Source organism: Carya illinoinensis, chromosome 14, assembly GCF_018687715.1.
Source record: "Carya illinoinensis cultivar Pawnee chromosome 14, C.illinoinensisPawnee_v1, whole genome shotgun sequence".
Classification (NCBI taxonomy): domain Eukaryota; kingdom Viridiplantae; phylum Streptophyta; class Magnoliopsida; order Fagales; family Juglandaceae; genus Carya; species Carya illinoinensis.
The window spans coordinates 433,769-574,532 of record NC_056765.1 but is presented as its reverse complement, the minus strand read 5'-3'; the positions used below and the strand labels follow the sequence as shown (position 1 = coordinate 574,532).

Sequence of the window (140,764 nt, the reverse complement as noted above, 5' to 3'; positions counted from 1 at the left end):
ATCTTTAGAAGGATTACGTGCCCCTAACCTCGCACACTTTATCCTCAACAATTGTAAGAGCTTGAGGTCAATGCCTGCGAAGATGCATCTATTCCTTCCATCTCTTTGTTATATGGAGTTAAGCAATTGTCCAGAAGTTAAGTCGTTTCCAGAAGGGGGACTACCCGTTGGGCAACTACCTTTGCTCTCCATAGATTTCCCAGTCCTTACCCATATAGAAATAATCGGGTGTGATAATTTGCAATCTTTAGAAGGATTGCGTGCCCCTAACCTGGCACGCTTTATCCTTAACAATTGTAAGAGCTTGAGGTCAATGCCCGAGAAGATGCAGCTATTCCTTCCATCTCTTCATTATTTGGAGTTAAGAAATTGTCCAGAAGTTAAGTTGTTTCCAGAAGGGGGACTAGCTGGTGGGCAGCTACCTTCGCTCTCCATAGATTTTTCAGTCCTTACCCATATGGAAATAATCGGGTGTGATAGTTTGCAATCTCTAGAAGGATTGCGTGCCCCTAACCTCGCACGCTTTATCCTCAATAATTGCAAGAGCTTGAAGTCAATGCCCGATAATATGCATCTATTCCTTCCATCTCTTTGTTATTTGGAGTTAAGAAATTGTCCAGAAGTTAAGTCGTTTCCAGAAAGGGGACTACTCGTTGGGCAGCTACCTTCTCTCTCCATAGATTTCCCAGTCCTTACCCATATGGAAATAATCATGTGTGATAATTTGCAATCTCTAGAAGGATTGCGTGCCCCTAACCTCTCATGCTTTATCCTTAACAACTGTAAGAGCTTGAGGTCAATGCCCGATAAAATGCATCTATTTCTTCCATCACTTCGTTATTTGGAGTTAAAAAATTGTCCAGAAGTTAAGTCGTTTCCAGATAGGGGACTACCCGTTGGGCAGCTACCTTTGTTTTCCATTAATTTTCTAGTCCTTACCCATATGGAAATAATTGGGTGTGATAATTTGCAATCTCTAGAAGGATTGCGTGCCCCTAACCTTGCACTTTTTATCCTCAACAATTGTAAGAGCTTGAGGTTAATGCCGGATAAGATGCACCTATTCTTTCCATCTCTTTGTTATTTGAAATTAGTAAAGTGTCTAGAAGTTGAGTCATTTCCAGAAAAGGGGTTGCCTTCCAATCTGTGATCCACAAGTGTAAGAAACTCATTGCAAATTGGAAGGGATGGGGTTTGCAAATACTCGCCTCTCTTGTATGGTTGGATGTGGCGAATTAAAAGATCATGTGAAGTCCTTTCCTAGGGAATTATTGCTGCCCACCACTCTGACTAACCTTAAAATCCATTCATTAGAAATGAAATCATTGGACAAGGAGGGGTTTCAACACCTCACCTCCCTTGTACAGTTGGAGATCTGGAATTGTCCAAAGCTCAAGTACATGCCAGAAGAGGGGTTCCCTACCTCCCTTTGTATTTTAGAGATATGGAACTGTAATCCTGCGCTAGAGAAAGAGTTGAAAGGTAAAAAAGGAAAAGAATGGCTCAAGGTGGCTCGCATCCCCAACATAGCTATTGATAATGATCACATTCAAGGAGATGAATGGGTAGGTGAGAGCCCAATGCAACCTCAACGCTTTTAATTGAAGTTATAAAATCAAATTTTCTTAAACAATAATAAAATCACATATATGCCATGTAATGTTCATGTAATATTTAGATCATGTAAGCCATGTAATGTTTAGATCATGTTATGCCATGCCTATGTTATGTTATTACGTGTAAGACTCATTTGATGTTCTAATGCATTATGAAAGTTAGTAACAAAACACATGTAAGATATGATATTTTGAGGTGACACAGATTCAAGCATGTTTCACCACAGGTTATGATAAGCGGTGCCACAAACTCAAGCTTGGTTTACCATATGCCATGTGATAACACAGATTCAAGCATGTTTCATTATATGTTATGACACATTAGACGGTGCCACGAACTCAAGCGTGATTCACCATATCTTAAGTGATAACATGGAACCAAGCATATATCACTACATGATATGATATGTTACATGGTGCCACAGACCAAAGCGTGGTTCACCTCATGTCACAATAAGTATATGTGGTCATCGACAATTGGATTGATTCACACTTGTAATGATGGCTACTAATAAGTGAAAAATAAGATGAATAAGTCATGTATAATTGTTAGGAAATGCATGGAGTCAATCACTCGTGCATCATGTTACATGAAATTCCACGATGTTGTTAATTTTGCATGTGTTATGATCCATTAAAATTTTATAAATCAAGCCTAATATTAAGCTAAGTTAAGTTTATATTATGATATGCTATTACTGAGTCTGCGACTCATTTGTTTCTATTCTTATGTTTTAACATTTCAGATGTTGATTGCGAGGATGCATAGTTGGAGATCCACGATAAGATTAGTTCAAATACCTAGATTGGAATAAGTGTTATTTCCATAAGGATTTAGTTTATGATTATAATATTTGAATAAGTGATCACCACATAGTACTAGTTTATGCCTTTACATTATGTTTATCTTTATGTTATCAAAGACTATTATGTTCTGTTGGTCGTTAACTGGTTGGCTAGTCGTAAGTTCATGGCTTGGTACTTATGGGATTTTTGAGAGGATCTTTTACTACTTCTAAGGGATGTGAACTTCACTATTGAGCATCAATTTCGAGAAGGGAACAATGCAGTAGATTTCCTCACTTGTCTGGGAGAGGAAGGCCTCAACAAAATTTTTGTTGAATTTGTTTCTTTGCCACGTATTTTGAAGGGAATCCTTTGATTGGATAAGATTGGACTACCTCATGTTAGAGTTTAATGGTGGTGTTGGCTCTGTATGTTTCCTAGGCATGTTTAGATTGTTTTTTATTTATTTATCTTGTTTTGGCATGTTTAGTTTAGTTTTCTTTGTGTGTTTTGTCTTGTTTTTGTGTTTGGTTCTGATGCCTAAGATGATTTTACGCTTATTTGTTCCACGGTTTTCCTTCACCATAAGTGATGAGTTATTAATAAAATTAGCAAGGGGTCACTCTTGGACATGTGACACTAACTCTTCTTAAAAAAAAAGAAAAAAATATTTTCATGACCTACAGGAAGGGGTGTTACAATGATGGACTCCCTCACTTTGAACATTAGTTTTATACTTTTCAATTAAGAAAGATAGTTGGAAATAATTATTGTATGGATTAGTTTCTTATAATATATGATTTTTGCAAGGTCCATGGCTTTGTGATTTATATAACCCCCAAAGCTCTTCCCTCATTCGTAAAAGGTATTCCTCCGTCATAAAAAAGTCAGGCTTACTTATCTCAATTTTGACATTAGATTTTGTTATTTAGTTAAGATAATACTTGTTTTTCCATGTAGCTACTTCTTCATAATGGTGTTATGCATTTTTTTTAAATAGTTATAATTTTAAAAATGATTTAATTTTTACTCTGCCTTCTATGTTTTTACCGCTTCGTACAACCTTTCCTAAATAGGGTCTATTTCATGTTCACTTAATTACTTTTATTTTTCAAAAACAAAAGCATAGGAAAAATCATGACACATTACTTTCGTTTGATGTAATTTTAAGAGTGCAAATTCATGAGGAAATTTAATAGCGCGTTATAATCTTGCTAAGGTGTTATACATTTATTTTTAACACCTACAAAATAGTCGCAAAAAATCCAATTCTAACTGTTTGGGGGAAAACTTCCGTTGACAAATAAATCGCTGCAAAAAAGATGTTTTCGGGCAATTGTTTTTATGCTTGAAATATTCTCGCTGAAAAAAACAATGTACTAAGGATGGTCGAGTGCAAAACTCTCGACCACAAAAATAAAAAAGTCACGGTAAAAACTCATTTCCTACATTTTTCATTATTTTATGGTGATGTTATTCTACCGCAAAAAAATGATTGGTAAATAATGCAAACACATATTTAGCTAATAATTCCACTTTATATCTTTATAAACTTCGAGATATACATATATCTCTATGCAAAATTCAAGCTAGTTTATTTAGTTTAATGTGGTAGATTTATTTAGTTTTTTTTTTTTATTTTTACAAATTTATGGGGCAAAAGGCAAAAGGCATTCTCTCTTTTCATTTTCTAAGGAGGGAAAAGCTAAAAGGAAAAAGAAAGAACAAAACAAAAGTAGAAAAGCAGGAAAATGAAATTTCTCATCCATGTTTTTGATTTGTCATGACGTGAATTTTTGAGTAACAAACTTCATCATTCATCAATGCTTCATAACAAACATTGCCTAATCTTTAGTTTTTCTCTGCTTCTTACATTATTAACCTTCATTCCTTTTTTTTCTTTTGATTTTTTTCTTTCTAAAGAAGAAAACATTCCCAAGGTGGGAGTGGAAGTAAAATTATAAAAAACAGAAAAATAAAAGATTATTTTCTCCACTCTATAAATACTGAAAAAGAATATTTAAAAATGTGTCAATTTTATCTATTTATTTATTTATTCGAAAGTCATCTTCACTATGAAGTTGATTGGATGTGCATTATTTCATGAGCGTGAACTGTAGCCCACCTCTTAGGACCACATGGCTAATTAAACTTTCTTGACTATTGTTCGACAATATCTACCACACATGATATTTAATAAGGGGCCCATGCATGCATTAAATTGTGAATGGTGGTCAAATGTATTTTTCTGTATTGCCATCTCTCTCATTTTCAAAGGTGATGTCCACAAAAATTCCCTTGCTTTCTTTTGGTGGTAAATCGACCACCAATCAATAAGGTTTTATTTGGATTAAAAAATTATCTCAATTCATCTTTTCTCGTCTCATATATTTATTATAATTTTTTTAAATTTTTAAATTTTAAATTTCAAATAATATTAAAAATAATACTTATTCAACTTTCAACTCTTTCATCTTAATTCAATTACAAGAAAAGAATAACAAAACAAAAGTAAAAGAGCAAGAAAAGAAGATAATTCCAGGCGCAAAAAAAAAAAAAAAAGAGATATTGGCTTCGGGTTGTTACAGAGATTGGCAATAATGTTGATGAGTAATTGGTCTTGAATTATGAGTGCCCTTAGAGATTGCTTGTTCAACTTTTATCAACTCTTATAAACTTCATAGTTTATTTTCACCTTTCTTATTAACTAATCTTATTTTATTTCATTTTATCATTATATTTTTTTTCAAATCTTCACATAAAATAAAATAAACAATTCAATTTTTTTAAATCTGGAAATAAAAATAATATTAATAAAATATATTATAACAATATTTTATTTAACTTTTAACTTTAATCTCAACTCATATGCGAAAACAAACGAGACTGTGTAGCTATACTCCATGTCTGGATAAAGTATAGGCTGTGTAGCTATTAATTTGTATTCATATATATAGCCATTTTTTTTTTTTTTTGTAATTAGTTCCAAATTAAAGAAGAAAGACATCTTATTTACCATCTTAACAGAAAGAGGAAATTGAGATAAAATGAGACACAGAAATAATGGTAAATGTTTTCTCTGAGGGCTGCCAGATGTGAAAAGGTTAATGTAATGAAGTAGTGAAAAGATGATTTTCTTAGAGAGAAATGCTTTTTGAATTGATGAATTGGATTGATGATTTGTATCCACTTTACCTTTTTTTATTTTATTTAAATAGTAGTTAAGTAAGTGAATATTATTAGATTTCTATATTTTTAAAAAAATATTAAAAAAATATTAGAAAAATATTTAAAAAGAAAAATTGTAATTGTAGGGATAGGATGAAAGCATCTGTTAGAACACTCGTTCCAGTAGCATTGACGTCCTTTCTCACCGGGGATCTCTGTTATTGTGGGTTATGAGATGTCTTTGACAATATGACTATGACAGACTACCTAATGAAATTATGAAACCGCGTCAGCCATTTTCCTATCATTTTTTATTATAGTAAGACTTTCTAATTTCCCACTATCATTTTCTTATTCACCATTTTCTCACACGAACTTTCTCAGAAATTCAATCAATGACCAATCAGTCAATGACCCATGACCAGAGCATGTGCCACTGACATTTCTCCTATTTACCTGAGCTTGCTTTGCTGTTTGCAAAAAAAGTTCCTTCATCTCCCTTGATTTCTTTCATTCTGAAGAAGAAAAACATGGCTGATGTGGGTTTGGCATTTCTCTCTGCCTTCCTTGGAGTGGTATTTAATAAAATGGCTTCTCCAGGTATCGTTGATTTCATTCGTAGACAAAAATCAACCGAAGAACTCTTAAAGAAGATGGAGAGATCATTGCGGTCAATGAATATGGTGCTCGAAGACGCGGAAGAAAAGGAAGTTATGAACCCTGATGTGAAAATGTGGATTGATGACCTAAAAGATGTTGCCTATACTGCAGAAGACATATTGGATGAGATTGCTACCGTAACCCTCCGACGCCAGTTGCGTGCTGATTTTAAACCCGTTGCAGGAAAGGTACAAAACCTCATCTCTAGTACTTACCTTGATCCTTTTGTCTATCGGGTAGAGCCAAAGATTCAAGAGGTACTTGTTACACTACAAGATCTAACAACACAAAAAGATTTAATGGGTCTACAATTAGGAGTTGGGGGAAAACAATATCCTGAAAGGTTGACCACTTCTTATGTAGTAGAGTCCGACACTTTTGGTAGGGATGAGGATAAGAAAAAAGTAATTGACTTATTGCTTTCATCTGATGCGGGGGGAAATGAAATGTGCGTGATTGCCATCGTTGGCATGGGGGGAATCGGCAAGACTACCCTTGCGAAACTGGTATACAATGAAAGTAGGGTTCAACAACATTTCGACCTTAAAATATGGTTTTGTGTTTCAGAAGAATTTGTTATGCCCAATGTAGAGAAATCTATTATAGAAGCAGCAACTTCGTTACCTTGTCCTAAATTTGAGAATCCTGAGCAGCTTCAAGTTACACTAAAGAAGAATTTGAATGGGAAGAAATTTCTCCTTGTTTTGGATGATGTTTGGAGTGAGAAACCCATTCATCAGGAGTTCCTAAGCCAACTCTTGCACTATGGGACTCGAGGAAGTAAGATCCTAGTCACCACAAGGAATGAAAGCGTTGCATTGGCCATGAAGGCAATTGCAACTCATCATCTAAAACTATTACCTAAGGATGATTGTTGGTCACTTTTTGAAAAACATGCATTTCGTGATGGTAGCTCCAACGCAAATCCAGAGATAAAAGAAATAGGTACAAAAATTGTGAAAAAGTGCAAAGGTCTACCTTTAGCAATCAAAGCCATTGGCGATCTCTTGTGGTCTGAATCAAGTGTCGAGAGATGGACTAATATATTGATGAGCAATTTATGGGATCTTTCCATGGAGGGGACAAACATTCTTCCGGCTTTGAGGTTAAGTTACAAGTATCTCCCCTCATATTTAAAAAGATGCTTTGCTTATTGTTCGATATTCCCAAAAGATTATATTTTTAAAAAAGATCAATTAGTTTTATTATGGATGGCAGAGGGTTTCTTAATGCAACAATCCAAAATAGAAATTACAATGGAAGAAGTTGGCAATCATTACTTCGATAATCTTGTATCAAGATCATTATTTCAACAATCACTGGAAACTAACTCAGGTTTTGTAATGCATGACCTTGTTAATGACTTGGCAAATTTCGTGACTGGGCAATTTGGCTTTACGCGGTTGGGGGGTGATAATTCAAAAGAAATTGGGAAGATGACTCGCTATTTATCGTATTTTGGTGGAAGTTTGGATAACTTTAAGAACATTAAAGAGGATCTTTACAATGCCAAGCAATTGCGCACTTTCCTAGCATTAGATTGCCAAGCAGGGAGTAAAACCAAAATGCCAAGGGCATGGTGCTTAAAAGTTCTTTCTCTATCCGGGGGAAGGGTAACTAAGTTGCTTGATTCAATTAGCCAAATGAAACATCTACGTTATTTGGATTTTTCTTTTACGGATATTAACAGGTTGCCCAATTCCATATGTATATTGTGCAATTTGCAAACATTGAAGTTATCATATTGTAGAAATTTGGATAGATTGCCAAGAGATATGTGGAAACTCATTAATTTACGTCATCTTGAATTTGATCAAATTAACCAATTAAAGGAGATGCCGAAAAAAATGGGAAGGTTAAAATGTCTCCAGACGTTGACAAAATTCGTCATTAGCAAAGATGACAGTGGGTCTAGTATTGGAGAATTGGGAAAACTAATACATCTTCGGGGGAAGCTTTTAATTCAAAAGCTCCAAAATGTTAGATCAGTCAAGGATGCTTTGGATGCAAACTTGAAGGATAAAAGTTACCTCGAGGAGTTGGTGTTAGAATGGAATCCTCAAAAAGCACTTGGTATTTTAGAAAGTCAAAGAGATGTACTTCAAAATTTGCGGCCTCATGAAAACTTGAAAAGTCTCACCATCAAATACTATGGTGGGAAAGAATTTCCAGATTGGATACTAGAGCTTCCTTCATTGTCTAAATTGAAATTAATTGATTGCAAATATTGTTATGCCTTGCTTTTGATAGATTTCCCAATCCTTACCCATATGAAAATAATCGGATGTGATAATTTGCAATCTCTAGAAGGATTGCGTGCCCCTAAGCTCGCATTCTTTATCCTCAACAATTGTGAGAGCTTGAGGTCAATTCCCGGTAAGATGCATCTATTCCTTCCATCTCTTCGTTATTTGGAGTTAATAAATTGTCCAGAGGTTGAGTCGTTTCCAGAAGGGGGACTACCTTCCAATTTGAAGCAAATTGTGATCTACAGGTGTAAGAAACTCATTGCAAACTGGAAGGGATGGGGTTTGCAAATACTACCCTCTCTTGAATGGTTGGATATTGGAGGTGAATCAGAAAATGTGGAATCCTTTCCCGGAGAGTTGTTGCTGCCTACCACTCTGACCAATCTTAAGATCCTTTCATTTGCAAAATTGAAATCATTGGACAATGAGGGGTTTCGACACCTCACCTCCCTGGTACAATTGGTAATTTGGGATTGTCCAAAACTCGAGTACTTGCCAGAAGACGGCTTCCCTTCATCCCTTCATTATTTACGGATGGGAGACTGTCCGGTGCTGTTGAAAGATTTGAAAAGTAAAAAAGGAAAAGAATGGCTCAAGGTGGCTCGCGTCCGTGAAATATTTATTAATGGTGATCACATTCAAGGAAATGAATGGCCAGGTGAGAGCCCATGCAACCTCAAACCTTTTAATTGAAGTTATAAAATCAAATTTTCTTAAACACTAATAAAAGTAAAAGTAAATGAAATATGATTCGGCTTAATGTATAATGTGTACGTTGATGTGAGCATTGGGAATTGTTTCGCTGATCATGACTAACTATACGTTAACTCTTTATTTTGTATCCATTATATATAATCAAATGTTTTTTTTTTTTTTTTTTGGGATAGAATTTATGTTTTTAATATATAATAGATCCAATATCACTCTCATTTCTTTTCCATACAAATATATATATATATATATATACACTTTCCTACTATTTTCTCCGAGTAGTCAAATTAATTCTCTTTCTAAATTTTGTAACTCTCATTGTTTTCATTGACAGCTTATTACAAAAGTCCGCATGAACCACCGTATGACTAGATCTCCTGCCGATCATTGACAGCTTTCAGAATGTATAGGATGATCACTATTAACAAGTTCTGGGTACAACTTTTCTTCCATGTTTACTTATAATTCACACTAATGAATTACTTTTACTTCTAAAAAACAAAATTCAGGAAATTAAGGAGCACCTCGAAGATCCTGACCACGTTTTTTCCCTTTCTTTCTACTAATTGTTGCATTTATATTTCAGTTTTATCCTTCTGAGTTTGATTTTCTCTTTGGTTTGGATTCGCTCCCGTGAGTCAGTCTGATGATTCTTTGGTTGAATTGCTTCAAAGTCAAGCAGACATGGATATAACCTTTCAGGCACTGAAGGTAAATTATTAGTCCGGACTCCGGAGATTGGTGAAGCTATTAGTCAGGTTTTGAACGACCAAAATTTAAGATAAATATGTACAAATGTTCTTATTTTTTCCGTTTCTAATCTATCGTTTTGTTTTTAATTGCACATGATAGTGCACTATTGCACCGCTGGGCAATGGGTGGATCAACTATGGCAAGCGGCTAAACAACAAGAAACCGAGAGGAAGAGTCAGCAAGCGAAGGAACCAGGGCTTGGTGGCGGTCTTGGGTGGTCGGCGACTGGAGAAACACGATCGGCACGGGGTGACGGCGGTTCTGAACGTCGACCAGGCTATGGTGGCTTGTTCTCCGGCGACTTCAGTGGCTGCAAGAGGTGGCGTCGAGGCCCTAATGGTGGCAAGGAAAAGCTTAGAGTTTGGAGGAAAAGGGCTCCGTTTCTGGTGTCTAAAACAGGGGACTGTTTTGGACGTGGGCATGGCCGTGGAGGCAGAGGACGAGTTAATGGTTGAATTGATGGTTCTGCATGGCTTCTTAACATCCTTGATGATGACCATACCTGCAGGAATACTAATTGGGTTCGGATCATCCACTTCTGGTACAACTTTAACGTGGGAAGTCGAAGACTTTCCTCGGAGAAGAGGAACTTCTTGTATAGGTTCAGACTTCTTCCTTAACCTCCGTCCCTCCTTCATTTCCTAGATTGTGTAATACCTCTTTACGAAAACTCTTGGTGGAGTTTTTCCTTCAAGTTTGCTCCAATAAACCACATCCAAGCCGTTTTCATCAACGACGAACCCCTTAAAACCCCCATCAAACCGCGTAGGCTCATTGTGTGGCACAGCAGGCGGAACTTTATTTAAAGCAGTACTCCTATTCTCTCTTCTGCGTTTTGTAGCAGCACACCTATTGATCAGAAAGAAGAGTAACCCGGAAAGAACCAGAGTGCTGGCTGCGGTGGCGGCTACTGCCTTTACAATCTTACTCCTGCTTGACGAAGATGGTGGTGGGGGTACCGATTGAGGTGAAATTGGAAGAGGAGATGGCTATAGTCGTGGCTCTGGTGAAGAAGTGAATGGAGGATCGGAGGAATAACTTGGTGCAGGTGCAGGAGAAGGAGCTTCAGAAGAAGGATAGAAAGTCTCGAGATTTTGGGGAGGACCGAATTGGCAATGGGAGAGAGGAATGGAAGAATAGAGAAAAGCAAAGAAAAGGAACACAGAGAGGCATGGCTGAAGCATCACAGCCATGATGTTTAGGATCTGTCTGCAGGCGATACATAAAAACAGAAGAATTTCTATTTTTCTGTAATTCTGGGGGGGAATTGAAAGCTTATTCTTTGTTTTGTCGTGTGCATTTGGGATTTGGTGGCTGACAAATTCAAAAGAAATTGTCGTTAGTTTTATCCCATTTATGTTTCCTGGCCTTTACTTTGGCAAAATGTGATGCCAAAAATTACAATATGATATCATATTGGGGATGTTTGAATTTACTTTGAGTAAGTTTTTGAAATATGTTTCATGCGGGAGAGGCTGAGTTGCGGGTTGTGGGAGTGGAGGCGCAAGCAGCCAAAAAAAAACTCAGGTTAGATGTTTTTCTTTAGTTCCAAAGAAGAAAAAGGAATGCAAATATATTGATAGCGTTATTTTGACGAGTGAAAAACTATGCCTGTAACTCATTTAAGTAAAGTCTAGTACTAACTTACATATCAATACTGATTTATTTATATTAAAATTTAAATTAATATTATTTTTAATAAAATCTATTTTTTGACCAATCATATTAGATTAGTCTATATATTACTACGCAATTATGCTTGCAATTAAATTTTTCCTTTTTATAAATAAAAATGAAAAATGAGAACGATGAGAAACATACCTCATTTTTATAAGAGAAATTCTATTTGCAATCCCCAAGCAGGGACTATATGTGCAGACCCTTTATTAAAGAAGAAAAAATATCATTTAAATAGGGATATTTTAATAATTTTAAAAAATTTTAAAGATAAAATTATCTATATCTGTATTGTAGTCTCTAAATAGGAAAAGTATTGCTATTTTTAAAAATAAAACATGCTCAGGGAGTAAGTTATAAATCTTTAGTTCCACAGTACCTCGACTTACTGAATCAAAGCCCCGGTGACGGTGGCTTGCGAGACCTAGGAGGGGTTGATAATTAAGACCAATGTTTTGAATACTGTATCGGATGGCGTACCGGTCAAGGCACTGGAATGAAATATTTCAGTACAGGTACCATTTCAAGATAGTCGATATATGAATAAATTATATATATAAATATATATAAATTATATTTCAAATTAATAGTTTATATATGAAGAAATTATACATGAATACATATATGTTTAAATTATAAATAGTCTGGTATGAATTGTGGGTCAAAAAATGAGCTTACAGTAAGAAGAAATGAAAAAAAAAAAAAGAAGAGTAGAGGTGTAAATACTGGCCGGTTCGGGCCGAAATATAGGCCGGTACGGCTGATACGAAACAGACCCAATATTTGTACCGGCCCAGTGGCCGGTACGGTATGTACCAGCCGTACCAACCAGTATGGTACAGTATTCAAAAGCATGATTAAGACCGCTAATAAATATATATTTGAAGTAAAGAAAAATTATAACAGTTTTTTTATATGAACAAATATATTTAATTCAATTCATCAATAATTGTTTCAAAGTTTAATGATTATATATATATATATATATATAAACCAACATCTTAATAAATCTTAATTATTTTATTTGCAACAGATCAAGGCATCATCATGCATCATCTAAACTAAATGAGTAGTGGCGGAGTCAAGAATTTACTCTAGGGGGACCAAACAAAATTAGAACAATATATATAATATATTTTTTATTCTATTTTTATACAATTTTTTTTTTTACGATATAGGCAGTGGCAGAGTCAGGATCCTCCCCAATATGATTAAAAAATGCACAATATTTTCTATTATTAATCTTATTCCAATTTCTAAATTTCATTACAGTAAATACATCACATCCAGAATGTTGAGATGCTTTCACTGTAAAAATATAACAAGGTAAACAATATGCAGCATCCTTTGATGGAGAATACTCTAACCAAGATCCAAATTGTACAAACCATGAAGCTTGAAAGAGACGAGGATACTTTTCAGAACCAAAAAATGGATATTTTGATAGACGTATTTGATATAGGCTCATTTTTAAATAAGTTCTTCTTATTTCATCATACTGATTGACTGGATAATCCCATATAGGAGGACGTAATGCCGAATCTCGTTTTAGAGAAGATATATCAATCTCTTTAGACTTAATTGTTGACGATGTAAAATAAATTCTTTCAGATTCCAAAATTGGAGAGTTAAGATCAGGATTTTCTTCAGGTTCAATCCTTGAAAGTTTAGAAGAATTTTCTGGAAGATCAACTTCTTTTCTTTTGAAGAATGAGTCGATAGTTTTTAATTTAGACGTCTTTCATGAACTAAAATTTAAAATCAAATTGAAACATATAAAATAAAGTTAGAAACTTTGATAAACTTTATAGATATTCTAATAATAAGGTCTCAAATTAAAATCAAACAATCGAAAATTGAAAATCAAACAATTTATTAATACACATAATATTATAAAAAAAAACAACTTAAATAAGTACATACAACCATACATAATTAATATATGTAATATATATTTATATATAATATGATTAATACTAATATAAAACTTTTATAAAGAAAAAAGAGATATATGTGTACAAATAAATGAGTAAGGTGTAAGGAAATAGTGCTCCGTGGGACTGTACGACGACGTCGACGATAACTAGCAATTTGGCAGGGGCTATCAAATACGTCTACTAATCTATTAAAAAATAAAATATTAGTTTACTATATAGAAAAAAATTATTAATCTACTAAATAAATAAAAGTATTAATCTATAAAAATATTAATCTATTAAATAAATAAATATATAATATTATGAAATTTTTTAAAGACGTGAGTAATCAAGGATTAAAAAAGAAAAAAATTAAATTAGAAAAATCAAAAAAACATGTCGAGACAAACAAAAAGGGCCGACTTCCATTTTTTATAATTTTTTTTTGTAAAAAATCATATTATTTTATTAAAAACTTATCTCTCCCAACTAAGCAAATGTGTTTGCACGTTGCTCCAACTTAATATATATATATATATATATATCTATATGTATGTATGTATGATGAAAATTGTCCGGGCTCGTATTTGAATCTGAATTGATAATTGAATTGTTTTTATTTAGGGTCAAGTTGAATATATTCATGCAAAGTGAAGATATTTGCTTAAATCTAGCGTGCGCAGGAAGAAACCTCCTACCTAATTGCCACATTATTGCTTTCCATTTCTATATGCATTTTGAGATCAATCAAGTTTTCCGTGAAGAGAATGGTTTTGTAGATGGTTTGGTAAATTTGCGAGCTGCTAGATCATTGTGAGACCTCCCTTGCTTCCGTTGTACAACTTCCGGCTAAATGCTTGCTAATTTGATTACATTGATGGGACTTCAGGCATGGCTAGCTAGTTGTGGATGTGTAATTAGAAATCATGATGGTAAGTTTGTTTGTGGTTTTTCTTAATTGCCATATGATTCTGTTTTGAAATATGGTTTATTATTATGTTATCATTTGCACACTTAATTTAAAATTAATAGAGAAGCATATTCATACTTACAAAGAATAGAATAGTTTGGCTGATGCTTTAGCAAACTTAAGAGTTACTGGTATATATAGATGCTTCTTTTTACTCAATTTTTCAATTGCCAAAACACTTGTGTTTCATTTATGTTTTGGATCATGCAGGACTCCCTCACTTTAAACACTAGTTTTATACTTTTCTATTGTGATAAATAGTTCAAAATAAGTATTGTATGATTAGTTTCTAAGAATATATGATTTTTGCAAGACTTTTAGTTTTGGGATTTATGTAACCCTCAAAGTTATTCCATCGTTTACAAAAGGTATTCTTCCACAATAAGTGAAGGTTATTAATAAAATTGGGGGTACCGTCCCTCTTATGAAAAAAAAAAAAAAAAAAAAAACAATCAAGTTGACCTCAATTTTAAAATTAGATTTTGTTATTTAATTAAGATAATACTTAAATTTCCATGTAGCTACTGCGCGCTTTGTAATAGTGTTAAGCATTTTAGAATGGTTATAATCTTAGAAGGCTTTAATATTTAGGACTAAGTAATAACTTCTTCTTCTTATTCTTTTTTTTTTTTTTTTTTTTTTTTTATATTTTTTATCATTTATGGCGTTCCTTTGTAAAGAATATCAATAAAATTTCATTTATAATATCTATTGTAGTTCTACACTAAAAGAGGTTATAGCCTCATGAATAGTGGATTTTGTTTGTGTTTACACTATGCATAATTACATTTTAATCCTATAATTCATCATTAATTTTATTATTATAATATTAATTAGAATAAAATAATAATACTAATAATGAACTTACAAATAATCTAAATTGAAAGATTTTTGTTTATTGAACTTTTGGAACAACTTAAGATTTTATTATATTTTCTCATAGATTTAAAAATAATTGTATTTTTCGTATATAATATTATTTAAAAAGAATAACAATTATCTTCATATTATTTTTCATAGTAATTCATAAAAATAAATCATAGTCATTGGATTAATAATATTTTCATTTTACAAATTAATGCAATTATTATTTTTAGGTTCTAATTTATGCAGCAATTTATAATTGGCCTTTAATTCATCATATTCACTATTTCATCTTATGTGGTAACACATTTCATATTAATCTATCTGTAATGCATTTTTTTAAAAATTATTACTAAAATAATTAATAACACTTTTTATCCTTTAAAAATTTAGTTTGGTAAGAACATGCTTTTATTTCTAAGATCGATATTGCAATTCCAAGTTTGAAAAAAATAATAATATTATATTTAAGTTCAAAGATAAAAATTTTGTCTTTAAATTTAAAGAATAAAATTTCATTATTATAGGATATTGTTTAAAAATAAAAATTTTCTTCCTATTATGTCTCATAATAATGAATCATACTGAATAATACTTTTTAAACTAATATTGTGATGACCCGCTTTTGAGTGTATTTTCGCTGAAATAATTGTTTTTATTTTAATTAATATATCAGTTATTTATTTTAATTTATCTGCGTTTTAAAATTGGGTTTTAATTTAATTTAATTTATTTGAGGTTGTGTTTTATTTCTTTAAGTTGTTTTGTGGTTTTAATCTTTTGGCGGTTTGTTTCGTTTTCCCGGAGTGAGGACTGGACCTCATCTCTTTTCACATCTTTTTCCTTTTTCTCTTTTTTCTTTTTCTTTTTCCCTTCTTTTCCTTTTTTCCTTCTTTTTCTTTTTTTTCTTTTCCCTCTTCTCTCTCCCCGATCCGGACCCCCCCGTGCTCTCTCTCTCCTCCCTCTCCCTCACGCCGGCGTCATCTTCTCTCTACCCTACCGCCGCCATCCGGCCACCGTTCGGCCTCCCACCGGTCCCATTCTCTTCCTCTCCCTCCGGCGCACCACCCCTCCAAAGCCCACCCCCAACCGGCCGGCCGTTTGGCCGGAAAAGCACCAAGAAGGGCGCACGGATTTCACTCCGATCCGCCGCCGTCGCTCCACCTCCGGCCACCATTTCTTCACCACTACATCACCGGACCCTTGCCGTCCTAACCCACCCATTTCCGGCCTCCATCGACCACCGGAGCAGCTCCCACGAGCTTGTTTTCCGATTTGCCATTTTCGGCCATTTCCGGCCATTCCGCCGCCACCCACGGCCGTCCGTCGCTTCCATTAGCTTCACAACCACCTCTAGACCATTCCCTATCAATCTCGTGTCCTAGTTTGTCCCCGTTCAAAAGTGGATTTTTCGGACCCACGGCCACAGTGAATTTTCACTGTGACGTTGCTGTTTTTCCGCCGTTAGCAACGCCCCGAGCTTTCTAAAAATACCGTATAGCGCTGTAAGTATTTTCCAAACCCTATTTTCAGATTTTAATATATATTGCTCATTCAATTGATTTATTTATTTAATTATATATTTTATTGATTGTTGTTGGTTGTTGATTCCGGACCGAGTCCGAGGAGTTTCGGGGGTCGGATGGATTGAGGACGGAGTGTTTGTTTGGTTGGTTGTGTTTGGTTGTTTGATTTTGCCGTGTGGCGTGCGTTGCATTTTATTTGTGTGCGTTGCATATCGCGTGCACGTGCATCATGTTTATCGGCGTTTTGGCGTTTGGGTGCGTGTGTCTCACGAGCCCAAGCTGTGATGGGTTATTATCACGGTGGAGCTCCTCTGGTCACTCGGGAGCGGTCAATACTGAGTGACATCCCCTGAGTAGTCGTCTGGGCGCTGACGAGTTCGGTACTAGAGGATGGGTCTGGCCCGGTACGTGCTGAGCACGAGTCCAGGCATCGCTCTATTCACCGATTCTGAGGCCCTGCGCGATGACGGAGTAGTATTAGAGGATGGGTCTGGCCCGGTACGTGCTGAGCACGAGTCCAGGCATCGCTCTACTCACTGACTCCGGGAGCGGAAATTAGAGGATGGGTCTGGCCCGGTACGTGCTGAGCACGAGTCCAGGCATCGCTCTATTCACCGATCCCGTGGCCCTTCGCTGGCGAGGGCTAGAGGATGGCCCGGCCCGGTACGTGCATGGCACGAGTCTGGGCATCGCTCGTTTAGGTGTCGCACGCGTAGCCGTTCTCTACGGTGTGGCACTGAGCCAGGGTGTGCGGATGATCCCTAGGGGAGATCATGGTGCATACGGAGCGGGTTGTGGTATGGTTTTTCAGTTATGATCCATTATCGGGGAAAATGGTGGTTTGGGCCATTATCTGGGATAATGGCGAGGTTTGGCTTTATGGAGGTTGGTGGGCCTTTTGGGTTTTGGCGTGCGTGTTAAAATATATGTGTAGCGGGGCGTGTGTTTGTTTGATCTTGTTTTCTTGTTGTTTGGGTTGTATGTATTTTCATCTGGTAGTGTTTGGGTCATACTTACCTGCGGAACCTTTCTTGGTTCCGTAGCTTTTGGTGCAGAGTTCGAGGAAGAGGAGGAGGAGGCTGAGCCCGAGGATGCGGCTCCGCCGGGTTGCTGATGCTGTGCTTTTTATCTGTTTTCAACTTGTATTTGTGTTTCTTGTAATATTTTATTTAAGTATGTTTTAAACAGTTTGTATTACATTAAGAAAAATTCTGGTACTTATTTATTGACTTGCTTCTCGCTGCGTTTGTCTTGTGCACTTTGTCGCTCTTGCACACACTTGGCACACGTCGTTAGGATGGTGATCCGGGTTGTCACCATCCGGACGTCTCGATTTCCCCGTGTTCGGGCGTGGGGATTTGGGGGCGTCACAAATATTGTTTTTATTTGAAAAAAAATATTATACTTTTTCAAAATTCAAATGAATAGCCTATGTTTACATTTTATCATTCCAATAAAAATTGTATCTAGTAGTTTTCTATAAAAATTAAAAAGTATTATTTTATCTTTTATCATTTATAAGAACAATATTGTTATTATCATCATCATCATCATCATCATCATCATCTAATTGGTCTTATAACGAGTGAAGCAATGCATGTCCTATTATGATTTTAATACAATGAGTTTTAAACATTTGATTTGTTATGTGTCTAATAATTTTATATTTTCTATTTCTTTCATTTTCTTAAGTATATATAATTATAAGAGATGTTCAATAACTTTACATTTTTTGTTTCCTTCATTTTCTTAAGTATAATTATAAGAGAACTATTAGAAACACAACTACATAAGTGTATATTACTTATTAATTTTCGAAGACTACTTTTTATAGTATGTTGGTGCAAAGAAGTTTGTTGGTCATTCCTGATTTCTTATGCTTCAAAGAAAATGCATATTTCCGATAAGATTTCAATTTATTAAGGAGACCATATTAAGCAGTTTAATGTCGTCCAATAAGCGGACTGAAATGTTGTTGTCCAACAGTTAAGAAAGACATTAATCTCATCCTATATGAATGTATCTTTTACTATTAAGTGTGTAAAATCAGTAATGAGAGTTGAAGTATCAGCAACATGTTTCATTCTAGTGCAGGGTATAACCATCCCAATGACACAAGCTTGGAAATCAACATATCTTTTTGCTTCAAGAATTAAATTTATATTTTTTTATCAATTTAAAATCTTGAAATATATTCTAAATATGGGACATATTTTTAATGAATATAGAGGAAATAGAAGCAGTCCTTAATTATTAGAGGGAAAATTCTACTCAACAGCTCTACACAACACTCGGCAGTTCTATACAACAAACCTGTTGAGGGAAAAAGATAAATAAATAAATATTTAGGTTAGTAAGTATGTGGTATATAGTTGCTGAGTAGAAGAACTCTTATTAGAGTTACCCATCTAATTTTTTTTTTTTTTGAAAAGGTGGAAAGACACCAAATGCAATCCCTCATTTTCTGCTTGCTTTTGAAATGCAAAGTCTATCAAATATGATTATGTGTTTCGTCTTTCTTTTTCTTCAGACAATACCTATAGAACACGCTTTTGATCCCATCAGAAAGTTGGCCATGGAAATTAAGGTTAGCAAGGGATGACTTTGGTAGATTATATGCCAAGTCAAATCATAACACTACAACAAATAGCTGCAATTTCCGCAAAAACTTTTGGCGGCAATAATTGAAACTTTTGCAACAAATGACCATAAAGCCACATAAAAGTATTGCCACAGGTTTGCGAATAATAAATTGCCAATTTAGTTACTACTTTTGGCAATTTGAACGTTTGACGAAAGTATCTACTTATCTTGGCAATTACATGCCGTTGACATAGGTAATTTATATTGTCAGAAATACAGCATACATACCCTCTCAATCTCGAACAGGAAACTCAATTCCTGGAATGTAACCTTGCCGCTAATATGCAAAATCATCAAATTATAACTTGGCTACTGATTACTTACTACACATATATATTGTAGGAAACATATAATATTGGAAACTCATGTCGACACGAAAATACAGCTTTGGCAACTGTTAAGGGTCAGAATAACTTAATTACGATGCCCTTCGAGAACTTCAGATTGGCATTTTTTGGCTTTTGGTAGAACTAAAAATCATTGTAATAGGGATGTATTGGCGACTACGTATTATGGAAAAATACCTTTTAGCAGCAACTTTGGCTCACACTTATATTCTCCAGATCTTGCTTTTTCGGCAATTTAGCATTGCCAAAAATAATATATTAATGGCCATTATTTTCTTTGCTATAGCACAATCTATGCAAATTGCATATACAGCTATATATATATTCCAAATATATACATCCCTACATTTTTTGGCTGAAATTGAAGTGTCCTGATGATGCATTATTGCCGGAAATCCTCATTTATGGCAAAACCCAACAATCTTTGATAAATGCATATCTACATGCATGCAACCCCGCGCAAGTCCAAGTTTAATTAGCATCTCTTTCTCGTACGTTATTTCCGATCAGTTACCGTTTTTCCACTACAATATACAACAATTCCATATATCTGCAACTTATATAATTACATACACAACGATGAACTAAACCAGAATTTGATGCATAAATAAATCCACTAGTATATAAAATTGATTGATAAGTAAATCCCATGCATGTTGCAACTGATGATAGATCAAAGTTTGACTTTAGGTTACTGCCAGGAGATTGTGCGCCCAGCAGTATAAAACCACAACTGTCAACATGCATTTTGGTTTTATAGATAAACACAGTGCTTTCCTCCTTAATTTAAAGCTGTACCTGTCCAGACATATACAATTCAAATCAAGTGGACAGAAATATAGCATTCCCATGGCAAAACTCCCAACCAATAGAAGTGACAGATGATCATCATCTACATTGAATTGAAACTTAGTTCTCCCTTTCACATAGGTTTTCCATGCAAAAAAAAACCAAGTTCAGTTAGTTAATATCGAGCCAACTTAAACCACAAACTGCTAATGATCAGATCAACAATAGAACTTAACCATTACTCCTACACTTTCTAATTACATGATGATGCCAAAATGTACATCCTGTTCAATCTGACATGCCCAGCCAATATTTCAAGTTCTATGAGTCCCATTTCTATGTCCCAAAACATAACCTTTACATATCAAATAGATACTAGTTAATGGTTTCTAAGCTCCTCCTTTGTCACATAATTCTGTGTCCATCTTCACTCAAAAAGCATACAGACCTCCATAAGTCCACAAAGATGGCAAGGTTGGCCTCATTGTGTCCAGTTAGAATCAATGCCTTCAAAGCCCCTCTTGCTGCGAGTCTTGTATGTCTCCCTGCACATAGATTTTGGCATAGAGTCAGCTTATACCATTTCTGGCAGTTGATAAAACTTCCTATATAGCAGAGCTGATTAATTAACCCAGAACTGAATTTTTTGGACACTTACAATGTACCCTATGTTTTCATGCAATTCACTCCACTACTATTACCACCATTTGCAGAATCATTAGTCTCTATCGCAATCAAACTATTACTATGTTAATCTAAACAAATAGTTAGCAATACAGCCCAGTTATACAAAACCCAAACTACACAATAATTTTTTTTATAGCATCATGGAAATCCAACATTTTCACCTATCAGGCCCGAAGATAAATAGTAGGGCAGATTAAATGTCCCAGCAACTTACCATGTTACTCCTACTAACTACTCTAAACAACCATTAAAGTGACTGTACGCTCAGCCACCAATTCCTTGACCAAGAAGTCCAATCATTCAGTATATTAGAATTTGATCTAGTCTAACTAATGGACAGTTTATTTCACTATCCAAATTCACCATAAATGACCATCTTGGAAGAGGTTAAATGGATAGATAACAAAATCAAGAGAAGTGTATGTGACTCAATCATCAATACTAACTATAATAATGGTGTGGAAATTGCATACCTTACTCAAGGTTTTGGCAAGAGACTTCATGGCAGCAAGTATTCCCATTGTCAACCCATACTATGCTAACAGTTTAATACTTATGGATTCAAACTAGAGACTGACCCCACATCCAGATGTATGCACAGCAAAAAGTACCAAAATATATATACTCCTTCATCTTAACCTTACTCCTAACTTCAACTAGGACTTCCCAAAAATCAAAAGCTGGGCAACCAAAAAAACAGCAGAATACCCAGGATGCCTAGGCATCCATGCCTGTCTCCTGAGGAGACTCTCTTCGATTGCATTCCAGGTCAGCTACACGATTGTTCATCGATTTCTCGTAGTCTTTAAATTGATTCTTGAAACTATGCAGCTCATCTCTTAGTACTTCTAACTGGCTCTTGTACAAGTTTGCTTCATTCTTGTTCCTTTCATTCTCTTCAACAATCCTAACATAGTCCCTATTTTTTCGCATTGCTATCGAAGCTTCAGGTATAACCGAGTGTCCAAATCCCATTGCATAGCCTGGTTTATATCCTAACACCTCCTTGAAAGCTGCATTGCATTTCTCATTGTTGTTTTCTGTATCCACCTCAGTCTCATCCAATCTCTCAAGCATTAGTTTCTACATCCAAGGATAGGAAATCAGAACATAATTAAAGCATTTATACCTGAATTTAATGCCCCTACATGAAGGGGAAAAGGAACTTGAATTTGCTTACGTAGTTCTGTTCTGCTTGGCCACTTACAAAGCAGCCCTTCTTTCTTGACCAATGCACTTCTTTGTAAAACATAATCAAGTTCGGGTCTTCTTCATTCTGGACCATCAACACATTAATTAAGTTAATGTGTTAGGATTCAAGTCAAAGCATATGTGGCAAAAATAGAATCAGAACAAAGGCTAGACTAACCATTTCCTCCAATATTCGTACGAATGGCTTTCTCCCTCCTGTATGGTTCACATTTTGTTTCTGCCTATTTCTCTGGTTTCTCTTTGACATTTTCTGGACGGTGTATTGAGAAGCAAAGTTTAATGAGCTATACTTTTAAACTATTATTCAGTTTATAGATAAGCTAGGAAAATGCCTCTACGTACTGTTCCAATTTTATAAATAAAGCGCGAGTAGCAGCCTTTGTTATTTTTTACACTATAACCTGCAAGTGTAATTAAGGATGGGTGTAATTGGCATAACACCCTATGGACTCTAATATAGTCCATGCACACAGGAATGAACAACAATATTTTCAAAAGTGCCATTGACTCCTAATTGTATTTGATGTTCTACATGCCAATTCTGCAATTAATTCCACACAATTAAAAGTGTTTTTAACACAAAACATCGGAAAAAAACATTATTGCATAATGTCTCCCACTTCTCATTTTACACAAGTGGTAGCCATACACATACCCATACATCCCGTCTGACACAGGTTTTAATTTGTACCACTTGTCATAAGTCTATCAAAACAACCTGAATTCTATCTTTTTTAACCCAACCAGATTTGAAACTTTGACATATGTGACTTACAGCAAATCACCTTGTATGAAATACATAACTGCAGTAGGACCCAAGTGTAGTGGAAATTCTATTTTCTGTGTCTAACACCCATACATCCCCTATGACACATCACTTTTGCACCATGCGAAAAGTTTATCAACTAAACAACCATTCTTTCAATTTTAACCTAACCAAAATGCTACTTTGACAAATGGATAACTTCCAGCTTATCACTTTTTAACATTTACATAACTGCAGTAGCACCCAAGACACAGAAATTCAGATTACATCTGGTATGACACATGTTTTGTACCATGCCAAAAGTTTATCAACTAAACAACCATTCTATCTGTTTTAACCCAACCAGAATGCTACTTTGACAAATGTGACTTACATCAAATCACTTTTTAACATTTACATAACTGCAGTAGCACCCAAGACACAGAAAATTCTGTGTTCGGCTGAGAATATATAAGGCAGTTTTCCATTTTGCTAATAGAATTCAAGCATTTGTATTGTGGAACAGATGAATAGATATACCTCGAACTCCTCACTTGCCCACATTGCACATAAATGGTTCCATACCGGCTTCTCCACCCATGATGTCCCGCCAGACAGTGCCGCTTCTTTCGACCCATACCTTATGTATTGCTTTCGCAGTAAATAGTGAAATCCATTATATTTCCTGGCAACTGCGTTTGTCACACACTCACGATGCGAACTTTTTGTCCAATCCAATTTAAAATCAGCCTACGATGATTTTAAATTGTCAAATCAGGGAACTATACCGCTTGAACTCTTTGTGTTGACAGACCACAAACAATTATCCATAGCAGTTGAGCTTCGCTTAAAAAAAAAAACAGTTTAGGCGGGTGCAAACACAGCTTGTTTTATCACAATTACTTACCTTAACACGGTCGAAGAGCTCTTCTTTCTCCTCTTTTGGCACAGCTTTCCAGCTTGCATGGATCATGTTGGCATGAAGTCTCACGATCGTGGTCAACCGTCCCGAAAATATGTTGTAATTTTCGCACGATGGACCTCTTTGTCCATCCTTAATAATCAGGGGTATCGGACCAAATTTCCGGACTCTCTCAAACAAAGTGTCTCTTGCTGGGCCTCGAGCACGTTTTCGGGAAGGTGCATCAGCTCCTTCTATCCACCAATATCATTAAATCATCACCAGCTGATTATAGTGTTTAATGTTAAGTAAAACAATCAGTACAAAAGCTTGATTATAATTAGTTACGGAACTTACGTGCATTGTTTTCTGCAATTACAACAGGAGTTGCTTCATTCCTGGCCTCCTCTACACCCACATCTGGAGGTTGAGTGGATTCGTTTAATACTTCATGTTGTTCTGTATCACGCAGCAGTGGTGGCCCATGACGTAGCCGTGGACCATGGCCCCCGCGTCCATATCGTCCAGGGAGCCTTCCTCTTACCCATCTCACCATTGAAGAATTTTTTTCAATGTCAATCCTACTAATACATGCACACACAAGAAATCAAGTTATTTCCAAACTGAAATAAATTCCAGCTTGGGGAAGAAAGTGACATTTACCATCTAATGCATCACATTGTCAACAGGTTGACAATATTGAATCTTTTAAATGAACCCTAGGCTCAGACCAAGTGTTACTCACATTCAAATGTTGTATAAAAAAACTCGGTCAGCGAACAGTAGGGGCTATTGCTACCGCCCCTCACTCCTATTCATTAAAAAAAAACAAAGAGCTATATTCTACTCTAGATATGGCAACAGGGGAATTAATAATTGATAAAGGTGTATTGTTCTTTGCTTCTTGCTTGTAACTTTCCATGCATTACTTATGAAAAGTTACTTGCAATGAAAAATCAGAACAGAGAAATCCACCATAACAACAGTACCCCCTCCAGGTATTGCTACAACAGGACTATGCATTCCAGACTTCCAGTCTACATATGGCAGCAGGAAAAATCAGCACCATGTATGTTATCCCTTCATGCATGACCATTTCTGGACAATTAGCATATGTTGAGATTTGTAAAAAACGTCTGAAACATGTATAAGCTTTAAGTACAAATCCCTTGTTCCTTACATTCAAACACTAAGTATAAGTCCAGTTAGAAATGAGTTAGAGCAGTATGTACGTGTCATTATACAAACTGCAAAAGGAAACAAAACATCATCTCCCTAGTGTAGATAAGGGAGCAGGAAAAATATTAATGACATATCTATTTTGCAATATGTGTTCACAATATGCCCCTATAGGTTTACTGCAAGGGGTTAGCATTCCAACTGGACTGAATGTGAATTTTCCCATCTATTACTAACAACTCAGTGAGAGAAATTAGCGTATTGCATAATGTTGCCCCTCACTACAAACTGCCACACTTTAAGTCAGTCATTGCAGTCTAGATGAGGGTAGACTGAACAAGCAGCAGCAAACAACGACTCTCTAATGGAATTAAATCATTTCCTAGTAGCAGCTGTGTTTACAATATTGGATTTTTGTATATACACCCTAGTAAAAGAAGCATGATCATTACTCACCTTCAGTAATATAAAGGATAACTCAGACAAGAAATGAGAGTGAGAGCAGTATTCCGTGAGATACTTTCAACTGTAAACAAAAAAATAATCTTATTCCATTAGAGTGACTAGATATTGCAACAGGAAACCAAAAAATGTAAGCTTTCTTAGCTCTCTATAAATGTCTTCACCCAGTGTTGCTTAAATACGCGTTTAATACTTTGCATGCATTACTTACTCTAGGTAGCCTTTGTTATGAAAAACACAGAGAGAGCATGAGATTTCTAGAGAGCATTACCCCCTCACTACAAACTGCACTACAAAAGGTCCGTTACATACTTTCCTAGTCTAAGGCTGGCAACATGGGCAAAAAATAGTGTTTTCTCTGTAATAGACCTTAGAATGTGGTTGTTCATGTGAACTGTTGGACAATATTATACCTTCAACATACCCTTGTGTCGACTTACAGCATTTCTTACATGCAAAGCTTTTAATTTTTGGCAGTTGCAGAGAGAAAAATGACAGTCAGATGTTTAACCCTAGAACATGTGAAAAAACAGTTGAGAAGAGGTGAGAAAAATGTAGAGGAAAAGGAGAGGATGCTGACCTATTCGTTAGCCCAAACTGCCAAAAAAAAAAGGAATTAGAAGATTCTTACTATCTCGCTGCTTGGATGATCACAAGTGTAGTGGAAAAGGCTCGGACATGTGATTTTGTAAAAAAGCTCAACTTCAAAATGACTGGTTGGTTGGTCTCCTCTCTCACAAAACACCTGTCTTCATGCCTTCTCTGGGTTCTGTGAGCAATGAGACAATACTAGTTGCAATATAGTGTTTGAAGCAATTGGGTACGGGCTCCTAGAAAGTTGGCAGAAGTAAACAGGTGATTAGTACTGCAACCGAGTTGACAACCTTGCTTGTCAACCCCGCCTCTTTTCAGTCCCTTCCCGCCCATTGAAAAATTTTTTTGGATTACTATATTTTTATTGAACCCAGACCCCTATCATTATTTGCCATATCTAACATAATCTACATCGCTTTTCCCTCGCTGATTGTTTTAGAAGATTTGGTGAATACCACAAGTGGTCAGCATTTAATGATCTAAACAAGGCCATGAGATTTCTTAAGCTATCTTTCTGCATAACTTTTCCTATACAAGCAGATTATTTTTGTCCTTATATATTCCCCCCTGAGGTTTCCTATATACAAGTGGCATATTCTCTTTTATCATGCAACACAGGTGTCAGATGAATTAGAAGTGGCAGGTTATTAAAGTTGCAGGTATACATGGCAGTGCCAGGTGAAATACAAGTGTCAGAATATTGCATAGATGGCATGGTGTCATATGCTTATCCATTGCTAGATGTGTCAACTTTTACCACAGGTGTTGGATTTATAATCTGCAGATATATAAATCCAACACGGCAAGACCCTCATTAGTGCAATATGGTCATAGTTGCAACCCTGTACTGGCAGATTAATAGGTTCGGCATTATAGCACAACTGCACCATACATCCACCTATGACACAAACTGCCACACAAATGTTTTTTGCATCTTTTTTGTAGTTGTTCTTGAATGTCTGAGTTTCTTTCAACCCGTTGATATCTGGTCTCAATGTCGTTGAGATACATTGAGCAAAACGTCAAACACTCAACATGAACATATGCTTCAGCAATTGAACCCTCAGGGCGGGCTTTGTTCCGGACATACCGCTTGAACTTCCCCAGGTACCTCTCAAAAGGATACATCCACCTGTATTGCACTGGTCCAGCAAGTAATGCCTCGTCCGGCAAATGAATTGCGAGGTGCACCATTATATCAAAAAATGCAGGTGGAAATATCATCTCAAGTTTACATAGGATTATAGAAATATCTGCCTGTAGCCGATGTAATGATTCATAAGTCAATGTTCGAGCACACAATTCCCTGAAAAATGTACTTAACTCGGTCAAAGCTAGCCGAATGTCGGGCCGCAGATAACCACCAATAGCGACGGGAAGCAAACGTTGGAGAAAAATGTGGCAGTCATGACTTTTCATTCCTGAAATTTTGCCTTCACCAATATTCACACACCGAGCAATATTAGAGGCAAAGCCATCTGGAAAAGTAACTTGTGACACCCACTCACAAAATGATATTCTCTCAATATGGTTTAGTGTGTAACATGCAAGACTCATTCGGCAACGATCACCATCCGGACGTAAGTGTAATTCCTTCCTCAGTCCGAGATGTTCCAAATCCCTTCGCGCATTTGCAGTGTCCTTACTCTTTCCATCAATACTCAGCAAGGTGCCCAACACGCTATCACAGATGTTTTTCTCAATATGCATTACGTCTAGGTTATGCCTCAATTCCACGTCTTGCCAGTATGGGAGATCGAAGAAGATGCTTTTCTTTGTCCAGTTGTATTCTCGTGGTGCCCGTTTCCTCTTCCGTGAAGTTTTTCCAAACTGCACGTCGGAGACCATGCGTAATTGCTCAAGTATAGATTGGGGCGTAGGGATTGATGGTTGAAGCCGATCATCGTTCGCACCATTGAAAGCACGTTTATTCTTTCTCCAAGGGTGGTCCAGCGCCAACCATCGACGGTGGCCCATATAACAATGTTTACGCCCATAGGCTAACCACATAGATTCAGTATCTACATTGCACACGGGACATGCCAACTTCCCCTTGGTGCTCCACCCAGAAAGATTCGCATATGCAGGAAAATCATTTATAGTCCAGAGTAAAGATGCATGTAATCGGAAAACATCGGAACTGAATGCATCATATGTCTCAATACCAACCTCCCATAATTCTTTCAATTCATCAATTAAAGGACGCAGAAAGACATCGATATCATTTCCTGGTGATTTAGGACCAGGTATCAAACATGTCAATAGAAAGTATGGGTCTTTCATGCAAGACCAAGGTGGCAAGTTGTACGGCAGGAGTATGACTGGCCATATACTATAGGGCTTGCTCATGTTATTGAACGGGTTGAATCCGTCACTCGCAAGTCCAAGACGTACATTACGAGCATCTTTGGCAAACCAATCATGTTTCCTGTCAAAATCTTTCCACACTTTGGAATCAGCTGGATGCCTCATACAGCTGGAATCATCAATACGCCCCTCTTTATGCCATCGCATCGCTTCTGCTGTCTTCTTCGACATATAAAGTCGTTGCAGCCTAGGCTTCAATGGAAAATAACGCATCACTTTCTGAGGTACCCGGTGTTTACTTGTCATTGACACCCACCTAGATGCTTTGCATTGAGGGCACTCATCTTTCTCTTCATCTTCTTTCCAAAACAAGATACAGTCATTGGGGCATACATGGATTTTGGTGTAACTAAATCCCAACCCACGCTCTAGCTGCCGTGCATCATTATAGTCTTGAGGCAAGAGAGCAGTTGGGAAGGCAGATTTCAATAGCTTTAGCACCATGTTAAATGACTTCACGTTCCAACCACCGATAGTCTTGATGTGCAGCAACTTCACCATAAATGATAGCTTCGAGTAGTTAGTACACTCAGGATAGAGAGGACGTCGTGCATCCTCTACGTACTGTTCAAAAGTATTGTGACTTGATGACCGGACGTTGCTAGGTTCAGCATGATCATCGTCACTACCACTAGCATTTAAACCGGTTGTATAATCCACGAAGGATCCCACCCGGATGTCATCTAACATCTCATCAACGTCATCAATGTACTCGAACACCTCATCTCCATCATCCTCATCATATGACCGGTTGGCATGAAAAGGATCATCTTCTCCATGAAATATCCAGTGCGTATAACTTCTATCAATCCCTCGCAAGAACAGATGATCCCTCACAACAGTAAATGGTTGGAAAAAATTATTACGACATATCCGACAGGGGCACCTAATGGAGTCACTGGCTGGCGCATTGGATTGCGCCATGGCAAGGAAATGGTTCACTCCTTCGGCATATTCATGGGACCGCAATCTATCTTCAATATGCATCCAAGATTTATCCATTTAATTCTTGTTAAAACAAAAAAGAGGACACTGGACAAATTATCAAAAGATGGCTTAATATGAAGTTGACTTTTCAAGACCGGATAATGGTAGGAACCTGACAAATTTAAATGGATAAAACAATATTCAGCCATGACGTAGGAAAAAAACAGAACCATTGCAGAGGGAAGTTGCATGGGGGAGGCTCTCAAGCAATAAGTTTACTGCAAGGCACATAGTAACTGCAGTCCATGATGCATGAGTAAGAAGCATGCAAGAACTTAACCCAGCCATGAATTAGGTTGTACAAGAACAATCATGAAAAATGTAATTATCAAACCGACAAGAATTTTTGTCCATTTACCAAGTAATGGACAAATATACAGGGGTAGTTAATTTTTGGGAGTACATTTATATAAATACGGTACAAGGCTGTCCAAGAGGGCATTCTATGGGAAGTGCTGCTGTTCAGCCAAATCAGTCAAAGGGGGGAAAAAAAAAAACCAAGTTAAACTACTTTGAGTGGGCAAACTGCCAAAATCAAGTTGGCTGATAAAGAATTATGAGAATTGTGAGAAGTCAGGATTTATTGCCTAATAATGTAAGTGCACTGTCAAAAGCATATACATTACAAATCTTATATACATCCTTCATTCGCTACAGCAACCATTACCAATTATGTGGCTGTTTGAGTGGGTACCATAAAACGTTTTGTAAGATTACAAGTCGGAGAAATTTAGTATATTAACTGAAAAAACAGCCAATTGTAAGTGTAGTGAAAATAGTCCCCAAACAGATATTAAATAGCATGCACTTAATGTTTTGGCAAATAGGGCTCCCCTTTAGTGTGTATGCAGATGTGCATACACACTTTAATAACAGTTTAGGCTCAACAAAAGCAATAGACAGGATCTAAAAAACTGTATCATCTTGGAAGTCATTATTTATTAAATTAATAAAAACAATGAAGAGATAATGTCAACAAAGGGAAGTTCCATTAACATCAATCAATAAACACTAAGAAATGGTTAAGAAGTGGACAGCAGAATCATGCATGAGAGAACAAAACATGTAAATGGAAATACTACACAAGTGTGTTCAGATGGTGGGGTATAGCTACATGTGAAGGAGAGTCAAATCCCTCAGCTTATACAATGAGGGTTATACCTGCAGCCATTATTTCTGGGTTTATATGGGAGGAGACACACGGCCTGTTCTAATTAAATGGTATGAGCTTGATGTTGACAAGCTCACACCATCACACTAGTCCAGACATATAATCAGAACAAAGGCAGACTAAATGGTGACAGAATCAGAAATAAAAATACAAATCTGGTGTGAAATTGAAGGAGTAGCTTAAATCATGTTATAGGTTCACGAGAAGGAGAAAATGACAATGGAAATATAACTTTTCACCTTCAATCAAATTACAAAGCAATTACAGAGTTTATACATAAACCCAGGCTACTACTTTATCTTCACACAAGTAAAAAGCAATAAAAGAGTCCTAAGACCATTATGTAAATGCTAATTAAAAAGTCACCGCAATTATTAAACGTCAAATTTCACAACTGAAGTAAATTGAGACCATGCAGCAACTGATAAAAGGGAAGAACTATATCCGATAAGGCTAGGATGTTATGAAAGAATGCCATCATACTGTCGGTGATGGAGGCAAGAGCCCAAGCAAGCACAAAGGGTATAGTCAGAATTGGAACTATCTATATCGACGCCAAACCCTTGCACTCTACTCTTGACCAATCAAACAGGAAACTTCATGAGTATAGATAACATAAAAACAGTACCAAACATCACACTTATAACTGACATGTTAGTTAAATATATATCCAAAATCCCATCTTACAGAACTGTTAATGGACAATAAAGGTACATTGCCATATTCATCCAGTTTTAATCTCCCAAACTTCAAACTGCCATTTTTTCTGCCAAAATGGAAAAACCCCCAGAACAGACAATTACAGAATAAAGTACAATCAGATGTTTCCCATGGCATCAATTACTACATGTAATATACGGAGGGTTCATGGTTGATTCAAGATATCCACCGAGGTAAATTGCAGCATACAAATTTCTGATGAATGGCCAAAAAATTGAAGACATGAAAAGAGATGGCATGCGGGTTAATAAATTCCCAAAAACAGAGTTGGCAGTAGTACATCGGTGAAAATAACAACCATTACACCAATATTCACTCAGCGTTTGAAGCACAAATCAAAGATAGAATGACAACAACTCACAAATTAACCGACACAACCAAAAAGGGTAAATCAACCTTAGGACATCTGCTGTGTCCTAGACCATTGAAGAGGATCAATTTCTCAGGTATTTCAGGTTAAATGCCAATCCTCTCGGGTGATATAAATCTACCAAGAAATAAGGCTTTATCCAACCATCTTAAAACTCGGCAATTTAAAGCCTCACACAGAAAAAAATATATCATAACTGGGGCAGCAAAGCGCAGCAAAGCACAGCAAAACGAAGTCTTGTTTATACATACCGTAGCTCCATTGCAGTCATAGTTGATAGCTCACAGTAAAGGGAGCTGAAACATAGGGGGGATTTTTGTAAGTATCAGTGAAGGGAAGGGGCTGACCTACTTGAGACAGCTAGGAAGCATTTTGGATGTATGCCGATACTGCTGCCAATCGAAATATGCAAAATCAATCGGTATTAATCAGAAATATTGTCACCGTCGACGACGATTTGGAGGTTGCTGGTTCATCACAGATGGATAACTTCGGCAACTGCATTTACAATGTTTGATAATCTTTAGTTCGGTGATTTTCGGAGCTAGGGCTGTGGGTTTCACCCAAATTATGGTATGGAAATGATAGAGGGTCGACTGCCGAGAAGAGAGGGAAAATAAAGTCCCGCGGGCGCTAAGCAGGGCGCTTTTATATAAGTCATCTATTGTGACGACTTTAGGTTGTCACAAAAGGAATCAGTCATCAAGACCAATGGATACGATTTTCAGTGACGATTCTATGTCGTTATAACAAACAATTTCTGGGCAGAATTTGACTTATTGTGACAAAAATATTTTCGGTGTGCATTACTTGCCGAGAATACCCATTTTTATTGTCAACTTCATGACACATTTTTGGAGACAGGATTTTTGTGAAAATATGTATGTCTTTCCTGGCAATTTTTCTTCTGCCGGAAAAAAAATGGTGGCAACAAGCAGATTTTGTTGTAGTGTAAATTGGTTGATCCAAAAAAATCCAAAATCTTTCATTGAACAAGAAATATGATTAGTTGTTAAATTCCCTCTAAAGAAAGATTCAGATGTCTGTATTGAAAATTAACAATCACCCGAATAATGCATGCTCGCTTCTAATTTAATTTTTTTTATTAGAAGACTAACTTGTAGCAATTTAAAGTTATCAACTTTTCAAATAATGATTAATTGCATGAATCAACGTTATAATTCAAATTTCTTATCATCCATGAATGATATAGTTGTTATGGTTGAAATTTGTGTTCAGTATTCATGAATCTTCAAGTTTCCATAGGGAACACTAAGCTAGCAAGAAAGTATAGAAGTCCCATTAGAAGTGAGAAGAAAAATTCAAAATTTTTGAATTAAGCGTAGGCATTGGAGGGTGGCATCTCCTAAGTTTGAATATTATAAATCTCTGTAGCAAGATGCTTTTCATTTGGGATAGAGGAGAGAACCGTCTGCAGCATAAAATGGACCTTAAAATTGGAGCAAGGTATGTAATGACATGCTCAAACCACTCAGTTCGGGTGTTTAGATGAAATGACAACCAAGAGGTCCATGCCTTACTTTGGTGTTAGTTGGAATATTGTTAACTATGGTCTTTTGGTGGGCAGGGCTGTTGAATAGAATGGGTTGAGTTGGATAAGTTCATGATAGAATGTAGCTTTTTGTTTTATAATGTTTATAAGTTGCACCTGGATGAAATGATCTTCACTGATTAAGAAAGTCTTATAAATTCTGAAAGATATAAGATTGTTCTTTCTAAGTTTGTTGTTAAGCATTATTTCTACTTAGTTACCCTCAAAATTAGGGCTGAGCACCGACTGAACCGGAGTCAGTTTTGGAGCCATCCGACTCCGACTCCGACTTTGTCGGAGGCCGAATCCGGCCTCCGACTCCGCCTCCGACGGCGTTAGACTCCGCTCCGACTCCGCCTCCGACTTGTCGGAGCGGAGTCGGAGTTGCGCAACGGCGTTGATTTAGTTGACTGCAACAGCACCGTGTGATGACCCACCCCGATCTGCGACAGCGTTGGATTTGGTTGACTGCGACGGCACCGACCCAGATCTGTGACGGCGTCGGATTTGGCTGACTGCGATGGCACCGTGCGAATCTTGCGATGACTGATGACCGGAGTCTGGAGTAATCAACAACCAAGCAACAAATCAACAATCAACAACCAAACCCATAGCATTTAAAAGAGAAATAAAAAATAAATCAACCAACGCTATCGGAGTCTCGGAGATACCGGATTTCAAACCCATATCCATGAATAAAACACTAGAGAGAGAGAGAGAGAGAGAGAGGAGATACCGAAGAAGCCGTCGGAGGCTGGAGCTGCGCCGTTTCGTGGTGGCTGAGGGAGTCGAAGGCTGGGGCTGAGGGAGTCTGCTGGGGCTGTCGAAGGCTGGGGGCTTGGGGCGCCGTTTCTGATTGTAAACCCTAAGTCACTTCACGTCTTCAGTATCGGGGGGGGGGGGGGAAATGGAATAAAAGTTAAAAACTTAAAACCGGTCTTAATACTGCAGCCCCTTTTGGTTTTTTTTTTTTTTTAAACTCTAAATCAAGCAATAATTTTGTTTTAATACTATATATATTAGCTAATATAACTATACTATTATATATAATATAACTATATATTATATATTAACTTATAGTAAACTAGTAATTCTCATTGTAAAATATAAAATAAGCTATAGTAACTTATATAGTAACTTATAGTAACTTATATAGTACCTTATAGTAAATTAGTAATGTAAATTAACTAAATAAGGTATAGTAACTTATATAGTAACTATATTATTATATAGTTAACTTATAGTAAATTAGTAATGTCAATTAACTATATAAGGTATAGTTATATAAAACATATAAATATATATGATTAATATATATTTAAGTTAGCAAAAATATATACTATTATATATATTATATATTAGTAATACACTAATACTAATACTAATACTATTAGTCTATTAATATATAGTAAATTAGTAATATTTATTAATTTATATACTATAGTCTAATAACTAGATAGTCATCATAGTCTAGATGTAATAACTAGTAACTAATAATATCTAATAACACTAGTTAGACTAGTACTAATAGATAATAACTTAAAGATACTAATTTAATATACATATAACTAATATATACCATTAAATATATTATGTTAAACCTAAGGTTTCAAGTTTTGTGTAATTATATATCTACACATGAATTTTGATGATAACAAATGAATTCAAAAAATAAAGAAGTCTCAAGCTCAAGTTGTCTACACAATAGAGTCAAGCACATCAAGGAAACAAGCATGAGCAAGAAGGGAACAAGTTCACATTAAAGTTATAGAGTAATGTTGTAAATCTCTTCAAAATTTGAAATTAGGATTAATGCTCAAAATTAATATTTTATCATAAAGCATTAAAATACATTTTCCACATGTGCATGAATATTTTGAAAATTAAATTTGAAAATTTTGAAAGATGATTGATTGTCATCTTTCACATGTGCATACCTTGATTAAAGGGTTGAACTTTGAAAATATTAAAGATGATTGATTGTCATATTTCACATGTGCATGTTTTATTTGAATATTTTCAAAAGTGATTGATGCTTTTTTAGACTTATACAAAAGGTAGATGATTTTGTTTGAAAAATTTGAAAAGTAAAGTGTGCTCCTTTTGTCATATGCAAAAAGTAAAAGATTTGGTTTGATTTTTTGAAAAAGGAAAGTGTTCTCCTTTTGTCATATGCCAAAAGTAAAAAATTAGGTTTGAAGTTTTTGAAAAATGAATGATGTTGTCTTTGACAATTGAAAAAGAAGAACCTTTTATTTGAATTTTTTGAAAAAGTGAATGATGTTGTCTTTGACATGTGAATCCTTTTAAATTTGAATATGAAGTCTCATATGCCTATAAATAGATCATTTGAGAGCTTCACATTTACAACATCCAGAGCATACAACATTCATTCAAAGCTTTCATTCTCTCTTCTCTAAACATTGAGCCTTAATTCTTGTTCATTTTGAGAGATATAGTTTGCGCTGTATTGTTCTTATTTCACTCATTGAGGAGTGTTTTCTGATAACCTACCCACTATCAGCTCTTGTATCAGAAAAAGGGTGTGTATAACCCTTGTGCGTGTAGAAAGTATTCTACATGGGGAATAGTTGAATCATCACGTGTAAGGTGATTGCAAGTGTAGAGGGTGTTCTACACGGATCCTTTGTAGCGGTGTTGTTCAAAGGTGTAATAGGTTTCTATCTCCACCTGAAGGAGATTGAATAGTGATTCGGGAATCCTCAAGGGGTAGCTTGAGGCGAGGACGTAGGCAGTGGGGCCGAACCTCGTTAACATACTGAGTTTGCTTCTCTCTTACTCTTACTTTTTATATTTATTGCTATTTCATATTTTGTTTATATTTTATATATTTGATTTATAATTGTTATTTTTTTAATACAACTCAATTTACCCCCTCTTGTGTTAGTCATCTGGGCAACATATTATATATTAGTAATACACTAATACTAATACTATTGGTCTATTAATATATAGTAAATTAGTAATATTTATTAATTTATTTACTATAGTCTAATAACTAGATAGTCTAGATGTAATAACTAGTAACTAATAATATGTCTATAACACTAGTTAGTAGTTACACTAGTACTAATAGATAATAACTTAAAGATATATATTTAATATATATGTAACTAATAATATACTATTGAACTATATTAGTAATTTACTATATACTAATAGTCTAATACTATTAGTCTATTAGTAAGTTAGTATATAGTATAATAGTAAATTAGTAATATTTATTAACTTATTTACTATAGTCTATAACAAATATTAAATAACTAGATGTAATAACTAGTAACTAATTATATGTAACAACACTAGTTACACTAATACTAATAGATAATAACTTAGAAGATATTAATTTAATATATATTAACTAATAGTATACTATTATATATATATATATTATATATTAGTAGTACACTAATACTAATACTATTAGTCTATTAATATATAGTAATATTTATTAACTTATTTACTATAGTCTAATAACTTATAACTAGATAGTCTAGATGTAATAACTAGTAACTAATAATATGTGATAACACTACACTAGTACTAAATTACTAATAGATAATAACTTAAAGATATTAATTTAATATATACAACTAATAGTATACTATTATATATATTAGTAATTTAATTTTACTATATACTAATAGTGTAATACTATTAGTCTATTAGTATATAGTAAATTAGTAATATTTATTAACTTATTTACTATAAGTTTATAACTAATAACTAGTGCTAATTGCTAGTATATTATTGGATTTAACTAATGATGTTACTATATTTATATTTATATGATTACTATATAGAAAAACACATATTTTTTATAAAATATGTACACTAGCGGAACGGAGTCGGAGTCGGAGTCGGAGGATCGGAGTCGGATCGGAGCGGAGTCGGAGTCGGATCCGCCTGGACTCCGACTCCGACTTTTCATGGGAAAAAAACTCCAACTCCGACTCCGACTTGTCGGAGCGGAGTCGGAGCGGAGCCGGAGCGGAGTCGGGGTCGGAGTCGGATTCTCGGATTTCTGCTCAGCCCTACTCAAAATCATGATCCCAAATTATTTCTACAGTCATGCTTCTTAATCTGAGCATTAAAAGTCGGTAATGATTGACAAACGTTCCAAGTTTATATAGAAATGTACAATCCGGATTGTTAGAATTCATGTAAATATACACAGCGGAAGAAATATCTCAAATATAATCTGTGTAGTTGTTACACAAATGAATCCAGTGCTCATATTGATTTTTCCTTCACTCGAAATGTGAATGTGCTACATAGATAAATTTAAAGACACACTCAAAATATCCGCAACTTAAAAGTTTTCACTCACAAAATAGAAATATAATTCCAAAAGGTTGATATGCCAAGAGAGAGAGGACTGATTTAAGCCAAGGTTATGGCCTTGACTCCAGGCATAACACGTGGAGTAATGGCGTTCCAAAAAGGAAAGAGGCAGTGCTTTATTACATGGATCAATCTTCAGATAGCAGTTGAACAATCTCATGTACAAAATCCTTGTTTTTGGGATTTGTGTCCTAAATCCAAGCACAAAAATGCCATTACTCGTGTCTCAAGAAGTAGTGTGTTTTCAAATCAAGGTGATTATTTCTTATCAATTGCTTCTTCTTCTTTTTATTTTTCTTTTCTAAAACCAAATGCATTTTTCGTTTTATTCTCACTTAACTTTGGAGAAAAAAATTGCTTTAGAACATGATTTTATATCTCTATGCAAAATTCAAGCTAGTTTATTGTTAGTAAATGGACTATTTAATGTGGTAGATTTATTTCTTATTTTTTTATTTTTACGAATTAATTATGGGGCAAAAGACAAAAGACATTCTCTCTTTTCGTTTTCTAAGGAGGGAAAAGCAAAAATGGAAAAAGAACAAAACAAAAGTATAAAAAGAATGGAAACGAAATTTCTCATCCATGTTTTTTATTTGTCATGACGTGTGTTTTTTGAGTAACAAACTTCATAATTTATCAATGCTTCATAACCAAACATTGCCTAATCTTTGGTTTTTCTCTTCTTCTTACATTATTAACCAACACACCTTCTTTTTTCTCTCGATTTCTTTCGTTTTGAAGAAGAAAACATTGCAGAGGAGGGAGTGGAAGTAAAATTATAAAAATCCAAGAAACAAAGGATTATTTTCTCCGCTCCATAAATATTGAAAAAGAGTATTTAAAATGTGTCAGTTTTGTCTATTTATTTATTCAGTTCGGCTACTGCGTCGCCAGCGGTTGCTACCCAGGTCAAATATATATAATTTTTTTCATTTCATATTTTTTAATCATATTTAAATATTTTTAAAAAATAAAAAAATATATCAATATACTAAAAATTAATTACTTAATTATTAAGTAAAAAAAATTACCAACAATGAATTGGAGCGGTACAACATGGGCAGCATAGTAGTGTTTATCTTATTGGGAGGGGCTATTATGCCGCCTCCACCGTACCGCTGGGCCTACTGCTTCGTGGTTTTTTTTTCATATTTTTTAAATTACTTGCTTAATCATTAAGTAAAAAAAAAAATACCAATATACTTAAAATTACTAAATTTAAAAAAAAAAAAAAAAGGCAACAGTAGAGATAGGGTGGCACAGCAGCATTTCTCATGTCAAAGCATTTCTCATTCCAATTTCCTTAATTCTTTGTCTCCTCAATATTGTAGCTGCTCAGTTCTTTCGTCCAAGAAAGCATGATATGGCTGAGGACCTGAGATTGGAGTTGCATTGCTTTTTGCCTCCCTTAATTAATTGGAGCGTTATTTGACAAAATGGCATCTCACGAGAGAGGTCATTCACTTCTTGCAAGAAAGAAAATTTGTTAGCCCCAGCCTACTTGAAAATTTAAATATATATATATATATATATATATTTATCTATTATAATAAGTGTCTATCCCACATGAATAATAATAAATAGTAATTTTTTTATTCTTATTGTGTAGTTACGTTTTTGCCCCGGAGTTACTTTTACTTTTAAACCAATAAAAAGCTTTACTTTTACTTTTACATATTTACTCCTTGATCTTCTAATACCACAAGTATTAATTGCTAATTAAAAGACATGCAACAAAGCGTAGGAATTAATTTATGAGCACAAAGATCGTATGATCAAGATGTGCTAGCTAACATTTTTATTTTTCTATATACGGGGATCGATCGGAACATATATATATATTGCAATCACATTAATTACTAATTACTTTGTGATATAAAACATGAAGTAACAAAAGTAGTTTCAAAATGCTTACTAAAATCGTTCCCATATCCCAAAAGAAAAGTAAAAATAGAAAAGAAGGGGAAAAAAAAGAAGCTATTTACACGTTAGTAAATAATTTTCCTACTTAGTAACATTTCATCTCTATATAGTATCCATTACATTTCATCTCTATATAGTATCCATTTACATTTGTAAAAAGAAAAAGAAAAAAACAAATATACAGGTCAGAGAAAGAAGACAAGAGGAAAAAAAATAATTTGAGCATGTATAGTACCTACAGGTATATATATAATGTTGTATATTTGATTTTAAACTAAAATATAATTTAACTACAAGCGTAGATTAACCATTGATCTAGCCAGAATATACCTATTGAAAGATATTATACTTTACTAACTTATCATTATTTAAAGATATTTCCTAAAATTTAATTTTTTTATGCATTAATTATTATTATTATTATTATTTTTTGGTAAAAAATCATATATTTTTTAATTAAAAACCTTATCTCACCTAACTAGACAAACGTGTTTTATACATTGCTCCGACCTAGTATATATATATATTGCAAATACTATATATTATTAGAGAAGCTAATAATGTTGTGGATTATTTGGCACAAAGTGGAGCTAAGGGGGAGAATAAGGTGGTCCGAATGGATGGGCAGCTTCCAAAAGACTTAAGAGATTTGTATAGATTGGATAAATTGGGAATGGCTTATTTGCGGGAGAAGTAAGTGTTTTAATTTGGTTAGCAGTTTTGGTGGTTTTGGTTCAGGTCCTATTTTTGTATAGGTGTTGTTTTATTTTGTTGGTGTTGAGGCTCGGGATGGTTTGGTGTCTATTTGTAAATCCCTTGTGTCTTGGTTGTTACGACGGTTTTTAATAAAATCGGGAGTGGGTCACTCATGGACATGTGACTTCCTTTCTTCTTAAAAAAAATAAAATTGTTATGGTGAATTTTAGCAATGATAAAGTAAGTTATTTCATTAAAGTAAATTATTGTAACTAAGACTAGGTGACAGGTGGTAATTTAACAAATTAAGAAGGTAAATTCCCAAAATTTGATATGGCATAATTAAATCTATCTTTAAAAAAATTACAATTTGATGTACCACATTGGCACATTGCGCATCATTTCAATTTGTAATCAATTTTTTTAAATTCATTTTCTGGATAATTAATCTTCTTAATGGAAATCGTAGTTATTAATCTTGTTACCTAATAGTGACAGGGAACAACCCCGCCCCCCTCTGGGGGGGTGTTGCACCCCCTTGTTCGCCCCTTCCCCCCCTATCCACGCGGGGTATGGGTTCCGTGCCGCATGTGCGGGGGGTAGGGGGCCCCACCCGCACAAGAGGCCTCAAGCGAAGGCTGGGGATAGAGGGGGCTAGGCCCCGCTCCGTATTTCCCCCTTCCCACATACATTATATGATATATAGAGTATATATATATATATATAATCCCTAATAAGCAACGCGTCGTTTCATTACAATATAAGTCCCCACTCCCACCCCCCCTCTTCAGACTTCTCAAACTCTCTCTGTCTCTTAGACTCAGACTCAGTCCTCTCTCTCTCTCTCTCATGACGCACGAGTTCTATCCAGTTCCTCTCTCGCCGTGGTGTGGTACTAAAGGTAAGACTCCTGCTTGATTAAGTCATTGACAATTTCTCCTTCTTCTTCTTTTCTTTGAGTTGGATCGAAGATTGGAGGAAGGATGGGTGAATTGGAGATGGAGGACAGGAAATTGATTGTGAATTTATGTGCTATGGATTCGTATTTGTGATTGTGCATGTGTTTGAACTTTGTTTCTTGATTGTTTGAATTTTTTTTTTTTTTTATAGTTTGTAGGGTTTCAGATTTGGGATGGTGGATTAGTTTAGGGTTCCAATCCAAAACCCTAAATTAATTTAGGGGTTTCAATGATTAAAACTCCAGAATGTTTTGGATTGAACCCCTAAATTGATGTAGGGGTTTCAATTGAAACCCCTAAATTAATCTATTTAGGGGTTTTAATTTAATGGGTTCAATATGAAACCCCTAAATAAATAAATTTCACTTTACCTTGTTTTTTCATATGTGGTGTATCATATTTTTTTATGTCTTGTGTTGCTTTTTTTTTTTTCTAATTTTTTATTATGTTGGGGAATCGGGAATGTCTTCTTAAAAGGATTTCAATGATAACTCTCCTACACCTACCAGTACTCCTGACCCAGACCCTAACCCTACTCTAATCCACTCAGGGAGTACATATTGCCCTGCCTCCCAAGTCTACACAGGGCAAGAAACTTGTTTCCATAGTTTGGTCACACTTTACCAAACTAGAGGGTGGTGACCCCCAATAACTCCCAAGCAAAATGTAATTATGGTGGAAAAATTTATGGATGTAACTATAGGAAACATGGTACATCTCAGTTAAATGTCTATTTAGAAGAATAATGCAAGAAGAGTCCAATATTAAGATATTTACAGAAGAAGAGTCAATCTAGACTAGATATTGAAGTACAAAAAATGGTGAATGGGAGTAGTGGGGGTCCAACGTTGAAGGCTTAAATAAAGTATAATCTCGATGGGTATAGAAGGAAGTTAGGTCGTATGATTATCATAGACGAGCTACCTTTTCAGTTTGTGGAGGGAAGAAGGTTCCAATAACTTGTCCAAGAATTCGAACAGACAAGTTATTGGAACCTAGATTTATGCTACTTTCTCGCCACACTATGGCAAATGATATTAAAAAGACGTACAGAAAAGATAAAAATGTTTTGAGGGGCCAATTGGTGGGTTTGGTAGTTTGCCTGACTACCGATACTTGAATTTCCATCCAAAATATGAATTATTTGTCACTATGCATTTTGTTGATTCTGATTAGATTCTTCATAAAAAGATTATTAAGTTTTGTCAAATAAGCGACCACAAGGGTGAGTCGATTGGGAAGGCCTTGGAGGCCATAATAAAGGAGTGAGGATTGGGTTTTGATAGTTCTGGTTGATAATGTCTCATCTAATGATGTCGCCTTGAGATATCTGAAGACTTATCTTAGAGAGGCAAATAAGATAGTTTTGGGTTGTGAGTATTTGCATGTTAGATGAACTACACATATCTTGAATTTAATTGTGACTGATGGGTTGAAAGATGTTGATGACTCGATTGCACTAGTTAGAATGACTATGAAATTTGTGAGATCTCCTCCTACTAGATTGAAGAAATTCAAAATTACTGCGAAGAATATGGGCATAATATCGAAGAATGATCTTTGTACTGATGTTCCTATCAGATGGAACTCAACCCTCTTAATGTTGGAGGCGACCTAAGAATATAAGGCAGCCTTTTAATTATTAGGTGATGAAGACATTAAATATATTAAATACTTTGATGAGCAAGGGGATTAGGAAAGCCTAATGATGATGATTGGGAGGTATTTTCTACTTTTGTTAATTTTCTCAAGCTTTTTTATGATGTCACATTTTGTGTCCTATATCCCATAAGTTTTGTCATGAAACATGTAGGGTGTAAAAAGAATTAGAAGATATCCATAGGGGTTCCAATCCATGGATAAGGAAGATGGCATTGACCATGAGGATCAAATATGACAAGTATTGGAGAGATATGAGTAAATTAAATATTTTGTTATGTGTGGCTGTTATTCTTGATCCCCGTCTGAAAATTGATGGTGTGGTATATGGTTTGAGACTTGCACATAATCAGGTATGGGTTGATCTTATTGTTGATATGGCTCGAGATACTCTGGCTAAATTGTATGATGAGTTTATTGCAATTAAGGGTGGTAGTGGTACTTCATCTACTACACCTACACATACCCCAATGCCTCCTTTATACACCGAGTCCAGGTCAACAAAGAAGCATAGATTGATGTGGATTAAGACCCTCGCATAGAATCCCACATTACTCCATCAATGTCAATCTACGAAAGCGAAGTCAGAGTTAGACAACTATTTGTCAAGGGATCTTATTCAACAAAATGATGATTTCGATATATTGGGATGGTGGAAGGCGGCAACAAAGAAATATTTCATCATTTCTGAGATAGCCCCTTGTATTTTGGTCATCTCTATTAGCACCATTGTCTCAGAGTCAACCTTTAGTACCGGAGGGAGCATATTGGATCCTTTTCATAATTCATTGTCTCCTATAATTGTTGAGGCATTGATATGCACACAGAATTAGATGATGGGAAATGATATTCATGTTCCAAATGTTTTAGATTTTAAGGGGACCGACGAGGAGGAGGGTGGTGATCAGCCTAGATCTGGACCACCTGGTAATTGTTGTTTTCATTTTATTATTTTAATTTATTTATATTCATTTCGATTTCATCGGTATTAATTTTAGTATTAATTGTTGTAGTAATACATAAGATGACTTAGAAGACATCTACCTCCGTTGCAGTATGACTTCGCGTTAAAACTTAAAAGACCATTGCCAATTTGCAATTTGAATGTGCATGAGTCTACCTCCATAGCAACATAGCTCAAGTCTCAAATCTGCATGAGTTAATAAAAAGACTACATGCCCGTGCCGCCTACATGTCACAATCAAGGACTCAAACAACTCTCTTAATATTTTTAGAATATTGAAATTTGATATTTTGAATCATTTTGTACGAATTATATATTCAATGATTTGTAATATTGATACAATGTCCCTTGAACACTTTGTAGTTTGTAATTTTGTAAATGTTTTAGTTTTGCCTAAAATTTTGTAATAGCTTAGTTATTATTATTAGTTTATTAGCTACTAGACTAGTTGTATGTAGTAGTATTTCATTAGTTCATTTGCTCTAAATTAGTAAATTCGTATCATGTATATAGTATTTTTATTCATTTAATTTCTTTTAAATCTGGTTTTTTAACATCCTTTTCTTTTAACTTCTAATTTTATGGGCCTAAAATGGTCCAGAAATAGCTTCTGGGCCATTTTAGCTGTTTCTGGACCATTTTAGGCCCATTTCAAAGGTTTTAATGGCTCATAAACCACTTTTGAGCCGAAGGCCTAGTACAGTGGGGGTGGACGAATTAAACCCTCCACCGCATCATGTTATCCAGGACAGGGTACCCCACCCTTGCACTCCAAGGGCGATGGATGAGAAAAAATTTCTAACCCCTACCCATGCGGGGCGGGGGCAGGGTGGGTGCTACCTAGTTGTCGTCATCGATAATGTTTGATGTTATTAAAGAATGGGTTAAAAAAAAAATATTTTGTGGAGGAGGGTCAAAAGCAATTTTCCTTTCTTTTGGTGGTAGGCCATCTCTAATGACAAATATTTTTCAACTTCTAACTGGCTACTCTCCATCGAGATTGTAGAATCCAAAAAGTCTTACCTGAATAGTTGTCATCTCTAATGAATGATTTTTTTTTTTTATAAACATTATTGATGTGTTTTTTCTTCTTTGCAATATATGATATGCAAAGATTCAAAATTCAAAGTTTAGGACAAATCAATAAGTCATTGTTTGGATTAAAAAATTATCTTAATTTATCTAATCTCGTCTAATATATTTATTAAAATTTTCTTAAATTTTTAAATAAAATATAATAAATAATTTATTTTTTTAAATTTTAAATAAAAATAATATTTTATTCAACTGATAACTCTCTCATTTCATCTCAAACTCTCATTAAATACTAAAAGAGAGTGTAATTTCTTTTTTAGAAATCTACTTTTTTTAGAAACCATGCTAAAAAGAAACAATCAGTTGTAATTTCTTTTTTATCTGTCCCATAAAATGAGGTTTGATCCTATTGAGTTAGAACCACAATCCAGTATATATCTATGATCAAATATGAAAGACCAGAGAAAGTGCCAAGTAACAGGCAAATGCATAAAGGAAAAGAAGAACAACTCAAAAAAGTAGAAAAGCAGGATAAGAATATAGCGTTGTCGGGTTAAAGAGATTGGCAATAATGTTGATGAGTTGGTTTTGAATTATTGAGATTGCTCCTTCCAACTTTTAAAGATTCCATTTCCTGCATGATCCCATTCATATCAAAATTCGAATTCCTGATTACATCATTCATAATTTTTTTAATTTCTCCTCCAAGGCAATGAATCTGATATCGACCCCTCTCTCTCTCATACGCGGAGTGATAACGTTCCACATGCGTCCACTAATAAGTGTCTCAACCAAAACCACAATTGTACAACACATGAACCGACATAAAAACTGTGATGAGGGGTAAAGTTAACCCTTTTGAGTCACAATACTAGTACTATTGCTTTACATGGTGAACCTAACCTAATTAGTAACCACTACGCCCTCCAATTTTCAATGTGAACTCGTGACTGGGTTCAACATCAGCTTTTAATTCAAATTAATTCTTTAATTAATGGAAGTAGTGTTTGCTTTGGACTTAAATGTCCAAATCAGTATTGTCCCATATTTCACTTTGTAGGGATTAGTTATTCTATTTATATAGAGTGTTATCTCTTTTTGAGGAGGTTTAGAAGTTAAGATGTTATTTTGTATGCAAAAATACTTTAGAGTAGATGCGTAAATTAATTTATAATCTAAATTTTTATGTATTAATAAGTTATATTTGTAATATGATGAAATAATTCACGTTTTTTTAAAAAAAAAAAAAATGACTATTAACAGCCTTTCTTTGAAAAACGGAGACTTCATTAGTGGGAATGCATAAAACATGTAAAGTCGAGGAAGATAAAAGTTGCTGTGACAGCTTTTATATAATATTTTTAAAATCTCATAAATCAACTTTCTATCAACAAAGTCTATAAACAAGGTGGTCCCTTTCTCTTTTGCAATACATTAAAAACCACACTAACAGCCACGATAATGTGAAGATAATAGCCATTATTGGAAGATGGAGCTAGGGCCTAGAAAAGCTTCAAAGAATCTTTGGGCCAGAGATGTCAGATTGTGAAGTATCAAAGTGATACGACAAGAGCAATCCTCCAAGAGTTTTAGGTGCAGTGGGAGTGAGTTGTCTGAAAATAAAATCGTTTATTAATTTACGTATTAATATTAATTCTTTCATATTTAAATATTAAATTAATATTATTTTTAATAAAATTTATTTTTTAATCAATCATAATAAATTGATGTACATATTAATGTATAAATATACTTACAATTAGACTTTTTCTATAAGAATTAGTTCTACTGTTCAAACAATTATTTAGTATTTAGAATTTGTATATCTAAAATTTTTTTAAATATATTGATATATTTAAAAATAAATTAAAAATATACTTTTTAAGATAAAAATCTTTAATAGAAATCAAATATTATAATAAAATGATAATGATAATAGTCTAATAAATTTCTCAATAATTATAATGAAAAAGAAAATATTTTCAATATTGCATAAGTGACGAGAAGAGGATTCTCACAGTACTGAAAAGAAGATGATACAAGAAGAATTAAAAATATTAATGAGTAAAGTTGTCATTATGTTAAAATGACAAGCATCATTTTATCTATTACATAGCATGGTAAAATAAAAATTACTTTTTCTAAAGTGCTTATGATGTTGTTGTTAAGGATCCGGCTACTATGCCGCCCCATTCATACCGCGGGACGTATTGTCAAGTGATTTCTATTTTTTTTCATTATTTTTATATTTTTTAATTATTAAAAAAAATATCAATACACTTTAAATCATTTTTTTAATCGTTAAGTAAAAAAAAAAATTGACCAGTGGTCAAATAAGCAGTAAAGAGGCTTTTCCCTTTTGTTTAAAGGTAGATTATTTATTTTTCTTAATTTAAAAGTTCTTTTATGTAAAACAATTAAACGGACAATTTTATTACTTAATTGTTTTATATCGTTCTATTGCACTTTTGTTATAACGTACATTTCTACTTTTTCTTGAATTAGAAATACTTTTTCTGATCTGCAACCCACCTCTTATCACACATGGATCAGTTGTCTCAAAGGAATCCAAATTAAGTTTTCTTGACTATTTTTTTGATAATGTCTACCGCACAGATCGAGTTAGTAGTTATCTCTATTAAATAACAATTTTTTTAATTATTTATGTGTCCATCAACTATAGCTCATCATGTATTTCAATTTCTTTAATTTTTGTTAGAAAATTTTAATTATAAGCACAATTACATATTAATATCTATATTAATATAATATGATTAGTTAAAAAATAAATTTTATTAAAAATAATATTAATTTAAATTTTAAATATAAAAAAATTAATATTGATACGTAAATTAATACATAAATTAATACATGATTTTTAACACATATATTATTAGTTTATTAAATTTTTACATAAAATATAATAAATAATATTATAATTATATTTTATTCAACTTCTAATTTTCATCTCAACTCAATTCCCTATCCAAACCTTCTCTCGTAATTTTATTTTTTAAATTTCATCAGAACAAATCTATTTTACCATTCACCGTATTATTAAATATATTACTGCCTAGCTTATATTTATTTATTATTTCATTGGTTTCCTCCGAGCGGACGCTGCATGCGAGGGCTGTAAGGCGTTGCACGTAGCCCCTCACTAGTATATGTATATATATACTGCAAATGCTATGGTGAATATTGGCTATGATAAAAAAAGTTGTTTCATTAAGTGAAAAAAATAATTGTAGAAGAGATTCAAAGGTAATGTCCCCGAAGTTTTCCTTTCTTTTGGTGGTAGGCTATCTGATGACAAACATCTTGCAACTTATGGCTGGCTACTCTGCATCTAGAGTCAAGACCGTATAATTCAAAAAGTCTTACATGAACAACTGTCATCTCTAAGGAATTATTCTTTTTATGAAATTATCAACATTGCATATTCATTATTGATGGGTTTTTTCTCCAGTGAAATGTATGATATGCAGAAATTCAAAATTCAAAGTTCACGACCAATAAGTTCTTCTTTGGATTAAAAAATTATTTCAATTCATCTCTTCTCGTCTATATATTATAATTTTGTTTAACTTTTAAACAAAATATAATAAATAATTTATTTTTTCAATGATATATGGATTTGGTGGACATTTTGAAAATTCGAAAATAAAAACTAAATAATAATTTCATATGTATAAAAAATAATACATTTTCACCCTAAAAACATAGTCCCAACTCCATGTGGCCTCTCGGATAAGCTAATTCAATTCTTATTTTTAAATATCGCAAATGTTTTTATAACTTTTAATATTGTGACATAATATATATTTAGATAAAAAGTGTTGTGGAGGATCATGTTCATCTGCGTAAAGACACTTTGGACTCTCCTTTCTTTCCCTCCAGACTTAGAATCACAATCTATGCATCTATGATCAAAAATATCAAAGACAAGAGAAAGTGCCAAGTAACAGACAAATGCATAAAGGAAAAGAAGAACAAAACAAAAGTAGAAAAGCAGGATAAGAAGATAGCGGTGTAGGTTTAAAGAGATTGGCAATAATGTTGATGAGTTGGTCTTGAATTATTGAGATTGCTCCTTCCAACTTTAAAGATTCCATTTCCTGCATGATCCCATTCATATCAAAATTCCATGAGAATTCCTGATTACATCATTTCCTACAGTACTATTACTCCTTGTCTTTGGATAAAGTATAGGCTGTACTGTAGCTATTAACTTGTATTAATATCACCAACCTTTTTTTTTTAATTAGTTCCAAATTAAAGATGAAAGACATGTTAAAAGGAAAACAGGGAGAGGATAGTGAAATAAAATGAGACAAAAACAAGGTAAATGTTTTCTTTGAGAACTGCCAGATGTGAAAGTTAATGTAATGAAGCACTGAGCACATGATTTTCTCATGGGGAAATGCTTTTTGAACCTATGAATTGGATCGATAATTTGTATCGATTTTTTTTTATTAAATATTATGGAATTTATGTTTTTTTAAATATTTATAAATGTTAAAAATTATTTAGAATAATATTAGTTATTTTCTTTCAAATCATATATTTATGTTCATTTTTGTCTTGTTAGTAAATATTTGTCTTCATGTTTAGAAGTAATTCTAAATTTGATTTTGATCAAATTTTAGTAGGATTCTTATTTATTTATGTATTAATTTCTCATATAATAATTTAGATTTTTCCATTTTCTTCATATTTTCGCATTTTGCAGCTATTTAATACTGTGGGCTTCATAAAATAATATAAAGTTTTATTATTAATCAATATTATTCAGAGTTTTCTATATTTGTGAACAATTTTCTTATCTTCCCTATCTTGATTATCTATTGAAACTATCTACTAAAATAATCTTTATTCCATCCGACATCGATAATGGTATAAATCTAAATTGATATGGGATATCAATTACTTTCTTCAAAATAATTTAGAATAATATCAGTTATTTTCTTTCAAATCATATATTTTTACTCATTTTTATCTTGTTAGTAAATATTTGATCAAAATCGAGTCGGTCCATAGGTGTTAATATTAGCGTAGTCAAAAGCTCTAAAAACTTTAGCTAAATAAACATTGAATTTGCACCTGCGAGGTGCTACTACTTTTCTTTAAATTGCACTATAAATTATTAAAATCGGCAATTTACATCATAACCAACTAAAATCTGACAATTTCAAAGGCAATTAAATGGTGAATGGTGGTAAAATGTTTTTTTTTTTTTTCCTGGATTGCCATCTCTCTCATTTTTCAAAGGCAATGTCTAGTGGTAGACCATCTCATCAGGAGTCTGGATAAGCATTTTGCAACTTCTCTGGCTGGCTACTCCGCATCAAGACACTGTAAAATTGAAAACGTCTTACATGAATAGCTCTCATCTCTTAGGAGTGATTCTTTTTCTGAAATTCGTAAAATGTTAAAGAGATTGACAATAATGTTGATGAGTTGGTGTTGAATTATAGTAAAAATGCATAAAGGAAAAGAAGAACAAAACAAAAGTAGAAAAGCAGGAAACGAAGATAGCGTTGTCGGGTTAAAGAGATTGGCAATAGGGTTGATGAGTTGGGTCTTGAATTATTGAGATTGCTCCTTCAACTTTCAAACATTCCATTTCCATGATTCCATTCATATATAAAAATTCCAAGAGAATTCCTGATATCGATCCCTCTCTCTCTCTCTCTCTCTCTCTATACGCGGAGTGATAACATTCCACATGTGTCCACTACAAATGCCTGAACCAAAACCACAACTGTAAATCACATGAACCGACATAAAAACTGTGATGAGGGGAAAAGCAAACCTTTTTCTCGGCATCACAGATTCACAATGCTAGTATTGTTGCTTTACATGGTGAACATAACCTAATTAGTAACCCTCCAATTTTCTATGTGAACTCGTGACTGGGTTCAACATCAGCTTTTGATTCAAATTAATTCTTTAATTAATGGAAGTAGGCATGTTTGCTTAATCATGAAAAATTATTGTCAGTTCATAAGTATTATTGGGTCCGTGTTACACATTCCAACTCCGGTAATATGAATTGTCATGAGAAAATATGCTTTAATAATACAAAAAAGAGATAAGTATCCTATGCATATGGAGGTTAGGTGTTCATTGTAAGATAATACACGAGATTTGTGGAATAGGCTAAGTGCCTAACTCAATAAACAAACATTAGTATTTATAGGCTACATGTTATAACAAGTTAGACGGTGTCATAGACTCAAGCGTGATTCAATATATGTTAAATGATAACACTGAACCAAGCATATATCACTACATGATATGATACGTTACACGGTGTCACAGATCCAAGCGGGGTTCACCTCATGTCACGATAAATATATGCGGTCAATGACAATTGGATGATTCACACGTGTAATGATTGCCACTAATAAGAGAGAGACAAGATGAATAAGTCATGTATAATTGTTAAAGAATGCATAGAGTTAGTTACTCATGCATCATGTTACATGAAATTCCACGATGTTGTTAATTCTGCATGTGCTATGATACATTAAAATTTTATAAATCAAGCCTAATATTAAGTTAAGTTTACATTATGATATGCTATTACTGAGTCTTCTACTCATTTGTTTATCTCCTTATGTTTTAATATTTCAGATGTTGATTGCAAGGATGCAGAACTGGAGAGCTAGGAGAAGATTAGTCCAGAGACCTAATAAGTGTTATTTCCACAAGCATTTAGTTTATGATTATAATATTTGAATTAGTGATCACCACATAGGACTAGTTTATGCCTTTACATTATGTTTTCAGCTCTATGTTATCAAAGACTATTATGTTTAGTTGGTTTGATGATTCAATATACGAGGTATTTTCATGACTTCAGATCTCTGTACTAGGCATTATGTTATGAATGTTGGTAATATTTATGACCTACAGGAAGGGGTGTTACAATGCAAGACTCCCTCACTTTGAACATTAGTTTTATACTTTTCTATTATGAAAAATAGTTGGAAATAATTATTATATGGATTAGTTTCTTATAATATATGATTTTTGCAAGGTCTTTGGTTTTGGGATTTATAAAACCCCCAAAGCTCTTCTCTTATTTGTAAAAAGTATTTCTCCACCATAAGTGATGATTATGAATAAAATTTGGGGCACCGTCTCTCTTGTGGGGAAAAAAAAAAAAAAACCAATCAGGCTTATCTCAATTTTGACATTAGATTCTGTTATTTAGTTAAGATAATATTTGCCTTTTCCATTTAACTACTGCTTCATAATGGTGTTATGCATTTTTTTTAGAATAGTTAAAATTTTAAAAAGGATTTAATTTTTAGGATTTATGTAGTCTCATTTTTTTTTTAATCATTTATCATGTTCCTTTGTCACAATTAAAGAATATCAACAAATTTTCATTTATAATATCTATTATAGTTCTACAATAAAAGAGACTATAGCCTCGTGAATAATGGATTTTGTTTGTGTTCACACTTCTCATTTAAGAACAATAAAATATTATTTTATGTTTTTCATTTTTAAGAACAATATTATTATTATGTACATATCTAATTGGTCTTAAAACGAGTGAAGTAATCCATGCACTGTTATTGTTACCTAATCGTGATAAGGAATGGGTAGAGACAAAAATTTTGTGGGGGAGGTTCAAAGGCAATGTCCACAAAGTTTCCATTTCTTTTGGTGGTAGACCATCTCTGATGACAAACATTTTGCATATTCTGGTTGGCTACTCTGCATCAAGAAGGTAGAATTTAAAAAGTCTTACATGAACAATTGTCATCTCCAAGTAATGATTCTTTTTCTGACATTATCAACATTGCATAAACATTATTGATGGGTTTTTTCTTCAATGAAACGTATGATACGCAGAAATTCAAAATTCAAAGTTCACGACCAATCAATAAGTTCTTATTTGGATTAAAAAAATTATTTCAATTCATCTCATCTCGTCTTACCTATTTATTATAATTTTGTTAAATTTTCAAATAAAATATAATAAACAATTCATTCTTTAAAAAAATTTTAAATTAAATAATATTAAAATATTTTATTATAATAATATTTTATTCAACTTTCAACTCTCTTATATCATCTCAACTAACTCTCTTTAAATACGGAAATAGAGTGGTTCAAATATTGGCAGCATTCACTCCACGGCAATGAAATATTCAAAGTAAAAATAAAGAAAATAAAAAATAAAATAAAACAAAGAGATCAGAGGAGAGTAGAACGAGACATGCAAACAAGCCATGCTTTCCTCAAAAAAATTGACAAAATCCTAATTTTAATAAATAATTTAGAAATTTTTTTTCCCACCAAGCTAAAGTCACCTTGGTATAGTTAAGAGAATTGCTATTAAAAAAAAAAAAAGTCAAATACATTTAACCTAAAATCAATTTTTTTTTAGAAACCATGCTTAAAGAAACAATCAATTGTAATTTCTTTTTTATCTGTCTCATAAAATGGAGTTTGATCCTATTGAGTTAGAACCACAATCAACTATCAAAGACCAGAGAAAGTGCCAAGTAACAGACAAATGCATAAAGGAAAAGAAGAACAAAACAAAAGTAAAAAAGAAGGAAAAGAAGACAATTCCAGGCAAAAAAAGATAGCGGTGTCGGGTTAAAGAGATCGGCAATAATGTTGATGAGTTGGTCTTTGCATTATAGAGATTGCTCCTTCCACTTTTAAAGATTCCATTTCCATTATCCCATTCATATAAAAATTCCAAGAAAATTCCTGATTACTTCCAAGGCACTGAATGTGATATCGATCCGTCTCTCTCTCCATACGCGGAGTGACAACATTCCACATGTGTCCACTAATAAATGCCTGAACCAAAACCACAACTGTAAATCACATGAACCGACATAAAAACTGTGATGAGGGGAAAAGCAAACCTTTTTCTCGGCATCACAGATTCACAATGCTGGTATTGTTGCTTTACATGGTGAACATAACCTAATTAGTAACCCTCCAATTTTCTATGTGAACTCGTGACTGGGTTCAACATCAGCTTTTGATTCAAATTAATTCTTTAATTAATGGAAGTAGGCATGTTTGCTTAATCATGAAAAATTATTGTCAGTTCATAAGTATTATTGGGTCCGTGTTACACATTCCAACTCCGGTAATATGAGTTGTCATGAGAAAATATGCTTTAATAATACAAAAAAGAGATAAGTATCCTATGCATATGGAGGTTAGCTGTTCATATATAATTCCTTCTTTTTTTTTTTTTTTTATGGCCTCTAGGCTTCCCATATAAAATGAGAGTATATAGTAAACAAAATTTATAGTACTTCATTAAATATCTGAAGTATTCTACGCAAGTTTTTTTTTTTCAATAAAATTGATAACATTGAATTTGAACAACCCTATTACCTATGCGGAAAGTTTGAGTTACGATGCATTAACGTGACTTTATACTAAAAAATAAGTGACTTTCCTGGCATTCAAAGACTGTACTAATTCCTTTAAAAAAAAAAAAAAGACTGTACTAACAGAATTTCAAAAAAAAAAAAAAAAAGACTGTACTAACAGCCTTTGAAAAACGGAGACATCATAAGTGGGAATGGATAAAACATGTAAAGTCGAGGAAGATAAAAGTTGTTGTGACAGCTTTTATATATAATATTTTTAAAATCTCATAAATCAACTTTATACCAACAAAGTCTAAACTGCTAACAATCTTTGTGCCCGAGATGTCAGATTGTGAAGTATCAAAGTGATAAGACATGGGCAATCCTTCAAGAGTTTTAGGTGTAGTGGGTGTGAGTGGTCCCTGCCAAACAATCCTCGAATGGTAGAGCTTAAAGGAATAGGTTTTACTGTTAAAAAATAAGTTGTTTATGGTTTGGAATCTATATATCTAAATTTTTTTAAAATATATTAGATTTATTTAAAAATAAATTTAAAAAAATTACTTTATGAGATAAAAATAACATAAAAAATATATTCGGAATAGAAATCAAATATTATAATAAAATTATAACGATAATAGTCTAATAAATTTTTTAATAATTATAATAAAAAAAGAAAATATTTTCAACATGTATAAGTGAACAGAAGAGGACTTCTCACGTTACTAAAGAGAAGATAATACGTGAAGAATTAAAAATATTAATGAGTAAAGTTATCAATATTTTAAAATGATGAGGATCATTTTATCTATTAAACTTGGAAATTTAGATCATAACCAACTCGAGTCTGAAAATTTGCCCATATGAACAATAAAAATAATTACGGGGGATGCATGAAATGGTGAATGTGGTAAAATATATTTCTCTGGATTGTCATCTCTCTCAGTTTCAAAAGCAATGTCCAGTGGTAGGCCATCTCATCAGAGTCAGGACAAGCATTCTGCAACTTCTCTGCCTACACTGCATCAAGACAGGGTGGAATTGATGGGTCCTGTGAAATTATGAAAGCTCACCACCAATCAATAAATGATCAATGACCAGAGCATGTGCCGACTGACACATAAATTAATAAAAGATTGAGAAATAGGTCATTATTTTCTACCCCTGTATAAATACTGAAATAGAATATTTGAAATATTAGCCGCGTTCACTCTACCGACAACGGGATAGTCACCACTTATAATGCCTTGTCACAGACTTTTTCTTCTCAAGTAGCCCATGCTATTTATACGAAGGAAAAATATAGTTATAAGTATAATTATATATTAATCTATATATTAATATGATGGAATTGATTAAAAAATAAATTTTATTAAAAATAGTGTTAATTTAAATTTTAAATATGAATAAATCAGTATTAATACACAGATTAATACACGACTATACTTATATGTAGCAAAACTAATTAGGTTTGGTAAATAAAAATTTTCATCTCAAACTCAAAATTATCATCTCATCATTACAATTTTTCCAAATCTCCATACAAAATATAATAAATAATTTAATTTTTTCTTAATTTTTTTAAATCTTAAAATAATAATAATATTAAAATATTATATTTTAATATTTTATCTTAAACTCAAAATTTTCATCCTACTTACCAAGCAGAACCTAAAAACCTGGTTGTATTTACTTTCTACGCCATGATTTATTAACATTAATGGTTTTGACGAGAACCAATGGTTGGGGGAGCTCATCAATGAAGAAAATGGTATATCTGAGCAGTGAGCAGCAAATTCGGTCGGATACTGTCATCACCATCCATCTTTAAGAGTTATCTTTTAACTTTTAAATAACTTTAACTTGATTGCCTTTCATTTGTTTATTTAATTCTTGAAGAATATAGAAATGGAGAAATGATACACATAACACATTTTTAGAATATATTTTATAATAATATTATAAAATAAAGTTATTTTTATAAAAATAATAATAAATAAAATTTTGTTTTAAAAAAGTAACTATGAGTGGATAATTACAATTTTTGGCTAGCTGCTCTGCAGCCATTGATCAAGACGGTAGAATTGAAAACGTTTTATATGAACAGTTGTCATCTTAATGCAGTGATAATTTTTTGTGACATATATGATGTATGATGGATCTTTCCTTCATTTCCCACAATGGAATGAAATGTATGATGTATGCAAACATTCAATCCACAATTAGAATCCAAAATTCGTCACAAATAAATCAATTATCAAGAGCACGTGACAACTGATTGATAAAAGATGGTCTCTTTTTATTCTCTGAGAAAGGAAAACAAAAAGAAAAGATTATTTTCTCCCCTCCATAAATATTAAAAAAAAGTATTTAAAAATGTGTCAGTTTTATCTATTTATTTATTTATTCAAAGGTCGTTTTCAATGTAAAATTGAATGAATGCACATTATTTCACGAGTGTTGATCAGTTGTCCCAAAAGAAATCCAAATTAAACTTTCTTGACTATACTTTACCCATTTTTACCGCACAGATCGAGTAGTAGTTATCTAATCAACAATTTTTGTTTTTATTTATGCGTCCATGCATAAGCTACAGCTCATGTAATAAATTCCCTCATTCCTGTCTCCTCGTGAACATTGTAGTTAGTCTTTCGGCAAAGAAAACATGGCAGAGGTTGGAGTGGCATTGCTCTTTCCCTTCCTTGGACCGTTATTTGATAAAATGGCATCTCGCGATATCCTTAACTCCTTGAAAACTCATAAAAATAAAAATATGCCGAAGCGAAACTTTTTCGAATCGGATCATGGTCAATTTTGGCCATGAGACTGTTTCAATAATATTATTACCCAATAGTGATTGGGAACAAAGGGGAGGCCCGTAGGGCCGTTGATAATGTTTAATGTTGTGAAAGAATGGGTTGAGATAAAAATGTTGTGGAGGAGATTCATCCAAGTGAGACACTTTTGACTCTTCTTTCCCTCCGGATGTTGTGGTGCACTTAGCACCAGAAGGTATGCGTTCCTTTATGAGATATTTAATAAGGGGGCATGCATACATTAAATGGTGAATGGTGGTAAAATGTTTTTTTTTTTTTTAATTGGATTGCCATCTCTCTCATTTTCAAAAGCAATGTCCATTGGTAGGCCATCTCATCCGAAGCAAGGACAATTGTTTGTAACTTTTGGCTGGCTACAATGCATCAGGACACGGTAGGATTGAAAACGTCTTATATGAACAGCTCTCATCTCCCAGCAATAATTTTTTTTGAAATTATCAACATTGCATAAACACTATTAATGGGTGTTTCCTTCAGTGAAATGTTATGATATGCATATATTCAATCCACAATCAAAATTCAATGTTCACACCAATCAATAAATAATCAATGACCAGAACATGTGCCAACTCACAGATAAATTTATAAAAGACAGGGAAACAAGGATTATTTTCTACCCCTGTATAGATACTAAAACAGATCGAGTGTTCGAGGCCAAGCGCTCACTCCACCGACAACGGGATATTCAATAAAATTCAAAGTAAAAAAATATATATATATATATATAACAATAAGAGGAGATTAAGATTGAATTTTAGTGTTGAAAAGTATTGAGAATAATTATAAATAGTAATAAAAAATAGGTAAAAAATAATAATAAAATATTAAATAAATGAAAAATAATAAATAATAATAAAAATAAGTTCACGGAACTCTAAAAGATTGATTGAAATACTGGTAGCATTCACTCCACCGATAACGATATATTCAATGACATTCAAAGTAAAAATAAAAAAAATAAAACAATGAGAGTGGAGTAGAATAAAATGTCCCGCTCAGGTTGTAGTTTAATAGTTTGATTATCAAATTATTTTAGAATCGCTTTAAACAATATTTCTTTGGTGGGATTGAGTGGGAGCTAAGTTTTGGCTTTGAAATCAGGTTTTTTTTTGGCTGCTTTTATTTATTTTGAGATGACTGTTAAGGATTTTCCTCCCTTTAAAATCTTGTATCTTGTAATAGCATAATTTCATATATATATATATATATATAATATCGCTTGCTTAGAAATAGAAGAAAAAAAAAAAAAGGTAGAATAAAACGAGATGCGCAAACAAGGCATGCTTTCCTCGAATATGTCAAGTGCACAAAATTTCTTTGAATCTTGTATGATTTATCCAACCAAATATTTGAACAAAAAATAAGTTAGACATTGACTTGACAAAAACCTGCTTTTAATAAATAATTTAGAAAAAAAAATTACTAACCAAGCTAAAGTCATCTTGGTATAGTTAAGAGTATTGCTAAAGTCATCATTTCCCACACTAATGTCGTTGGATAAAGAATGGGCTGTGTAGCTATTAACTTGTATTAGTATTGCCAACCTCTTTTGTAATTAGTTCCAAATTAAAGAAGAAAGACATCTTATTTACCATCTTAACAGGAAAACAGGCCAGGAGAGGATAGTGAAATACATGAGACACAGAAACGCCGGTAAATGTTTTATTTCTTTGAGAGCTGCCGGCCAGATGATGAGAAAAGGTTATGAGTTATCTTGACAATATGACAGACTACCCCGCGTCAGCCATTTTCCTATTTAATTTTATTATAGTAATAAATTTTAATTTCTCACTATCATATTCTTATTCACCATTTTCTCACACGAACTTTCTCAGAAATTCAATCAATGACCAATCAGTCAATGACCCATGACCAGAGCATGTGCCACTGACATTTCTCCTATTTCATTTTATTATAGTAAGAATTTTCTTGCAACCTGAGCTTGCTTTGCTGTTTGCAAAAAATCCTTCCCTCATTTCCATTGATCTCTTTCATTCCCAAGAAGAAAAACATGGCTGAGGTGGGCTTGGCATTTCTCTCTGCTTCACTCGCCGTGTTGTTTGACAGAATGGCATCTCGTGAGGTGCTTCACTTCATTCAGGGAAGAAAACCAACTGAAGTGCTCTTGAGGAAATTGAAGAATGCAATGCTGTCTGTGAAGGCTGTGCTTGAAGTCTCGGAGGAAAAGCAACTTACGGATTCTTCTGTAAAAGATTGGGTTGATGAGTTGAAGGATGTTATCTACGACGCGGAGGACATCTTGGATGAGATTGCCACTGAAGCCTTGCAAAGCAAGCTGCAGGACGCTGACGCTGAATCTCCTACCGTGGTAGGAACTTTACTAAACTACTTCTCTGCTCTCCTAATTGATCAGCCTTTTTCCGAAAAGGTAGATAAAAAAATTGAAAAGGTACTTGGTAGACTTGAAGACCTAACAAAGCAAAAGGATTGTATGGGTCTACGTGAAGTAGTAGGAGCTCAAGAAAAACCAAATCCAGAAAGGTCGTCCACTTCCTACGTCTCACAGTCCGACACTTTTGGTAGGGATGAGGACAAGAAAAAAGTAATTGACTTATTGCTCTCGTCTGATGCGAGTGGCAATGAAAGGTGCGTGATTGCCATCGTTGGCATGGGGGGAATCGGCAAGACTACCCTTGCTCAACTGGCATACGATGATGGTAGGGTGAAAGATCATTTCCACCCTACAATATGGTTTTGTGTTTCTGAAGAATTTGTTGTGCCCAATATAATGAAATCAATTATAGTTCAGTGTGCAACCTCGTCAGCTCCTTCTACTGAGGATCGAGAGCAGCTTCAAGTTACAGTACAGAAGAATTTGAACGGGAAGAAATTTCTCCTTGTTTTGGATGATGTTTGGAGCGAGACCCCCCAGCATCGGGAGTTCCTAGGCCAACTCTTGCACTATGGGACTCGAGGAAGTAAGATCCTTGTCACCACAAGGAATGAAAGCGTTGCATTGGCCATGAAGGCAATTGCAACTCATCATCTAAAGCTATTGCCCGAGGATGATTGTTGGTCACTTTTTGAAAAACATGCATTTCGTGATGGTAGCTCCAACGCAAATCCAAAGATAAAAGAAATAGGTAGACAAATTGTGGAAAAGTGCAAAGGTCTACCTTTAGCAATTAAGGCCATTGGCGATCTCTTGGGGTCTAAATCAGATCATGCCGAGAGATATTGGACGACCATATTGAAGAGCAACTTATGGGATGTTCCCATGGAGAAGACGAACATTATTCCGGCTTTGAGGTTAAGTTATAAGTATCTCCCCTCAAATTTAAAACGATGCTTTGCTTATTGTTCGATATTTCCAAAAGATTATCTTTTTGAAAAAGATAAATTAGTCTTATTATGGATGGCGGAAGGTTTCTTGCAACAATCCGGAATAGAAACTATGGAAGAAGTTGGCAATGGTTACTTCAATGATCTTGTGTCAAGATCATTATTTCAACAATCAAGTCGTTCAGTTAAGCCATGCTTTGTAATGCATGATCTTGTCAACGACTTGGCAAAATCCGTGACTGGGAAATTTGGCTTTACGATGGAGTCTGATGGCTCAAAAGAAATTGGAGAGATGACTCGCTATTTATTGTGTTTTGGCTTTGAGAAAAATGAAAAGCATCTTTGCAAGGCCAAGCAATTGCGCACTCTCTTGGCAATAAATTCGCCAATGGGCCATTTATCATCTTTGAATGATAACTTTAAGAAGAATGAAGAGGATCTCTTGGTACCTGCAGATTCGTCAATAGGCTTAAGAGTTCTCTCTCTATCCGGAAGCAGCTGGGATAAGATTATTAAGTCGTTTGATCTTAGCAAAATGAAACATCTACGTTATTTGGATTTTTCTTTCACAGATATTGATGGGTTGCCTGATTGCATATGTATGTTGTGCAACTTGCAAACGTTGAATTTATCATTTTGTAGTAAGTTGGAAAAATGGCCAAGAGATATGTGGAAACTCATTAATTTACGTCATCTTGAATTTGAAGGAACTTCCAGATTAAAGGAGACGCCGATACAAATTGGTAGTTTAAAATGTCTCCAGACGTTGACAGAATTCGTCGTCAGCAAACATGACGGTGGGTCTAGCATTGAAGAATTGGGAAAACTAATAAATCTCCGAGGAAAGCTTTTAGTTCGAGAGCTCCAAAATGTTAGATCAGCCAAGGATGCAAGCTTGAAGATGAAGGATTACATTAAAAAGTTGGTGTTAGAATGGAATCGTCCAGAAGAAGTACTTGGTATTTCGGAAAGTCAAAGAGATGTACTTGAAGATCTACAGCCCCATGAAAACTTGGAAAGTCTCGTCCTCTATTGCTATGGCGGGAATGGTTTTCCAAATTGGATAGGGCAAGGGCTTCCTTCATTGTCTGAGTTGAGATTAATTGATTGCAAATATTGTAATGCCTTGCCACCCCTTGGGCAGCTACATTTTCTTAATAAACTCTACATTTGTCGGTTGGACGAAGTTGTTACTGTGGGTCCAGAATTTTATGGAAACAGTAGTAATTCTTCAATGAAGCCATTTGGAAGTTTGAAAGTTCTAGTGCTTAGGAATATGTCGAATTGGGAAGACTGGCTTCACTCGGGTGGCGAAAATGAAGTTGAAATATTTTCTCAACTCGAAAAGTTGAGTATTAAGAATTGCCCCAAGCTGAGAGCAAAGTTGCCTGTACATCCTTCTTCATTGGCCAAACTTGAGATCATCGAATGTAAGAAGTTGGAGCTGCCCATGCAGCGGCAATATTCATCCCTTGAAGAATTGTGCTTGAGAGATTGTTGTGACTCCCTGACGTCCTTTCCATTAGACCTATTCCCAAATCTGAAGAGCATTAAAATAAGAGGATGTTGTAATCTGCAATCTTTAGAACAACATGGAGATGATCATTTAGTGATATCAAAATTAAGAATCCTTGAATGTCCTAAGTTTGTAGATTTTCCAAAAGGAGGATTGCGTACCTCTAACCTTGCAAACTTTATCGTCAAAAATTGTGAGAGCTTGAGGTCAATGCCAGATAAGATGCACCTATTTCTTCCGTCTCTTTGTTATTTGGAGTTAGTAAATTGTCCAGAAGTAGGGTCGTTTCCAGAAGGGGGATTGCCTTCCAATCTGAAGCAAATTGTGATCGTCAGGTGTAAGAAACTCATTGCAAACTGGAAGGGATGGGATTTGCAAATACTCCCCTCTCTTGAATGGTTGACAATCAACAACGACAAATTAGAAGATCACGTGGAGTCCTTTCCTGGAGGGTTGTTGCTGCCCACCACTTTGACCAATCTTAAGATCTCTTCATTTGGAAATTTGAAATCTTTGGACAAGGAGGGGTTTCAACACCTCACCTCCCTTGAAGAATTGCACCTCAATGACTGTCCCAATCTCAGATACATGCCAGAAGAGGGGTTTCCTACTTCCCTTCATGTTTTAAAAATAAAGAACTGTGATCCTGTGTTGAAGGAAGAGTTGGAAAGGAAAGAAGGAGAAGAATGGCTCAAGGTGACTTGCGTCCCCAACATAAAAATTACTCACAAAGTCATCCAAGGAGATTATTTTTGGGAAGGTGAGAGCCCCATGCAAGCAACCTCATGAAAGCTTTTAATTGAAGTTATAAAATAAAATTTTGTTAAAAATTAATAAAAAGTAAAAGTAAAAGAAATATGAATTGGCATTATATATATATAATGTGTAATTAAGTTGATGTGAGCATTGCATTGGGAATATTTGTTTTGCTGATCATCACGATTGACTTAACTCTTTTTATTTTGTATCCAAATATAATGAAATGCATTTTTTGATTTGTTTTTAATATATAATATATAATAGATCCAATAATATCCCTCTCATTTGATCTTTTCCATTTTCTCTTTCTTAATTTGCTTTTGTAACTGTCTCGTTCTTTTCTGCATTGACAGTTTATAGCCTGAGTAGTCCGTATGAACCACCGTTTTACGAGGGTGAGTGCGAGTTCGGCTGGATCTCCTGGATTGACAGCTAGCTTTCAGAAAGTGGAGGATGATGATCACACTATTAACAAGTTCTGGGTACAGCTTTTCTTTCATCTTTACTTAAAATTCAAATGACTAATGAATTACTTTTATTTTTCAAAAACAAAATGCAATTTTATATATATGACTAATTTTCTTGATCTTGGAAACATCGTGACCACTCATGATTTGCTTGCTTTTTTTGCAATCTAGGGATCGTATATGTACGTTTATTATTAGTTTTTCTAATTATTGAGAAATATAGAAATATTATCTGATGTTTTCATAGAATTTATAAAACCTGACAATTTGTACACTCAGTACTTAACATATTGCTCGTATATATGATCAATATCATGTTTATCACGTAATTGATGTTACTACTTTGTGATTGGAATATTAAACAGAATCGTGGGATTTAACAAATTAACTTTTAATGCAAAATTTCATATTAATTATTATTGAATGATCAAGTAAATCTGGATTTTTAAATGCTATATACGTATGTATGTTTGTATGTATGTATGTAAGTTTTGGAAGCGGGATTGGAAATTATGATGATAAGTTTGTTTATGGAACAAATATTTTTACTGAACTTTCTGCTTTGGAATAAAAAATCCAGATTAATTCCCAAAACGTCCTCTTAGTTGGGCCATTTTGTGGGTGGGCTGGGCCTAGATTTTAAAATGAGACTGTTTAAAATTAGTCCAAGAACCTTATTTTTCCGTAACATATTTGGGAATTAAATTATGTTATTAAGTGTTAATCTTTTGTAAACTATGTTGCAGCAATAAGTTATAAATAAATTAAATTATATTTTAAAATATACTAGTGAGCCTATTATTTTAGTTAATATTCCAATTTGTCTATTTAGTTGGATTTTTAATATAATTCTTATGTTATATTTTTTTATAGGATTTATTATGTTATGTTATATTTAAATAGAAAATCAAGGAATATGTTATGAGCTTTAAATAATATTACTATATATTAATCTTAGTATAATTGAATAATAATTAAAATATCCCTATGGTATGATTTTGAAGTAATTAAATGCTACGATACGTTTTCTAGAAACATTAGTGATATCTAGTACCTTGTATAGGTAACAAGCAACGAAGTAGGAACAAAGAAGCAATGCCAAGAGGTAAGTAGCATGATCATAATTACATGTGTGCTGTAATTATTCTAATTGTGCATGAAAAATGTGATGTTTACCTACGCTACGCTACGAGCCAATTCAAGATTAAACCTCTTTTCACGAATCTCACTGAATTATGATGATATGTTATGATGCAATGCGGGTATGGATTGTTAGATGATTGAGATGTTATGAAAATCAAATATATGCCATGTAATGTTCATGTAAAATTTAGATCATGTATGCCATATAATGTTTAGATCATGTTATGCCAGGTAAATTCATGAAGTCAAACATGTTCTCCTCATGCATTATGAAAGTTAGTAAGAAAACACATGAAAGATATGATGTTTTGAGATGACACGGACCGAAGCGTGTTTTACCATAGGTTATGATAATCGGTGCCACAGACTTAAGCGTGGTTTACCCTATGCCATGTGATAATATGGATTCAAGCATGTTTCACTACATGTTATGACACATTAAACGGTGCTACGGACTCAAGCGTGGTTTACCATATGTTAAATGATAACAATGAACTAAGCATGTATCACTACATGATATGATATGTTACACGGTGTCACAGATCCAAGCGGGGTTCACCTCATGTCACGATAAGTATATGTGGTCAATGACAATTGGATGATTCACACGTGTAATGATTGCCACTAATAAGAGAAAGACAAGATGAACAAGTCATGTATAATTATTAGAGAATGCATAGAGTCAATTACTCATGCATCATGTTACATGAAATTCCACGATGTTGTTAATTCTGCATGTGTTAGGATACATTAAAATTTTATAAATCAAGCCAAATATTAAGATAAGTAAATTTACATTATGATATGTCATTACTAAGTCTTCCACTCATTTGTTTATGTCCTTATGTTTTAATATTTCAGATGTTGATTGCAAGGATGCAGAGCTAGAGAGCCATGAGAAGATTAGTCCAGAGAGCTAATAAGTGTTATTTCCACAAGCATTTAGTTTATGATTATAATATTTGAATAAGTGATCACCACATAGGACTAGTTTATGCCTTTACATTATGTTTTTAGCTTTATATTATCAAAGACTATTATGTTTAGTTGGTTTGATGATTCAATATACGAGGTGTTTTCATGACTTCGGATGTCTGTACTAGGCATTATGTTATGAATGTTGATAATATTCATGACCTACAGGAAGGGGTGTTACAATGCAAGACTCCCTCACTTTGAACATTAGTTTTATACTTTTCTATTATGAAAAATAGTTGGAAATAATTATTGTATGGATTAGCTTCTTATAATATATGATTTTTGCAAGGCCTTTGGTTTTGGGATTTATAAAACCCCCAAAGCTCTTTCCTAATTTGTAAAAGGTATTTCTCCACTATAAGTGAGGATTATGAATAAATTTGGAACACCGCCTCTCTTGTGAGGAAAAGAAAAAAAAAAACAGTCAGGCTTATCTCAATTTTGACATTAGATTTTGTTATTTAGTTAAGGTAATACTTGCTTTTTCCATGTAGCTACTGCTTCATAATGGTGTTATGCATTTTTTTTTAGAATAGTTAAAATTTTAAAAAGGATTTATGTTTAATTTTTTTTATCATTTATCATGTTCCTTTGTCACAAATAAAGAATATCAACAAATTTTCATTTATAATATCTATTATAGTTCTACAATAAAAGAGGCTATAGCCTCGTGAATAGTGGATTTTGTTTGTGTTCACACTATCTCATTTAAGAACAATATATTATTGTATCTTTTTCATTTTTAAGAACAATATTATTATTATTATTATTATTATTATTATTATTATGTACATATCTAATTGGTCTAAAAACGAGTGAAGCAATACATGCACTATTATTGTTAGGGAACCCTGCCCCGGGGGGGGGGGGGTTGGGGTCGTTGATAATGTAATGTTGTGAAAGAATGGGTAGGGATAAAAATTTTGTGGGGGAGGTTCAAAGGCAATGTCTACAAAATTTCCCTTTCTTTTGGTGGTAGACCATCTCTGATGACAAACATTTTGCAACTTCTAGGTGGCTACTCTGCATCAAGATGGTAGAATTCAAAAAGTCTTACATGAACAACTATCATCTCTAAGAAATGATTCTTTTTCTGACATTATAAACATTGCATAAACTTAAAATTCACATGACTAATGAATTACTTTTATTTTTCAAAAACAAATGCAATATTATATATATGACTTTTCTTGATCTTTGGAAAAATCGTGACACTCATGATTTGGTTGCTTTTTTTTTTGCAATCTAGTACTGATCACATTGATATTAGACTGTGCTATGATCATAGAACCCCCATAAATGTTAATATTTGTGTACGTTGTCAAAATTAAGTTCTTTCACTAATAAAACAATTTATCTACAAGGTACTACCAGATTAAGACTGTTCATATGGGCCGGATTTTATCCGGCCCGGCCCGGAACCCGGATAACCGGGTGTCCGGTTATGGGTTTCGGCCCACATTTTTAAAACCGGCCCAATCTGGGCCGGTTATGGGTATTCCATCCGGGTACCAGATTTAAACCCCGATACCCGGCTTTTACGTTAAAAACAAAAATTCTCTCATTTCAGACTTCTTAACTCCTCCTCTCTCTCTCTTTCATCCGAGCTCGACGAATGGAACCCTAGTTTTGCTGCCGTTTATTCTCTCGCCGCCGCCACTAGAATCTAAGATCGGTAGTCTCTCTTCTCTCTCTCTCTCTCTCTCTCTCTCTCTCTCTCTCTCGATCGATCAATCGATCGACCGACCTAACAAAGAATGTAGATCTGCTATTTTTTGTTAAACATTGGGTGTTTTTTTTTTCTCAAGTTTTTTAGATCTTCTATTTACGTTAGATCTGCATGTATCCTTTTTTTTTATGGGTTTTTTAGGGTCGAATCTGTGCTAGCCATTTCGGTTCAAGTTCGATCTGCAGTAGTTTTTTTAGGGTTTTTTTTCCTTTTGAGTACTTTGTTGATTTGGGTCTGCTTTGTTTTCATTTCTTCGTGTTTTATGCCCAAATCTAGGGTTCCTTCGTTTTTGTTGATTTGGGTCTGCTTTGATTCTGTTGTTGTGACAAAGTTTTACATATCGTATACAGGTTTGTGGTTGCCTGTCTTGAAAATCTCAGTGAAGCTCGTGCTCTCACTGTCATAGTGTTTGAATGAGTGAAGCTTCTGGTTGAAGGTGTGTGTGAGTGCGGCTCATTTGATTGCTATTCATGTACAATCTACTCTCTGTTACTCCACCATCGAATCTTTTGGGGTTATAAATAATTAAGCTTTCACGGGTTATAAATAATTAGCTAGAGCCAAACAATAAAGAAAGCTCTTTGATCAGTAGTAGCTTTTTTTTTACCTAAAGCTTTAGATCTGATCATATTTGGTTTAGATGAAATCAACACACGAAATAACCAATTTGAAGATGTTGGTTTTGTTGGGTTTAAGAGGATATTTGGATATGCCGAGTGGATTTTATCAAAACAGTTTGTATTTGGATATGTCAATCATGATAACTCTGAATCCTTTTAGGAATGGAACTCCAGAGTTATGAAAGATATTTCGCATAACTATGTTGTTGATTTTGATTTTATATAGGAAATATCTTATATAGGAAGAAATCTGTTTGTTGATTTTGATTTTTTTTTTCTTTTTGTGCATTGGGTATTAGAGTATATCTTATATAAATCATGTATATATCTGTTGAACATGTCAATTATGGTGACATAAAGTGTTCAATAATGCTCATGATATGGGATATTCAAGTCCCCATTTTTTGCTTCTGCAAAAGCTAGACGTTGTTTGTGTTTTGACATGAGAGAGAGAGAGAGAGAGAGGCCACACATACTATATCTGAGGGAGAGAGGAAGACAGCAGATGCTTTTTAACCTCTTCTTTAAGAACTAGTATGGCATAAATTTGGCTTAATTGATATTTTCCTTCCAGGATGTCCATGAAACAGCTGCAGGAGCTGTGTGGAACCTTGCTTTCAATCCTGGTAATGCACTCCATATAGTGGAAGAAGGGGGAGTTCCTGCCTTAGTTCATCTTTGTTCTTCATCAGTATCAAAAATGGCACGCTTCATGGCTGCATTAGCATTGGCCTACATGTTTGATAATATGGAAATTAAATCACTGATTTTGTATTTCATATATTGAAATTTAGTATTTTGTAATGTAATGTATAAATAACAAATAATATAATATGCAATGGATTGTATTGTAATGCATGCATACTTTGCATAGAAGAATATTGGAATTTTTTTTTGGTTTTACATGCAGTTTTATTAGAGGCAAATTAAGTGGAACTCTGATATAGTAGTTGATATTTTTCATCCTCTAAAGACAATCAAATTTATTCTTTTGTTTTTTATAAAAAAATCAGAGCCACATGTGAAAATATTGGATATACACTTAAGTTTTTATATATGGGCTTAAAAAAAAAAAAAAATAATCCGGGTTTAATCCGGAACCCGGAATCCGGGTTTTGAAAAATCCGGATTTATCCGGGTTCCGGCCCATTTCTGACCCGGGCTAACCCAGTCCGGGTTCCGGCCCGGATTTGAAATCCGGGTTCCGGTTTGGGTCTACCCGGATTCCCGGGTTGGAACCCGGATGAACACCCCTATACCAGATCATGTGAAGAGAATGGTTTGGGAGATGGTTTGGTAAATTTGGGAGCTGCTAGATCATGTGAGACCTCCCTTGCTTCCGTTGCACAACTTCCGTCTAAATGCTTGCTAATTCGATTACATTGATGGGACTTCAAAAGTGAATCCTGGCCGCATGGCTAGTTGTGGATGTGTCGTTAGAAATCATCGGGTAAGTTTGTTTATGGTTTTTCTTGCCATATGATTCTGTTTTGAAATATGGTTAATTATTATGCTATCATTTGCAAACTTAATTTAGAATAAATAGAGGAGATAGATTCACTCTTACAAAGAATAGAATAGTTTGGAACCCTGAGGGGTAGCCCAGTTGGTCAGGCCTTGCGTTTGCTCCCCAAGGTCACCAATTTGAATTTCCTTAGGGCCACTGGAGATTTACCTGGCCATTAACTTTAGAGCCATTTGGGATTAGTCAAGATGCGGGTAATCTGGCCCGGACACCCATGGAAATATATATATATATATATATATATATATTTATATATATAAAGAATAGAATAGTTTGGCCAATGCTATAGCAAACTTAAGAGTTACTGGTATTGCATTTCTGTTTTTACTCAGTTTTTCACTTACCAAAACACTTATAATGCATTTATCTTTTGGATCATGCAGGATTCCCTCTCTTTGAACACTAGTTTTATACTTTTTTGTTATGATAAATAGTTCGAAATAAGTATTGTATAGATTATGATACAGAGAAAAAGAAGTATTAATGTATGGATTAATAGTTTCTAAGACTATATGGTTCTTGCAAGACCTTTGGTTTTGAGATTAATATAACTCCCAAAGTTTTTTCCTCACTTGTAAAAAGTATTCATCCGCTATAAGTGAGGGTTATCAATAAAATTGGGGGTACCGTTCCTCTTATGGAAGGAAAAAAAAAAAACAATCAGGCTTATTGACCTCAATTTTGACATTAGATGTTGTTATTTAGTTAATATAATACTTATTTTTCCATGTAGCTACTGCTTTGTAATGGTGTTAAGCATTTTAGAATGATTATAATTTTAGAAGGCTTTAATTTTTGGGATTTATGTAATCTCTTTTTTTAATCATTTATGGCATTCCTCTCTCGCAAATAAAGAATATTAATAAAATTTCTTTTATAATATCTATTGTAGTTCTACACTAAAAGAGGTAATAGCCTCCTGAATGGTAGATTTTGTTTGCGTTTACACTACCATAATTACATTTTTACCCTCTAATTCATCATTAAAAATATGATTAAAATTTTTATTATTATAATATTAATTAGAGTATAATAATAATAATGAACTTACAAATAATCTAAATTGAAAGATTTTTGTTTATTGAACTTTTGGAACAACTTAAGATTTTATTATATTTTCTCTTAGATTTAAAAATAATTCTATTTTTCGTATATAATATTATTTAAAAAGAATAACAATTATCTTCATATTATTTTTCATAGTAATTCGTAAAAATAAATCATTGTCATTGGATTAGTAACATTTTCATTTTACAAAATGCAATTATTATTTTTAGGTTCTAATTTATGCAGCAATTTATAATTGGCCTTTAATTAATCTATTTGAAATGCATTTTTTAAATTATTATTAAAGTAATTAATAACACTTTTTATCCTTTTAAAAATTGTTTTGGTAAGAACTTGCTTTTATTTCTAAGATCGATATTGCAATTCCAAGTTTTTAAAAAAAATAATAATATTATATTTAAGTTCAAAAATAAAATATTGCCTTTAAATTTAAAGAATAAAATTTCATTATTATACGATATTGTTTAAAAATAAAAAATTTCTTCCAATTATTTCTCATAATAATGAATCATACTGAATAATACTTTTTTAAACTAATATTGTTTTTATTTAAAAATTATTATTATACTTTTTCAAAATTCAAATGAATAGCCTATGGTTACATTTTATCATTCCAATAACAATTGTATCTAGTAGTTTTCTATAAAAACTAAAAAAGTATTATTTTATCCTTTTCATAATTTATAAGAACAATTTTCGTTTCACTCATGTACCAAATCCTAGTTTTTTGGGATTTGTGTCCTAAATCCAAGCACAAAAATGCCATAATTGGTGATTAGTGGATGAGCTGAAAAGCCTGGAAGGTATCCACTTGCATGTTCTCATAAGTCATAATTGTGGCTATAAAACTTGTACCAAATTCAACTACAGAAGTGTATATTGCTTAATAATTTTCAGTAAAGAAGACTACTTTTTATAATATGTTGGTGCAAAGAAGTTTGTTGGTCATTCCTGATTTGATCTTATGCTTCAAAGAAAATGCACATTCCCAATAAGATTTTAATTTATCAAGAAGGACATTCTGATCATCCTATATGATTAATGTATCTTTTACAGTTACGTGTGTAAAAAGAGTAAGGAGAGTTGAAGTATCAGGAGCATGTTTCCTTCCGGCGCAGGGTATAACCATCCCAATGACACAAGCTAGCTTGGAAATCAAGATATCTTTTTTGTTCAAGAATTAAATTTATTTATTTTCCATCAATTTAAAATCTTGAAATCTATTCTAAATATGGGACCTATTTTTAATGAATATAGAGGAAATAGAAGCGGTGCTTAATTATTCGAAAAAAAATTATACTCAGCAACTCTACACTATATATTTGCTGAAGGAAAAAAAGATAAAAAGATACAAAAAAATAAAAATCCATGTCAGTAAGTGTGTAATGTAGAGCTGCTGAGTAGAAGAACTCTTATTAAAATTAGTCATCTAAAAGTTTTTTTTTTTAAATTAAAAAAAAAAAAAAAAAAGAAGTGGAAAGATACCAAGTCCTATCCCTTATTTTCTGCTTGCTTTGAGATGCAAAGTCTATCAAATTTGGTAGATTATATATCAAGTCAAATAATAAATTAATTGATCCAAAAAAATTCAAAATCTTTCATTTAAACAACAAATTAGATTTGTTGTTAAATTGCCTCTAAAGATAGATTCATATGTCCTTATTGAAAGTTAACAAACACCCGATTAATGCATGCTAGCTTCTAATTTAATTTAATTTTTTTTTATTAAAAGACTAACTTGTAGTAATTTTAAGTTGTCAACTTTTTAAAAAATGATTAATTGTGTGTGAATCAATGTTATAATTCAAATTTCTTATTATCCAGAAATGATATAGTTGTTATGGTTGAAACGAGTAATGCTATATACCACACTTGAATCTTACTATATATGGTCTGGTGAATTTATCACCATTTGATGATAAAGAAGTATATAATAAATGATCATTCAATGATAATAAATGTATCACATCTTATTTAGTAGGATGTTGGTATGATGTATAGAATTTTCCAATCCCATTAGAAGTGAGAAGAAAAATTCAAATGTTTTGAATTAAGCGTAGGCATTGGAGGGTGGCATGTCCTAAGAGTGGGCCAATGTTTGAATTTTAATCTCTGTAGCAAGATGCTTTTCATTGGATATAGAGAAGAGGAGCGTCTGCAGCATAAAATGCCATTATAGCCGACCATTCGCTTGTCTTTTGTAAAGTGCTACCGCCCAATCTCTATTACTTTCTGATTTCATTCAACATTACATATATCTAATAAACCAAAAATAATTGCCCACTTTCTTAATCCCAACAATTTTTTCAAAAGTAATGGTTAAAGTTTTAAGCATCATATCCTTTAACTACTCTGAAAGATATTAAAGACCCTTTTCCTGAAGTCTTCACTTTCAAGATAAAGTATGCACAAAAACCAACATTGACATTTTAATTATCAGCTTAAGCTGCACCTAAACACTTTGACATTAAGGAGAATGGATGTCATACAAAACCTATCACACCAAATTATATGTGTTAGTTTGCAAACTCACTAGTCCTGTTGGATGCCTATGAACTATGAGAATTAAAGAATCACTGTAAAAATCAGTCCCCTTGGGGCTCATCCAAGCCATTGCCATTAAATTATCTGCCAAACAGCTACTATCAATTTAATAGAACGACCCTTCCATTCAAGCCTTCAAACTCATCAAGAAGCAAGTTTTATTGTATAGAAACATTGAGGGCATACACAGTTAGAGAAATTAAAAGGGAATAAATAAAGACTCAAAGTCGAAGTAATATGGGTTTATCAATGCTTTAACATGAGTATTATCCATCACCCAACTGATTTTCCTTATCCAGAAAATGAGGGGCTATTGCTGTCCATGTAGAATATAGTGGATTAGAGTATACAATCACCGCTAAAGAAACAAGAAGTAAGACTGTGTCAAATGTCACTAGTGAAATAATTCATTTCAGAAAATGCCTAAACAAAGGGCCCTAAACATACCTGTTGGTGCAGGTCAGCATCAAACACATATCTCAGCCTTATTCAAATTTCATCTGCCAAATCACATTTGAAAATCAACAAAAGGACCACCGACTGCAGACCAAAGTAAAACCAAACCAAGAAGAAGAATCTTTTCTTCTTGTTTGGGTTTCAAGAATTCACTTTTTTCCTTGTGCAAGTTTCATATCAAAGGAAACCACAAGAGACCTTACCTTGCTTCCTTGGCTTGAATTGCATATTGGCCACGGGGAAGAAAACCCATTTCAAATTCACTATGTTTCTCCTGTAGCTTTTGCTCCGAAAATGGTCCAAAGAAAGGTACCCAACAAGCTTGGAATCCAAGCTGATCATGTTAAGTCTGACAAGTTGTTGGCAAACCTGAAACCATCTCCTCCTAAATACCAGGATGGCAAAAACAGAGGAGTTGATTTGAAGAAAAAGATGAAGAAAACAAGGTCAATCAAACTCTCAGATATTGAGAGTTTGAGATCATCGCCCAGGAGAAGGCACTTATCGCAGACCAGAAAGCCGCCGCCTATTGGCTTTCCAGCCACCGCAGCAATCCCACAGAAGCAGCAACCTCTGATCAAGGCATCTGAGGGGTCACCAAATTATATGAAGTCCACCAGCTGTTTTGATGCAAGGAAGGAGCAGTCTCAGGTGAGTCTTAGAAATACTCAAACTGGTTTTAAAAGCAAGAATACGAGTAGAAGAAGCTCTTGCAATACAAAACTTGGCTCTGCTTCTGGTAATAAACCAGCAAGAGCTTTAACAAGGACCTCTAGTTTGAAGCTGGTGAGGACTTTGACAAAGACCCCTAGTTTCAAGCCGGCAAGAGCTTCGGCTAGAAAGTCTTCCAGAGTTGCTCTTTGTGCAGATATGAATGCACAGAGGGCAACCTGTTCTTCGACACTAAAGGACTCGAAGTTCCCAGCATATCTTATGCTTAGTCCTGGGGCAACTGAATCTGAACGAACTTCAGTAATGAAGGTTTGCACCTACACATATTGTTCTCTGAACGGTCATCGTCACTCTCCTTTGCCGCCATTGAAGTGTTTCTTGTCAGCAAGGAGACGTTTGTTGAAGACCCATAAGAGTATAAAAATAGAAGCTTTAAGCCCACGAGGAGCAAAGCCGTCTAGCGTAGAAGCGGAAGGAATCGTTACTCCAAAGTTGATCTTTGAGGGCACGCCTGCACACAAAGAAGCTGATTTTGGAAATTTGGACTGGCCTCCTTTGTTACAAGATGTGGGCAGAGATTTTTTCATTGAAATCTATGCCAAAAGTAACGACAACAGCACTAAAGCAATGGGAGAAGGGACACATGGAGATAAAGTGGAAATACTTGATGTCGCTAGAAATGTCGAGGGTCAGATTGTTACCATGTCTTCGGTTGATTGGGGTGATGAAGCAGTGGGAGAATACAGGGATAAACAAGTTGAAGGGACCCTATCTGAAGGGTCAGCACAATCTGAGGATGATTTTGAGGAAAATCTCGAGCAGTGCGGTAGTATGACTGCTGCAGAAATCAACGCCACGGAGAGCTTTCCTAGAGAACAATTAGAAGATGGAGATGAATACTTTCTACCTCGCTTTTCTCAAGGAAAAACAACCACGGAAACCTTCTACACTGGCAGTGACTTTGAAGGGGAATGGGATGGTTCTGAAGTTACTGATATGGAGTGGGAGGAGGGGCATTTTACTGAGTCAGAGCAAGATAGTGAAGCCGATTATTCAAGCATGACCGATGATGAATCTGATTTTCATAACGAATTTGTGATTAAATCAGATGACGTTGTTAGTAGCTGCAATGAAGTGATTTTGGCTGATGTACTGAGAGACGATGAAGCCAATTGCACCACCAAAACGACGGATGGAGCTTTAAATGATGAGCAGACCCATCCAACTCTCCAAGATGATGGAGATGAAACGGAAGATAGAGAGCATGCAACCAAAGACTCGAATTCAAGTGAACAGATTGATGATGATAGCTTTACCGATGAGACTCAAAATAATCTGTCTGAGGGGCACTCTGAGAGCTCCAATGTTCTTGAAGACCAAAACCTCGAGAAAGGCCAAAGTAAATCAAATAGTTTCAAAAACTCAAGTTCAAAGGATGATGGGAGTCAAACCAATACAAGGATAAATAAATTCAATTCAGCTGAAGAGAGAGTAGAAGTTGACAAAATGGAACTGGAAGACAACACTGAATCAGATGCAGAAGATGCATCGACAATAGCCAGTGGTAGTACCAGGCCAGAGATGGAGACAACATTCTTCCCTGGTGCTAGAGAGTCCACCCAACAACCGCCCAACTTCTGCGACAATCAGAAACGGACAACTAGATGCAAGAAGCGTATCAAGGATGAGGAGGAATCGAGGAACTTCAACCCGCGAGAACCAAACTATCTGCCTTTGGCTCCTGATCCAGAAGCAGAAAAGGTTGATCTAAGGCATCAAATGATGGATGAAAGGAAAAATGCAGAGGAGTGGATGCTTGATTACCACCTTCAACAGGCTGTTACCCAGCTCGCTCCAGCCAGGAAGAGGAAGGTGGCGCTACTCGTTCAAGCTTTTGAAACAGTCATGCCGACATCCAAATACGAACCCCAATTGAGGAATACAACAGCTTTTGTTCATGCAAGGCCAATGCAAGCATGTAGCTGAAAGCACTTGCTGATGTAAATCTAGAAACTCCATTGTCAATATCATTCTTTCTATCGTTCCCTAATTTTGAATTTAAACAATCATAACAAAAGTCTATTTTGCGATCTCTGCAGGCGATAATGAAGAGAAAGCAGTTTAAAAAGTATTAACATGTCGCCGTGAGTAGATTGCGTGTTCTGTAGATGTTAAAAGGTATTTACGGAGAAAGCATTCTGATCCAATGACGAACTGATGTTCAAATGGAGATTGAGGTGTAGACAGTGGAGTGGCTTCTCTTGAGCTGTGTGGCTGAAATTTTAGTTTCCGCTTCAATAATGGTGTGTAGTGACATTATTACTTAAGGTTTTTGATTTATTTGCGTGTAATTGTAGGGTAATCCGGAATATGTACACGTGGTACTTCCATCTCATCATCATATAATATGCCATGTCATTAAAGATCACTGCTTATGTAAGAAATTTTAATGGCATGACAGTTTGTGCTCCCACTAATTTTCCTTTCTTTGTAATGCACAAACTGAACCTTTGCACGTCCAGTTGGTTATGAACTCTAGTTGCTTTCTCTAATGTCATGTACGAGTACTTATCAGCCAAGTTTATACTAAATTCACCGATGTCCATGTCATACGTCTATGCATTTCAAGGAGCAAGTAAGAACTGTGTTATGCAACCAACAACAATGGATGACGGTTCAGCATATTAGACAACAATCGTTTGCGAGTAAAACAAGCTATTCATTTTTTAAGCATCTCATGCCAAAGCATATCAATATTTATCAATGTTAGTCTCTCTAGAGCATCAAGTTATTATAAAAAACATCGCAAATAATTCCTTTTATCGGTAAAATAAATAGGCATAACCTAAGTACACTAGACATATACAAGAGCGACACTTGAGCATGAGTGTCAAAAAACCACAAATAATTTTAAAAACCACCGTTTTTTTCTTTTTCATTTTTGTCTAAAAAACAGGAACTAATGGTACCAAAGTTACATCAGCATCTACTCATCTCTACGAAAATGTACTCTGAGGGCAGGAGAGTCTGGAAGAAGTAATTGGAGCTCTCCCATGTAATTATCTAGACGACCAGAGCCTAAACTTTGCTCCTGCGGGCCTGCTAAATGAGAACTAACCTCTGCAGTTTCCCTTTGTTCCAGAGCTTTTTTGGCCGTTAGATCATCATTGAACATCCGAAGTGCGTCCGCCGTTGAGAGAGAATGAACAGATTCATACAAGTCCCGGAATTCATTTCTCTTTTCTTGCGTTCCAATTAGCCTTTCTTTCAACTCATCTGGGAGGAAAGACAATGCACTTCATACATGTTGCAGATGGCCAAAAGTAAAAGAAATTATTAAGTCTGAGACAATCTCAAGTAATTTGATGTTTTCTCTGCAAACTAGATAACAGAAAACGTTAGCTTTTCCCCATCCCTCCCCTTCCCCCGGTTTTACCTAGTAACACCTCTTACAACACCCCAGTTGTACCCAACAAGGACCGATTGCTTAAAACCAATGTTAAATCCTCCTTGTGCAGAAGCTTCTTTCCCTGCAGTGATACCTTCCCGATATCCATGCTGAAAAAATCATTAACAAATAAAAATAACTAATTCACAAAAGCATTTAATCAAATGTACAGGCTAAATTTGGATAACAGACGATGAAAACCAACTATAGTTAGGCAACTACTGTATGATGTTGGTCACGTCTCCTCTGCCATTCCCTGTCCAATTCAGATGAATCATTCAACTCATCTCCAGAACTGTCCCAAATAGGTCCATCTCCATCCTGCAAATCATCCCCAAGACAATCTGAAACAAAAAGATGAATAAGATGTACCGCTGCTAAACTACCAAAATCTCATTTTCTACTGCAAAAGAAATTTAGGCCATAACTAGGGCTGTAAATTTAATAATTTCATATACTAGTATATGGGAACCATATATGAAATAGATATATGCTATCATATTAAGTGTATGTATTAATAATATATGTAGGCATATAATATATTGTTATTTTGGATAAATATCAACTAATTAGATATTAATTATTTACAAATTTTTTAAAATTTTATAATTTAGTAGAGGTTCTACTTATTAGTTGTAGAAATTCAATATTAATTCTTTTTTTTTTTTATTTAACTTATTAATTATTAAGTCTTATTCCAAAAAAAAAAAAAAAACAAATCAAGCTCAAGCTCGAGCTCGGCTCGACTCGAACTCATTTGTGAGACGAGCTTGAGCTCGGTTCAACTCGAACTCATTTGTAAGACGAGCTCGAGTTGAGAGTTCAGTTTATCGAGTCAAGCTCGAACAAAGAATAAAAAAAAAAAAAAAATCTCGATCTCGAATATTTTGAGTCAAGATGAGCTCGGCAAGCCAAAAACCGACTCGGCTCGGCTCGATTACAGCCCTAGACATAACAATTGCGAAGATAACAATTAAAGAAAAGATCCTGCATGAAGAATTCCAAAAGGTAATTCTTGAGCGAAAAAGGTGACGTTTTGTCAAATAATAGAATAAGAAAATGAATCTTTATACTCAATTCTGATATTCAATCACTTTTGAAACTGAATGCAAATAATAGCAAAATGGGTTCACTTTCATTTTGAATATCCAAAGCTGTTATGCTTAAAGATGTAAAAGGTCAAAGCAGATGTATTTGATCATATAACGCATGGGGAAAAAGGAAGGTTTTGCTAGTAACAAAATCCACATTTAAGCATGGAAATCTTTTCTTATAATAATTTCATGCAGACAAAGAAAGCAGCTACCACAGCAGGGGCCTACTTAACTTTCAATTGCTGAAATTTATTTCTAAAGAAAAGAAAAGAAAGGAAAGGAAAGGAAACAAAAGAGCTAAACGCAAGAAGTTCTTTTACTTTTTTCAATCATTAGCAACTGAAGCACCCATGGAAATGCACGTGACCTCATGCATCATCCATCCTTATGCAGGTTGGAAGTGCCATTCAACCCAAAAAAAGAAAACACAAATAAAATGTAAAAAGCATTTGATCATAAGTTTTTCAGCTAGTTTTGCCTTAAAACAATAAATTATACTAATACCATGCAAATCACCTTCTTTACTAACGGCAGTTGAAGAAGAATTTAAGTCTGTCTTCGACAGGTTCAGACTTTCTGAGTAAAGCTCTTCAGCAAGATTGCCCTCCATCTGTGCAAGCATAAACAAGTGAAACTAGAGTAACAAAGTCCAGCATATCAATAAGTAAAATGCCACACACACAAAATGAGGATTTTCAATAATGAATTGTCCCAACGGCATTATGCAGATAAATCGGGAAAAAAAAAAAAAAAAAATCCCCCTTCAAGTTGCATGGCATAAACACAATCATCAACTTTAGGGCACCGATATCAATAAGTAAAACACCACACACACAAAACAAGTGAAACTAGAGTAACAAAGTCCAGCATATCAATAAGTAAAACGCCACACACACAAAATGAGGATTTTCAATAATGAATTATCCCAACGGGAGTATGCAGATAAATCGGGAAAAAAAAAAAAAAAACCCTTGAAGGTTTATGGTGCTTGCTAGGCCTGAAAACCGACATCTGCAGTTCGGTACTGCGCCGAACCGAACGCCGACCGACCACCCCAATTTCCTACATTTGCCGACCGACCACCGACCGTATAAGGGGATGGAACTGGCCGGAACCGATTCCGGTCGGTTCACCGGTTTGGGCCATTGTTTTGGGCCCTGTTTTGGGCACCGGCGTCGAGCTGAGGAAGGGACGATGGGTACCCGGACGGAGGGCCGGAGGCTTCGAGAACCGAGAGGAGACGGCGTGGGAGAGAGCCGAGAGGAGAAGATGGCGTGGTGGACTGCTGAGAGGGGAAGACGGCGTGGTGGACTGCTGGAGAACCGAGAGCCTTCGGAGTTCGGACCAAGAATCGGGAGAGAGGGAGAGGTCAGACGGCGTGGAGGACTCTGGACTGAAATGTTGGGGTGCTGGAAGAGTGAGAGCCGAGAGGGCAAAGGGGCACTTTTGCCCTAATACAAAACGGCACCGTTTGGCTTTAGGCCAAACGGCGCCGTTTACTTCATTTCTTTGACTCAAATAGATAAAATCACGACGCCGTTTCACTCACTTAAGTGAAACGGCGTCGTTTTATTTATATAAAAAGGAAAAAAAAAATGTTAAGTATCGGTCGGCCGGTTTTTCGGTTTCTTAAGAGCCAAACCGTACGCCGAACCAACCGACGTCGGTTCATACCATTTTCTCTCGACCGCCGACCGGTTCTTCGCCGGTTTCGGCCGGTTCCGGCGTCCTGAGGTCGGTTCCGGTCGGTTTAGGTCGGTTACTCGGTTTTCTGTACACCCCTAGTGCTTGCAGAAACACAATCATCAACTTTAGGGCACCAATATCAATAAGTAAAACGCCACACACACAAAACAAATGAAACTAGAGGAACAAAGTCCAGCATACCAATAAGTAAAACGCCACACACACAAAATGAGGATTTTCAATAATGAATTATCCCAACGGCAGCATGCAGATAAATCGAAAAAAAAAAAAACCTTCAAGGTGCATGGTGCTTACATAAACACAATCATCAACTTTAGGGCACCAAAGTAGAGAACATAAATGGTTATGCCAGACTACACATTTATTTTATACGAGAGATGCCAAAAACACAAAATGACACATACCCACACAAATTCCACATGTAATCGGCGCAGTTCCAAAGTAGAGATTTGAGTAAAATAAAATGAACAAAAAAACACAAAAGGTCTAAAACCGATGGAATTAATGGAAAATCAAAACTGTGTCCAATAAGACGTTTCATCAAAAACAGAGAATGGCCAATATGAAACCAAACATCAAAACGGTGAATATTTACCACCAAGATCGATATTCCACAACAAACCAGCAATACCCATTCAATAAACTGAGGAAAAGTTTCAAATTTTGATATAAAAAAAATACATATATACAGTTACGTACGATGCGATGCGCATGAAATTAAAACGAAAAAAAACAAAAGTAGCGAGATAAGACATAAGCTATTATTCTCAAAAGAAAATAAAATACAGGAAAAAGGATAAATAACTGGTAGGCTTGGATAACCCAAAATCCTTCCTCCAGCTTTGGCTGAAAGTTCTCGGTTGATTTCCTATAACTTTAGGATCTCTCCCTCCATCTCTCTCTCTCTCTCTCTGGGAGTGTTGATGAGTTTACGGAGTTACCCCCCCTCCTCCTCCCAAAAAAAAAAAAAAAAAAATCCTACTCCGAAAGTCAACCTGCAGATGCATGTTTAGCGCCCACGTTATTTTATTCTCACAATATTCTCTAAGAAAAATCTTACGCCTAGTCACTATTTTTTATTATTTTTATCTATTTTATTATTATTTTATATTATTAATTAATATATTATTATTATTTTTTATTACTATTTATAAAATTTCTAAAATCACTTCATTATCCAAACACAATCAAACTATTTTTTATATACATAACCATCAAATTACCAAATTTAATTATAACTTATAAAGTATTCAATTTCAAACATAGATTGCAATTTATCTTTTGTTAATATTTAATGGTTAAAATAGATTAAAAAATAAATGATATGACATGATATTTATGATAGAGATTTCTAAGAGATAATAAACTATAAAAGAATAACATTTTATATTTTAAATTTTATCTTTTTTTAAAACAAGAATTATATTTATCAGATAATATATATATTTATATAATAATTATTCTATTCTTTAACTCGGTGAACACATTATAAATGATATAAATTTTTATTTTACAAGATTTCAATTTTAAAATTTATTTTTTAAATTAAATTATATATGTTAGTGCTTTATTAGGTGTGTTCTGACTATCGATTTGAGAAAATAATTCTTTTGAAGTAGGCCAATAAAAAGCAATGGTACTCTTCTTGAAGACGCATCATCAAGTAGCCCAATCCTTTTGAAAAGATCATCCTTCCCAAATGCCAACTATAAATGGTGAAGATATTGCTACTAAAATCAGTGGCAATTCCCCAAAATGGTTTGCTCGCTTATCATTCTCCTCACCCTCTACTTCACCCTCTGCTTGGCCTTGCTGAATACCCTCAGTGCAGCTTTTGTTGAGGAAATCACAGATGCCATTGCGATAAACTGCGTGCAAAAGACGAGCCATCTCCACTTTTACTTCCATGATATCGTCAGTGGCAAAAGCCCAAGTGCTGTCAGAGTTGCAGGGTCGCCAAACAGTAGCATTTTCGACTTCGGAAACATGATGATGGTTGATGATGCACTAACCGAAGGGCCCAAACTCACATCAAAACTCGTGGGAAGGGCTCAAGGATTCTATGCCATGGCTTCTCAAAATGAGGCTTCATTGCTTATGGTTATGAACTTTGTTTTCATGGAAGGTAAGTATAATGGCAGTAGCATTACCATTCTTGGGAGAAATCCCGTGTTTGTTAGAGAAATGCCTATTGTCGGGGGCAGCGGGCTTTTCAGACATGCTCGTGGCTATGCATTGGCACATACAATTTCGGTTGACCCGAAAAATGGAGATGCCATTGTCGAGTACCATGTTTATATATGGCATTTCCAGGGATTCGTGGTGGCTTAAGCTTGAGATAGGATGAGTAAGGGGATCTTGTTTTGTTAGTGGTGTCTAGTTATTTTGAATTGTTCTTTGATTGTGCCTTTTTGTTTTATTTATTTATTTTTTCTTCAAATGTGCTCTATTGTATTGGGGTCATGATTGTCTCAAATGTATTGTTGCCCCCAAAAATATTAAAGTTTAGGCCCAGCCTAGTCTCTACCTCATTTCATTTTTATTCACAAATTGTGTATGTTTAGCTTTCAACTATTGCTTGAGTTATACACTTTCGTATTTTATTTGAATTTGCCAACGACTATGCATTCTGGTTTGAACAGAAAACGGGACACGCCATTGTTGCTCAAGCAATGATTTAACCACTCATATTAACTATCACACACACACACACACACACAGTGAGGTTCGCTGTTGGAGTTTTATACGTGATAGAATCCAGAAATGAACAGTGAGAATGAGTATGAACGGTAGATCTAACATCATTGTGCGTAGATTATACGTCAGTTTTAGCTCTTGGAGTAAAGTAAGCACAATCATTTTTTCTTCAAAAGCACTTTACATTTATAGCCTCATCATATCGGATGATATCAGAGTTCCTTTTCCATCTTAGGCACAATCATTTTTCCTTCAAAATGACTATTAAGAAGCATGAAAAAGAAACCAATTAAGTAAAAAGGTAGGCCAACAAAAAACATTGATATGGTTTCTTGAAAACGCGTCAAGCTGGTAGATGAATCGACCTTTTGAAAATCTCTTCTCGCTTTAGACAATGGAAAGGTATCAACTTTATCCCTTTTCCTCAAATCTATAAAATCTTAAAGATATTACCTCTAGTGAACATAAATCAAAGTAGCATTAACCCTCCACAAAAGCTTACTTTGGAGGCAATTTCTCCAAATGGCTTGTTTTCTGATCATTCTCATCACCCTCTGCTCAGCCTTGCTGAACACCATTAGTGGAGCTTTCATCGAGGAAAGCAGAGAAGCCGTGGTGATAAAGCGCGACGGAAAGACGACCCATCTCCACTTCTACTTCCATGATATCCTTAGTGGCAAAAACCCAAGTGCTATCAAGATTGCAGGACCCTCCAAAAGCACCATTTTCAACTTCGGAAACACAATGATGATCGATGATGCTCTAACGGAAGGGCCTGCACTCGAATCGAAACTCGTTGGAAGAGCTCAAGGATTCTATGCCCTGGCTGCACAAAATGAGATTGCAATGCTTATGGTTATGAACTTTGTTTTCACGGAAGGTGAGTATAAGGGTAGTACTCTTAGCATTCTTGGGAGAAATCCAGTGGGTGATGACGTGAGAGAAATGCCTGTAGTTGGAGGTAGTGGGGTTTTCAGACAAGCTCATGGCTATGCATTGGCACATACAGTTTTGTTTGATCCAAACACAGGAGATGCCACTGTCGAGTACAATGTTTATGTATCGCATTTCCAGCCTGATACTAACTTGCCTGCTGCTAGCTTAGCTCGACATGGGATGAAGCCAGGGCAACATGCTTTGTTTTTTGTTTTTTTACTTTTTATTTTTGTTTTCGGGTTGAACAACTCATTCACTTCTAATTATGTCTAATTTATATCATATCGTTATTTGATTGTGCCTTTTTGTTTTATTTAATTTATTCTTTCGTGAAAGTATATCGTGTTGTAGCCATGGTTGCCTGGAAAAATAGAGAAATTCTGTATACATGTGCCCTGTCTGGATCATTTGAATACACGACAGGGTGTGTTCTGACTCACAATTACTGCATCTGCATTAGCCCTATTCCTCATAACGTGCTTGAACTCTTGATTGAGAACACTGGACGCCCTTGACAATCACGCGCCTCTCCCTCTCTTCCCTTGAAAGAAATCATCTGAGAGAGCAAAAAACTAGCTATAATGAAGCCTTGTCTTTTAAGCAAGCATGCTTTTCTTGAATCGTTGGAGTGTCCCATCTTGAGCTGGACCCAAGCCAAACGGTGGGTGGATTTGTGTTGTTAAATGGGGTATCCCACTAATTAAAAAGGTGCATGAATCCACCCTTGAGAATCACACTGCTATCACACGCCATGCTTTCGCATTGTTACCCTGATTCCGTGAAAACCAATTTTGAGTCATTGACAACAAAAATTGCTGCCTCTCAAAGTCATTAAAGCATTGGTTTTTCAAATTTTTTCTTTATTTTTGGTGAAGGCAAGTTCCAATGCCATGACCATTTGAAAGTTTCTCGCAGGAATCATCAAGCCCCTACTTTAACAAGCAACCTATAAGTAATGTTCTGAAAACCGGTTCGAGATGGTTAGTTCTTTTTAGTCACTCTCTTCTCCTTTTGTCTCATCCTTTCTTCTCAACTTCATTTACCACCATTTTTGGAACGTTATCAGAGGTTGAGAGCAATCCCCTATAAACATGTATGCAAAAAACGCATGGAGAAAATGGCCCTCTTGCACTCAATATTCCCATCACATCCTATATGGCACAAACCCGACTGCCATTAGCGCCACCAAACAGGTCAGATGGTGGCTTTGGTGCTACAGGCCGTATGACAGACGGCCCATTGATGGAAGGGCTAGAGCCAACTTCAAACCTAGTGTAGAGAGCCCAGGGGGAGTATGCTTCGGCTTCTCAACATGACCCTGGGTTCCTTTTGGTGACGAATTCCGCTATGCTAAGAGGCAGTGGAGTTTTCCGATTAGGCAAAGGCAGTTTCAGTCCAAAAATGGAGACACTGGTTTTCATAGTGCGGCATTCATTGAAATTCCCCTTTCTAGTTTCCTTGCTCCGAATCTTGTCTGGCTTGAAGCGTGCTTTCTTCTTCTTCTTCTTCTTTTCATCGCTTGTTTTCTTCTATTAGATACTACTGTAATTTCTCCAGTAGTAGAATGGGTTAAAACCCACAGAACAAAATTATGTCCTTTTATTCTTAAAATCAAGTGCCTTCTTAGGTTCTCAAGAAATTGAGAGTGCATGCTTGTTTAAGGTCTAAATTTAGTATTTCCATGGATTACAAATATCTTCAGAGCATGGTTTCTGATAAATATATAAAAAAATCAACATATATATATAGCAATCAAAACAAAAATGAATGGACAAGTATGAAAGATTGATGGAAAAGTTAATTTATTTTTTTACTTAAAAGCAATCTTGTCCATTCATTTTTCAACGAGATGTATTCGGTGAATTTTTAACAAAATGTAAGCCAAACCCAAGAAAGAAAATTAAACAAAAAAAAGAAAATTAAACAAAAAAGAGAAAAGAAGAAATCCATTAGCAAAACAAAGAAAAGAAAATACCAAAAAAAAAAAAGGAACAAGAAAAGAGCAATCGGTGTAGCATTGCAACTCATCTCAGTTCCTCCTCCAGCCTGAAATAGAGAAGAGGGACCTATCATGCCAGCAGATAACCAAACGTCCATTCTCTTCTTTGATATTGTATCCATGATCATATTTCTGCAAGAGCACCCTTCCCTGCAATCTACCGTGATAGCTAAAAGGCACCTTCCCGAAGCCAGCTAACTCGAGCCTTAAAACCCATTTGTCAAGCTTCTCATGCCTCTCCTTTCGCTCCGCTCCCTCACATGCTATGATGTTTTTAATTTCCTCTGCAAATAGCATCTTCTCAACCTGCTGTTGTTTTTTGGGCTCTCTTGACCCAGTAGACTCCAAACAATCAAAGAGGGCAGCATAGTAGTCCAATGTTCCATTGGCTCTCTCCATAAAAGTAAAGCCATGATGGTTTGCTTCCTGCTCAGTAATCACCATCAGTTTCGGCGAGAGGCTCCAAAGAGAATTTAGAAAGCTCCCCATTTTTGGGGAAGCACTTAGAGATAATGCAGAATCAGGACTGGCCACGTACACATTGATCGGATCCTTTTCAAGGAACTCTCGTAATGTGTGCTGGTCCATGTGAAAATGTGTCTGTAGGTTCTTTTCTACTGAAGGAGAGTTCCTTGTGAGCAATTCCTCGTCGGTAGCCAAGAGAGTGTGTAGCTGAAGTACAGCGCTGACTGCAACAGCTTCTCCTGTCCTAATTCCCGAACTTTCAAGATTAAGATTCTCTAATTTACCCAATACGGGATTGAATTGAAATGGAATGACCAATTTTTCAGCTTCTCCTGTCAACTCAAGAGCCATTTTATCCAATACCTCTTTATCTTCATGAATACCTGTAATTCTCAAATGGGGTGCGCCTTCTGGCCGTGCACTAATTGTCCGAAGAAGATGAATCCATTGTGCCGGCTCAAATGAACAGAGATCGATAATATGAGCCATTTTCTCCCCATCCATGGCTTCCAAAATGGCCTCAATCGTGATCAGATAGGCAACCTTTAAGAAGGGGCAGATGTCAAAGAAGAATTTTTGAACTTCATTTTTCTCATAGGGAGACAATATTCTTGTTGAATTAAGGGCTTTAGACAGGCGAGGCCGCGAGACTTTAAGCAGTTTATCCGCAAGCGCCTCCGTGAAGTATGCAGCAATTCGCTGCATTGAATCGCCATCGCGGGAGGCAAGATGGGAGCTGTGCTCAAGGCCGATATCGGCATTCTCAATGTTACCGGCAGCCACATGGTAAGCGCAGGCTCGAAGAAGATGTATCAAATACAAACCCCTCTCCTCAGTTTTCAGCTCCTTGAGCCAGCGATATGGTGGTCCTAACACAGTAGATAGTGACGTCCACGGAATGAGGGATGAGGAAGTTTGAGAAGATCCATGTTCAGCTCCGGCCATATCCAACTGAGAACGAACTCTGCACCGAAATAAAATGAAAATATAATTACGGATGATGGAGCTTTTTTCCCCCAGTACAAGGCCTACTCGATTGGAGCATAAAGTTTTCTTGATAACAGAATACATATTTGAATAATTTGAAATTAAAAACCTCATTTCTGTTATGCTCCAGCATTTTGTCAGCAACCATGCAAGAATCAAGAAAATTTTACCTATTACATACAAATCAAAGGCATGCTGCAGTTGGTGTCTATCGTTTTGAAGAATCCATCAAGGGATCAAAGTCATGAAACAGAAGTAGGAGATATTACCAGAAAATGTTCAATTAGTTCCTTCTTATTCAAGCACACCACCATCTTAGGGGTATGGATTTTTGCATTCGCCATATCTTTCGGGAAAGGAATGCTGCGGCGGATTTTCTTGTTAAGAGGAGAGTTGGAGGTTTAAACAGAAACTGGGTTGAAGATAGAGATATGCCTGATCAACTTAGAGGGCTTCTTCGGATGGACAGACTCGGGCTTCCCTATGTTCGCATCTCGTAGGTTTGGCTTTGGTAAGCTTGGTTCCTTTATATTTTATTTTTTGATTATCCATTTTTGTTTGTGTGCTCTTTCTTGCCGGTGTTGTTGAGCTTGTTTTTTAGATTTGGTTTTGTTTTGGTATTGTACCTAGAACAATTGTGTATTTTCGAGTATTGTTGGTTGGTTTTTAGTTTTTTAACACTTCGGGTTTTTGTTTTTTCTTTTCTTTTATTTGTATCACTCAGTGTTTTTGGTTGTAATTACAGTTTTCCTCCGTCATAAGTGAGGGCTATCAATAAAATTGGGGTACCGTCCTCTTCTTAAAAAAAAAAAAAAAAAACACCTGGGTTTTCAAATTGGTCCAAAATCCAGAAACCCAAAAGAAAAATTCCAAGCTTTCTGACGCGATCTCAAACAATCCACCGAAGCGGGTTGAGATTTATGAAGGGTTTGGCGTGTAGGGCTTTGCTGCAAACTCAGTATTGGAATTAATGCTCCTGTTTTGAAGGACTTTCTCCATGGCTGCGTCAGTGACAAACAAGGTTGTTTTGTCGTTTCTGATTTGTTTTTCCTTCGTAGATTCAGAGGAATATGGTATATCTGAAATATAGAGGTTACAGAACCCCTCCCCCCTCTCCCTCTCCCCCTCCCTGTCCCTTTCTTTCTAGATTTTCTCTCCGTAAAATTCTTTTTTTCCCTCTCTACTTTGATTTTGTTCAATATGCTAAGAGGATGGGAATAAGAGCTGGCAAAACTTGGTTTCATTTTCCAGTACAAAAACCAACCGAACATCCTCCAACAAAAGAAGACAATACTACACCCTTGTCTTGTTGCCCAATGCATAGAGTGGTGATTGCAACGAAGGCTTACGAGTGCCAAGAAAACCACAATTTGGATTTTTTTCATATGCATGAACCTTCGGTACTTTCATCTCCGTTATGAGGAAGAGACAAGGAAGTTTTGGGAAAAGCCAAAAGTGGATTAAGGATGAAGACATGAACTTTTGGTGTGAAATAACGGGGTGTCATGTTCCATTTCTGGGCTCTCTCTCTCTATCTATAAAATGCAAAAGGAGACAAGCCGTGGAAGGTTAGAGATACGTGTTCTTTGTCCCATGTGAAAGTACAGCAAAGTGCAAATGCTCTTTCTATCAACACAAACTTCGAACCATAACCTAACTTGCACATTATAAAGGAATTATAGAGAGGTCTTCCACGGTTTCTTCTCTGCATACTTTGGAAGAATCTGATTAAATATGGGGAAAACACAGTGCATTAATTGCCAACATCAGAAATCTGGATAACCATTAATCATTAGATAGTAGTTTGATAGTTTGCTTTTTTAAAATAAAAAATGGATATATCTTCTTCCAATATATTGTAGTGGTAAAACTACTTTTATGGACTTTTATGGGTCAAAAATGGTGGCTAGTTGAGCTTGCATTCACAGTTGCTTCCGCTATCTTCCACCTCCTTTAACTCCTATAAATACATGTTTTTGCTTTAAGAAATCTATCCCATTTTGAAAGAAAAATTTAGAAAACGAGAGAGAGTTTTAGAGAGAAAAATAGTGAGGTTTCTCCTATATATTGTCTCTCCTTTTATAAGAAAGAGTGAGTTTTCTCCTTTTATAAGAGAGGGTATTGTCAATTGTGCTCTCCTTATTCAAGAGAGAAATTCTTGTAATCCTTTTGCAATAAAGTGAAATTCTTCTACAATTGGAGTTCCTTATTCTTTCTCATTTCTACTTTCTCATTTCTACTTCAGTTGTAATTGTATGCCCCGTACCACAACCTCCTAACAGTGGTATCAGAGCATCAGGTTTGTAGCCGGTTTTCGTGCTACAGTTAGATCCAGTTAGTGGAAAGGAGGCATCTTCAATAATGGCGACGAAGTACGAAATAGAGAAGTTCAATGAGAGTAATTTCTCATTGTGGAAAATGAGAATAAAAGCAATTTTGAGGAAAGATAATTGCTTGACAGCAATTGGAGATAGGCCTGATGAGATCACTGACGACGGCAAGTGGAACGAGATGGATGTCAATGCTATTGCTAATCTACACCTAACATTAGCTGATGGAGTATTGTCAAGTGTGGCGGAGAAAAAGACAGCAAAAGAGATATGGGATACTCTGACAAAATTGTACGAGGCCAAATCACTACACAACAAAATTTTCTTGAGAAGAAAACTCTACACCCTTCGGATGATGGAATCAACTATGGTGACAGACCACATCAACACCCTCAACACTTTATTTTCACAGCTCACAGCAATGGGGCATAACATAGAGACGGGTGAACGTGCTGAAATTCTACTTCAAAGTCTACCTGATTCGTATGATCAACTCATCATCAACTTAACCAACAACATTGAAGTTCTAGTCTTCGATGATATTGCAGATGCAGTTCTTGAAGAAGAAAGTCGGCGCAAAAGCAAAGAAGATAGACCAGGAGGTTCACAACAAGCCGAAGCTTTGGTAATGACGAGAGGGAGATCAACGGAACGTGGCCCCAGTGGGAGTCAAAATCAGAGTAGATCAAAATCCAGAAGTAAGAAGAATGTCAAGTGTCATCACTGTGGCAAGAAAGGGCACTACAAAAGGGAGTGTTGGCATCTCAAGAAGAACGAAGAAGCCAAAGGAAAAGGCCCTGAGTTGTCAAAAGCTCAGGGTTGTGTAGCAAGCACCTCAGATGATGGTGAAATTTTATACAGTGAGGCAACAACAGTTACTGAAGGTAGAAGAAGATTTGCTGATGTTTGGCTTATTGACTCAGGAGCAACATGGCATATGACTCCCCGGAGAGAATGGTTCTATCAATATGAACCTATCTCAGGAGGATCTGTGTTCATGGGAGACGATCATGCCTTGGAGATTGCTGGTATTTGTGACGCCCCCAAATTCCGTTTGGGATCGAACGGACATTCGAAGCGTCGAGACATGCAACACAAGGTTACCTGCCCCCGTTCATGACATATAAGATGCAATATTCCTAATATGCATCTAACATTATGCAATATTCGCAGCTGATAATTTTTTTTTTCTTTAGCAATACTATGCACCAAACTGAAAATATCCCAAATACTTAAAACATACTTCATACATAAAGATCCATTGAATAACTAAGATCACAGCACTATTCCAAAATAGTTATGATCCAAAAGTACTGGAGATGCAACTCCATCGTACAAGTAGTAATTTAACTACTATATTAACATTAACGACGCACCGTCGTTCAGTCGACTGTGTCTAATTGGTCAGCTCCTGATCCTCCTTCAGGTCCTGTAACAAGATCTACCATTCGGGGGGAATGGTAGTTGGGACTACCACAGTGAGATTTGATTACAAATCTCAGCAAGTTAACAAAAAACTTCCACACAGACTAATGATGCATGGATGACAGTAAAAATATAAATGCATAATCAAATTCATAAGTAATTAAAGCATAACTTGACATACAACATAGCATAATTGACATAACTTAAATTGAAACATGAACTGAACTTGATCTGAAACTTGACTTAGCATGAACTTGCTCTGAAACTTAAATTAACATGAAAAATACATACTCCACAGTTGTTGTGGCCCCATGTATTCTACACAAACTTGACTTAACATGAAAAATACATACTCCACAGTTGTTGTGGCCCCATGTATTCTATGTGTAAATACATACTCCACAGTTGTTGTGGCCCCATGCATTCTACACATTACAATGCAGTTAAATACATACTCCACAGTTGTTGTGGCCCCATGTATTCTATGTGTAAATACATACTCCACAGTTGTTGTGGCCCCATGCATTCTACACATCACTATGCAGTTAAATACATACTCCACAGTTATTGTGGCCCCATGTATTCTACATAAACTTGACTTAACATGAAAAATACATACTCCACAGTTGTTGTGGCCCCATGTATTTTACACAAACTTGACTTAACATGAAAAATACATACTCCACAGTTGTTGTGGCCCCATGTATTTTACGTGTAAATACATACTCCACAGTTGTTGTGGCCCCATGTATTTTACACAAACTTGACTTGAACATAACTTGAAATACATGACCAACTTGAGATAGAAATATTTCGTAATATGGCATAACATATAACAGACAACATATTTAACATGACATACTTGTAATGTATAGTATCACATGACAGAATATATTATGTAACAGATAAAAATAATGACAGAATAAATTCTGTATAATAGACAATTACGTGATAACTTGGCATGGCATGGCATATATGATAACATACATACATACACTGTAGTTCTTTTACTTAGCACACATACACAGTAGACTGCTAGTAAGTTAAAAGCTAACTTACCTCGATCTCCGCGTTTCTTATAAAACTTCAAGCGCGATCACGAGGAACTGAAATTAGTGATTCTAAAAGTTAGCACTAAATTACTAATAAATTGAAATATGGAAAATACTAACTTAAAGAGTAAAATTTTCATTTTACTCTCTACATGTGGGAAAATGACCGTTTTACCCATAACTTAAGGATTTTACATACTAACTCCAAAAGTTTCCAAAATTTACATTCCTCATGTAAATTTTGTCCTAAACTTAAATATCAACTCAGAAAAATTTAAGACAAAACACAACTATGGAAAACACACTATGGCTGAAACATCCATAGGTTATTTTTCTTGATTTTTGTTGCAACTCTTTCCAACTTCAAAACTCATGCTTAAACCAAAATTTTGCAACAAACATCTTCCAATCCTAAGTTCAAAACCATACTTAAAACATCCATTTAGAAAAAGCTAATAATCAACACCAAACTTTTTGTAAAAAGATCCAAACACTTAAATCATAAGTTTTGACCTTAAATCAAAACATTTCCAAGACTTTCAAAAATCCAACCAATCAACTACTTTAAACGTTAATAACTAGAGATAGAGGGTTACACCATCACGATGCACATCACACGGTGCATCGCCATACAACACGGAGTACACTCCACGTGTACTCCATTCCTTCTACGCCACACATCACTACAGCACACGTCACACGACGCGTCGCTGCACTACACAGAATACGCTCCACGCGTACTCTCTTCACACATCATGCCATATCACAACTACGGCATTCATCTCATGTCCACACTTTATGGTACAATCCACAATATTACAATTCAAGCCCAACACTTCACAACTACATTTCGCTTCACAACTACGCAGCGAACTCCACAATTATTAATTACGCAGTCTAAGATCCAATCAATCAACTACTTTAAACTTAAATAACTAGAGATAGAGGGTTATACCATCGACGGGCTAACCCGTGCGTCGCTCGCTGCTTGTCACGGTTAAGCGTCGGAGGAACGTACGTGGCGGTAACACCGCGTACGGTGGCTGTCCACCACGTAAAGTGGTAGTTTGGGCTTGAGAAAAGCTAGGCGTGGCCTTGGAAGGCTCATGGTGGCCTCGTGGTGGTCGAAGGTGGCGGAGCACGGCGGCATCATGCCATGAACAGTAAATCCGAAAGTTAGGAGTTTGCTTGAGGCGGTAGGAGACCATAGAACTTCATGGGAAGCTAGGGAAAGGTAGATGAACATGTGGTGGAGCTGTGGTGGCGAGGTGGTGGCCATACGGTGGCTCACGGCGGCGGATCGGCCGTTTGAAGCCATTTTCGGCCTTGGAGAGTGGGGGAGAGTGAGAGCTCTACATAGCTCCGTTGGCCATGGAATTTCTTGGGGAAGTTCGTGGTGATGAGAGGAACAAAGTGGTGGTGGTGAAACACCATGGGTGGCCGTGTACGGTGGTGCACGGCGGTGCAACCGAACGTGTGTGTGTGAAGACCTATCGGAGAAAAAGTGAGAGTTAGGGGAAAAGAAGGACATGGGGAGGAAGCTCTTGACATGGTGGTTCCATTGGTGGTACTTGGTGGCCGTTTCGGCCGTGTATGGTGGTCCAAAGAGGAGGAAAAAGGGTTAAGACCCATTTCTTTGGAAGGAGATAGAGAGAGATCGGGTGGCCGGAAAAGCACACCACCGGTGCAGTTGTGGTCGCCGGTGAGAGAGGGTCACGCCGGTGTGGGAGGTGAGGCACGGCGGCCGGAGGTGGCGCCGGCTGGGAGGCTTGGACCGATCGGCTATGGTGGAGCACGTCGGCCATGAAGAGAGAAGAGAGGAGAGAGAAAAGAGAAAGAAGAAGAAGAAAAGAAAAAAAAGAAAAAAGGAAAAAGGAAAAAGTGAAGGGAAAAGAATAGGAGCCTGGGTATTTAATCTCAGTCCTACACTTCGGGATCCTCAAAAGGATCTAACGATGAGTTTAAACACTGATTTGAAAACGCGTAAGTATTTTATTTAAAATAAACACTTTAATAAAACACTAAGAGAAATTAAGATAGAATATTATTTTATAAACTAAGGTTTATAAAATAATATTTTCTTCATCATTAAATAAAATGATAAAGTATCATTAATTAATCAAAGTGCATAAAACACTTAAACAAAACACTGAGAGGAATTAAGATAGAATATTATTTTATAAACTAAAGTTTATAAAATAATATTTCTTCATCATTATCTAAATTGATAATGTATCATTAATCACTCAAAGAGGATAAAACATTTAATTTAAATAAGAGTTTTCAACGTAAAGTTAAACCTCTTAATATTTTAAAACAACTAAAATATTTAATATAAGATATTATCCACAATTATAATATTTTCAGAGCTCATTAAAATATTATAATTGTGCTACATTAAAACATACTTATCTAATAATACTGAAAATATATTCTATAGATATTTTCATAATATTTAAAATATTCGTAAGCATTAAAATATCTATCTTACTTTGAAATCCGTAAGATAGCTTTCAGAACACGCCATTGAGATACAGTACGTAGAATAAGTTTCAATACGTAGATCGAGGCTCATAAAGAAGAAGAAGAAGAAAGGAGCGGATATTACAATAAACTAACTTATAGAGTTTTCACGGGGTTCCTAAAGTCAATAGAAATTCCTTAAATTAAATTTCTAGCGGGCTGTTACAGTATTGGTACCATCAAATTGAAGATGTGTGACGGTACAGTTCGCACCATTCAGGAGGTACGACATGTGAAAGGCCTGAAGAAAAATCTATTGTCTTTAGAACAATTAGATAATAGTGGGTGTAAAACCCATATTCAAGATGGGATCATGAAAATAGTTAAAGGCGCACTTGTAATGATGAAAGCGGAAAAGATAGCTGTAAATTTGTACATGCTTAAAGGAGAAACACAACAAGAAGGAGAAGCATCCACTGCGTTGGCAAGTTCGGCAGAAGAATTAACAATGATGTGGCACCATAAGCTTGGCCACATGTCGGAACGAGGTTTGAAGATTCTTGCTGAACAAAAGCTTCTTCCAGGGCTCAAAAAGGTTTCATTACCCTTTTGTGAGCATTGTGTTACTAGTAAGCAGCACAAATTGAAATTCAGTAGTTCCTCTGCTAGAAGTAAAGCTATCTTAGAACTAATCCATTCTGATGTTTGGCAAGCACCAGTTTTGTCCCTAGGAGGAGCAAAATACTTTGTGTCATTTATTGACGATTACTCCAGGAGATGTTGGGTGTATCCAATAAAAAATAAAGCAGATGTATTTCCAGTTTTCAAAATATTCAAAGCGCGGGTTGAGCTTGAATCTGAAAAGAAGATCAAGTGTTTAAGGACAGACAATGGAGGAGAATATATTGGTATTGAATTTGATAGCTTCTGTCAACAAGAATGTATCAAAAGGCAGCTCACGGTGGCATACACTCCACAACAAAATGGAGTAGCAGAGCGGATGAACAGAACCTTGTTAGAACGAACAAGAGCGATGTTGAGAACTGCGGGAATGGCCAAGTCATTTTGGGCAGAAGCAGTCAAGACTGCTTGTTATGTGATCAATCGGTCACCATCAACCGCAATTGATCTGAAAACGCCGATGGAGATGTGGACTGATAAGCCAGCTGATTATTCTCACTTACATACATTTGGAAGTCCTGTTTATGTTATGTACAACGCCCAAGAAACATCAAAGCTAGATCCAAAATCTAGAAAATGTATTTTCTTAGGGTATGTTGATGGAGTCAAGGGGTATCGCCTGTGGGATCCCACTGCCCGCAAGGTGCTAATCAGCAGGGATGTTGTATTTGTAGAAGATAAGGTACAAGAAAAAGAAAATGATAGCGCTTCAAAAGAGAAACCAGAGACTACTACAATTCAAGTTGAAGAAAGACAAGAATTAGAAGTTCCAGATTCTTCTAAAGCAATATCAGAGCACGAAGAACAAGAACAAGCTGAGTGTGCAATTCCACGAGTTCGACGATCAACTCGGGGGAGAAGAGAACCAGCTTGGCACTCAGAGTACATCATGGAGGGAAATGTCGCATACTGTCTACTAACAGAAGATGGAGAACCGTCAAATTTCTACGAGGCTACAAATAGTCAAGAAGCTTCTCTGTGGATGGTTGCAATGCAAGAAGAAATTGAAGCTCTCCATAAAAACAAAACATGGGATCTTGTACCACTACCACAAGGAAGGAAGGCCATCGGAAACAAATAGGTTTACAAGATCAAACGAAATGGCAATGATCAAGTGGAGCGGTATCGTGCTAGATTGCTGGTGAAAGGATTCGCTCAGAAAGAAGGCATAGACTTCAACAAAATATTCTCTCCTGTTGTTCGACTCTCAACGGTTCGAGCAGTCCTTGCGATGTGTGCTACATTTGACTTGTACTTAGAACAACTGGACGTGAAAACTGCATTTCTTCATGGAGAAATTGAAGAAGAAATTTACATGCTCCAACCAGAAGGTTTTGAAGAAAAAGAAAAAGAGAACTTGGTTTGCAGGTTGAACAAATCTCTATACGGTCTCAAACAGGCGCCGAGATGTTGGTATAAGAGATTTGATTCCTTTATCATGAGCCTTGGATACAACAGACATAGTTCAGATCCTTGTGTTTACTACAAGAGATTTGGTGATGGTAATTTCATTATTCTGTTGTTGTATGTTGACGACATGTTGGTAGCAGGCCCCAACAAAGATCGTATTACAGACTTAAAGGCACAGTTGGCTAGGGAGTTTGAAATGAAGGACTTGGGACCAGCAAACAAGATTCTAGGGATGCAAATTTACCGAGACAGAAATAATAGGAAGATATGGCTTTCTCAGAAAAATTATTTGAAGAAAATCTTGCGACGCTTCAACATGCAAGATTGTAAGCCAATTTCTACCCCTCTTCCTATTAATTTCAAGTTATCCTCAAGTATGAGTCCTAGCAATGAAGCAGAGAGGATGGAAATGTCTCGAGTACCGTATGCATCAGCAGTGGGTAGCTTAATGTTCGCTATGGTTTGTACAAGACCAGACATTGCACAATCAGTGGGAGTGGTTAGTCGATACATGGCGAATCCTGGTAAAGAGCATTGGAGTGCTGTAAAGAGGATCCTGAGATATGTCAAGGGTACCTCAAATGTCGCATTATGTTATGAAGGATCAGACTTTACTGTCAGAGGCTATGTTGATTCAGATTATGCAAGTGATCTTGACAAGAGCAAGTCCACCTCAGGTTATGTGTTTACTCTTGCTGGAGGAGCTGTAAGCTGGGTTTCAAAATTACAGTCTATCGTGGCTACTTCTACAACGGAGGCAGAATATGTCGCAGCTACACAAGCTAGCAAAAAGGCAATATGGTTGCAAATGATACTGGAAGAGCTCGGACACATACAAGAGAAGGTTGATTTATTTTGTGATAGTCAGAGCGCTTTGCATTTGGCAAAGAATCCAGCATTTCATTCAAGGACAAAGCACATACGAGTTCAGTATCACTTCGTTCGTGAGAAGGTGGAAGAAGGAAGTGTGGATATACAAAAAATCCATACAAAAGACAACCTAGCAGATATATTAACAAAGCCAATTAATAATGACAAGTTTATCTGGTGTCGATCCTCCTTAGGCCTAGCAGATATGTAAGTGGCATGGAGATGGAAAGTGTAGAAAAGATAGAAGGATTACAAAAGTGACTTTAAGTGGGAGATATGTAGTGGTAAAGCCACTTTTATGGACTTTTATGGGTCAAAAATGGTGGCTAGTTGAGCTTGCATTCACAGTTGCTTCTGCTATCTTCCACCTCCTTTAACTCCTATAAATACATGTTTTTGCTTTAAGAAACCTATCCCATTTTGAAAGAAAAATTTAGAGAACGAGAGAGAGTTTTAGAGAGAAAAATAGTGAGGTTTCTCCTATATATTGTCTCTCCTTTTATAAGAAAGAGTGAGTTTTCTCCTTTTATAAGAGAGGGTATTGTCAATTGTGCTCTCCTTATTCAAGAGAGAAATTCTTGTAATCCTTTTGCTATAAAGTGAAATTCTTCTACAATTGGAGTTCCTTATTCTTTCTCATTTCTACTTTCTCATTTCTACTTCAGTTGTAATTGTATGCCCCGTACCACAATCTCCTAACATATATAAATCCAACTTCTCCAACTAATCTCGGAGGAAATTGACAGATCCAAGGCTTTGGAGAAAACATAGATGTTGTTTTGGCTCTTTCCTGCCTCTCAAATCATAACTTCGCCAACTCAAAGTTTAATGAAGGGCTTCCATCTACCCTCTCTCTCTGACTTCACCTTTGTCTCTTGGGAAAGTGAAGGAATTGATCAGATTTAGTAAATGATTTCAAGTAAAAACAGGAGCAGTTGAGGTAGGTTGGTGTTTCCAAGGCCTAGATATCATCATTGAAATAGAAAGCTAAGAGGGTAAAGAGAAGCATCCGTCGATTTTAGAGTATATGCTCAGACAATCTGGTTTGATTTTAGCACTGAACGATGGCTTCCTGTCTCAATGCTGAAGCCGGCCCTAAAGAACGTTTAGTGGGGGCATTTTCGAGGGGAAATCATTTATTTGTAGAGCAGACTTGGCACCTTATGATCATCTTCTCCAATTGAATTGTCATTTTATGATTGAGATGATAAAATATAGAAGAAAGAGTAGCTCCAAAATGAGCATTGAAATACCATTAACGACATTATACTTTTCTTAAATTGGTTGGATTGGCACTCCACTGAATGCTGTTTCATGATAATGGAAGATTTACCAAAAACTATGAGATGAAACTCAAGAGTGATGACAGTGTCGATCCATTTCCGGTTGTGGGCTTTTGACATCGCCATCAAACACTTCAAATAGCCTATAATAGGTAGCGCATGCTGTGTCCAAAGTTAAGGCCTTGTAAGTTGTATACCTATGATTTGAATGCCAATCTACTTGAAAATTTGATCAATTATTTATTTATACACATCATAAAGGTGCTACAACATTTAGCACAGTTCATGGAATTTAGATCCCTTATAATTTGTATGAATTCTAAAGAATATGGATCTAATATATATTAAGTATTTAATATTTAAAAAATTCACTTGAACAAACATGAATATTATGAGAATCACTTAATTTTTACAGGTTTATCTCAAAGTCTTAGAGTTCAAACAATATCTCTAAAGAATTCAAATACTTTCACATAAGTATTTAATGCTATATTTAACACTTATGCAATGAAACATCCAATTTTATTTGAAAATTAAAAAGATTATCAATTCATTTGACAGCACAATATGTGGATGATAAGTGAGGACAATCATGAAATGGCTTGTTTCTTTTTCTTCCACTGTCATGTTCTATGCACCTGTAATGGCTTGTATTACACCATAAAGCATACAAAATTGGACATTCTTATTTATAGAAATATTCTATTTTATTATCATCTTCTCAACCTTTCATGACATGATATCAAATAATTAATTTATAAATTAAACATAATAAATAGTTTTCAATCATTTTAATACTACAATTTTTTTTTAGAAGAGCCGAAGGTCACATGTCTCATAGTAACCCCGTCCTAATTTTATTGATAAGTTCTCACTTATAGTGGAAAAAAAACTGTGATTAAAAATAGTCACCTAAAGGTTTTACATAATAGCAAAAAGACCACAACCCAAGCTTCAAAAAATAATTCTAGAAATTAAACAATAAACCAATAGGAACGAAAACATAAACCAAATAAAACATTATTCCAAAATAGCAACTACCATGCTAATGGAACCATGCTAATTCATTCCATTAGCATCTTATTGAAGGCAAACCTACCTTATCAACTTTTAAAATACCTTTCAGTTTATGAGAGAGTTTTCTATACTAATGCCAAATATTATTAGTCCCTCCTGCACCTAGATGTGTAAGAAAATCTACTGCCGCATTGCATTCTCTATAAACATGCCGAAATGTAACTTGCATACCAGCCAAGTAATGTTGAACTTCCTCCCAAAAATCATAAAAATACCAAAGTTCAAAAACACCTTGTTTCAACCATTTTACAACAACCAATGAATCCATTTCAATTTCTAAAGCTAAAATACCTATCTCGGCACTATATCGAATCCCAAATAAAAGAGAAGAAAGCTTATCATAATTATTTGTTTCATTTCCTAGAGACGCTGAAAAGGCCAAAATCACATTTTCTCTAGAGTTTATGTAATACTACATATGTTGAGAAGATGATAATAAAAAGAATGGTATGTAGTTTATGTATAATCCATCCTTTCGATGAAAAATAAAACAAGACTTAAACATCATTTTCATTTCTTTTCGTATTTATATGATGTTTAATTAAACATCATATAACTCCAATTTCTTGGCAAAAACATCACGTGAGAAGTTAGAAGTTAGAGGTGGCCATGATGAAAGGAAAGTGTCGAGCTTAGCCTAAAGATAAAATATGATATTATAATTGTAGCCGACCACTTTCACTCTTTCAACTTTGGAACAAATTAAAGTTGAATATTATTAGTATTATATTAATCAATAAAGCTTAGTAGTGCTAATGGTACAGAGTGGTAACAATAATAGGAGATGGACCTTTTTTTTTTTTTTTCTAAGACCCTATTAAATAGAATAATTATTAGATATTTTCGAAAATACATGTATAATATAAGAGTACTATCTACTCATACTTCTAAGGTAATTATAAATTATTCTTGTAAAAAAAAAATGTCAAAATATTGATGTAATTCTCATCAGTTTGGTTTGATGAAGGAACAAAGAACTTAAGAGGTTTGATATTCAACTTCATTTAAATTTGCTTTCATAGGGTAGAGTCGAATTCAAATATTTTTCAGTTGTATACAAGGCTTTCTTTTCGTATTATTTCTTAAAAAATCTTGAAATGCTTATATTGTATAATTTGATTTAAAAAATAAATTTTAAAATTAGAATCTTATAAATCAAATCGCACCGACTTGAGAATAGAATTACTCGCTCTAATTCCAATTTTCTTGTGCCGATCCACAACTTGGCTCCCCTAGCTGATGATCTCCAAAGCCTTTGTAATGGACAGAAGCCAAGTCCTATACAGACGTGAATCCTGGGAAGGCCAACAGAACACCATGATAGAAAAACGCCAACAACAGCTCAATCCTCCATTGATGGAAAAAGGCAAGGTGGACCCTCAAATAAGTAATAACTCCCTCAAAGATGAATATTTTACTGGTCAAAGTAGCCGTTGTAACACCCTACCTCTCCCTTTTAAATATATAAAACAAAACGAAATACTTTTCCAACAAGAAATCCATGTTCCCCTCTTTATTCCCTCTTCACAACTCCGCTCCCCTTTAAACTTTCTTGGCGAATGGTGGTCTCTCTTTCTTTCTCACATACCCTTTTCCATAATACTCATAGCAAAAACAGATTAATCCTATGGATCGTGCCATATCAAAAACCCAACCCTCAACCCCATTATTGTCTGCAGCTACAAGCTCCAGCAGTATGTGTAGTACCAGCAGTGAGGCCGGTGATAGCCCGGTAACATCCCTCCGTTTTGAGCTCCAGGATGATAGGTATCAATTGTCTTGTAGAACTCTTTCCGGGTCATACTCGTATCGATCTTTGGCAGTACTTTCCGGCCATATTGGCTCAGTTTCCTGCTTGGCCTTATGTGGGGAGTTCATATTGAGTGCTTCACAAGGCAAGGATATCATAGTCTGGCAGCAGCCGGATTTAAGGCTATTCACAAAGTTTGGACAAGGAGATGGCTCCGTGAAGGCGCTTGTAACGGTTGGAAATAAGGTCTTTACAGCGCATCAAGATAGCAGGATTAGAGTTTGGAAGGTGTCAAGAAGGTCAGAGAATATATTCAGACTTGTCGATACCCTCCCAACCACTAAGGATTATTTGGGGAAGTTCATGAAGCAAAGCAATTATGTCCAAACTCGGCGACACCACAAGAAATTATGGATTGAACACGCAGATAGTATCTCTTGCCTGGCAGTCCATAATGGGTTGATTTACTCCGGTTCGTGGGATAAGACACTTAAGGTGTGGAGGCTATCAAACTTGAAGTGCTTGGAATCGATCAAGGCCCATGATGATGCAATTAATGGGTTGGTGGCAATTAAGGGAACTGTGTATTCGGCTTCTGCGGATGGGAAGATTAAAGCTTGGGGAAAGGTGGGGAAGAGCTCACATTCTTTGAAGGGGATTTTGGAGGGTCATAAGGACATTTCAATTAATTCAGTAGTAGTTTCTGAGGATGGAAGATGGATTTATGGAGGGGGATCAGATGGTTTTGTGATGGGGTGGGAGGGGAGTGGGAACTTGGCGAGTTGGAAGGTGATTTGCGAGACAAAAGCACATCAAATGGCTGTTCTGTGTATGTGCCTGATGGGGGAGATTTTGTGCAGTGGCTCTGCAGATAAGAGTATTGGTATATGGAAAAGAGAGACTTATGGCAAGCTTAGTAAAGTTGGGGTCATAAGTGGACATGAAGGTCCAGTCAAGTGTTTGCAGGCATCAGCAACTAATGTTGGTGGTGGGTTCTTGCTCTATAGTGGAAGCCTTGATAAAAGTATAAGAGTTTGGTGGGTTCCCAATCACCCTGATAATAGAGATGATACCTCTTCAACAGAAAATACAGCAAGGAAGTCAATCGTTTTGCATTAGGAAATTCTGTCAAGCTTTGAGTAACGGAGCACCGGTTCCCATTTCCAGTGTCAGCAGTGCTTCCAAAACCGAGTATTGTAGTTGTGTCTTGTCCATAGTCATACAAACATCAATGAGTTTGCAGAGAATCGAGAGCAAAAAGGGGTGTAGTTGAAGCTTAAAATGTCTTGAAAGATGATGCTTTCTTGGTTTGAGATCTTATTGTGGTGTCATAGGATAAAGTTTGAAGGATACGATAAAGTGGAGTGATATTGTTTGTGTTTGTGTTTTTCCTCTTTCCAGTCTTGTCCGATATTTACATTTCTTGCGAATTGTAATTAGAAATTGAGAGAATCAATCAAAGAAAAAAAAATTATACTCTTTGTTGGTTGCATGATTGTGTTGCATTTCTTTGGAGTTTGGTGAAGAATAATAATCTGGTCTCATTGTAAACCTGTGCTTGCTTAGGAGGACAGAACTTTAGCAAAACCAGAGGAAGCATTAGCTAAAGAGCTCCATAAAATAGAACGGCTACCCCACCACCAACTTTAGGAAAGAATACAATGACGTTCTTAAGAAAACCCAGAGAACACTAGGACAGACGGTTTGCTTATATAAATTGGCTAAAGAATACAATGACGTTCTTAAGAAAACCCAGAGACGCCTGGGTCAGCTGACTTCAACTTTTCCAAAGCATCTGATACTTTTATCTGTTTTTTGGAATCCTTAGTCCTCAGTTTGGAACTCTCAAATGGTGCAAAATCAAACTGTCACATCATTGACTACCTTTTTGCCAAATTGTCGGTTTACCGTAAGGTACCAAATCCATGTATTTTCCTTTCTCTTGCCGTATTTTGGGCAGAGTGGAAAAGAGACAAGGTATAGGACTGTTTGCAAGTATCAATTTGATTCTGCCAGAAAGAAGTCCTAAAAGAGAAAGAAGGTTCCTTAACCCCTTGTAAAAGCAAGCGGTGTACCAACATTATTCTGGGTTCAACAAGAGAGTCATGATTCATGGGAAAGCAAGCAAGCTTACATTGCTAAAGCACAGAAGTTAATTCTTTTCCATGAAAACTCTATTTTTTCTAGTTGTAGGTAACTTGTTTGTGCGGCCATATCTAGTGCCTCACTCTATATTGGACCAGGCTTGCTTTTTGCATATTTTATGAATGAAACCAAAGCAGCAATCTCGACCCACAAGAAGAAAATCTTCAAAACAGATACAGCCAACCAGCACCAGAAGTTCAGGCAACAACTAGGCTGGGCCATTTCTGGGAAAGAAACATTTATATGCTAAGCTGAATTGCCATCAATTTTGATGTTTACCTTATTTAAAATGTCGTACGACTTCAGAATAATGAACAAGCAGGATGAACAGAAGAGAACTGTTATAACCACAAAAAGATTATAAAAAATTAATCTCACAAACTAACATTATTTTATTTGATCCGTTAGATCTATTTTACAATAATTCAGAATAGCAAAAGAATTTCTCTTAACAAAATAATTCAGACGAGCAAAAGAATCAAGATGAACTTTTTTAATTCCAGATGAATTACAACTCAGACTGAACTGTCTAGAAGGCGAAGTAACATAATGAAAAAGACAGCAAAAGGTCCCACAATAACTTTCTGAAAACTACAAGCCCTGGAGCCTCCCCTTATAATTAATATGATCCCTTTTAAGTTCTAAAGATCGCAATAAAAACTGCTTCCTCCCAAATTTTCAAACATTTTTTGAAAAACAAGAAATATCTATCCATACACAGTTGTGAAGCAATAGTGATATAGGAAAATTGGACGTCTTTCTAATTATGTTTTATGAGTGAATTGTGTATGTTCTCACACCTCATCATTGTTTAAACATATATGTGAGGAATAGCATGCCAAGAGTGATATAAGAAAATATACCTATCCAAAGACGCCCCATCATTTTTTGAACCGTTATTGTATAATAATGATAAAATTTATAATTCACTAATTTCAGCCATATAGAAATGACTTCAACACATGCTCACTACAAGGACTCCAAAACTGCACGACAAGATTATAAGCCAAAAAAAAATAGTACAACCATCCTCAGAGAGGAAACATCCCAAGCACCCACCAACCTTCACCAGAGAGAGCCTTCCTCTCCTCCATTAGGGCCTGACTTGCTTATAAGTTGTAACATGTCAAATCTTCTCCCGAAATTGTAGAACGAGACAGGGCTCCCAAAAAGGATCAGTTATCGACTAAACTCCTCAGTTACCTCACTCTACTTGTTTGTAGAAGAGGACATATGCCTGTTCATGCAACACCTTATTTACACCAATGGCAGTGACTGATGCATCATCAAACCGTAGCCACTGACCATTGGGATAACGAGTATCAGCTGTATAGTGCCCCTTCGAGGGCTCCCTCCCATGATGCATTATTGTAGCAACAAGTTCATATTTTCGACCCTGTACAAAACAAATAAATAGAGAAACCATTTATATCTACATCCTTGGCTTCTTGCTTCCTTTGGCAGTCAAACTAGATTTCTTAAGTTGAATACTTGATTGAGATATTAAGAAAGAATACTACATGTTAAAATGATGCTTGTCTTTTTTCTTTTTGACAAGTAATATTTTCTTTTGTTATTACATGCAAATATCAGGATTTTGTTGGCATGAAATCTTAGAAAAATTATGTCGTTTTGAATGTGAAATTGGAAGTTCTCTGGATGCACAAGCACAACATGAATAAAAATTGCAACCTTTAACTCCCCTTATGCCCATCAGAAGTAAGAGCAAATGAACAATAAATTGACATAATGCAGAAGGCAATAATATCATCCTCCAAAAACAAAGGATGACATGGGAAAATATTTGTTTAATGATAACAGTATAAACATCACCTCATTAGATGAAGAAACAAGCAGTTCACGGCTCAACACCAATTCAAGAGGAAAGTGCACGGGCTTAAGCAACTTGGTGCTTCCTTGCTTTCCATAACCAAAACGCATAAGGTGCAATATCATTATCTTTGAAAGAGTTTGTATCTTAAATGATTTGCTGGCAGTCACAACACCAGCCTGTATCAAAATTATAGTATTACAAAATCAGTAGCATGAAGCATATGACATATATACGTGATTAAATATCAAGACAAGATCACAGATAAACATACTCTAAAAGCAACTGTTGCACGTGTGTGATTGTGTGTTGCTGAGAGGGAGAGGGAGAGGGAGTGGGAGAGAAGAGCCTATCATTCTAGAACTAGGCTTTTTTTATAAGTAATTCTGGAACTAGGCTTATTCCCCTTATTCCTCACTTATGAGGTTACTGATCTTGCAGATTCATTAACCACCCAACAGCATTTAATATTTCAAAAAAAAAAAAAAAAATGTACCAAGAACCAAAAGCTGACCACAAAGACCAAAGAAAGAAAGGAAGTTACCTTCCCAGTTGTTGACGTTCGGTACCCCTCAAGAGATTCTGGTGCAGAAAATAAACGAAGTGCATCCTCAATAGTACGAACAGCTTCAGGATGAATATCGAGGTGCAGCAAGAGAAATGGTTGAACAGTGGCAGAAGCTTTATTTCCTGCTCCACACCAATCAAAAGCATGCATAAAAATCAAGGCTCAAAAAGCAAGATATTTTAATACAAGTTCCAAAGGAAAGTCAGGTACCATAGATGAAAAAGATGGTGCGCATTTCTGCTGGTAAAGCACATCAGTAGATGTATTTTCCATAATCATATGCTGAAAGCAATTTTTTTTTTTAATATATATATATAAGAAGAATTTATTAATCCACATAATTAGTAATAACACAAGGACACAGGAAGTATACAAGAGAAATAACACCTAATTACAAGCGAAGAGTTGGGAAAAACTGTATAAAAGTCATTAAAACTAGTCCCATCTTATACAATAGCTGAAGCCCAAAGTAACAACGTATGAAACAAAAAATCTCTAATACCTCCCACCGAATGTTCTCTATTGTCAAAACAGCAACCATTCCTCTCATTCCAAATACACCACATAATACACAATGGCACCATCTTCCAAACAACAACAATTTGATGATTGCCCTGAATACCTCTCCAGCAAGCCAAAAGATTCACCACCAATACCAAGCCTAACAAAAATCTCATCCCATAAAATCTTAACCACATCACAGTGAAAAAGAAGGTGGTCCACCGATTGTCCATTTCTTTTGCACAAAAAGCACCAATCAATTTTTTTTTTTTTTTTTATAAGTAATTAGAAACTTTACTCCCAAGAATAGGAAAGCCCAAGTACACGGGATGTATACAAAGGAAAATTTCTCAGCTTATCAATAGTCAGGATTTTCCCATGAGAAGCTAACCAGCCAAAAAATGCAACCTTGAGAGGCACTTTGCTTCTCCAAATACACTTACAAGGAAAAACAATAGGAGGATGGATCAACATAACCTTATTCAATGAGCTGACAAAAATTCTTATTCCCAGTATGAATCCAAACCAACCTACCCTCCCCTCCAGACTTCACACTTCATGCGTATAACAAGCTGTAGAAATGGATAAAGACAACAGTAGTCCAGAAACTATGAAAAAATCCTTGAAAATATAATATCAACTATCTAAAATCTGTGAAGCAAAACTACCCGCTTATCTAACAACAAGCCATTGGATGTTAAAGATCCACGTGTTTAAAAAAATTTCACATAATTTTATAGAAAAGTTCTCTAGCATGCCAAATATTGCACTGCTTTGGAGGTCAATTCCCATAAATGGTTTAAAGAGAGGAAACACGCTTTGTAAAATGATTTTTGTGATTTCACATACTTTTTCTTTAGTGTCGCCTTTCTAACGTACAAAAACAAAAAGAGCAAAAAACAAGAGAGTCCTTATATCATTTGTAAGTGCAAAGATTAACCACCATATCCTAAACCAGCAGAAAATAGAAAAAACTAGAAATCCCAAAAGGACAAAAAAAAAAAAAAAAAAACTGCAGTTGCATGAATGAGATAACTGCCCTACCTCGTGCCTTCACCAGACTTCTCAACTGTCCTCCAAATATATCACTTAGTTTTGAAGGGACAAAACTTTGAGTTCTTGTCACTGCTGATTTGTTCTTTCGGCCAACTGTCTCCCATTCATCGCTTTCTGCGGATGAAACCAGAGATAATTTGTTTCCATTTATGCTTGAAGACTGCCCTTCAAGTTTAAGTAACTCATCATGCATTTGATCCATGATGGAGCTTAGGAATTCCTGAGCATCTTCCTGCCTGAAAATGACAACACCAGAGACCAACTTAAATTAATCACAAGCATCAACGTTCACTATAATAAAAAATAACGGTAACCAATATCTGGCATAAACATGCCAAGCATGCTAGATTTACTCCATAACTTCTACTTCCATTCATATGACCTTATATCTTATGGGCTTCTTCTTTCCCTTTTCCCTCAGTTCATATAATTACTTTTTTTTTTTTTTTTTGATAAGTAAAACGGTAGTATTAATAATAAAAGGCATAGCCCAAGTACACAAGATGGTATACAAGAGATAAGACCTATCTAGGTCGCTATAGAAGTTGCAAGGAACTCATGTACATTTAAACCATTAAAGTCTATAGCTAGAGTCCACAGGAATAAAGTACTGAAAAAAATAGAACTAAGCTCCTCTTTTGTCCGTTCCTTATCTTCGAAAGTTCTCTCATTGCGCTCTTGCCAAATACACCACATAATACAAATAGGGATCATCTTCCATATCGCTTTGATTTGTGAAGCTCCACCCGGCACCACCCAACTAGCCAATAATTCTACCACTGACTCCGGCATTACCCAACTTAACCCTACTCGACTGAAAACTTCACACCACAAAGCTCTAGCTGTCTCACAATGAAGCAGGAGATGGTTCACTGTCTCTCCAGTTTTCTTACACATACAACACCAATCAGTGATGATGATCCGACGCTTACGCAAATTATCGGTAGTCAAGATCTTTCCCAACGCTGCTGTCCAGGTGAAGAAAAGTGACTTGGAAGGCGCCTTATTCCTCCACAAGCTTTTCCATGGGAAAGGAGGATTTGGTATATTTGTAAGGGCCTTATAATAAGAGCGGACTGAGAAAGTACCCTTACCCACCGGTTTCCACCATAGCTTATCTTCATGTAATTACTGCTAACTTAACTGAACAAAAATTAAGGTTACATACCAATAGCACATTCTAATATGCCATCCCCCAGTGACAAAGATCGACAATAATAGCTATAAACTATTCACAGTGACCATGCGAATAAATGAAAACTTCCAAACAAAAGCAATAAGCTAATCCCAGAAGCAAAATCTTGGAAAGCTGTTCAACACCAAAACATGCTCAAATGAAATAAAAGAAATACATGACATGTTCTTATTTTCCTTGGCAGGCACAAAGAAATCCAGAATAGGTTTATCTTGTCATGCATCTTCTTGTCCTTCCAATCATATCAGTCACTATCTTCTTTTCTTCCCATTCCTTTCATCTCTCTGGATTTGAAAGTAGAATAGTTAGACGAATAAAAAATCGGAAGGAGGTTTATCCTCATGTATCCCTTATATCCCTCTCTTATAACATACATTGATAAAAGTTTCTTGTCCCAGTGTGGGGGATATTTTATATGGTAATACCTATAATTTCTTTTTCTTTCCTGAGAACATACATATACATGAATAGGTGTATGCTCATGTATACCTCCAGTGTACCTGGGCTATGCCCATCTTTTATTAATAAAGCTTTCTTATTACCTATCAAAAAAACATACATATACATGCATGCATACATAAATATATATATCTAGTGGTTAAAAATCAGTTTCAAGTTGCTGATTATTGGCCACTGGCCGCAAGATTTAGTGAGTTGAAATGAGATGAAAGTTGAATAAAATATAGTTAAAATATTATTTTTTAATATTATTATTGTTTTGAGATTTGAAAAAGTTGGATTGTTTATTATATTTTGTGTGGAAAGTTGTGATAAAGAGATGAGATGAGATGAAACATTTCTTATATCCAAAACCGGGCTCAACAGCAGCCTTACTTGTCAGTAGTGAACTCAATATGAATAGCAAATTTTAGCTTTTTTTTTTTTTTTTAATAGGTGATTGAAATTTCCATTAAATAAAGCAAAGGATTGGGCAAAGTACACAGGATGCATACAACTTTTAGCTAAATTGATAAGTAACAGATAGTGTGTCCATATATTTAGGGGATTGTTATATCTTATCCAAATCGCCATGCCAAGCACTGATACAGAATTTTTTCCAGTCCAGCCTCTATACACAGTGAATCAAGCCTAGTAAAGGAACAAGTATTGACATAGAACATGCACATACCTTGGTCTGCCTGAGATGCTACTTGGTACATCTGGAGTAAATTTTTTAAGAATATCCTCAAACATGTCAGGCCTAAAAGGCTTCCCACTCTCAAGAGTAGCTATATCTTTCTCTAAGCTTGAACCATTTGGCATGTCAAATTCGGCAATAAATTCGGCAAATGCAGTTAATGTCGGATAGCCAACCTAAGAATAGAGTTACAAAATGGACACATATTAGGAGCCCATAGAGACTACATTTTGATTATATTGACATCAAATATACAGCTATAGCAACAACAAAATTAATACAAACACAATGTGTTGTGAAAATAGACCATGGGAATGTTGTGAGTTCTCAAGTCCTGCAGAAGCTGAACAAAAGGAGAACAGGATAGGAGCGCCTGCAGGGTTGCATTAAGAAAGCATAAATTCCCTGAGTTTATTAAGCCTCTGGGTAAAAGGTTTCTGCAAGACATAACAAGCCCATTAGCTGCCTTCATGGAGTCATCCTTGGCAGCTAAAAATGATGAATCCATGGAACCTCCATTCTGCTCAGTGTTCTGCAATTTCAAACTCGAAAGGGGAAGTGAGGGATGATGCTGATTCTGGGATATAAGCAACGAGGATGAACCGATATTATCTTGGTTCACTTCTTCTGCACCATTAATATGAGAACCGTGGGTGGAATCATCGAGGCTTCCATTTTCTTTTGGAGTTCTAAGCACTCCTGGTAAATGTTTATTTACTATTTTAACACTCTGCACTTCATCATCCTTCTTAATCGTATTCGAGGAAAGCACACTATTTGACCCTTGCGGAGAATCCAACTCTCTGCTTGATTCACCATGAAGACCACCTGAAACTTTTAGAGTCACAAAATTCACCGAACCAAATTGCAATTCTTTCTTCTCCACTGACTTTTCAGCATTCTTAGACGACTTCTTTAGTAGCAAGGACCTGGTTTCATCTTCAGTGAATGACCCAAATACTACTAACTTCTAGAGTGCGCAAAAACCACCAAGAAAACCAAAGGTAAAGCATAGTTAATAATCATAATAGCTTCACAAGTCACACAAGAAATCAACAAGTAACCAAGAATTATACATCTAACTACACATCCTACCAGCTTCAATAGGAGTCAAAACCAGTGAACCACAGCAACATTGCAGGGTAAACAAAGAATGGAAAATATGTGGCAGTTGATGATTCCATAAACAAAATGTGCATTCAAGACCTACTTAACCTTAATCACTAATCCCTCATTCTAAATGCATAAAATTAATCGAAATAATGAACTCAAGGAGTTCGATCAAAAAATGATGTATAATACACTAAAATTACATTGAAACACCAGCTATACAGCATACATAACCAAGCAAGATAAATAAACGCAAGAGATCAATTGATTGAACGTCCATTGTTGACGCTAATTAATAAATATCCAAGGCATATCATCTGAAAGCCATACGTACCATCATACCCATAAAACATCAATTCAGAAACAGAAAACCGATAGCTTGAGAACATTTACATCTCACCATCAAACCAACCAACAAACAAGAAATTTGAAAATTCCAGATCTTGAGGAACAAAGCCACAATAGAAACTTGTAAATTACTATTTACAAAAAAAAAAAAAAAAAAAAAGGAGCAAAAACACAGACGCCTATCAACTTCCCTTTCATGGATAAGCTGATAGACAATTCAAGCATGGAAAAAGTTCCCCTTTCCTTCAAACCACGTCATAAATGCAACCACCCAGAATCTAAATCTCTCTTTGAAGCAAACCCAACGAAAGTAAGAACATCCATAAACAAACACAGAAAAAACACATTAAATTCCACATTTTTAGGGAAAAGGATTAAAAGATGGAAACCAAGAGAAGAAAATTATACCTTAGAATCACTCATTGTGCTCCGCAGTAGACAAAATATCCGAACACAGAACCGGGAAACAAAACCACGATCTCAGTGAAAAGAAGTTTAGTATAGGAGAGGAAAACAAAGCAGAGGGAAAAGATTCTAATAGGGTTTTATGTTGAGACCCTGAAGGAGCAGAGGAGAGAGAGGCGTCGATTGAAGACATGAAAAGAAGAGAGGAGACTGAGAAGCGTTGAAGGGGAGAGAGCATTTAACGAAGGAACCCTCCCTTCTTTGGCCCACAAGCAGAAGCATTCCAGTCAGAAACGAAGAGAAGGAGAGAGAGAGAACGGAAATTTTGTGGCTTTCTCCGGTTAGGTTTAGGTTTCCTTATTTTATTATGGGATAATGGAGAGAGAGAGAGAGAGAGAGAGAGTTCTTCTTTTTCCTCCTCTTCTTTTTTCGCTTGCATTGTTAATTATGGAAACTTAAGATACCATAATACCAAAGGGTCCTCCAATTATGTTTTATCACAAAACATATATATGTTTGGAAAAATATTTTAAAATCGACATAATATTTTATTTTAATAAATTCATATTTTAAAATTAATTGTTTTCAAATCAATCTTATATTTATTTATTTATTTTTAAATAATTACATGATATTTATATATTAATGATTGCAAGTTTATTTTTTTTATCATATTAGGCAAAGGACACAGATCAAAATTATATAAAATAAATAAATAAAATAATTAAAAAAACAACAAGAGAATTTTGGTTGACGATTCTCATTTCCTTCAAAAGCTTTAAATGTTCACGGTATCTTTCCAAATACAGAAAGATTCAGCAAAAGATGCAAATAACAAAGGTTAGATTAGGTTTGTTTTTATGGTTGAGGTGTGGTTTTTGTAATGATTATTCATTCAAAACCAAATTTGGGAAAAATAAAAACCTCGTACCATCTCAATACGCTCAAAAGCACATATATTTTAATTATCATTATTTATTTTAATTTTCAAAACCATCTTTTTATATCTTAAAGCGACAAATTTTGATGAATCAAGCCTTTATTCATCGTTAAATTTAGAAATTGACAGAAGGTTTGATAATTTGTGATGTAAGTTATCCGTGGAAGAAAAACTACCTCTTCAGGTCTCTCTCATACTCTACCCAGTCTGTGTCTGTGTTTTTGTCGACATGCCCAACTACCAGCACCTCCAGGTCGTGCTCCGTCCCAACCAATCTTCCCTCTCGAGCTCCTTCAACTCCAAGGTCCTCCTCCTTCTCACTCTGCTCCCTCTCACACTCGCCACCTTGGCCTTTGTCCTCCAATGGCGTGGTGGGATCACCGACCCCACCACCCGCTGGGCCCCACCTGGGTCCCAACACCTGTTCCCCGGGATGGACCCCTCCCCTCTCTCCCCAACTGCCCACCACTCTTCTCCCTCCGACTGCGTCAGCCTCGGTCGCGGCGCTTCCCCTTCGTTCCCTTACTATCACGGCTGGAAGTTCGACTACGGGTCCAATCTGAGGCCCAAGGTTTGGTTCTTTTTTGAAAATTCTTCGCTTTGTAGGTTGATGTGTTTCTGGGTTTTGCGCATTATGGCTTGGATTTTAGTGTGCTGCCCCGAGAGTTTGACTCCTGGTCCAATCTAAGACCGAAAGTTTGACTCTTGACGATAATCTGGTTTTTTAGGCTGATCTGTTTCGTTAATTTTCTTTTCCTTGTTCGCATTTCTGAGGCAAATTTTAGTTCTTAATGATATTTCAGATTCTGGGAGTGACCTGAATCTGGGTTTTGCTTACTTTAGACTACATTCTAGTGATTATTTTAATATAAGGTTATGTATTCGTGGTGTGGCTGACACTAAACTTGGTTGCTGAGGAAAACATTAAGGTTAAGTAAAGGGGCTCAAAGTGGTGAAGCTTGTGCTTTTATCTTCTCGTGGTTGCCGGAAGTTAGCTCAAGTGCGGTTGTTTGTTTATCATACTTAGTTGAGTGGCATTTCATTTGCTACGTTCTGACCTGTTACCGAGAAGGTTGGTTCTTGGCAAAATTTTGAATTGGGTTTTCTAAACCGGGGCTTTATTTGTTAACCATTTTTTGGGTTTTTGGGTTAATATGGTAACTCATACGTTAATTAATGAACCGTTTGGTTTGTGTGATAGTAGGAAATAGAGAGTTCTGTTATATTACTGTTGTAGATTATTGAATTGATCTGATCTTGGATTTTGCTTTTGGGAAATTGGAATTTGAGCCAGATGTCGTTATACTTAAAAGTACTATTGTGGGTTCAATCATGTAATGCGACTAATTGGACAATGGCTTTCAGTTGCGGGCGATGTCTATAGCTTTTCTATGCTACATGTATACTGAATTAAATCATTGTTTTTAACCTCCTGTGGCTTTGCTTCTGAATGTGTAGATATGTATTACGACAAGTACATCAGCTGGCTTGGAGCAGATTTTGCCATGGATGTTTTACCACAAGGTTATTGGAGTCTCAGCCTTTCTTCTTTTTGTGGAAGGAAAGGCTGCATCTCCCGACGTGTCAAAAGTTCTGGAATCTATCCCTGTAAGTCAATGCATATCTGCTAAACTGATTGGTTGAGTTTTGTTTAACACAGCTTATTTTTTAAACGGAGTTGTGCCACTTTTATTTTTGTGATGTTTAATCTATGAAACTCTTGAAGCATGATTTTTGTCTTGCTTTCTCAGGGAGTGAAAGTGATATATAGAACGAAAGAGCTGGAAGAACAACAGGCTAAGAGGTATGTTGACTGTCACTTTTATGGTTGCATCAAATATGTTTGACTTGAAAAAAAATGTTTGATTTGAAATTAATCCATTCAGCATACTGAAAATGGTCCCTACTTTCCTCCTATGTTGTGCATGGAGGGAAAGGGATGATTGAGGTTTTGGGGACCTGAACGGATGATGAAGGAGCTCAAGAGTTTCTTCTTCAACTCTCCTACACTGGACAGCTCCATTAGAATTTAGTGGGCTTAATTTCCTTGACTTTATTGTATTTTTTCTGCTTCTAGATAGGTGACTCTCTTGTATATATCTTGTGTACTTGGATTGTACCTTTTGCATGTTTAATGAAATCTTTGTTACGTATAAAAAATAATCGAGATTATTACTCACCAAAGAAGAAAATAATATAGATTATTTTCCACTTGCCTTCTGTCCTCTTCAGAGATTTGATAACTTTGGAGGGGAAAGAGAGATGTAGATATTTTTCTGTTAATTTTCAGTGTCATATTACCTTTTTTTATGTTTAGTTAGTTTTCCAGATAGTGTAGACCATTCAGTATATGTGCATGTGTGTGCATACATATATATCTGTTTTTCCTTCTCTCTTTCTTTCTGGAGTTTTTCTTGCTTGAACATAATTGCTGTATGTAACCAACTCCCAGTATTTGATAGGTGTAACTTCTCCAAACTAGTATTAGACATATTTCTAATTTCATCTCTTTATAAGATATTTTGTTTGTTTTGATGATTTTTCGCTAATGCACAATGTGTATTGTACCATCAGCCGGATTTGGAATGAGACATGGCTTTCAAGCTTCTTTTACAAGCCATGCAATTATGAGCTGTTTGTGAAGCAATCTCTCAATATGGAGATGGCAATTGTGATGGCACGGGTATGGAAGATAGTATTCTCGTGTATCTCATATCTCTGCTTTTATTTTAACATTTTGAAAATAATATTAACATACTTCTATGTTCATTAAAACATCAGGATGCTGGTATGGACTGGATAATCCATCTAGACACTGATGAGTTACTACACCCAGCTGGTGCTCGGGAGTATTCCTTGAAGCAGCTGCTGCTTGATGTGCCTGGAAATGTGGATATGGTTATCTTTCCTAATTATGTGAGTGAAATTGTTTAACTTTTTTAGATTTGTATGCAAGTGGCAATATGCAGTAAGAGAGCTTGTTAAAGATGGTTGAACATGCTACTCTTATCATTTTGTCCTTACAATCTTCTACTATGAGCATGATATTTGTTACTTTTTTTATAACTAACTGCGGTATTTGTTCCTTTAGGAAAGCAGTGTTGAACGAGAGGATATTAAGGAACCTTTTACAGAGGTAATCCATTGTCATCATCATTACCATCTTAAACATTTTAGATTCCTAGTGTTTTTTGTTTTGTTGTCCCCTTCAAGAATTAGACTCAGATGTCTACTGGTTTCATGTTCATCATCATGATGAGCTCATAAATTTGTGGATTATGACATTCAGAATGCTTCAAAGTCAGTGATATTAATAATATAATTTTTTTTATCAGTAAATAAAGATTTTATTGACGAGGATTAGGCATAGCTCAAGCACACAGGAGTGATATCAATAATATAATGGATAACACAATCCATTTTTACTGGACTATTTACGGATGAATGCTAGAACAATACAACTTTTGGAATGCTGACCTAGTTTACTGAGGACTGGCAACCCTTTTTTCCATCCGGCCTGTTGGCAATAAAGGTTGTTAGGTGTATGATTTCTTCAAAACTAGTTCTCTTGTATTGTAAAATATTTTCTGTGGAGTTCAAGGGCACAGTATTCTGTATCAGATTGAACTGTATAAGATGGTTAAAATGCATGCAAGTAATAGGTAGTTGAAGGTACCTATCAAAAAAAAAAAAATAGGTAGTTGAAGGTCAGGATCTGTTTGCCATGATTTCAAGTAACTTGGGACTAGGCTTGGTTAGACATGATGATTCTTAGAACATTCAATATTTGATTAATATATCAGTATGGATAAAACAATAATTAAGGAATATTCTACAATTTAACCCAAGTTTGGTCTCCACCAATTCAGTTGCTTGCTATTTGACTATATAGGTGTGTCTCCGCATGGCAAATTTCGAAGCACCTTTCCAATTAACATGATTCCATGGTCAACAAATGAGAGATTAATATTCTCCACAGAAAATGCTGTGTCATTATGTTGGTATATCTTTGAGAATGCCTATATGGTACTTGATGCATGCCTTCTTGTATGCAAACAGGTGTCAATGTTCAAGAGGAATTATGACCATCTTCCAAAGGACACATATTTTGGCATGTACAAAGAATCGACTCATGGTAATCCAAACTACTTTTTGACTTATGGAAATGGGAAATCAGCTGCTCGGATTCAAGATCATCTTCGTCCCAATGGTGCACACAGATGGCACAATTATATGAAATCCCCAAAGTATGTTAATTAATTTCAGAGTGTAGGAAAAAAGTGTCTTTACAATTGGCTTACTGATGTCAAATTTCATTGGTATTATTGCTGCTAGAGAAATTAAATTGGAGGAGGCTGCTGTTCTACACTACACATATGCCAAATTTTCAGACTTGACCTCTAGGCGTGATCGATGTGGCTGCAAGCCTACAAAGGAGGATGTCAAAAGATGCTTTATGTTGGAATTTGACAGATCTGTGAGTCCAGTAATTTGTCTTGTTTTTCTTCTGTGGCATGTACTGTTATCCAAGCATAATATGCAGCACGTACAAGATTATGGAACACAGTAAGCATTTTAGGGAAGAACTAGATAGTTTCCATGTGCAATAAATATCAAGCAGTCGTAGTCCCTAGTACATGCTTATGTGTGCTTTGCAAGTATTTAAGGGAAGAACAACAGAGAAAATTTGGTTGGTGTGAAATTCTTGAAGCCTAACAGAAGTTGTAAAGGAAAAGGGGACTGATCATGTAACCAGCCAATGAGATCTAAATGAATGATAATCCTCCTCAAGGAAATGATGACATGGCCTCTTTTTATTTTTTATTTTTTATTTTTTTTGGACAAGTAAGAAGAAATATATTAATCATGAAAAATAGGCTAGGCCCGAGTACACAAGGGGTATACAAAAGTGCCTAGATACAAGCTAAAAGCTGCGGAAAGCAGCATAGAGATCATTGAAAGAAGTGCCATTCAGTACAATAGAGGAAGCCCAAAGAAGTAAAGTATGATATAAAAAAAAAAAATCCCTAAACCCTTCAGTTGAACGTTCCTTCTCCTCAAAATCCCTAAACAGCGACATGGCATCTTTTTATTTGCTAGTTTTAATGAAAAGCGGTCTAGGGTGTGTTGGATTGACCTGGGAATTAGTGATTACTATTATGCATAGTTATTAGTTGATCATGAAATCCTAAAAAGGATGTTTTTGATGCTGCCATTGGATGAAAGCATTTATGGATTATTAGTCACGATGTTAGTCAGCTGCCATATGAATGTTGAGCATGAGCCTGCTTACCAGAATTTTTAGGCTTATTTTGATCTTTCATAGCTCAAATCTATACCAAAGTGATTAATTTGTATTAGAATCCCGGCAGCCAGTAGTCTATTTTATCTTCCTTTTCCGGATTGTGTTCCCTTCTGATGATGCCTTCAGTGTACTAATAAAAATAATACATTGCAGGCATTCATAATTGCTTCAACAGCAACAGAGGCCGAAATGCTAAACTGGTAAATTTTGAATGGAGAAAATAATTTTTTTTCTTTCCCTCGTGTAATGTTTCATTTTGAGCCCACCGTGAATTCTTTATATCCAAATAATTGATTTTGGGTCTTATAAATTTTTTCCTCCTTGCTTCACACTAAATATATTGTTTTTGGCTTTTCTATTCTACTACTAGGTACCGGGAACATATTGTGTGGGGTGACAAAGATATAAAAATGAAACTGCTGAAGAAGGGTATATTAACTCGCATATATGCTCCCATGGTAAGCATGATTCTTCAATGAAAGAGATGGGAGGAATGAATTTAAGATTAAAAGGAAGAAATAAGAAAGAGAAAAACAAACAGATATAAGACAATGCTATTCATTATAAATCTGAGCTGGAAGGTCTTCTCATCCCATTGCCTATGGAATTAATAGATAAGAAAGAGTTCCCTCCAAATGACAAAACTCTTTGTAGTCACACTTTCTATTAATCTATTAATGTTTCTGTTAGTATAAAGTTATTCTTTTATTTCTTTTTATATTTTGCTGCAGGGTTCTCTTATTTTTCTTTTTAACATTTCAGGCCATAATACAAGGCTTGCGGGAGTCCGGTATCTTCAGCTCTATTATTGCATCTGCCCCAACGAATCGTTCAAAGGGGAAATTTTTTTCATCCATTGGGAGTCGTAACTCGTCTAGAGCTGCTGCCTCTGAATCCCTTCCATCAAGAAGGATTGGTAGAGGCAGAGAGTATCAGGCTACTGTTAGGAAGGTCTTGAATATTGAATCTGCTGCATGTTATGAAGCAGCTGTTCCACCGTTGTCCCCACCAGGAATGGATGATGTCCCCCTTATCACAGAAGTGTGATATATCCCGTAGCGTGATTGATTGCTTCTACGTCTTCATTTTGGATGGTTTGTTGCTCTTGTCTACTCACATCAAGGAACTCATCAGGCGAGAAGAAATGAGCAAGTCGGGTTATGTTTGGTTCCCCTGGTTTATCCTGATCACCATCCAAGCACGAGAACACAGTCAGAACTAATTATTTACAGCCTGACAATTTAGTAGACTTTTCAAGTACTTGAAGATTAGTGAATGTATAGAAATGTTAGAATTCATGGCCAAACCTTTATTTGGCTGCTTGGGGCACAGCACAGCCAGAAATCACTGTCGTATATACGTGTATGGAATTTAGAATGTTGACAGTGTCAATATATATTTTCAGAGGCCTCACATTTAAGGTAAATTTGGTGTTTTGATGTCTTGAATCCGCACCGACTTCTTATTCGTTCACATTAGAGAGGTCCAAGCAAATGGGAATCCAGAGAACATCCACCCTACTTGTATGTTCTCAAATATCTCTTGAAGTTTAGATTTCATATAAGGTGGTTGTTTTCTCCAGTGTATTTTTCGGGCGCCTAAACTATTTGCAACAGAACTACTACCAAAATTCAAGGACACTGAGCTCAAACTACAGTTTATTTCTAGTAATGATGAGATGAAATGAGATGAAATGAAACCGTTTCTATATCCAAAAGTGTTTGGAGAATCTCATCAAATTTTGGGTGCTCTCTTTTCACTTCAAAAAAATATTCTTCTCACGATGATAAGAAATGCGGACAGGTTAAGGTATATATTCGAGAGTCCAAGGGCAATGCGTACAGGTAAGAGTTTAATATGAGTCCAGGTGCAATGCGTACAGGTAGAGTTTAATATGCCTATTTTAATCATTAAGTGGAGTTTTACATTCTATTCCAATCTTAGAAACTGTGGTGCACATTTTGATTCTGCCCAATAAAGTGTTTGAGAATGATTATATAAGTTAGAACTACTGACCGACCCTCCTTTTTTGTCCTAGAGGATCATACCAGTAAAGTAGAATCCAACTTAGTTCAGTCTAATTTTAAGCTGAATTTAACATATAAACACTCAACTATCAAATTATTAAACTCATTTCAATTCAAAACCTATTTACACGTGAGAGCTGCAACATTTTTTAACTTTTCATAAATACATTTAAGGACGACACTACTATGCCGCCTAGAATTTATTGCTGGGCGTGCTGCCCCTTGCAAATAAAATAAAATAAAATAAATTTTTTTCTTTTCATATTTTTTAAATATCTTTTAAAAATAAAAAAATATACCAATACATTTAAAATTACTTCTTAATCACTAAGTACAAAAAAAAAAAAAAAATTGACCAGTGGTACACTATAGCGGTCAACTACGAGCGGCATACAAGCTTTACTCTACATTTAAACTCATATTACCATTCGAACACATATAAATTCATCTTAGGTAGACTCTACAAAATTCAATTCATCATCTCAACTCACTGCTATTCATAAAAAACTCAACTCAGCTCAACATCCAAATGAGACCGTCAACCGATTAATTGCGTTACATGTTTTACTTTTTTGAAATTTTGCGCAGAAAGTAACAAAGAAATTGTCCCATTTACTTAGAATATATAACAGCATGACATATATTCAGGAAAATGTCACCTGTAATTAAATTTGTAAAAAGATAATATTAGCATTATTCATATGCAACTGAGAGCTATCTTGATAAACAAAAGCTATATATACAGTAACAACATGCTAACGTAAGAAAGAAGATGAGTTATTGCGTAAGATTATATGCTTTCGAATATATATATACAATAGATTCTTAACTTTAGAGGCATAAACAAAGCCAAAACAAGGAAAATCCCACATTGAAATTCCTTCACCCATTTGCATGTGTATATATATGCATATAGAAGTGGTAAGCAGAAACTCAGGGTGTACAAATACAAAATACATCTTTTGACTATTACGTACCGTTCTTCTGCTCGACAATGGCCAAGGATGGACAACAGGAAGAAAGTGGCAAGCACCCATCACAAACAGGTCTTTTCCATTCCCCCCCCCCCCCCCCCCCCCCCCCCCCCCCCCCCCCGGGTGTCTCTCTCTCCCTCTCTCTCTCTCTCTCTCTCTCTCTCTCACACACACACACACACACACACACGGGCGCTCGCAGAATAAATATATCCGTTGCTCTGCGCATCCGTTTTCTTCTCAAATTCTTTCAGGATAAATGTTTTATCGTTTGGATAAGTAATTCCAATTTCCTGGATTCCTTGGACTTGTTGAATTATGCACCAAAACTGACCAGCAGAGAGTACTCCACGTTCAGCAAAGAAGGGAAATACAGTCTCAGTTGATGAAGATCACCAAATAAAGCGTTCCTGTGTTCACGAATGGTAAGGTTATTATTGGTAGAAAATTACCTTCGTCCTAGTTATTGGTCACCATATTTCTTATACTTGAACAATCTTGTTCTTTGTCCACTTTGCAGCCTCTTCAATTTATTCTGCTGTTTCCTCTGTGTTTCTTCTCCTGATGTCAAGCCTAAATAGGAGTTTGATTTCAAGATGGCAGCATATTACGCCGATGGACATTGCATACATTTTAAGCTTTCAATTAAACCATATCTTGTACGCTGGTCTTGCTGCCTAAGATATCCACTTTGCTTGAGTGATCTATAATTGTGTAAGTTTTGTCGGACATTTATCTGAATCTTTGGGTCTCAAACTTCTGTTCTTGAGTAGATATGTTCCTTCAGAAAATAACTTGATGTAACAGATACATGCATTTGCATATATAGAAGGCCACTATCCTAGTCGATATATATCTCTAAGCCTATTAATCCCTTTTTTGAGAACTGGGTTTTCTGTACGCAGTTCAACCATGAATTGCTGCTTTGAATTGAGACACCCATCGAACTGTGGGGATATAAACATATAATTCATCTAACAAGAGAGTTGCAAGGGCACGGATGCCTACCATTTTTGTTTCTCTTTTTCCCATGTTCATAAAAGACGGGACTTGAATCCACAGCATCCACTCCCTTATACTTGACTGCCCACCATTTTAATAGACCGGCGGGTGAATTAGTTGACTGCAAATGGTGAGGTTCACATTGAGGTTCTTCAAATGGTACCCAGAACTAGTAATTTTTTTGTTCCAATAAACTTCTAATTGTCTTGGTTGCTAAGAAGAGGACATCGGGTCCTTAAAACATGGAAAAGAAAACCGAAAAATATATATGGCTACCTATTTGTTGTCGTAACTAATAGAAAAGACTTTTTTTATGTTGTAACTAATAGAAAAGACTTCTATTGGGAAAATTTAACATTCCTCGAAACTTGTTTTTTTTTTTTTTATAAGTAATAAGAAGTTTTTATTCATACGAATGAAAATTCCTCGAAACTGTAGAAAATTCATGTGAATTGAGAGAAAGCAAAAGGTATGGAGCAACCAGAGATCACATTGTAGGTGGGAGAGGAAAAGAGGTATCCTTTCCTGAAAAATTTGAGCTTCTTCATGGAGGAAGACAAAGTAGGTAGGTGGCTTTGGTATTGTAGATATCACTAACCAAGAAACATAATGCTGTAATAAGACTGCATGGAATTGGAATTGGAATATCTTCTTGAATATCTCAACTAATTCCCATGTCATAGGATAGAATGAACCATTATATGAGCTCGACATAAACTCACACAACTGGGGCAACTAAAAAGAGCCATAATCTAAAATATTCATATATAGATCTTTACTTATGTCACAGACAAAAAAAGGTCCTAAAATATCTGTATGTACTTCTCTTCTAAAGGAAACTGCAAATTAAATCCCACAGCTCTTGTACAACTCGGATTGTTTCATATTTTATCCCTTCTACTGTCAAATGAATTGCATTCAATAAGCACATAACAAACCCTTGCTTAATAAGGGTATGAAACAACACAAAAAACCTGCTATTGAAAGAATCTGCTTCTCCCAACTCAATGGACAGATTTCTGATATTTATAACAATAAATCAGAAGTTGAGAATTCTACTAATAAAAAGATGGAAGCCCATTCTTGATCTCTGAGTACTCACGGCCAAAACTGACTCTTTTATTTGTTTGCCCCCTCCAGCAACGCCTTCTTTGATTACCATCCCCTCCAAATCTAGAGCTTTTGGTACCCTGCACATACAGATGAGAACCTTCTCTCTTCCTGCAACCCTCATTCCACGTTCCCCAACCTCCACCAGTTCTTCCTAATTCCTGGTGTTTAATCTCATTATTACTATTGTCCCACTGTTTCCAACCCCAGGCATTTGCCACATTATCTTTCCATCCTCGATCTTTTAATTCACTGCTCCGATTATATCTGCTTTCCCAAGGATTGTTAGCATTATCCAAATTCTCTGTCACCTGTTGGTTCCAGCCCCAAGCTTTCTTCCCAAAATGACCCCGCCTCTTATCATTCATGGAGGCAGCACCCTGACAGCCATGCTCCCAAGTATTGTCGGTATTATTCCGTTCGCTTGAGAGACTGACATAGTTTCCTACCTGATTATGACCCCATGACTTATCCCCACAGTTTCTCCATGCATTGTCCATCATACCTCCATTGCCTTGAGTGGAGCTGTGCTCCCAAGGATTATCATCATTATTCAAAGTTTTCCGATCATTTTTTTTGTTCTCCCGTTGGTTCCATCCCTGTGCTCTATTTTCCAAAACTCCACTGTCCTGCATATTGTCAGATTCCCAAGGATTGTCATATTCTTGGTTCATATTATGGCCTTCTGAAGGAACATGCACTGCTGTTTTTGAGTTTCTATTTTTATGCCTCACCTGTGTATTGAGTTCTTCCTCATCGGGAACAAAGCAATATTGATCCAATTCCTTAATCAGTTCAGGATCAATGTTGGGTTTCCAATCTATCTCATCAATGTAAATATCCGGATCAGGCAGAGAGATATCACAGCGGAGGCAATTGATCTTAGACCAAAAACGTTTCTTTGCATTTTGAAATGCTTCTTCACCAGCAGAATCATCCCAACTGACTACATTATTATGGCAGTACATAAAATTCTTGGTGTCTACTATCTTCCCCCATGGTATCGATCCAACCAAAGTGCAGAATTTCTTTTCCCATAATGGCACACCATCTTTCCATTCTACAGGAGAGAGAAACAAAAAAGAAGAGAAATATAAAATCAGTTTAAGAGTCCATTCAGATCCATTATTGCTGCTGATAAGAATTATCCACACACACCAAAGAAATATAATTTGTATGAAAATAGAAACCCCATGAACTACAACAGCTATCTTCACAAGAAAATAAAATCAACTATAAGAAATATAAGCAGCAATGGAGCCCGATAGGCCATGTTCAACATAAATAAAATCACGAGAATTACATAACCTTCCCATTAAAATCTCTAACACCAATAATTGAGTAGACAAAGATAACTGGCAGGAGCTAAGAGATTCTGATTAAAATGAACCTAAAGTTCTAATATTCGAGAACCAATTAAACCTAAAGCACATAATCTTTAGAAGGAATGCTCTATCTATTCGAACGCATAAAATCTTTAGACTGGTTCAGAGTCAAAAAATAAATAGTCGCAGTGAGAAAAAAGGAAAGCCTGTTAATATATACGTACTGGGAGGATGTGTGTGCGCGCACGCGCTCACGCGTGTGTAAAGCAAATAACTTCCAGTGGCACTAAATCTGCAAATGTAGGATTAGTACATAAGAATAGACTTTGTGGCTTCCTCTTTCTAATATTACAAGAATGCAACAGTCATTATCCTTTATACAGTTAATTACTAATCAATAGAGAACATACCACAATTTTATATAGAACAATTTCAAGGAATTATAAGAAACCAGTTATGGAACTGAGAAACGAGGCCACAAAGGGTCAAGAAAAACAACAATTCCAACGATTCTACGAAAAGCAAAAAACCCAATCCACAAATAGGATCAAAGAATTGATAAAAATAGTAATCAAACGAAGATCTCAGATAAAGCACATAAGAAAACCATGGCAGCGTCATTCTACAAAAGTAACAAAACCCAATTTACTAAAACGATAAACATTTAAATAAAGTAAAAGAAAAAACAACAGATAATAGAGTTACCAGGAGGAATGTAATGGTCGAATTCTCTAGGGGGCGACCATGGAGATCGATGATGACGGAAAATTCTACGGGAGGAGCGATTTCTCCAATTGCCCATTACACCCAAAAAACCTCTCCTCCAATCTCTCTTATCTTTTTGTTCGAGGAAAGAGACAGAGACAAAGAACGAACGAGAAATGATAACAAAAATACGAAAAAAAAAATTCCCGAACGATCAAGAAAAGATTCGGCTTTTGCTTCAGAAGTGGAAGAAGATATCAACGGAGAACAAGAGGCGTTTGAGTTCTAAGGTTTTCAAGGGTGGCTTCGTAGCTTGCGAAAGTCTTGTTCTACAGCTACAGGCATGTTACTGTTTGTCTGGATCGGTGATATTGCAATTTTGCCACTGCCGCTTTGAAAACATAAAAAATAAAAACCAAAGCTAATTAAAATAAAAATTAAATTTATAAAATTATTTTTTAATAATAAATTTTATTTTTTTAAAAATAATTGTACGATATTTATACATTGTACTAGGGCAGTGCATAAAGGGCCTTGGGCCCGATCCATCCGACTAACCGATCCGTCCAATCCATTTAAAAAACGGGTTCATCGGGTCACGATATATTAACGAGTTGTTCTTCATCGAAATTATCGAACCCGTTTCCTTCACCCCACCGCTCGTAGAAACCCTAGCCAGTGGCGTTCTTTGTCACCGTAGACCTTCCGTTGCTGCTCCCCTAGCCAGAAAAAGACACATGCATATCTTGAAGAGACCCATCTCACTGCTCGCACGATCTCCATTTTTTTCTCCTGCAACGGCTTCATCATCTACAATCCAGTGACCCACTTGGCGAGGGCTAATCATCGAGGCAGTGCTGAGGGCTAATCTAAGAGATTTTTCCAATTGGTATCCCCGATGGCAAAAGATTTACCCAGAAGGATGCTCTACAAGGACATGCCTAGAAGCTTCTTGGCAGCAGTGGTTGTTTGATTTAAAACAGGACACCTATGGAGAATCAGCGGCAGTGGAGGATGGACCAGAATCTATCTCTTGCGCAATTGAATGGGCATGCACATTGACGATCCCAAAAGATTGGGGAAGAGGAAGTCAAGGGAAGACCGGTGGCCATTTTTTTGTTTTTGCATCTAATTATTTTCCTTTTCGTTTGATTTCTCCTTGGAATTGAATATGGTGGAATAATTGTTTTCTTCTTCCTGGAGAATCGGTCCGTGAAACTAATCTCGGATTTGACCCAACCCAAATTTTTCAGGTCGGATCGGTTTGGTTTGGCGCACAACTGAGGTTGTATCGGATCAGATTGGGCCAAAATCCGACTCTGGCTGGACGGGTTGCAGGCCTACATTGTACAACTTAATGTAGCATTACTCTTTTCAATTATAGATTAAAAAAAGGCTCCAACTTTGATAATGTATTTTGTAGTAAATAAAAAGAAATATCAATATATTTTTTACTTTCCCTCCTTTTTCTTTAATTTTAATTGTAATTTTTGTTAAGTAATATTAGATACAAATTTAAACTTAGATAGTATAAAATCTTGTATAAGTTATTCAAGAAAAACTCGTGACATCATATAAAAAATGAGATCATTTTTTTTTAATAGACTTATATATATAAATATATATTATAATGGGCTTATTTAAGTTTAAGCCCAATAAGTTTTCATGGGTCAACGCCACTTGTAGCCCCTGGGGCCTGAACAATGGATTCTTTGGGCCTAAGATGATCTCTTGGGCTATTCGTATTTGAAGGACTTTAACTCCATTTGTAGCCCATTACCAAATGACTGAAGTCCAATTGTAGCCCATTACCGAATGACCTAACCTCCAGTTTCTTGAGCAGGACATGAAAGTTGAAACAAACCTTAGGTTGTGAGCTTTTGGTGCATACAAATTATGGATGATGGGGCTGTCTACTTCTACAGTTGGGTTGTAAAAGATGTTACAGCAAAAACATTATGCATTTTCTTTTGCTCTATCCCAGTATTTACTATTTACAGCATTCACTCTCTATTATGCCGGTCAAACACTTCCATAAAAACAGCATGCAATGTGCAAGATTTCTGTAAATAATCATTAATGTTGAGTTCTGTTTTCAAGAAGGTAAAAGGGTGTTTTCTAAGGGGAATACAAAACTCGTGCTTGTGGGCTATACAACAGGAGGCTCTCACTTCCCATTAAACTCCCTTCCTTAGCCTAGTCGACACCCACAAGACTGCTGCAAGAGAGAATTATTTTCATCCCTTTTTCAAAAGATGAGAATGTATTATGACTACTCATCTCTTTAGGGCCCTTTCACAGCTGTCTTCACTTCTCACAACAAAAGGCTGCTTTGTTTTCTTCTCCACATTCTCTCATCTCTTGCACACTGTGACTCCCCCCACTTTCCCTCAATTATAGCTCTCTCTCTCTCTCTCTCTCTGCCACTCCATGTGTGTGGAATAGTCTACCTGTACTTAAAGAGAGATTAGGAACAGCCTGTATTATGTTTCTTTACTGAGGTAAACATTCTTTTGAATTTGCTGCTAATGGAAAATAACAACTAAGGTAGTAAAAGTAAAAGGCAAAGTCCAGGATGTTCATCTGGGCAAATTGGTATTGATAGGAACAAGCCTAGCTTATTTAGTATACACTAGTTAATTACAACCGGTCACCTTTTTTTGGGGATTCACTTGAAACATATAGAATGATCAACATAGATGAATCAAGTGCAGGTTAAGGATTGGGAGGAATTGAAATGGTGGCACCCCAAAAAAGCAAACTTGACAAGGAGCAAGAAAGAATATCCATATATATGATGGGCTGCAAAACATGCTATACCCTCAGGGCCTCAAAGCAAAAACAACTAAGGACAGTTCTGTGATTTCACTCCCCACAGCACATGAACTTGTCTGTTACAGTAGAGAAAATGGAAGCATGGAAAAAAGGACAGGGCCCATGAGGCTGAAAAGAGTTTCTCATTAGTCATTAAAAGCTTGCCTCCATGACAAGTGCCTATGCATTTTCCCACGAATCGCTCATTTAGAGGCCCACAATTGAACAGAGAAAACCATCATGCGAAATGTGAATGATTGGATAGATGCACAAAACACATACAGCAAATGCCAATATTAGTTGTTTTCAACTGATATATTTAACAAAACCTTGGGTGTGTGATATTATAAAAACTCTGGGTATCTCCTCCATAGCGTGTCCTTTTCTGGAAATTTGTATCGGAAAATAAAACCAATAACTGGTCATATTTCGAGGTTCTCTCTCTGAATTTCCTAGTAGTAGTATCCAAGTTTCCAGGAACTCTCACTTTCTGAAGCTGTGATTCTTGTTTGATCTGCTGAATTACAGGAACAATGGTTCAGTTTGTTGTAAATAGTTCAGTGACTGATCAACTCCATTACTACCCAGTAATGTTTGCATGGTTTTTAACCTTTTTTCCTAACTGATGCATTTATTTACTCCCAGAAACCACCCTACCAGCGTGGTTACAGAACCTTCTCAGATCAGTGTGATGAATTGATTCTTCAATGGCTAGGAAGAAGAGCTGGTTCAATATAGTGAAGAGGTTCTTTATCAGAGAAACGCAGTCAAGACCAGAAAAGGTAAAATGATTTGCTTCTTTGATCACTTTTGGTCTTCGATTCTGTTCCTCATTTGAGATAAATATTATCAGGAGAAGAGAAGGAAATGGATATTTGGAAGGTTTAAGACCAAAAGGTTACCCTCGCTCACTGCACCATCTTCCTTGAAAGAAAGAAGTCTGTGTGAGGCAGAGGAAGAGCAAAGCAAGCATGCTCTCGCCGTGGCTCTTGCCTCTGCTGCTGCTGCTGAAGCAGCTGTTGCAGCTGCTCAAGCTGCTGCCGCTGAGGTTGTCCGGTTGGCAGGCACCTCTCAATCTGACCATCGATGTGAATATGAAACAAAAGAGCTTTCAGTCATTAAACTTCAAGCTGACACCCCTTCATCCCACTATCAGTATAAGAAGGAGATCCATGAAATTTCTGCCACCAAAATTCAGACTGCCTTTCGGGGTTACCTTGTGAGTTTTAACAAACTTTTTATCTGCCTCATATCTCCTTTTCTGCTAACTAATTCACTGGTCATGTTTGGATGTTCTCTCTCTGAATTTCGTAGAACTAGTCTTGGAAACTCTATAGATTTGCTGTTAGAAGAATAATAATAATTAAGAAAATCCTGTTAACGGAAGGCAGAAGTCAGGATTTTGGGATCTAGAACACAATTTAAGTCACTCAACCAAAATTTTAACTTATAATTACGGGAAAAAAAAATAACACACAACTTAGATCTGTTTTTCTTTTCTTCTTCAATTCTCATGGATTTCCATGATTTTGATGAACTTATGTGGGAGAGATTTTCAGGCAAGGAAAGCTTTGCGGGCATTGAAGGGAATAGTGAGGCTTCAAGCTATCATTCGAGGCAGAGCTGTAAGGCGCCAAGCTCTAACTACCCTAAAGTGCTTGCAGTCCATGGTAAATATCCAGTCACAGGTCTGCACACGAAGATTCGAAATGGCCGAAGGCACTTGGGATTATGAAGGAACTAAACAACTGCAGGATTGGAAAGACAAGATAATAAAGGTATAGAGTGCAGAACTCAGTGACTCATTTTAACGTGAAAAACTGATCTGCAAAATCCATATACCATTCCTCTCGTTATGGAAACCTTATTTTTCTGCATGTGTCCTTGACTATTTTATTTTCTAGCATTCAATAAATTACTTATTTCCTTTGCATATTCAGACTGACATAATTTGGCTGGCGAAAAAAAAAATGGTTTTCAGATAGATTCAAACAGTCAAAGAAGGTGGGATGACAGCGTTCTGTCAAAGGAAGAGGAAGAAGCATTGTTCTTAAGTAAGAAGGAAGCCATGATTAAGAGGGAACGGATAAAGGATTATGCATTTAGCCACCGAGTAAGCTCCTTTGCTTTTGTGATCTTCACGTTATATATTTCACAAGCTTGGATTATAGTAACCGAGTTTTCGGCTGAAAAATGTTTCAGAAGTCAGCGGAAACAGAACGAAGCAAGGTAAATGGAAGATGGAGGTACTGGTTGGATCAATGGGTGGATACCCAAGTTGTTAAAAGCAGAGAACTTGAAGATTTGGACCCAGTTCCAACTTCAAATCCAAGACAACTAGAGGATTACGGAAGAGGACAACCTAAGCTAAGAAATGTTCAGGGACGGAATAACTTTGAAGGATTGGAGTCTCCGATATTTGTTCCCAGAAGATCATTTCATAGGAGGCAGTGTTCATTAGGAGATCATAATTCATTTTCAAGCTCTCCTGTTGTTCCAACTTACATGGCTGCTACTGAATCTGCTAAAGCTAAAGCAAGATCAATGAGCTCGCCAAAGTTAAGACCCAGGAGTTTTGATACATGTTCTGAAAGCTATTCACCATGTAAGAATAAGCTGTCTTTCATATCCTCCATTAATACTGAAGTGTCAAGCGGTGGTAGGATTAGCAAGACTAGCAGTTGCCAGCAAAGATCTCCAAGCTTGAAAGGCGTTCCAGGTCCTATAAAATCTAGTCGAACGATGAGAGATCTCAGCTTTGACTCAGGGTGCTCATTGCAGGTTTGGGACCGACATGGTGGCTTCAGATGATTTGAGAGGTTGCATACAAGAAGAGAATTTGGCTAGTGTGTCAGGTTGGAGAGGAGAACAATAGTATGTAATTGCAAGTAGTTTGAGTAGGTAATCAATGGGAAACTATTTTATCCTCTTCATTAAATTAGTAGCTCACATTAATGCTACACATTTTATTCAAATGTGTCTCTCTTTTCACAAGTGGCATAGGCAATTATAGTATGCAAAGTAAAAGTTTTATGCAGAATATGCAGAGACGAGATTCACATGATTTTGTGTCCAGAATGCTGTTCAGGACACTCGAGAAACAACACTGAAAAAGTTTATATCTATGAAAAATAACCCTTCCATCATAATAAGTTTTGACCAATACAGACAGTTCCCTTTGCACATTTCAGTTTGTGAGACAAACTGAAAGCTATTTTACTGTGGAGACAATTCTCTTGCAAATCAAATCCTACCATGTTAGTGATGTGAAGGACATGCTTGAAGTAGAATGTTTCATAGATCAATACTTATCTTGGCAAATTGTCAGTTAATTAACCATGCTATGTGGATGGTGTGTGGTGTAGAGTCCTATAAATAGAGTTATTTGTAATTTAAATGGCACCGGCTTCTGCCCAACCAAACCCATCTCCCCCAGAACTGCCAAGGTATACTGATCCCATTGAGCGAAATATTAGGAGGTTAGATTCGAACCTTTTACAAGCTCATGCCTTTATGCACCATACCTCTCATTTGTTCTGAGTTCATTCTTCTCCCAAAGTAATGCTTACTACTAAATACGACACGCACTCTGCACAAGATTTTATCAAGAAACACCAACCTTGAACGCAAATTCAAATTGTTTCCTTTGTTCCAACTCTAGATTTGTCAAACCATTGTCATGTCAAACGCCTCAAATTTATAATGGGTGCTAAAACCCACGAATCTGAGTCACATGCCAATTCATATTCTAAAGATGTCAGGACCTAACTCATTGGCTGCAGACTGCAGTACCCAGTACACAGCCTTAATACTGCATACTACTAATTGATGCAGCACATTGACAAACAGCAAATTTTGGACATACATCACCTAAACTCTGTCACAGAAGTCACGGCATGAGAAGTTAATGAGAAACATATATAATAATATAAGAATAAGATATAGGAACTGGGTTATTGGCCCCAAAATACAACTGAAGAAAATGTCAGAGTCATGACATGTATAAGCAATGTTCGTATAATTAGACAATGTAATTTCAAAGATCAGAAAGCGCATGTCAACTGAAGGAAAGAAACTGAAAGTGACAAGCTCATTCTTCGTTTAGCCTAAAGATGTGTGCATCTGAAAGTGAAAACTATACAGCCCACCCCATATCCTCATTCCTCCAATATCAGCAAAGCATATAGCAATATTTGACCTCAACCCTGTAAATTCATGAGCACGGAGACCCTCGTTATATATAGAAGAGAGGACACTGATATCTCTAGCTTCCATTTCTTAATATAACAATGAGAAATGATATTTGCAGTTGTGGTTGTGTAAACGCCGTGTAGTCTCTTTAAAAAAAGTGAATTAATACGGGACTCGCATGAAAAAAAAATTAACTTTTAATCGTGGACTCCACTCATTTTCAAAGCGATTGTGCAGCGTTTACACACTCCATGACTGTATGTAGCATTACTCTATAACAATACATAACTCATAGAGATAATCTTGAGTTTTTTTTCTAGATGGTATTCTTTGTAAAATTATCAACTTGTCTTAAAAGTTTAAACTAGACAAGTTTAAGCTAATAGAAAGATATAAATTTAATTATTTGTATTATAGTAATCTTAGCATTCTTCTTGAAGTAAAATATTTACTTAAATAAAGTAAAGTATAGAATCAGTGTTTGAACCCAGAACCTAACTCTGATACCACGTAAAATCACTCGTTATCCCAAAATCATTATTGATTTGATATTATCTCCAACAATTCCAATATACATCAAGAACTTGGAAACCCTCTAACTTGATCTTTCAATTCAAAACTCAAGTCTAACAAACTGTTAATGTGAACAGAATTCGATTACAAATGCCATGAAAAAAAAAAAGGCTCAATAATTGGGGCCCGAGACATCTACTAATGCATGCCCACAAAAGTTTCCCAAGCTCAAATCCACTGTCAAGACTCAAGACTCGAACAAAATAAATGGGCTGTGTCCAATACCTTGAAACGGGGGAGACTTTCTTATGGGCTGTCCTCGGTTTGGATATTACACACCGATATTAACAAGTTGACATGCAAGCACAAAAAAAACATTACTCAAGTTTTTTTAAAAAAATAAAATAAAATAAAAATTTAAAATTTAAAATTTACAAAAAAAAAAATACGAACTCGGCTTGCCAAGAACAAATTAAGGTGCTGCATTAAAAGTTGCTGGTCGTGGTAGCTGTTTTGCATCTTATCTTACACGCCCTTTCCAAATTCCTAATTAATTTAACAGTAATGATCTGATTAAGATTCCCCGGAATTTATGCCAATTAAATGTTAAGTTCTAGCTAGAGTAAAAAAAATATAGATGCGTAAAGCATGTCCTGTAAGTTTGTAACTACGTATGTTTGTATGAATTTTTAGAAACAATAAATACTAGATCTATTACAGTCTATATATTATAGAATCGAGAATAATCTTAGTTCTTAATGATAATTATCGTTTCATTAAAGATATAGTACTTTAAAGATCATGTAACATCTCACGCTTTGGTTATGAGATCCACAAAGAAAGAGGTGACTCCGATGGGATCATATTATATTGTTAGAATTATCCTCCGATCGACGACGTTCAATTCAAGTTATTAGTAATTACAAGGCTGAGTAGTACTGTGCATGGTTCCTTTAATATCCTAAAAGCTCATGATCAGGGTACGTATTGTCATGACCAGTACATATAGTGAGGTCTGAAAATATCGAGAGCTTCTGAACAGTTTCTATATGTGTGTGTGCGCCCTGATCTTGCATGTGTACATCCCTCATGGCCGGAGGTGTCGTTATTTCAAGTGTTACCATGCATGCCATTGCAGGCCGGGATCCCTTGCTAGCCGGCCATTCGTGTAGGTGTGATAACCATTCATTTTGTCTTATTTTTAGATATTCTAATTTTCCATATATTATTTTCATCTTTAGTAGCCCATTTCGTACATAGATGTTTGTGAAGGCCGGTGCGCGCAGCCATTGTGGACACGATCTAAAAACAACGTACGTACGTTGGCAGAAGATCGAGCTGCCTTTTTTTCCATGATTATATATATATATATATATATATATATATAAGCGTACTTAGAGGATTGAAGAAGATGTCTTTGTACGTTCCATCTATACTATTGAAAAAGTTACGCGAAAGTTTTGTCCCTTCACCAACATTAATCATGTACGTAGTAGCTATAGCTATGAAAATTACTTTAGATTTTAAAAAGTCGCAATGCACGCATGATCGATCTCCACTATATTCATCATTTATAGAGTACTGCGTGCACCACTATCTTACATGAAAGCGAATTAAATGTCTACCACTACATATTAAACTATCAAAGTATTCCCTCAGCTTTCAGCATTGGTCAATATTGGACTTAGACCTAACCAATCCAAATGCAGCACATATGGTTTTTCTCGAAGAAGAACTGATACTCGGCCGACAAGCAAAAGACATAAACCATAAAATTGACTTCGATCGTCAATTTTGATGGGTCAATGGGAGTCAACCATAAATGAACATAATATAGAAATTTTTCTTCAAGAACATTCTGCGCCCTACATTTTCTTTAGTACGTATTTGGGACAATATATATTCTTTAAGTCGAGACTTGTAGGAATCGGTCGTTTCTTATATATAATTATATATATTGTTTGGAAAACACGTTAATGTTTTCTTTTCAAGTCTAAGAAAATGATCACATTCAAATTATAAGTTTGTACTACATACGTAAGTATTGTCGTTGCATGGGCCCCCATTTTTCATGGGTTGGTTTCGATGATCATGATCAGTCAATTGGAAAATTAACTTCCAGTTTGCGTCATGCATGAGCTGCTATAAATATTTATATATATATATATATATATATATATATATATATATATATATATATAACTATAAGTGCATTAGTCCACGTGACTATATATTTATAATCAATTAATTAAATTAAAGCACGAAAACAACTTGTATATGGTGATCAGCTAGTCAACTTTGCAATTTTTCTCATTCATGCATTAATTTGATCCCATTTTGAGTTGAAAATGAACAGCTTGTTTGATTTATATATATATATGCACGTGATTTTAATTGATCAATTTAACAGGTTGGATCAATTCCAACTTAATTGAATGATCCAAACCGGCCATCATATCATGTCATGATCAGTTTCGATCTTTGACAAGATTAATATTAATGTTATAATAATGCATATATATATATATAGATAATTAAGTGTTAAATGCATTCGAATCAATTAAGTGATCATGAACGTACAAGTTGATCATCATCTAGCTTCTAGAAGCACGTATATATATATACGTACAAATCCTCCCTAGTGATCTATGCGTACGTGCAGCATTCTATCGATATTAGGCCAGATTGCTGTACTTATATTAGCGCGCCTTTGATGATCAAAAGCAGACATGCATGCACAAACCACATTTAATTGCATTAATATGGGTACTCGCAGCCACCCTGTATGATATATAGCATGCGGGATCGATCGATAAAGTACTAAACTCTCCATAATTACCAAGCCTCACAAAGATAAGAATTCATGCCCTCGCGCGTGTATTATATATTTTCTCTTAAATCCTTAATCAATCTGATCATCACGGCCATCATCATGATCATGAGCTCTCAGAAGATGCCGTAATTAATTAGTACTAGTAGTACTCATATAAGACGTTTATCCTTAATTGGCAAGAAAAGAGAATCTGCATTTTGGCTAATTAGTTGCATGTAGATGTACTCGTAGTACGTGCAGTATTACGTAGAAGAAAAAGAAAAAGAATGAGCCCTTAATTGGCACATGGGATGAAAAGGCTACGTACTTCGAAGCAGATCATATTTTTCAAGCTTTTAACATGCATGTTGTTCTCTCTCTCTCTCTCTCTCTCTCTCTCTCTCTCTCTCTCTCTCTCTCTCTCTCTCTCTCTCTCTCTCGATATATATATATATATAGATATTATAGAGCTGCACATGAATGTATGGTAACACTTGCGTACTCCATGCATGCTAATCGGAGCATAAAGAGAAATATTTAGCTTAAAAGGAGATTTCATACGAAGAATATTGTACATTAATTAATAGACGTAGTTCACTTGCTGCAAATTAATATCGCGATCAATCTATTAGTATAGAGGATATTACTGTCAAACCGTTGACAATTTCTGGTTATCATTCTCTCAAGTTTTGTAATTGTTTTTATTCCTTTTTTATTCTCTACTGTTGCCCCTGTATGATGTATATGTATAAATATACATGGAAAGGTAATGAAAATATATCATAGAATTCAGGCAAAGATATCTCTCTCATATGGTATCAGAGCTTTGCGACTCACTATCTCTCTGATCCAAGGCATTATCACCTTCTCCTCCCACTCCAAATCCCTCCAGTGCCTCTTCATTCTCACACATTGTTACCACTTAGCTAACAACAGAAAACTATACCTTATGGAAAGTGTAGATTAGTGCTTACCTTCAAGGGCAAGATCTCTATCAAAACGTTGATGGCACTCTTCCATGCCCAGCTGAGTTTCTACCCACCCAATCCAACTTTGCTCCACAAGTCAACCCAAATTTCTCCTCCTGGAAACGAATTAAACAACTGGTTCTTAGTATCCTATTTTCATTACTCTTAGAATCTGTAGTTGGCCATGTTCTCTCTTCAAACACCTCTCGTGCCCTCTAGCTCTTACTTGCTTCCATGTTCGCATCACACTCACAGGCCAAGCAATTCCAAGTGAGATTTCAGCTTGCTAATCTCAGATTAATGTGAGCAAACCATCACAGATTATTTTGGTAAGGTTTGTGCTCTAGCAGACATCTTTGCAGCATCTGGTAATCCCTTACCCAATCAAGATTTTGTCACTTACTTTCTCACTAGCCTTGGTTTTGCATATGAGTCGTTTGTCACATCTATCATCACACGGCTTAAGCTCATTTCCTCTAATGAACTTTATCAATTGTTACTTGTTCATGAAAATAGACTCTCACACAATGCACAAAGTAATCTCTAGAACCTTTAGCTCATCTTACCACAATTGGTCGTGGTAGAGGACCTACTCGTGGGGGTCATATTGGGTCGAAGTGGGCGAGGTAGGTCCACTTATTCCAAATGAGGTGGTCGAAATTTCACCCTTGGTGCTCAACCAATTCAGCAGTATAATCAGAGGCCCACTTGCCAAGTGTGTAATAAATTTGGGCATGTAGCCCTGCAATGCAGACATCGATTCGATCACAGTTTTCAATATGGTGCTTCTCGGAAAATTTTACAAGCCCAAGCACTTCCGACACCACATGGTATCCAGACTCAGCTCCGACGCATCACATAACCCATGACTTCACCAACTTAACTTCTCCTCTAAGCAATATGATGTTGGTGAACATATTCGTGTGGGGTATGGCTCGGGACTATCCATACAAAATATTGGGGACTCTTCTCTTTCTTCCCCCTTCTTCATTTTTCCTTCATAACTTACTTCATGTTCCCAACACTACCAAAAATTTAATTTCGGTTTCCAAGTTTTGTGGTGATAATTCTTGTTATTTTGAATTTCATGCCTCTCACTTTTCTATGAAGGACACCTCAACGAGGAGGCTTCTCCTCATAGGGCCAATCTGTGATGGCCTTTATGTTTTTCCATCTGTTGTGGCTTCTTCCTCTTCTCCATCTGCTCATCTCGACAAGAAAACTTTAGTTGCTCAGTGGCATCGTCGGCTGGGTCATCCCTCACTCACTCTAGTCTCTCGCGTCCTGCACGCAAACTATTTGAAGTCTTCTCCCATAGCAAGAACTTTTCAATGCACCGACTGCCCTCTAGGCAAAAGTCATCAACTCGATCTCATTCTCCACTAGTTGGGCCTCTTATGCTAAGCCCTTAGAATTAATTTCTGCTGATCTCTAGAGTCCGGCCCCTTTTATTTCTAGAAATGGATACAAGTATTACCTCTCTTTACCTGAATTCTAAATATACACGGAAAGGTAATGAAAATATATCATAGAATTGAGGTAAAGATGCCTTTATGATACAATCAATGGATATTGATCAGTACTTAGGCATCTCAAGATTTTTATTTTTATTTTTATTTGGATACTCGTATATATTACTGCATATATATCAGTCACGGGCCGGGACAAGGCAAGTAGGGCATGAAAAACGTGATTAACTTTTCTAAGGAGACAGAAACCGAACTTTGAAATACGGAAGCTGTGACAGCATGCATGCATGTGAGATCATGAACTAATACGAGCAGAGGGTAAACTAAAATTAAATGTAAGTGTGTATCAGCGAATTCATGCATTTGCACGCCGAGACAAATTAAGTGTACGCATGCAGAGTTTATGTATGATATATATATATATATATATATATACTAGGTGAGAGCAACGTGCAAAGCACGTTTGTCTAATTTTATGAAATGATTATTTTTAAATATATTTTATAAAAGTTATTGATGTCACTTAATAATTTAAGGCATATTGGAGAAGATAAAAAAATTAGTTCAAAATATCATATAATCTAATACATATTTATAACATCCATAATTTTAGCAAAGATGTATACGAAAAATTTAATAAAAGTCTAACACAAACGGTAGTTCAAAATATGTGTCGTTTGATGTTTGTATTATAATTCATCAATTTATATAATCCTGTAGACGATCAATAGAGACAACATTGAAATTCTTATTTTGCTATTGGTTAAATCGATCAGGATCAACATAAAGTTAAAACATAATCTTTTTATAAAATTTGTGGTATAATATTTTTTATATATAGCATATATATAAATCTTAAAATATATTTTGAAGTTGTTGGCCGAATTTACTCTTTCTTGATTAGCTCAAAGATCACGACTTTTGTCACGTGCCCATCATAGTAAGCTCACGTGTGGAATATGATTTAGTGGAAGCTACGTCCTACTACCATGGGAAAAAAAAAACACTTTGATTAAACACACTTGTATTATATATTATATGAGATTTTTAAATTTAGAATACTCAATAATCTGATTTAATGAAACGTATAATACACATGTATTATACTTAGGAATTCACGTCTTATGCACCTAATACACGTGTATGTGTTAAGGAGAAAGAGAAAAATATAATAACTAATCTTTAATTACTTATTATTATATAAACTATTAAGTATTGTAATTATTGTGATTAATAAATCATATAACAACATTGAATGTTATCTCTCTCAACATTTATGTCTTCATTCTATATGCCAATTACATTCACACGTATTTAAACAAACTGTGTTAACTTTAACGGAAAAACAAGAAAAACCGTTAAAACAAGATTTTCCGTTTTATACACACTTTTTATATATAGAAGATATATATATATATATATATATAGAGAGAGAGAGAGAGAGAGAGAGAGAGAGAGAGAGAGAGAGAGAGAGAGAGAGAGAGAGAGAGAGAGAGAGAGAGAGAGATTGATCAGAATATATACTAAGGGAAAAAGAAGAATATATATATATTAGCTAAAAGCCCTTATATGTACGTTTGGAGATATTCAAGATCTCTATCCATCCATCGATTATATAATATATATGATCCAATCCTGATGAGCAAAACATAATGCAAAATTTGTCTGCAAGTGGAACTATTTTCTTGGAAACTTTCCTCTCTTTTTTTTCTGGAAAATTTTACATCAAATCAAATGGAAACATAAAAAGTAGAAAAAACTCACCACCATACTGCAAAATATTAGGATGCAAACTATATATATATATATAATGTCGACATGATTTTTTTTCCCAGCTCTATCTGATCTTTTCCAAAGCTGCATGCCCATATCATGTATATGAGAGATAGGCATTCTCTTTTACCTCAAGGGAAAGGTGGATGATAAAAATGTAACGACAAAAGCAATGAGGGAGCTATCTAGCTGTGGGACTCTAGCTTTTGGATTTTACCTCATGGCTTGGATACTCAAGCAGACATTGATTAGAGTGGAATCAAAGTGGGATGGGGAACACGATAAGAATGATCATTTATAATCTCTATCTGATGATGATCATAGGCTTTTAGCATTCTAAATCAATTGTGCCCTACCGACCCCTCTAACCACATTTCTTTTTGTCTAATTAGCTAGTGGCACGGTGACAAGGACAGGAATGACCCTAACCAAGCATCTTGGGCCACCTGTGTACCTCACCCACTTGCTGTTTTTTCATTTGCCAGTTCGAAATCTTTCGACCACCCAATCGAAACCCCGAGACGGTGATCATGACATGGCATATATGTGTCGTTTTTGTTAATATATGGTTGATTTTACTGAAGCATATATTAAATACCAATCATGGAAAGTGCAATGGATGGAATCCCCTCTCATGCACAGTGGTCTCACCGCCCC

General features: G+C 35.5%; 13 protein-coding genes and 2 long non-coding RNA genes across 31 annotated transcripts; 9 read left to right on the top strand and 6 right to left on the bottom strand.

Moving 5' to 3' along the window:
* The first annotated feature begins 5,980 nt into the window (after nucleotides 1-5,980).
* Nucleotides 5,981-11,378, top strand: LOC122295063 (putative disease resistance RPP13-like protein 1). Of its 5 annotated transcripts, none has more exons than XM_043104089.1 (4): nucleotides 5,981-9,137; nucleotides 9,525-9,625; nucleotides 9,833-9,901; nucleotides 10,043-11,378. In XM_043104089.1, exons 1-2 carry the CDS (start codon nucleotides 6,101-6,103, stop codon nucleotides 9,560-9,562), a joined length of 3,075 nt encoding a protein of 1,024 aa, XP_042960023.1. In that variant the 5' UTR covers nucleotides 5,981-6,100; the 3' UTR covers nucleotides 9,563-9,625; nucleotides 9,833-9,901; nucleotides 10,043-11,378. The 5 variants fall into 5 exon arrangements, with proteins under 5 accessions (XP_042960023.1, XP_042960024.1, XP_042960022.1 ...); XM_043104090.1 differs by having other exon boundaries at nucleotides 9,833-9,948; XM_043104088.1 differs by having other exon boundaries at nucleotides 9,777-9,901.
* A 15,947-nt stretch (nucleotides 11,379-27,325) lies between these two features.
* On the bottom strand, nucleotides 27,326-29,809 carry LOC122294611. The gene has a single exon (XM_043103502.1). The coding sequence runs from the start codon at nucleotides 29,807-29,809 to the stop codon at nucleotides 27,326-27,328; it is 2,484 nt and encodes an 827-aa protein (XP_042959436.1).
* Nucleotides 29,810-59,117: 29,308 nt separating this feature from the next.
* LOC122294405 (putative disease resistance protein At3g14460) lies at nucleotides 59,118-65,882 on the top strand. Of its 2 annotated transcripts, XR_006237597.1 has the most exons (4): nucleotides 59,118-63,007; nucleotides 63,360-63,488; nucleotides 64,537-64,578; nucleotides 65,478-65,882. XR_006237597.1 is itself a non-coding variant. In XM_043103112.1 (3 exons), the coding sequence occupies exons 1-2, from the start codon at nucleotides 59,440-59,442 to the stop codon at nucleotides 63,440-63,442; spliced, it is 3,651 nt and encodes a 1,216-aa protein (XP_042959046.1). In that variant the 5' UTR covers nucleotides 59,118-59,439; the 3' UTR covers nucleotides 63,443-63,488; nucleotides 65,478-65,882. The 2 variants fall into 2 exon arrangements, 1 of the variants encoding a protein (XP_042959046.1); XM_043103112.1 differs by lacking the exon at nucleotides 64,537-64,578.
* Nucleotides 65,883-73,206: 7,324 nt separating this feature from the next.
* On the bottom strand, nucleotides 73,207-73,882 carry LOC122294000. Its single transcript, XR_006237435.1, has 2 exons — nucleotides 73,740-73,882; nucleotides 73,207-73,580 (listed from the first exon to the last, which is right to left on the bottom strand). It is a non-coding gene; the product is annotated as an uncharacterized LOC122294000 (long non-coding RNA).
* On the top strand, nucleotides 73,580-76,760 carry LOC122293997 (calmodulin binding protein PICBP-like). The gene is made up of 2 exons (XM_043102465.1): nucleotides 73,580-76,208; nucleotides 76,308-76,760. The coding sequence occupies exon 1, from the start codon at nucleotides 73,831-73,833 to the stop codon at nucleotides 76,192-76,194; it is 2,364 nt and encodes a 787-aa protein (XP_042958399.1). The 5' UTR covers nucleotides 73,580-73,830; the 3' UTR covers nucleotides 76,195-76,208; nucleotides 76,308-76,760.
* A 239-nt stretch (nucleotides 76,761-76,999) lies between these two features.
* Nucleotides 77,000-81,423, bottom strand: LOC122293998. 6 transcript variants are annotated; one of them, XM_043102466.1, is made up of 5 exons: nucleotides 81,263-81,423; nucleotides 79,255-79,360; nucleotides 77,879-78,000; nucleotides 77,645-77,766; nucleotides 77,000-77,504 (listed from the first exon to the last, which is right to left on the bottom strand). In XM_043102466.1, exons 2-5 carry the CDS (start codon nucleotides 79,358-79,360, stop codon nucleotides 77,195-77,197), a joined length of 660 nt encoding a protein of 219 aa, XP_042958400.1. In that variant the 5' UTR covers nucleotides 81,263-81,423; the 3' UTR covers nucleotides 77,000-77,194. The 6 variants fall into 6 exon arrangements, with proteins under 6 accessions (XP_042958400.1, XP_042958403.1, XP_042958402.1 ...); XM_043102469.1 differs by having other exon boundaries at nucleotides 79,267-79,360; XM_043102468.1 differs by having other exon boundaries at nucleotides 81,244-81,409.
* A 658-nt stretch (nucleotides 81,424-82,081) lies between these two features.
* On the top strand, nucleotides 82,082-83,028 carry LOC122294741 (dirigent protein 22-like). The gene has a single exon (XM_043103668.1). It carries the CDS (start codon nucleotides 82,213-82,215, stop codon nucleotides 82,786-82,788), a length of 576 nt encoding a protein of 191 aa, XP_042959602.1. The 5' UTR covers nucleotides 82,082-82,212; the 3' UTR covers nucleotides 82,789-83,028.
* A 463-nt stretch (nucleotides 83,029-83,491) lies between these two features.
* Nucleotides 83,492-84,392, top strand: LOC122294740 (dirigent protein 22-like). The gene has a single exon (XM_043103666.1). The coding sequence runs from the start codon at nucleotides 83,677-83,679 to the stop codon at nucleotides 84,361-84,363; it is 687 nt and encodes a 228-aa protein (XP_042959600.1). The 5' UTR covers nucleotides 83,492-83,676; the 3' UTR covers nucleotides 84,364-84,392.
* Nucleotides 84,393-85,891: 1,499 nt separating this feature from the next.
* LOC122294739 (GRAS family protein TF80-like) lies at nucleotides 85,892-89,223 on the bottom strand. Of its 3 annotated transcripts, none has more exons than XM_043103665.1 (3): nucleotides 88,361-89,223; nucleotides 87,811-87,858; nucleotides 85,892-87,518 (listed from the first exon to the last, which is right to left on the bottom strand). In XM_043103665.1, the coding sequence occupies exon 3, from the start codon at nucleotides 87,497-87,499 to the stop codon at nucleotides 86,120-86,122; it is 1,380 nt and encodes a 459-aa protein (XP_042959599.1). In that variant the 5' UTR covers nucleotides 87,500-87,518; nucleotides 87,811-87,858; nucleotides 88,361-89,223; the 3' UTR covers nucleotides 85,892-86,119. The 3 variants fall into 3 exon arrangements, with proteins under 3 accessions (XP_042959599.1, XP_042959597.1, XP_042959598.1); XM_043103663.1 differs by lacking the exon at nucleotides 88,361-89,223 and adding an exon at nucleotides 87,651-87,711 and having other exon boundaries at nucleotides 87,811-87,848; XM_043103664.1 differs by lacking the exon at nucleotides 88,361-89,223 and having other exon boundaries at nucleotides 87,712-87,858.
* Nucleotides 89,224-101,607: 12,384 nt separating this feature from the next.
* LOC122294078 (protein JINGUBANG-like) lies at nucleotides 101,608-103,374 on the top strand. The gene has a single exon (XM_043102535.1). It carries the CDS (start codon nucleotides 101,760-101,762, stop codon nucleotides 102,999-103,001), a length of 1,242 nt encoding a protein of 413 aa, XP_042958469.1. The 5' UTR covers nucleotides 101,608-101,759; the 3' UTR covers nucleotides 103,002-103,374.
* A 1,517-nt stretch (nucleotides 103,375-104,891) lies between these two features.
* Nucleotides 104,892-112,641, bottom strand: LOC122294077 (ubiquitin carboxyl-terminal hydrolase 24). 2 transcript variants are annotated; one of them, XM_043102534.1, is made up of 7 exons: nucleotides 112,183-112,641; nucleotides 110,624-111,283; nucleotides 110,308-110,492; nucleotides 107,972-108,219; nucleotides 106,403-106,548; nucleotides 105,861-106,037; nucleotides 104,892-105,423 (listed from the first exon to the last, which is right to left on the bottom strand). In XM_043102534.1, the coding sequence occupies exons 1-7, from the start codon at nucleotides 112,195-112,197 to the stop codon at nucleotides 105,232-105,234; spliced, it is 1,623 nt and encodes a 540-aa protein (XP_042958468.1). In that variant the 5' UTR covers nucleotides 112,198-112,641; the 3' UTR covers nucleotides 104,892-105,231. The 2 variants fall into 2 exon arrangements, with proteins under 2 accessions (XP_042958468.1, XP_042958467.1); XM_043102533.1 differs by having other exon boundaries at nucleotides 110,624-111,286; nucleotides 112,183-112,640.
* A 419-nt stretch (nucleotides 112,642-113,060) lies between these two features.
* On the top strand, nucleotides 113,061-119,850 carry LOC122295057 (glycosyltransferase-like KOBITO 1). The gene is made up of 11 exons (XM_043104080.1): nucleotides 113,061-113,690; nucleotides 114,578-114,727; nucleotides 114,871-114,923; nucleotides 115,694-115,802; nucleotides 115,901-116,035; nucleotides 116,211-116,255; nucleotides 117,179-117,366; nucleotides 117,455-117,596; nucleotides 118,578-118,624; nucleotides 118,795-118,882; nucleotides 119,187-119,850. The coding sequence occupies exons 1-11, from the start codon at nucleotides 113,349-113,351 to the stop codon at nucleotides 119,469-119,471; spliced, it is 1,584 nt and encodes a 527-aa protein (XP_042960014.1). The 5' UTR covers nucleotides 113,061-113,348; the 3' UTR covers nucleotides 119,472-119,850.
* Nucleotides 119,851-121,353: 1,503 nt separating this feature from the next.
* On the top strand, nucleotides 121,354-122,280 carry LOC122295011. The gene is made up of 3 exons (XR_006237826.1): nucleotides 121,354-121,497; nucleotides 121,766-121,850; nucleotides 121,946-122,280. It is a non-coding gene; the product is annotated as an uncharacterized LOC122295011 (long non-coding RNA).
* An 889-nt stretch (nucleotides 122,281-123,169) lies between these two features.
* On the bottom strand, nucleotides 123,170-125,941 carry LOC122295005 (bifunctional endo-1,4-beta-xylanase XylA-like). 3 transcript variants are annotated; one of them, XM_043104012.1, is made up of 3 exons: nucleotides 125,568-125,941; nucleotides 124,272-124,597; nucleotides 123,170-124,166 (listed from the first exon to the last, which is right to left on the bottom strand). In XM_043104012.1, exons 1-3 carry the CDS (start codon nucleotides 125,662-125,664, stop codon nucleotides 123,486-123,488), a joined length of 1,104 nt encoding a protein of 367 aa, XP_042959946.1. In that variant the 5' UTR covers nucleotides 125,665-125,941; the 3' UTR covers nucleotides 123,170-123,485. The 3 variants fall into 3 exon arrangements, with proteins under 3 accessions (XP_042959946.1, XP_042959947.1, XP_042959945.1); XM_043104013.1 differs by adding an exon at nucleotides 125,087-125,154 and having other exon boundaries at nucleotides 123,170-124,597; nucleotides 125,568-125,940; XM_043104011.1 differs by having other exon boundaries at nucleotides 123,170-124,597; nucleotides 125,568-125,940.
* A 2,711-nt stretch (nucleotides 125,942-128,652) lies between these two features.
* Nucleotides 128,653-131,356, top strand: LOC122293328 (protein IQ-DOMAIN 11). 2 transcript variants are annotated; one of them, XM_043101874.1, is made up of 6 exons: nucleotides 128,653-128,936; nucleotides 129,027-129,163; nucleotides 129,235-129,600; nucleotides 129,941-130,159; nucleotides 130,363-130,494; nucleotides 130,584-131,356. In XM_043101874.1, the coding sequence occupies exons 2-6, from the start codon at nucleotides 129,089-129,091 to the stop codon at nucleotides 131,190-131,192; spliced, it is 1,401 nt and encodes a 466-aa protein (XP_042957808.1). In that variant the 5' UTR covers nucleotides 128,653-128,936; nucleotides 129,027-129,088; the 3' UTR covers nucleotides 131,193-131,356. The 2 variants fall into 2 exon arrangements, with proteins under 2 accessions (XP_042957808.1, XP_042957809.1); XM_043101875.1 differs by having other exon boundaries at nucleotides 128,655-128,815.
* Nucleotides 131,357-140,764: the final 9,408 nt, after the last annotated feature.

Excerpts from the sequence above, each read along its gene's own strand:
- LOC122295063 (XM_043104089.1), top strand. The coding sequence starts at position 6,101 with ATGGCTGATGTGGGTTTGGCATTTCTCTCTGCCTTCCTTGGAGTGGTA. Across the intron at positions 9,138-9,524 it reads TCAAGGAAATGAATGGCCAG|CTTATTACAAAAGTCCGCAT; the intron begins GTGAGAGCCCAT and ends TTTCATTGACAG.
- LOC122294611 (XM_043103502.1), bottom strand. The coding sequence starts at position 29,809 with ATGCATATTGAAGATAGATTGCGGTCCCATGAATATGCCGAAGGAGTG.
- LOC122294405 (XM_043103112.1), top strand. The coding sequence starts at position 59,440 with ATGGCTGAGGTGGGCTTGGCATTTCTCTCTGCTTCACTCGCCGTGTTG. Across the intron at positions 63,008-63,359 it reads AGGAGATTATTTTTGGGAAG|TTTATAGCCTGAGTAGTCCG; the intron begins GTGAGAGCCCCA and ends CTGCATTGACAG.
- LOC122293997 (XM_043102465.1), top strand. The coding sequence starts at position 73,831 with ATGGTCCAAAGAAAGGTACCCAACAAGCTTGGAATCCAAGCTGATCAT.
- LOC122293998 (XM_043102466.1), bottom strand. The coding sequence starts at position 79,360 with ATGGAGGGCAATCTTGCTGAAGAGCTTTACTCAGAAAGTCTGAACCTG. Across the intron at positions 78,001-79,254 it reads TAAAGAAGGTGATTTGCATG|ATTGTCTTGGGGATGATTTG; the intron begins GTATTAGTATAA and ends TTTTTGTTTCAG. Across the intron at positions 77,767-77,878 it reads GACGTGACCAACATCATACA|CATGGATATCGGGAAGGTAT; the intron begins GTAGTTGCCTAA and ends TGATTTTTTCAG.
- LOC122294741 (XM_043103668.1), top strand. The coding sequence starts at position 82,213 with ATGGTTTGCTCGCTTATCATTCTCCTCACCCTCTACTTCACCCTCTGC.
- LOC122294740 (XM_043103666.1), top strand. The coding sequence starts at position 83,677 with ATGGCTTGTTTTCTGATCATTCTCATCACCCTCTGCTCAGCCTTGCTG.
- LOC122294078 (XM_043102535.1), top strand. The coding sequence starts at position 101,760 with ATGGATCGTGCCATATCAAAAACCCAACCCTCAACCCCATTATTGTCT.
- LOC122294077 (XM_043102533.1), bottom strand. Across the intron at positions 106,549-107,971 it reads AAGTCTGGTGAAGGCACGAG|GAAATAAAGCTTCTGCCACT; the intron begins GTAGGGCAGTTA and ends GGTGTGGAGCAG. Across the intron at positions 105,424-105,860 it reads TTGTTTCTTCATCTAATGAG|GGTCGAAAATATGAACTTGT; the intron begins GTGATGTTTATA and ends TGTTTTGTACAG.
- LOC122295057 (XM_043104080.1), top strand. The coding sequence starts at position 113,349 with ATGCCCAACTACCAGCACCTCCAGGTCGTGCTCCGTCCCAACCAATCT. Across the intron at positions 115,803-115,900 it reads TGGCAATTGTGATGGCACGG|GATGCTGGTATGGACTGGAT; the intron begins GTATGGAAGATA and ends TTAAAACATCAG. Across the intron at positions 117,367-117,454 it reads AATTATATGAAATCCCCAAA|AGAAATTAAATTGGAGGAGG; the intron begins GTATGTTAATTA and ends TATTGCTGCTAG.
- LOC122295005 (XM_043104011.1), bottom strand. The coding sequence starts at position 125,664 with ATGGGCAATTGGAGAAATCGCTCCTCCCGTAGAATTTTCCGTCATCAT. Across the intron at positions 124,598-125,567 it reads CGACCATTACATTCCTCCTG|AATGGAAAGATGGTGTGCCA; the intron begins GTAACTCTATTA and ends TCTCTCCTGTAG.
- LOC122293328 (XM_043101874.1), top strand. The coding sequence starts at position 129,089 with ATGGCTAGGAAGAAGAGCTGGTTCAATATAGTGAAGAGGTTCTTTATC. Across the intron at positions 129,164-129,234 it reads CGCAGTCAAGACCAGAAAAG|GAGAAGAGAAGGAAATGGAT; the intron begins GTAAAATGATTT and ends AAATATTATCAG. Across the intron at positions 129,601-129,940 it reads CTGCCTTTCGGGGTTACCTT|GCAAGGAAAGCTTTGCGGGC; the intron begins GTGAGTTTTAAC and ends AGAGATTTTCAG.